Raw genomic sequence first — 144,179 nt, forward strand, 5'->3', positions numbered from 1 at the left:
CCCATTCCCACCACTCCAGTCTAGACCTCAGTCTTGACTGCTCTGGAGATGGCAGCTAAGTCAGAGCTCCATGTTCCCTCCTCTTCCTTTCACCCCATGTCATGTCAGTCAGATGACCTGTCTGTTTTCCATCTCACTTCCTGCCCTTTCTGGGAGCCACTGTTGATGGTCAGGGAGAAACTACAGTTTCATTTCCTTGCTCGCTCTTCGTGGTATGGTCACTGGCCATGAGGATGGGTGGCATACTGATAGGGAAGGCTTAAGAAGCAGAAGGAGATGGGGACAGGGTGGATAAAGATACATATATACAGTATGTAAGTGTGTGTGTGTGTGTGTGTGTGTGTGTGTGTGTGTGTGTGTGTGTGTGTGTGTGTGTGTACAAAAATAGCCTGAAAATACAACAGAATATATATCTGTGTCAAATTAAAATGATTTTTTTATAGGACTACAGAGGTGGTCCCCGACTTATGGTGGTTCAACTCACAATTTTTTTGGCTTTACGATGACGAGCTGGCAATAGATATTCAGTAGAAACCCTACTTTGAGCTTTGAATTTTGGTTTTTCTCCCGGGCAAGCGATGTGCAGAGCAATACTCTCTCGCGATGCTGGGCAGCGGCAGCGATCCTCATCTCCCAGTCTGTCACGCAGAGGTGTATATTAGGTGTATTAAATGCGTTTTCGACTTTCGATATTTTCAACTTATGATGGATTTTGCAGAATGTAACCCCACTAAAAATTGGGGACCACCTGTATTGTATGAGTATAATAGTTACCAAACAAAAATGTGTCACCTGTACATGGGTTTGCTGGTGATGTGATTTAACAATGAGAATAAAAATTATTCTTCACAATAATTTATTCAGCAATAAAAGAGTGAAATGCAATGTCTGCTGTGGGAAAAATAAGTACACCTGAGAGCTTCCATAGCTGGCATTGCCTCATTGAGCAGAAATCACTTCTTGTAGGCGTTTCAAGTCATTGTCAACCAGTTTCCTACAGTGACTTGCAGAAGTTCTTGCCTGTTCCTCCTTACAGAACTCCTTCAACTGTGTGGTGTTTGAGGGCTTTTGTCTATGTACTTGTATGTACCTTTTTCCTCACAGCATTTCTGTGGGTTTAAGATCTAGGCTTTGACTTGACCATTCCTTAACCCTCCATTTTGTCTTTTTCACTTATTTTTTTGTGTTTTTGCTTGACTGTTTTGGGTCATTTTTTGTTAAAAGTTCCCCTTCTGGTTTTACTTCAGCTTTTTTGACAAAAAGCCTCACATTTTCTTGAGGTAATTTCCTACAGTAACTTGCAGAAGTTCTTGCGCAGTGGGTTGGACCAGGTCCTACTCTCTGGTGGGTCTGGGGTTCGCGTCCTGCTTGGGGTGCCTTTTGATGGACTGGTGTCCTGTCCTGGGTGTGTCCCCTCCCCCTCCAGCCTTGCACCCTAGGTTGGTGGGTTAGGCTCCTGCTCCATGTGACACTGAATGCGATAGGTGGTTCAGACAGTGTGTGTGTGTGTGTGTGTGTGTGTGTGTGTGTGTGTGTGTGTGTGTGTGTGTGTGTGTGTGTGTGTAAGTGGAATGGTTGACACCGTGATGGCAGACTAGCCCATCTTTGAGGCAGAAGCAGCCCTAAACCATTACAATGCTTTACAGTTGGTAGGAGTTCAAAGGTAGTTTCAACAAGCATGACATCTGGCATTATGGCCTAACAGCTTTACCTTTGTCACATGTGTTCAGAGCACATTGTTCCAATAGTCTTGATCTTCAGCAAGTAATAGTGTATTTTATGTGATTATCGACAGTAATATTTTCATGGGGCACATGAAGACCTACATAATCCAGCTGTCAATCTGAATTTAGTTGGAGAACCTAGTGTGCACAGATTTTCACTGGTTTGAAATTTCCTCCATTTATAGATGATCTTGCAGACAGTAGAGTGATTGACTGCAGATTACTTGGAAATGGTTTCAAAACCCTTCGCTGGCTCATAGGCATCAACAAGCTTTCTTCTGAAGACCTCAGAGACACTTTCAGATGTTGGCCTGATGTAGTCAGACACCTCCAATGATATGACGAAACCAGACAGCAGGCTTCTCGTGTTTATATAAGGCACTGTTCTCCAAGTTACTCCCTAATAATGTTGTAATCATTTGCAACTCTTTATCCTCCTTCAAAGGGGGTGCGGTGGCGCAGTGGGTTGGACCACAGTCCTGCTCCCCAGTGGGTCTGGGGTTTGAGTCCCACTTGGGGTGCCTTGCGATGGACTGGCGTCCCATCCTGGGTGTGTCCCCTCCCCCTCCAGCCTTACGCCCTGTGTTGCCGGGTAGGCTCCGGTTCCCTGCGACCCTGTATGGGACAAGCGGTTCTTAAAGTGTGTGTGTGTGTGTGTGTCCTCCTTCAGAGGAGGGTACAGTAGCACAGCAGGCTTGACCAGGCTGGGGTTTGAGTCCTGCTTGGGGTGCCTTGTGATGGACTGGTGTCCTGTCCTGGGTGTGTCCTCTCTCCCTCCAGCCTTGCACCCTATATTTTTGAGTTAAGCTCCAGTTCACTGCAACCCTGCTTGGGACAAGTGGTTTCAGCCAGTGTGTGTTTTACCTCATTCTAATTTTAACATCTTTGATACAGTGATTAAGGTAGCGGTTTACTAATTTTTTATGCACTAGAAAAGTGCATTCTGTTAATTTAAAAAATACAAGTGTGTGCAACATGTTCTTTTTGTAATAAAACCACCTTTATCTATCAGTATTTAAAAATCATGATCAAATACCCACACAATCTGAAATCACTTGTCCCACGCAGGGTTGTGGTGACCTGGAGCCCAACTCAGCAACACAGGGCACAAGGCTGGAGGGGGACAGGACACCAGTCCACTACAAGGGACCCCAAGCAGGACTAGAACCCCAGAACCCCCAGAGAGCAGATCCCAGCCAAGCCCACTGCACCACCTCATTTATCAAACACCCTTTTTTTTTGTCCAAGAATATTGAAAGAGATTCATGGAGTGTTAATTTTTCACACAGCTGCATGGCTGGCGCAAGGCAACATGGGAGAAAAAACAAAGCCAGCAGGAAGCATGAGTTAATGTCAATCTAGTATTACAACTCAAACAGCAGCTAGGATTATTACTTTCATTTCAATTCACTGTTTGTTAACCTGTGTAAGTCAGGCTCAGAGCAGACCAGAACTTCTCCTGGAGGCACAATCTTAGTTAGGGTACAGGCCGGACAGGACGCCAGTCCATTGCAAGGTAGCCAATCATGCACGCACACATGCACGCACGCACACAACAAACTTATTTAGCGCCACCAAATTCACCTGAACCGCACGTCTTTGGAGCGCGGCAGGAAACCAGAGCACCCGGATAAAATTCATATCAACACCAGGACAACATCCAGCATCCACACAAACTGAGCAGGATTCAAACCCACACCTGAACAGCGAAGGTGCTGTGACACAGCAGCACGACCTGCTACACCGCTGTGCTTTCATTATTATTAAATTTAGCTGACACATTTCTCCAAAGCCAATTATAGCGTTAGGCTGCTTAGTGACTGACTAATTTAAGCAGTTTGGTATTTTTTACTGTATCAATTCAGGGTAAGTACCTTGTTCACAGGTGCTGCAGCAAGTGGTCAAATACAAACCTGGGCCCTTCAATCCATGATGGAAGTAAACTCCATGAAACCATTAACTCATTTACTTGAATCATGGTGAAAATGTGTTCTTGGCTGCAGACTCAAGGTGCATGACAAACTTTTTTACTCATGTTTTGCACAGAATTGATTACTGTTGTGGGATAACAGTGGGAACTGGACACAGCGAAGGTCTACAAAGCAGCTTCTTCGCCAGGGATACATGGTCTGGTCTCCTTCCCGGGGTTGTGCACCTTCCTGCTGCCAGAGAAGGTTTATATAAACAGCGATGTGCACATTGTCCCTTCTCCCTTCGAGCTTTCGCAGTGACGTTCTCCGCAATCATATAAACAGCTTTAATAGCATGAATACCCTTACACTACGGTAAATAAAGTCTTAATCTCACGATCAAATGAAGATCATCTAGTGTCAAACAGTTGTTTGTAACGCTACGCAGGACCTCTAACAGCACAGCGCCTGTGCGCCGTTTGCAGAGTGACACAGACAGTGCTCTTGGGAACTTTATTTCTTCATATCATAAACATCCATGAGCAAAATTATATCAATGTCCCGACACAGTGTACGGTGTACCATATCTCATACCCAACTCAGGACCTCTGCAACCCTGTATTAGGAAAGCGATTATTAATAATAAATGAATGAGTTAAAGAAAAACAATAAAGGACAAGCTAGAAATAATCACACACACACATTTTCAGAACCGCTTCTCCTATACGGGGTCGCGGGGAACCAGAGCCTACCTGGCAACACAGGGCATAAGGCCGGAGGGGGAGGGGACACACCCAGGACAGGACGCCAGTCCGCCGCAAGGCACCCCAAGCGGGACTCAAATCCCAGACCCACCAGAGAGCAGGACCCGGTCCAACCCACCACACCACCGTGCCCCCTAAGTTAGGAATAATCATTTTTGTTACATTTATTTATTTAGCAGACACTCTTCTCCAAAGCAACTTCCATTAAACTCTATGTAGTGTTATCAACCTATACACATCAAGGTGACTTGCACTGCTAGATACACAGAGGACAAGAGTTCAATTTCCGCTCAGTCTATGTGGAGTTTGCATGTTCTCCCCGTGACTGTGTGGGTTTCCTCTGGGTGCTCTGGTTTCCTCCCACAGTCCAAAGACATGCTGCTCAGGTTCATCCATAGTGTGTGAGTGAGTGACAGACAGTGTGTTCCACTGATGTATGGATGAGTGACCCAGTGTAAGCAGTGTATCTTGCAGTGTAAATCACCTTGGTCAATAAGGAGTGTGGGCTGATAACACTACATAGAGTTCATTGGAAGTTGCTTTGGAGAAAAGTGTCTGATAAGTAATAGCATGTAAATGTAGGTCAATGATTACCACACAGTGTCAGTGTGTCTTGTGCAACTGCATGCGTTTTTCACTTTGAAATGCTATGAACAAAAATAAGAAAAAGAATTGCTCAGTTAAGGCAGGCGAGCCCCAGATAAGGCCTTGTAGATAACCTTTCCAACTTCTGCATTGGTGGGCGTGCTGTCTTCCCCTATTAAGTTTATAGCCACTGAAATGAATCCAAGGTTCATGACCAGATCAGTAGACTGCTGACCTTGAGAAAAATGGGACTGAAGCGTATGTTGGCGTTCAATTAGATTGTTCTCAAATAATTCCATTTAGGGGCGCGGTGGTGCAGTGGGTTGGACCGGGTCCTGCTTTCCAGTGGGTCTGGGGTTCAAATCCCGCTTGGGGTGCCTTGCGACGGACTGGCGTCCTGTCCTGGGTGTGTCCCCTCCCCCTCTGGCCTTACGCTCTGTGTTCCCGGGTTAGGCTCTGGTTCCCTGTGACCCCGTATGGGACAAGCGGTTCTGACAATGTGTGTGTGTAATTCCATTTATAACTGGAACTGCAGTAAACTCAAAAATAAGCCAAATTGTCCTGATATCACTGTTTAATTTTTACATATTTAAAAAAATATATATATATATATATATATATATATATATATATGGATAAAGAAAAAAATCAGTTACATACACAGATATCAATATTGAGCTGAATTAAAATGAGATATTTCCATGTACGTAACTGTCAGGAGTTTATGCTGAATCTCTGTCCGCATTCAGATGATTTAAAGGAACAATTTTCAATTTTTACCCTTTTAAAATGCCTAGCATTTTAAATTTGCATAATATGTGCTCTTCCCATTTTCCAGACAACACACCATCATGCTTCATAGCCAGAAAACCATTGATATTCAAGTTCTAGGGGGATAAAGAACAAAATGCAGAGAGAAAAAAGGGGGAAGAGGATATTCTCATCATTCTCGGGGGATAATTATAGCAAAACAAGGTACTGAAATGCCATCAATGCCGCTGTTGGTCTCTTGGGTGTACAACTCCAACGGCACAGGATGTAGCTGGTGTGAAACTCTGTGTGTGTGTGTGTGTGTGTGTGTGTGTGCAAGAGAGCGAGCGCAAAAGAAAGAGAGCGAGAGATGGTGGGAGGGCGTCGGGTGGGCGGGTGGAGGAACAGCAGAGAGGCAGGAGCTCCGGTGGTTTACAAGAGCAGCAGTGGTGAGAGGATTGCCGTGACAGAGCATCGCTGATGACGGGGGAGAGAGAGAGAGAGAGAGAGAGAGAGAGAGACAAACAGAGAGAGAGAGAGGGAGAAGGAGGGCGGCTCTGTAAACACCACCAGAAAGAAAGTACAGAGGCATTTTAAGCTCACCATAAGCAGCCGAAAAGCAGCGCGGAGAAATATTTGAGGAGGAGTAATTGGGAGCAGAGACTGGAAGGAAGGAAGAAGGCAGAGGGCAAGCGGGAGGACAGAAAGGCTTTCATTAATTCATGCCGGAGGGGAAGGATGTTACGGCCGCTGCTACAGTGTGTGTGATGCAGCTCGGCGGTGAAGGCTCTTGTGTGTGACATAGGCGCGTCCGTGGCCCCAGTGGGCTGGGGGAGTCCAGCGTCCGGTTCCACCCTGACCAAGGGGCCACCAGGAGACACAAAAAGGTGAGGAGAGCTCCAGCTGCTTTGGTTTGCTGCTTCTTCTTCTTCTTCTTCTTCTTCTTCTTCTTCTTCTCTCTCTCCCTGTCTCTGTCTCTTTCACTCCTTTCTCCGGTTGCAGATGGACAAGGTTCATTGATCACCTCTGTCTGAGCAGCTCAAGTCCACTCTGTTGCTCTTCCCCTGTCTCTCTCCTGTGTCTCCATCCAGCGACTACTGTCTCGTGCCCAGGGCAACACTGTTACACTTGATACATTATTTTTTTCATCTCTTGTTGTCCTATTATTTCTTGTTATTTTATATTGTTTAAATTTTTGCTGATTTTTTTTTTTTTTTCTTTTTATGAGTCATATATAATTCCCACTTATTTTCTGCACCCTTCACATACAGTGTAGAAAAAGCTTTTTGCCCTTCTGGTGCCCCTAAGTAAGATCTCTGCCATTCCATGACACTTGTGAATCAGATTCCACTTCCTGTCATCGCTATGATATCCGTAATATCAAATACATTTTTATTTGAATATGTTTCCAGATTTTGCCAGAAGAGGCTAAAGATCAATGCATATTTCATGTGCACTTATGAAACTGGTTACTGCAAAATATTAATGTTTTAATAGCTGAATATTCAAAGGCTAGAGGCCTGGTTCGAGACCAAAAACGTAAAACTGGGATAAAAAGAAAAATTGAAAAAGCAATTAGATGACCAGCTTACTTCCAGCATTTAGACACCACCTGGTTTTCTATACATGAGGATATTCAGTTATCAATCGCTATGCACTAGATTATTGATGCTATTGATTTCAACAGCACAGTGTTGTGAGGATTATTGTATTTCATTAATTATTATCAAAACACTTAATTATCTCTCATTATCAGATCACTGTGGCTTGATTGTTCTGTCTTTGACAATGTTCTTTATCTGTAATCTGTAGTCAAAGTGATCTGTATGTGAAATACTCATGTAGCCTTTAAAAAAAAGCATTGCCGGTGATAGACTGAAATTTTCTCCATAAATAAGTTTTTAAAAAACTGACTTTTTTTCCACACTTTACTTCTGCTGGACCTGTACCATTTGTCTGCTTTAGATGCTCAGAAAGTAAAAGGGAACATCAATGACCAGCAGCCTGAAGGGTCATTTCACATGGTCACAGTTTGTCATTGGTAACAAGCAAAAAGTGGCTGCAGCTGCTGACTTGAAGGTCTTATTTATTTATTTCTCTCGTCTGCTTAGATGTTACAGAGAAAAATAGGTGAAAATCTGCTTTCCTTTTTTGTTTTCTTTATCCTTTAAGACACTAGCACACATTTCCACGTCCCCTTTCGAACACTCTTATCCTGCTATGCTCTTTAATTCTAAGCTGTCAATTAAATAAAACTTCTGTCACGAGTTCCCTCTGCTTGGTCTTAGATGAAATTTGGAAAAAAAAAGACTTCTTCAAAAAAACTAGTTAGAAGATGTTGAAGTTAATGATTGTGTATCATTTGAAGGTATAATTTTCATTTACTTCCCATTTCACTTTTCAGGTCTTGATTTTCATTCAGACTTTCAGACCTTTGTTTTCAGAGGAAAGAAATTTGAGGACAAATGGATATATTTGAGTTTGAGATTCTGATTTCATTCAATCACTCTCATTAATCCAAGTGAGGGTCCCAGTGGTTTGGGACCTGTCTCACAAGTAGACAAAGTATGCCCTGGACAGGCCATAATTCAGAGAAAAAAAAATCAGTGTGACTATTGCAGGGGGTGTGGTGGTCTGGTGATGTGGTGGTACAGCAGGTTTCATTTGTGCCAGCTCTCTGGTGGGTCTAGGGTTCGAGTCCTGCTTGGGGTGCCTTGTGACGGACCGATGTCTCATCCTGGGTGTGTCCCTTCCCCTTCCAGCATTATGCCGGGTTAGGCTCCTGGTTCACCACAACCCTGCTTGGGTCAGCGGCTTCAGACAGCATGTGGGTGTGTGTGTGAAAATATTGTAGTACTGCTTCGCTGTTGCATTCTGATTTTGGTCGTACTTATTTGTGTGTGATTTGTTTTTTTCATGAACTACTGGAAATCATGGAATCATGAACTCATCGTGAAATCGTGCAATCGTGAAATCATGTCATTGTGAGATTGTGAGATCATGAGATCATGAAATCATTAACCATAATTTCACAATTTTTTCAAGAGGGGGGAAAAAACACTTGGACATTAGTATGGAGTCAGTGTTCGTTTCAGACATCCTCCTTGAGCTGTTTTTTTGCAGCGGTAGAGAATCAGTTTCTTTTTCTTTTGTTTGCTTTTTTTTTTTCCTTTTTCCTGTTCACAAACCTTAACTGCGAGAGCAAGCATGCATGTAGGTGTGAAACAACACCTCGCTGCGTCGAGATTATTGCTCAATTTTACTTCTGCTTGGAATGATAAACCACACTTTGCATCCTCAACACTTCGGCCTGCCAGTGGGACACGGACATGTGTTTCCTTCGTCTCGGTCCCTTTAAAAATGATGTCTTTACAATATGATGAGCAGTCATAACACTGCATGCTGATGTTCTTTATACTCGTTCTTCAATTCACACAGAGGGCAAAATAGCAGTTCAGTACTCCTCCCTGGCACTTTCTATCCCCCTGGTGTATTCAAAGCCTTTTGTTTTTAGTTGTCATGCTGGGCTCGCTGACCGAGGCCCCCAGTGGCCTCACTGCCATGTCTCAGCACTGCACCGTGATTTAAAACAAAACCCCGTTACCATGACATCTAACCCTCCCTAAATACATCCAGTACTTTTAAGTTAGCCTCCCCTTAAGGGCACAGATCTCCGCCGGTCTGAGTGCTGTTATTTCAGCCGACAATGTCAAGGGACAGGAGGATGACAGGGACACTGAGCTTCGGTCTTTCTCAAAGGGTGTCACCGTCACCGCTCTCAAGTCTGGGCCTCGGTGTCACTTGTGTTTCTTGGTGTCTCAGACAGCATCATCACGGCACAGACTACAAGTATGGCCAGGTCAGCACAAGCGCTATAATTCCTCGCCCCCTTCCACTATAAGGGCCCTTCACCAGCCAAATGTCACAAAAACACATGTCGCTGTGACAGGCTCTTTTACTGCTCCGGTGTTCGATCTCCTATCATCTGTCCACCCAGAGAGAAGGGAAACTCCTTAATACAGTGTTCTGTATGAAAAGGATCAAGGGGAAATAGCACCGAAAGACGCTGTTACGCTGTTATCAGTTGGGCAAATTTCTAACATTCGAGAATAAAGAACTTCAGGGTGTTCATATTAATCGTTGCGTATGAATATGAAAATTCTCAATGGAAAATTGATATCCTGCTGACAGATGTTTATCAAGACGTTCTCCTTATGTTCTGTTCATTCACCCGAACAGCGATACGTGAAAATATGGATCTTCATTTTGCTGGGTGCAAAACGGTAGCGCTTTAACCGCTGTGCCTCCTTTTGCCAGTCTCTACTGTTTGTACTGGGCATAAGAGTTGTGTCACACGCATCAGTGCTGAATTACAAGGTGTTTTGCTCAAGTCGCTGCTCCACGAAAACATATACGGTGTTGTTTTGACAGGTTTACATTTGTTCACTTACCTCACACTTCTCTCCAAAGCAAATAACAGTGCGAAGGAACTTACACTGATTTACCCATTTATACTGCAGGGTAATTTAAAGTGTAGCAGCTAAGTGGCATTTCAGTTGGAGGCGGGATTCAAACCCACTGTCCTGTGTGGTTATAGCACTTTTCTCTACTCAGATAGAGCAGTGATTGAGGGTGGTGCACACCAGCGAGGGAGGTGTGAGCCCCCAGAGCTCATTCCTTCCTCTCCCTGCTCACCACTGCAGTGGGCGACAGCTTGAGCTACTGCGGTGCACCTGTCACGGAGACCGTGGTACTTTTCATAGGTGGTATTTGAATACTATACTCAATTTTAATGTGCCTGTCAGTAATTCCCACAATAACAAAACTTTCCGTTATTTTGCACGTAAAATTTTTTGATCGACGTGTGAAATTTTTCCAGCGCAAAAGTAATAAATCGTCCGCAATAAAATAAAATGCAGTCGCACAAGTCGGCCAGAGAAACTTGTAGTCTTTCTAGTTTTAGGTCTTTGAAGTGGCGAAGTGCACAGCCTTACGCCAACTGGCCTTCTCACATTTAAAAAAAATAATAATTTTAAATCAGAAATGCACAAGTGAACACATCTAGTTACATTAAAGTTGCCTTGTGACCTACTTGCTTACTGACCGGACACGTTTTATGTTTTTACCGCATTCAGCTGACTAATGTATTTCTTTAGTGAAAACATCATTTCAAAAAATTCCTCCTGCTCACTCCAACGGCTGCAAGTTTTAACACATCTTTAGCTGTCAGTGCTCAGTGTAAGTTTGAAAAAAGGTCCTCCGGTGCCCTGCGCCAGTCTCTTGAAGTCCACTGTTCCCTGTTCTTGTTCCTGCTGGTTTCCACCATCATTCGTTTATTTAGCAGATTCTTTTCTCCAAAGCAACTTCCAATGAACTCTATGTAGTGTTATCAGCCCACACACTTTATTCACCAAGGTGACTTACACTGCTAGATACACTACTTACACTGGGTCACTCATCCATACATCAGTGGAACACACACACACACTCTGTCACTCACACACTATGAGTGAACCTGAACAGCATGTCTTGGACTGTGGGAGGAAACCAGAGCACCCGGAGGAAACCCACACAGACACGGGAAGAACATGCAAACTCCACACAGACTGAGTGGGGATTGAATCCACATCCTCTTGCACCACCTAGGCTCTGTGAGACAGCAGCATTACTCACTGTGCCGCCCCACATTTTCCATCACAGGATTTAGATGGAAAAGTTTCAGTGTCAGAAAGAAATATGTTCTGCACCTTAGTGCAGGAAATAGTTCTGTCCTCTTTCTCAAGCTCTGAGGGCTGCTTACTGGTGTCGCTGTCAGGTGCTCATGATGCAAGAAGAAGCATTATGTAACATTGCTGTGACTTCATGAGCACTTTCCCATGTCAGGCAGCATCACACCCTTCGAGACTGTGCTACTGGCTCACAGGGCCGCTTGGGCACATCGTATTTGTCCCGCACACTTGGGAAGGTGGATGAAGAGCACCGGCGTTAATTTACAGAGGACGCGTCACTATTCAAACCTGGCATTTGAATTTTCTGTGCACATAGACGTCGGCTATATAAAGAATAAGAAAAATAATCGAGAGGCATGCTTAGAATGTGAGCAGAGGATTTACGCTGAACTTATTGTAGGATAATCGGATACATAACAAATGTAAAAAAAAAAGTGCTTTTTCGGGGCCAGGGCCAGGGCTGTGAAGCTGTAACGTGCACAGACAATCACACACAGTCTATTGCGTGGGTGGCGGTGGCTCATACTTTCTCTGAGTAGTAGAGGGACATTTTTATGCCTGTTGCCTCCCCATTAAAGCTTTTCTCTGTGGTCGGTCAGCCCGGCAGCCTCTCTGTCTTTGCTCTCTCCAGGCCAATGACGTCACTATCACTGCAGGACATCCCCCTGCAGCTATCGCAGTGGCAATCTGTATCCTAATTTGGCAGTGCTGTCTCACCGAAGAGCTCCTGGTATTCTGTCAATAAGAGGAGATAAATGCGTTGGGCAACGTTGCACTGCAGTCTGCTATCTGCATCGCTGCACTCAAACCTGGCTCTCCTGTATGTTCATTTTTTTCCCGCTACCTTGACAGCATTGTATTCCGAATGCCACAGATACACTACATTTACATTTACATGTATTCAATTTGGGGGGTGCGGTGGCACAGTGGGTCGGACTGGGTCCTGCTCTTTGGTGGGTCTGGGGTTCAAGTCCCGCTTGGGGTGCCTTGCGATGGACTGGCATCCTGTCCTGGGTGTGCCCCCTCCAGCCCCATGCCCTGAGCTGCTGGGTTAGGCTCCGGTTCCCTGCAACCCCATATGGGACAAGTGGTTCAGAAGGTGTGTGTATTCATTTATCAGACACTTTTCTCAAAAGCGATGTACATCTCATAGAAAATGCAATGTGCTCATGACATTAGGAGAAAGAGAGATTTAGATGCAGACGTGTGATTCTTAAGTAGTTAGTTTGTTTCTTTCACCATATGAACCAACGTTCATCATAAGAGTAGCCGCATAAAACTTTCTCAAAATTCTTGATCACCTTGCTAGTACTTTTTTTTTTTTTAAAGATTCATATAAACATTTACGTTGCATTGCAGGAGTAGCTGCGTTAAGGTTTATCCGGGGATGATCTTAAAGTTATGGCGCATGAACATTTACACCTTACACAAAGTTAAGAGATCATGGGTGAAGTGAATGTAGAAGAGGTGAGTTTTAAGATTCTTTTTAAATGTGGACAAAGATTCAGCAGTTCTGAGTGAGAGGGGGAGGTTGTTCCACCGCAATGGAGCCAGAACCGAGAATCTCCATGCTTTAACTTTCACGCGTGGGATCACCAAGTGGGCAGATGTGGAAGAGAGTAGCAGTCTGGTTGGCATGTAGCGAATGATCAAGTACAAGTACAGCTGATGAGTAGTACTCTACATGTACTATTTCAAGTATTTCTGATTGGACTCAGTTTAAGTGGGTTTTGCGCAGAAGTCTGATGGGTTCATTCCAACCAGTAACTGGTGACATGGATCAAGTCCTCCCAGGACCAACACTGTACTTTAAAATATTAACCCAAAAGAAAATGTAAACATGAAATTTTAATTCCATTACATATTAACACTTATGCATGAGCACACTTATTCCCAAATTTCTGCTATCTAATTATTCATGTGACTTTACAGAATAAGTCTGCTGATAGTGTGCGAGTTGATGAAAACTACATTCACTTATGCTTGCTATTTAAATCTATGAGTGGATGTGCAGGAAATCATTACTTACAGAACAGCTTGAAAACAAGAATCCACAGCGCATAAGGTGTGGGCCACAAAGGGTTAAAGTGATGGGTGGGGACACGTTTTGGAAAGAAAGCCATCAAAGTTGGTAGGATGAAGGGGGTGCAGTTTATTCCACACATTTGTCACTATGTGCAGAGCTTTGCCAATCCACATTAATACCAAAAAACACCCGCCGTCTCTCACACTGAACAGTCTCTTCTGCACCGCTAGTAACTGTCCATGTATGTTCTATAAATTTATGTCTTAGATTTTTTATAAAATTTGGGAAATTAGGTCTGTATGGGTTATTTTTTTAATGGGGTTACATTACATTTGTTTAGCAGACACTTTTCTCCGAAGCAACTTCCAGTGAACTCTATGTAGTGATAACACCTTATTTACCAAGGTGATTTACACTGTTAGATACACTACTTACACTGGGTCACTCATCCATACATCAGTGGAACACACTCTCACTCTGTGTCACTCACACGCTATGGGGGAACCTGGACAGCATGTCTTTGGACTGTGGGAGGAAACCTATGCAGGGAGAACATGTAAAGTCCGCACAGGCTGAGTCGGGATCAAACCCACATCCTCTCGCACCACCCAGGCACTGTGAGACAGCAGCGCTACTCGCTGTGCCGCCATACCACCCAGATTAATAGCTAAAAACGCTAAACTTTGAAGCTTATACTTCCTTTCCTCAGCCTGTCAGTCAGTTTTCTTTCGCTTGTCCTACAGAGGATTGCGGTGGTGCCAGGCTGAGCAGTCAGCCGTAAACCTTCCCTCCCTCGGCAACAGTCTCCAGCTTCTCCTGCGGGATCTTCAGGCGTTCCCAACCCAGTCGGGAGAGATGATCTCTCCAGTGCGTTCCGTGTCTGCCCTGAGGTCACATCCCAATTGGACCTGCCCGGTATAACTTCAGCAGGAGTCAAGCAGGTGGAATTCACACCACCTGACTGACCCATCTCGACTGATTCCTCTCTGGATGATCAGCCGCTCTACTCTGACATGCTCCTGTATCTCCTCTATGGAGAGTGAGCCCAGTAATCCTGCAGAGAATCTTCATTCCGATCACTTGTATCCCTGATCTTTTTCTTTTGGCCAGTACCCCAAGCTTATGAGCGTAGGCTAGGAACAAGATTTAGACTGTGACGTAAACCTTTATCGGAAAACGCCTGCTTCACCGTCGCCGATTGGTACAACGAAGATAAAATTGCTGACACTGCACCGGTCTGCCATTCAGTCTCCAGATCCCCTTCCTCATCTCTCATGAACAAGAGCCCAAGACAGTGGAACGCATGAGCAGCAGGAATCTTTCTTCCGCTTTTTGAAATTGAATACAATGTGTTCTCCATTTCAGAACACCGCTGGAACTGAAAGTCTGTAAATTTATTTGTTTGTAAATTTAAAGTCATTTTTACAACTGAGTCGCAATCAATAAAATCTGAATGATACGTAATACTCTTTGATAAGGTTAAGTCTGGAAAAAAATATATAAATAGACAAATAAAGCTATAAACACTATATACTGCATATTAGAAAACACATATATTTGTATCCATTCATTTACGGTTCTAACAGCACTACCCTGCAGTGTAACACTTCTGTTTGCCTTTTTAAAATTAACTTCATAATTAAAACGCTTTTTGAAATGCTAATTTTAAAAAAATATGATAAATTTAAAAATTAAATTTTATTAAATGAATTAAATTAAATGAATGTTAAATTAAATAAATTTAATTTCAATTAGGGGGGTCCTTTGGCGCAGTGAGTTTGACCGGGTCCTGCTCTCTAGTGGGTCTGGGGTTCGAGTCCTGCTTGGGGTGCCTTGTGACGGACTGGCGTCCCCTCCAGCCTTCCGCCCTGTGTTGCTGGGTTGGGCTCCGGCTCCCCGCGACCCAGTATGGGACAAGCGGTTCAGAAAATGTGTGTGTGTGTGTGTGTGTGTGTGTGTGTGTGTAATTTCAATTAAAATTAGTGAAAGTAAAAATGTCCATAAAATAAAAATGTTCTTGATTGCTTAATCTCATATGAATGTCTGACGTTTGTCACCTATATACCAGTTTCAGTTTTCCTTATCCTCTGAACAATGAACAAAAACTTGTAACAAAACAGATATGCCCTGATTTATGCACGTATTAGGTTATGTGAAAATCTCGGATATAGCTATAATTTAAAAAAGCACTTTGTTTGTAATACTTAATACTTAAGTGTTAAATACTATTAACTAAGTAATACTTTTAAAAGGCTTTAAATTTCACCATTTTTATTAACTTTGAGCTACAATAACATTAAAAAAAATTAAAATGACAAAAAAATACACTCCAAAAACTTACTGGATGCCAACTGCTAGCTGATTTATACTATAAATGTCTGTTATGTTTCCCCTGTTCTTTTTGATCACCTGCTCTTATTGACATGAGACAACTTGTAAACTTTAAGGAAGCTAGAATGAAAGCAATCTCACACTCCTCTGTATATTTTGTCTGAGTTTATCCTTCTGGCAACTAAATATGGCATGCAGAAAAGCACCTAATTTCCAGTCTGAAATAAACAGAATTTTGGTAAACAGAATGGTGAATATTTTGCAGATAAAAATAACTATATACATTAGGAAATGTTAACATTTTTGAAAATGCATAACTCCATTAAACATAATAGGAGGAACTGGTATTTGCTGTAAAACAGAGTAATATTTTAGAGACTGTGAACACAGTTGTATTGTCAGTCAGATTGATCTGGGATTGATTTGGAATGGTCATGGTGCCGTTGGTTTACAGCCCACACACATAGTCTGAACCGGCTGTCCCATTCAGGGTCGCGGGGAGCCGGAGCCTAGCCTGGCAACACAGGGTGTAGGGCTGGAGGGGAAGAGGACATACACAGGACAGGACACCAGTCTGTTGCAAGGCACCCCAAGCAGGACTCAAACCCCAGACCCACCAGAGAGCAGGACCTGGTCCAACCCACTGCACCACCACAGCCTGGTTTACAGCCATAAACTGTTAAAGAATGTATACAACTAGGGTATCAAACTGAAAATGTTACAAAAACATAGTTTAATAATGAACTGGTATAAGTCTTCAAAGGGAACAGTCTTATTTAAGTCAAGAGCATTGTCCATTTAAGTCAGACCATTTTTAGTTAATAGTGTAGATTTTTTAATGTTTTTTTTTTTCCTTTTTTAATCATGGTACATAAGCATGAAAAGCAGTACATCATTACAAAATGCAGAGTGACATTGCATTTGATTTTTTTTTTTATTTAACTGCACTTACTTAATTGTAGATTTACATTTGCATTTACATTTACATTTATTCACTTGGCAATAGCTTTCTCCGAAGTGACGTACAACTCAACAAAAACGACAGTCCATTTCAACAACAAGAGGGATGTAGATGCAGACACAGACTCTCAAAGTACACTCAGTTTGTCACCATTCACACTAGCACACACACAAACATTTTCTGAACTGCTTGTCCCATACAGGGTCATGGGGAACCAGAGCCTACCCAGCAACTAAGGGCAGAAGGCTGGAGGGGGAGGGGACACACCCAGGATGGGACACCAGTCTGTCACTAAGCACTCCAAGCGGGACTCGAACCCCAGACCCACCAGAGAGCAGGACCCAGTCCAACCCACTGTGCCACCGTGTCCCCCCACCACTAGCATGTATTACATGGGCAACTGTGTATAGAATTGGTAGAGTACAAAATTATTAAAAACATATAACACTATCAATAACATTACAGGAGTTAAAAGCATATAAAATGGCTAAGAAATTCTTAATTAATTGATAGCTAATGACATTTTATCATTCTTGACAAATGTTATTGAATATGAATTTAAGGGGCAGATAAAAGATTTTGAGAGAAAATTGGGAAGGATTAAGCAGTTCTGAGTGATAGAGGGAGGTCATTCCACCACGTTGGAGTCACAGCTGAGAACCTCTGTGCTCTTGATTTTGGACCCCTTGTGTGTGGGACCACCAGGTAAGCAGAGATGGAGGAGTGGAACAGTCTATTTCGGGCGTAGCGAGTGATCAAGTCTTATAGATATTGGGGAGCAGATCCGTTGATGGTTTTGTTAGCTGTAATCAGTCTTGATTCTGATGTGGGCAGCTAAAGGAAGCCAATGAAGAGAGATTAAGGGGGGGATACAACAAAACGGTTGGCAGATCAAACATAACTCATGCAGTGGCATTGTGTATCAACTGGTGTGGTTGATAGCAGAGGCTGGAAGGCCAGACAGGAGACAGCTGCAGTCGTCCAGGTGGGGTATCACCGTGACCTGGAGCAGAGGTTCCGTGGAGCTTGTTGTGAGATTAGGGCACATCCTGCGGATCCTGATGCAAGACCAGGTTGTACTTGTGATATGTTTTGAGAAACACAGGCTTGAGCTGATCGTGACTCCCGGGCTCTTAATGATGGAGCGGGTAAAGTGAGCAAGTCGTCCAGTTTCATAGATCTCCTGGGAGGTGAGCTTCCAGTCCAGGAGGTGAATGATCTTTACTTCAGAAAGGTACAATTAAAAACTTTGTTTCAAATACACATTCCCTTCGCCATGACACATCACTGCATTTATTCACTTAGCAGACACTTTTGTCCAAAGCAACTAACAATGGATACTATGTAGCGTTATGAGCCCACACACCTTATTCACCAAGGTGACAACACTGCTAGATACACTACTTACAAGGGGTTACTCATCCATGCATCAGTGGAACACACTCACACGCTATGGGGAACCTGAACAGCATGTCTCTGGACTGTGGGAAGAAACCAGAGCACCTGGAGGAAACCCACACAGACAGGGGCAGAACACGCGAACTCCACACAGACTGAGCAGGGATTGAATCCACGTTCTCTCGCACCACCCAGGCGCTGTGAGACAGCAGCACTGCTCGCTGTGCCACCATGCCACCCTGTCCCTAGTAGCCGGTGATGTTAGTGGTTCACTTCCATGGTATCTAAAATCCAAGGTGTAAGTACTGTGAAAATGCAGTATTCTTATCCTAAATCGAAAACACATGTGACACTCTTACGTCCAGCATTCTAGTGTAACTGAAGACTACAGGACGCAGCCGGCAGTAAGAGGTACATTAACCTTCACTGTCCATTTAACAGGTGCTTCTCTCCATAGCGACATAATACTCATATTGAACAAAAGCACATTTCTCAGCAGATGAAAAGCTTTAGATGTGCAATAGTCAAAGCACAGCCAGTTTGCCTAATGCCTCCGTTTTTGTCGATTTGCAATACATGAAAGCTGCATAATTGAACAGAGAGCAAATGCAAAGGTAATTGTGACAGATGGCGTGATGCAAGTTTACGGAGAGCAGGAGGGAAGCGGCAGACATGCTTTCTGAGAGCCTTCCCAAGTGTTGAAAGGGATTCAACAGTTCTGAGGGAGAGAGGGAGCTCGGTTCATTGACCACGTTTCAGCGTCTAAGGTAGAAGCGTCATTCATTCGAGGAAAGAGATTAAATCTTAAAGGGCAGAAATTCATTTACAGCAGAGGACCCAGTCCGTGTGAAGAAGAGAGCGAGGCTCTGCGGTGGGAATAACTGCTAGACACGGGACAAAAGCATTGAATAGGCATCAAAATGATGATAAAACAGAGAAGTGAGCAGAAAACACCGCGGAAAGCAGAATGCTTCTTTTACGGTGTGGGTTCATTGGACAAAAACAGCGATGTATTGAGATCTTCTACTGGGCGATCAAAATGAATTTGCTCAGTGCTGAGTGCTCAGTATTCAGCGAGATGCTGAAAACATGTTGCGCAGTGTCCATTTTACCATACTGTCTGTCTTCTGAAATCACAGTGAGTCATAGGGCTTATCAGACAGGCCAGAATGTGCAGGTGAATCGTGGCAATACTTAAGGTTTAATGTTCTTGCTGCTCTTTTCGGAAACGGCTTGCGTATGTTAAGGGAAGCTGGCCTTAGTGGAAGTGCACACACACACACACACCGACACATCATCAGGTGATCTGGCCGCCACCCCAAGCGTATGAGTGCAGCCGAATGGTAACCTTAATGGTAACCTTAATGAGCCGAAGGGCCTCGCCCCCACAGACCTCCTAAAACCCAGACACCCTCACCGTGCTCTAAACACCAGCATTAACTATGAGCTGTCTAACCAGGTGATGGCCCTGCGCTGCTCCTGCTGCTGGCTGCAGCTTCCTGGGACTTGCTGGGCTCTCTCTCCACACTCCCCAGAGACTGCGCTAATTATGGCACGGCTGTGTGCTGCTTCGGGCATCATTTCCTGTCGATAATGCAGGTATCCGTCTTGACACCGAGAGAGGATTGCGGAGCCTGTGGATGTACTAGTGGCATAATTAATTGGCAAAAATTAACATCATGTTTATTATTATTATTATTATTATTATTATTATTATTATTATTGCTACTTTTGTTGTTGTCGTTGTTCTTTTTCCTCTTCCTTTTATTATTACTTGTATTTGTCAATTTAAAATGGACACCCTATAAAGATGTCTTTTATATGAGATTTAAACAGTCTATGAAATTCAGCGTAGATGAGGATTATTAATTTATTCAACTTTTTAGCATAGGAATGTTAACTTCCAACATATCCACCGTTGTTTTGTATATTGCGTCACACAAAGCACTTCAGAATAGTGTATGGTTTATTGGCTTGAAAATAAATTAGAATCAATTAATTAGTAACAATTTTATTTAAACATTCTACATGTATACGTATGTATTTATATTTACACATATAAATATACTTGATGGCTACATGAGTACAACATTGCTTTTTTTTTTCTTTTCTGTGCCAATGTCAACCATGTGATCTAAAAAAGACAAAATAATAAACATAACAATTATATATATATTTTCTTAGTAAAAAAAATTGTAGGAAGGTGATCAGGAATCGTCTATTTTGAGTTTTATGCACCTACTTGTGCGAGGAAACAAACTAAGTTTACTTAAGAATCACACGTCTCCAACTGTGTCTCCCTTTCTCCTAATGTAATGTACAGATTGTATTTTCTCTGTGATGTTCACCGCTTTGGAGGAAAGCATCTGCTAAATGAATAAATGTAAATGCAAAATACAGTTATATAGATAACCTTAAACTCGATGGTTTTTGGATATAAGTATCAATAAACGTATTTTTTAAATTAAAATCGATATGACGGTCTGTATTTGCGTCACAGAAACACAGTGAAGAAAAGCTCCTTTTGCTCTCATGTGCACATTAATCGCTGCTGCTCCCACTCACTGAAGGTGCCAGGGCAGCATTAAGATGTGCTGAGACACCAGGAGGTTTGCTGAAGGGCCACCCCCGACTTCCATGTGCATCTCAGGTGCAATAACACAGGGATCAGGGCTATTTTTGAAGGTGTGACCGCTTCTTGTGTTGTCATTAGCACCTGTCTCCTCGGGCCAGTCCACATGTCCACCGCAGGGTTCGAGGAGGATGACACCCAACGTCTAGGCTGCCTCTAGCGCGAAAGTCGATCTAAAGGATGATCGCAGCACCTGTGAGCACTTCGTGTTAGAAGGTGCGAAGAAAGCAGTGCAACAAGGTTCCATCTTTGAAGCACCTTGGGAGACGATGAGCAGGATGAAGAAACGCTTTGGCGCAGACAGTAAATATGTTACTCGTTGTGCGTAAGTGTGATGTTCGGGAGATATGAATCTACGGGACTGGATCTGCGGTCCTTTCTGGCCTCGTCTTGCCTTGACCACACAATGTGTGTGTGTGTGTGTGTGTGTGTGTGTGTGTGTGTGTGTGTGTGTGTGCTTCTCCCTAAGAGATGAGCACACTTTATTAATGAGCCGGTAGAGGACATAGCTTAATTACAATTAATTGCAGCCGCCCACGACATGAACATTGAAGCGGACGAAGCTTCTCGGCGGGGAGGTTCTCTCCTGCAGGCTGCTGCCAGTGTCCTGGATATGTCATATCTCAATCTTTAAAAGTATGCAACAAATCATGGTCATTGTGACTGAAAAAATGATATTCATAACCAAGGGTTCAGATGACCATTCAGTGCATTATTTTTACTGTATCTTTTTCCCAAAGGAAACAGTAGACATAACGCTGACAAACATCTTTACCCTCAGATTGGAATGACCCCCTTCAGAATTTATAGAAAATAATAAAACGTGATTCTGGTTACGGTGTTTGATGTTAGAGTGTCGGTTCACATTCTAATTCCATACAGACATCCCGAACAGTAGCCGAGGGGGTGAGAACGTGCCGACTGGTTGTGCTCATCTCACCGCAAACACTATTTAATTTATGAGTATATTTTCTTGTGTGGTACAGGTAAAAACAACGGGGGGGGAGGGGGTTAATTTACTGGATGAGGATTTCCTCTTCGGTAAGGGTTCACAATGTATGTTGGTGCCTGATCCTCGAATAAACGCAATGATTGGCACACAGCACCTTCAGCACCGTGCTAATGTCCTCCGTGCGAAACGAACATCCCCATCGCCGGCACCTGGACCCGCTCTTGGTTTCCTTGTCATTTTATTATTGATATACTCTTTGGAGGAAACCGATTGTGTTCTGTCACTTCTGTCTGTCTGGCACGGCCATAACGGCTGCCTTCTGCGAACTGAACAGGAAGGTTTCGTGACCACGGTCATCCTGTGGGTGTCATAGGTGGTTAAATGTTCTGTTTGCCTGCTCTGATAAAGACACACACACACACACACAGGCACAGACACACACTGCTCGCCCCACCCCCATGTTCCCTCATGGGCGCTCGTGACATCAGGTTGCCGGGCAACCGTGCGAGGGAAACAGAATCCCGTTTTGCGTAGAAGGGAGACCCCGTCCCGTTGGCCCTTGCATGCATCCATTTTCGGAGGTGCTTCCCCACCCCCAACCTACCAGTCACGCAGACGATCTCTGTCGCTACTGTGCGCTGCACACATCCTCTGCAGTTTTTTGGAATCGCAGTAACCGAAGATGATGGCTGAACAGCTGAAATAAATATACAGAAATAAATTTCACCGAGGAGGCTGGCAAGAAAGCCGAGAACCATCGGGGAAAGAAGAGAGCAATGTTGACACAAGGACGTGTCATGTTTTACACAGGTGTCTTTATCCAAACACCCAAACCCCCTGGTTGGGCTCTGTAGGGCCAACAGTAATCCTGGTATCTGAGGACACATAATTTGTGACAAAAGCAGTGCCAGGCTCTCACCGCGTAGCTTTTATGAAGTCAGCATGTCTGATTATATATGAAATTGCAAGAAAAAAATAAATCTTTATTGACTGGCTGTCCAGTGAGGTTCAGTGGTGAACTTTAGGAGCAGCTGGTGGATACAAGCATTGCCTTGCAACTGAAGGAGTCGGGTTTGAAACCTTCTGCCTGTACCCTTGAACAATTACTTACCTTGAACTGCTATAGTAAAAATTACCCTGCTCTGTAAATGTATAAATCATTGTAAAAAAAGCTGAATTTACGAGCTTGATATCATAAGTGGCTGTGGAGAAAAGTGAGCGGCATGAATAGCTAATAATAACTGTGACAGGGTAGATCCCTACTGATAGATCAATGTCTTTCAATGAAAGGTCAGTAAATTCATAAGGTTCGAGTGAGAGGGGCTCAGCTTTTCACAGGATTCAAGCCACTGCAGACTGAATAGATTTACTAGCGTGTAAACACCCAAGGCTTTGATATGATGATACATGGATCTGTAGATTTGATTAATATCTTAAAAATTGTAATCGCATGGCATTGTACATAATAATTCCTAACAAGAGTGCCTTGCTTGGCTACATTAATTTTTAACATATGCAAGAATTACTCTTATTTCATTTATCTATTCTCATTCTTCACAAGGAATTTTTTTTTAGGAAAAGGAACTTGCAAAAATTTTGTGATTCTTGCATACTGCCGTTTTAAATTATGTGAAGCCCTTGCATCCCCCAGTTTTACCACAAAATCGTTATTTAATGAGAATCAGTGTTTGTCATGTGACATAATAGGTGTGTAATGGTCAATTCCATATGTTTCTTTAGAGGAAATCATGTGTTTAGTTGATACAGGGAAGAAAAAATAAGTGAAGCCTAAGCTGAACTGGTTAGGAAAATGGAATCAGGTGTATAAATCATAATCATTTATTAATTGTATGTTTGTTTTAAGATTTTGATTTTATTCAACAATAATGGTCATCCCTATAGGGGCCACATAGTTTCGTGCAGCTCTGTATATTAAAATATGCCAAATGTCAGAGAAAATTCTTGATACAATTCTCTCCAGTTCACAGGGACCTGGATGAATGACAGGTATAAATTCAGGATTCAGTGAATAAGTCTGTCCCGTACAAAAGGGATGCGTTTCAAAAAATACTATACTCTGTATGTGTTTAAAAAAAGAAGTAAAAGAGGAGCTGACAAATCTGGAAAAAGGGTGTTTTATTCCCGAGGAAATATTAGCCTTGAAGAAGTGTGCTGAAAAGCAGAGCAGACATCCATGACTCACCGCAGATGTGTGAGATGAAACTGGGTCACGCTCAAGTTCTGCCGTCTGAGATACATAACCGGCTCCGTCTCCACACAAGGAGAGCTGATGTTACACTGGGACCCATTGCCCTTTTTCACTCCAATGACGTAGAAATGTTAAAAAAAGAAGGAAATATAACATGTTTATTCGCACCTCTCTCCACTCATTCAGGACACCAGGACACTGTTTTTTTTTTTTTTTTTTTAAACGTTTTTCCAGAAGTGACAGCAGGTTATGAATATGGAGTGTTTTTTAACCAATACCTTTACTGTCCTTTGTCACTTTGAAAGGCAACCAGTTTTAATAGTTAATGTGATTTTATATTTTATACACTTTAGTATTTGAGATTTTTGGAGGAAAACATTTTCAATTAAAACAGAAATCATATTTTTCTGTTGAGTAACATTTATAAATTGTGAGCACAGCTGAACTGTGTGTAACATTTCCTGATTCATACCATGGTAAACAGTCGATTTTTCAGTTCTCAGAAGGGTACCTTTGGGCAAGGTGCTCACCCAGACAGCAACCAAATGGCGTGTTGCGGAAATGAAAGGAATGTTCCAGCACCTCTTTTGATAAAAATGTTGCCTAATAAACTAATGGAAATGGTGAAGAATTGCCAATAATGAAATGATCAGACAGCACTATGTAGAATTCCATCTCTCCACAGCTGAAGAACATGTGAAAGTGTGTTTTCTAAAGATCAGGTCCTACGATTAGTAAAGGCAAAAAGCGTCCCAATCAAAAAAGCAGTCCCAATTCACTAAACACGTGCGCGAACTTTACCACGTTTTAGTGGTCAGCGCTACTCCTGGGTGGACAGGGTTGCTCTCCTTGTGCGAGGTGCTGTCCCAAGCACTGCTCATCTGACTATCAGTTTCCCATTCAGGCCTTCTTAATGTTGTTTCTCTTTCAAAACGGAACTCAATGCTGCTGGTTGCACACTTCATTGACCCGACATCAATGTGATCAAATTCACAGCGGAAGGAAATACATTGATTTTTGCATGGAGTGCGAATAGCAGCAGTGCCAGCCGGGCGGATCTCCTGCCGGAGCACTTCCTCGATACAGCATAGCACAGCAAGGAGTGAGTTCTTGCCTAGAGGAGCAGAAAATGCCTTCAGTTTTGGACATGAGAACTCGTGACTAGAAGAGTCAAGGCTACAACAGAACGATGAGCTTATTTCAGTGTTAAAAGGCACGTTACAGACTGTATTAAACAGTAATCTGTAGCAACCCAGGTACCCAATGAAATAAAATGACTTTTTCAAGACTTGAGACAACTATTGATCTGTTTGTCAAACATCTATCCTCTTTGTACCAGGGACTGGCAAAAGTAGTGTATCCTCGACAGATCAGCAATAAAATCTTCATTCATTTCTCTTTGTTTATGCATCATACGCCTTTACTTTTGCTTCCCATCGTCCTAATACAGTTATGGGGACAGATACCGCTGCGACCGAAAAGGTGACACTGTAGAAAAGGACTTTTTTAGGGTTTAATTATTGTAAGGCTGTTAGGTTAGGGACATTATATTATTATAAGATTGTCGTGCAAAGTCCCAGTCAACTAAAGGTAACCTTCATATAACCTTCACACTTTCTCTCCTTCTTTTGTGCCTATGCAGAGAGCAGCTGGACATCGTTTTTTACAAATAGGCTGGGCATTATAGTTGCAGCAACAGGAACTGACAGCTTGCGTGAGCCTGCTTGAGTCCAAGAGCTCATCACTGAGGCCTCCTCTCAGACATCTCTTCCCTTGTGCTATTCACAGGAACGACCTGGAATGACGGTAACCTTTCAAGTTGTCACCATAAGCCACTGCCAGAGGTAATCGGTGCTCCACATCTTCATCCCTGGTACCCGCAGGCCCAACCAAAGTGGCCCGCAAAATGGGCGATGGGGGATGGGTGTGCCTCAGCCCAGCTGAGTTTACCCAGCTGCAGCAGTACAGTGAGTGTAAGTATAGCGAAGATCAATCCTGATCGCCCAACCGGCATCCAACACACGCTACAGAGTGGAGCCTCGGTCTGCAAGGGTTTTGCACTTTATTCACAATGTGAATACTGACACATCTCATTTAGTTAATCTGCTGCATTTCTCATTGATGGAATGACTCTGCATTCACCTGGAGGTTATTCTGAAACAACCATTTGTATTTTCTGTAATGTCTTTCCCAAAAATGTTGTCTGATGTTCTGTGACTTTTAATGGACACCAGTGCCTTCACCAATCGCTTTCCTGTACTAAGATCATCATCGCTGGCTGTCTATAGTCTCTCGCCTAATTTTAGTAGGGTAATCATCTATGATTACTGTGATTTAGAACATCACTAGTTGACCGCGATCCCTTATCTGAAATATATAGATGTCAATTGGTTTACTGCTAAATTAACATAATTTTCATAAATAAATACCATCTTTTATGGACTGAAGTGTAATAATGATATAAATTACAACCCAGTAGATGTTTACCATTTATTTAGTTCTTATTTAGTGTATTAGTAAAGGACTAAATAAAACGAATATTGAGCATATGTTGGTGCTACAGTCCACTGCCGTAATGAAGTGTTACTATACAGTAATAAAATCACCACTACAAAAAGTATTTTTTATTCTTATTATTATTACTTTTATTACATTAGCTTTAATAGAAACAACTAGACAGCAGGATGTAACAATTATCAAAAAATCCCAGTAATACCACCACTATGAGGCTCAAAGGAGAATTCGGGAGGAAAGTGTGTGTCATTATACAAGCTGTTCATCACACAATTGTAAGGCACGTTGCCACACATTTACACAAATGGTCTAATGCAGCAAAAGATTAAAACATTGAATTTTTCTGAGTAAACTCTCTGAAACGTGCTATTTATTGCAATTCTACAGTATTTTGTATATGTTATTAGTGCAAATTTCAAAGGAAAAGCTGTGTTGCCAAATAACAGTTCGCTGCTACAGCATTTTAATTGGGTTTTGATAGATTTTTTCCTTTCATTTCTTTTTATTATAATTGGAATTAAAATGTCAAAGAGAAATGTAAACCATGCCATTATGCGTGTTCCTCGATAACAGTGAGTTTTACACGTTGCTCTGCTCAGTGGAACATTTAGACGCATATTTCCTGTGTAATTTATTGAAGGCCACAGCTAAAAATACCTCACTCTTTTGTTCTTCTTTACAAAAATATTGTTGTTTCACTTGAGCCTTCAGTATGATCACTTTTTTTTTTCTCCTCCACTGTGCTTTTGAAAGGCTGAAACCATTTGAACCACACAGCAGTGTTACAAAATAAATCCATACGCTGAGCTTTCCAATCCATTTCACCAACTTTCAGAGCTGAAATAATAGAAGTTTTCACGTTACTTAACCGTTCACCTTTAAGAATATTAAGCAACCCCAAAGTTGTCGTCTGTGACAGCTGTGACCTCAGAGTTTAAAGTAGTGCTGACATACCAGGGACAGCTGTTAACACACTGGTTAGAACTGCTTCCTTTAGACCTAAAGGTTGTAGGTTTGATCCCCATCTCTGGCTCTAGTACTCTTAAGTAAAGTGCCTACCCTAAATTGCTCGAGTAAAATGACCCACCTGTATGAATGGGTAATTACCTTAACATTGTGAGTTGCTTTGGAGAGAAGTGTCAGCTAAATAAATGTAACACCAGCTGCCTTATTTATCTCTGCGAAGAGCTCGTTTCATGGGCTACCGAACCTTTCATGTTCATTATTCTTTATTTAGCTACCTCCTTTGTCCAAGGAAAATTTCCAGTACTCGATTTGAAGAGCACTATGCGTACGCCCCATACCGGTGTATACAGCAGAGCTTCACGCTCGTAACCCAAGCTTGCAGGGAAGAGGTGCCTTGTAGTAGATAGACAGCGGTGGAAACCGAAACCCAGCAGGCATATCTTCATGTTGCATCAGGCCACTTCACCCACTCCATGTCTCTGTGTGTGCTCACATCACACCACACACCAGCTGTCAGGACGCTGGGCTCCAGCTACGCTACTCAAATAAAGGGATGGAAAACCGAGGGGTTTGTCACCCTGGTTTGTCAAGTAGGACTGAGACGTGGCCCAGATACAGCAGTCCACACTGCTGCCAAACAGAGAACCGGCCCCATCGCTGTTCTGTTTGCTCTTAAGCTCTCTTCTCCTTCCCTCAGACTCAACGAAGAAGCTGAAAGATGTGCTGGATGAGTTTCACGGCGATGGAATCCTTGCCAAGTACAACCCTGAGCAGGTACAAAGCCCAAGGCGTTATTGAGCTTAGTGTATGAACCTCGTAGGTACAACAGCAGGTTCAGCGATGCCATAGTACGCAATACTCTTTCACTGCACTCTCACTAAAAGGCTGAGTCATGTCCCCATTTCAGCTCTGGGTGACCGAACATTTGGCCCCATCTTTTCTAGTCTGGGAGGTGGTGACATCACAGGTCACCGGGTGAGGGTGTTCTTTCTGATGTGATGTTGAGCCATTCCCTTGGTGTTCAACTAACGTGAGTAACAAGGTGGGTTGCGGTCCGTGCCCTGGGACGCAACCCGAGCCCACGTTGCCTGGAGTATTTCCGCTGACGCCAACGGCAGATCGAACCTGGCGCCAAGAGCGTCCGCCTGCCTCCTTCACCCATGAATCATACCAAAGCCTTAATTCGCCTTTGGGGACGACCCACTGCATCTCTTTAAGGCTGATGTCATGGTCAGACACCATTTATATGTCACAAGTCACTGAGTCACACACTGTCGACCAACAGAATTTGGAATTCCCAGTAGAATCTGCTCATTGGTCAAACTGATATAACTGGTTTTATACCATATGTACAGTATATTTGATGGGACACTTTTCCATACCTTAGGGTTTGTAAATTCTGTTCAAAGCAGCTCTTGATGGAAGGCTGTTGAAATGAGGGGGCTGGGGACAATTCTGAGGGGGGGCTTTTCAAAAGAGTAGTGGAAACTGAGAGCGTTGCGTGGGCCACCCACTTCCTGCTTCGGCGTGCGGGGTACGCTAGATGCTCAGGAAGGAAATGACTTTGTTGGACATCCACTTCAACCCTCTGAAAAGTATCTTCTTCTCTAATCCGTCTGGGAAGGGACTGCACTTGGGCTTTGAAGCAGTTTCACACATCTGTCCAGGTAGAAGGGGTGGAGGCAACACCTTGTGCCAGGTCCTCGTTGGCCCCAACGAGGCGGATGGCGGATTTCAGCAAATCCCTCACATCATTCTGCAGCAAGTTACCATCTTCTTCTCGCATTTTTTTAAAGAATTTAAGGGGCTCACTGAAAACGTCACACTTCGAATCCAAATGCCAAGAGCCCAAGTCTAAAAAAAACATGAAAGGAATGTCACAAGTCCCGTAGGAGACGGACCGTGACGTTCAGACCCGCTGCTCATGTTGAGTGTTGCAAGGCCCAGCGATTTTGCTAAAAAAGGTAGACTAGATAACCAGAGCATTAGAGACACCAGCAGCAGAGCGAAGGGGAAACAAGAGCTGTATTTAAACTCTATTTTTAACGTGCTCTTCAAGAGTGCACATGCAAACACGCTCGATGAGCCATGTAACCACGAAGTGGTGGTGGAAAATGGTAATTCCTTGTGCAGGGATATTTCACACATGGTATGAAACGGTAAGATTTCCCAAATAAGGAAAAAACATCTGATATTTTTTATGTTCTATCGTTTTTCTCTGAACGTAAAAGAGCAAGACGATCGTTAACTGAAGAACTTGAGCAAATTTGAAATAACCAGCTTTTGTACTGTAATTCATTTTAAGCGACACACTGATGGAAGAAGGAGGAGAGGAAACGTGTGTTGAAACACCAGGTGTTTTGGAAGAAGGCAAGAAGCACCAGTAAAAGATGTGTTTTCCGGACATTATTTTATTTATGCACTGACGATGTTCTCTGAATAAACTGAAAAGTATTTCTTGATATATTATACATTTTTGACAGCATGTTTCCAAACGCTGTTGCAGCGCAGTTGCTGTCAGTGTTTTGGATTCGAGACACTTTCTTGTACTAGTGCAGTGAGCTTAGACTCAACAAGCAGCTCATTTGAATGCCTTCTCTCTTCCCCCCCGACCCCTCACGGACAAACAGAAGCAAGATGTTCTCAACCAAGTAAGCGACTGCTGTGCGCCGCTGCCTGAGTTGTCGAATGCTCCCTCCAGACTGCATGTTCATACGTGGCGTTGTGATTCTCACTCTCATTCCAGGACATTTTTTTTCCCCTCTCCCTCATTGTGGGTTCACTCCACCGCCACTCCGGGCCTGTGCCTCGGTGTCTCGCTCCCAGCCGGCCTGCCGCTGCAGCATCACAGAAATGCCGCTTGCAGAACCTTCATCCACTGTCACGACCACTTGACATTCAGCAGGATTTGGCCTTTTCAGAGTTGGTGTTCACCCACAAACCACTGCCTTCCGGGATGATATGAGTGTCCTCAGAAGGCATTTAGTAGAGCCGGTCATTTGGCGCGCACCGCTGGGGAAGAGGTCTGGGGCCCTTGTTCGCCCATTGTAAAAAATAGATCTCATCACGTTTGATAATTCAGCTCACACTTTTCTCCAAAGCATCTCATAACCATTTCCATACCTGGGTAATTTTAATGGGACCACTTTGGGTAAGTACCTTGCACAAGGGTACTAGAGCCCTAAACTGAGCAGCACGGTGGCACAGCGCTGCTGTCTCACAGAGCCTGGGTGGTGTGCATGTACGTAGGTTCAATCCCTGCTCAGTCTGTGTGGAGTTTGCATGTTCTCCCTGTATCTGTGTGGGTTTCCTCTGGGTGCTCTGGTCTCCTCCCACAGTCTAAAGACATGCTGTTCAGGTTTACCCATAGCGTGTGAGTGACAGAGAAAGTGTGTTCCACTGATGTATGAATGAGGGAGCCATTGTAAGTAGTGTATCTAGCAGTGTAAGTCACCTTGGTGAATAAGGTGTGTAGGCTGATACCACTACATAGAGTTTATTGGAAGTTGCTTTGGAGAAAAGTGTCTGCTAAATAAACAAATGTAAATCAGACTCCAACCAGCAACCTTTGGATACAAAGGCAGCAGCTGTGACCACTACATTACCAGTTGCCCTGTAGGCTCCAGTTTTAGTCCACAGTTAGTTGATAGGTCCCTGCAGTCATTGAAACATTCATACAACAGAGCGGTGTAAAACACACACACACATACACACACAGTGTGGACTCACCAATCCCACAGAACTCCGATGTTTTTGGATGGAAACCAAAGCCTCCAGAGGAAGTCCACGCAGACACAGGAAGAACATGCAAACTCACACAGCCAGAGCCAAATTTGTCCCCACATCCAAATGCACAGTCCAGGAGCTGATGGACACTACCATCGTCCACTGCACCATTGCGTTGCTCTTTCTGCCGAGAAAGCGACTAAACCTCATCGTGTGTATTTCTCATGTTTCTTCTCTGACAAATGAGACATGTCTCTGGTTAAATATTTAGAGAAGCACACAAGAGCATGTAAGGTTTTACTGCAGTTTAAAAAAAAAAAATCCATAAAACATATATTCTAGGGAAAAAAAATTACTTTAATTCAATGAAAATCTATGGATTTTGGGGCTCTCTGTGAATGGAAATGGAATCCGCCTGCGTCATAGATTGTACATTTTTGTACATTATTTATATTATTTTCCTAATGCTCTACACAGCAGAGCTCTTTACCCCCAGAAAGTATTTTGCTGGAAACTTTAAGGTGAAATACAAAGCCAGACCCCCCGGAGATGTTTTTTAAATTGAATTTAATTTTATTTAATTTTTGTTTTGCAAATGAATTTTTATAGTATTTAATTTGATACAATTTTTTGTGATGTGGATGTGGAAGCTTGGGGCGTCTACCTCAGTTATTGGCTCCGGCGCCTTCCAGACATGGGACCAAGCACACCACAGTCAGGACGGCGCTGTGGGGAACACGGGCACAGGGTGGGTTTGTTGCTGAGAGTTGCAATGGCACTCACTTCCCCGATCTCTCTCCCGCAGCCCATTGACTACGAGGGCTTCCAGCTGTTCATGAGGACATACCTGGAAAACAATATCCCTGAGGAGCTCTGTCTTCACCTCTTTACTTCCTTCAAGAGCAAGACAGGGCAGGATTCACCTGTAGCTACCCGAGTAAACACGGGGCTGCTGGGTAAGCATCCCCCCCCCGTCCGCATCCTCGCCCCCTGACTCCACCCCACCCATTGCACTGGCCAACTTGGCCTGGACTGGCTGAACCCCCAGCAGAGTCGCCTTTTTTCCTTCTGTGCTCTGCATCTTTATCAAAGAAACGTTTTCACCTTTTGCTACTGGACACTCCTACAAAATGATGAAGTGAGAAAATGTCTCAGCTTCCCTGATGTATTTGTCTTCATGATGGCCTCAGTGGACTCCCCAGGGTTGTGTGGGTCATGTACTACAGAAATCACACATTCCTTGAGCAGATATACGCGTCCACAGAGTCCCTGCTTCCATGTGCTCAAACTAAGTGCCATCTAAAGTGATCCCTGTGTGCTGTGGACACAGCTCCGTCCATCCAGTCTTTATAAGCAGGACTCTGGAAGTGGACTATGAGCTCCATGTGTGTCTTGCTAGTGCTGTTTAGGGGTGCAGGTTGCCAACCACTCCCCGTAAAGTCACTACAGGGGTCAGAAGGTCTTTTCTCACCAAACATGCACCCATCTGACAACATGTAATACAGTAAGATAGCCTGTCCTTCCGCTTCGAGTACAGCTAGCCTGTTAGCCACATGCCAGCGTTTAAAAGAAAACCCTGTGAGAGAGAACTGCTGAACTTATTTGGCAAATAGCGCCTCTTGGTGTCTGCTTTCTGCACTGCAGACCTAATTTATTGCCCACACTTAAATTATGGGGGTTTCGGGAGGGGGCATTTTCCAGTTAGTGTGCACTTCACCACTTATTACTGCTTCTGCCGGGACAGAAAGGTTTATGGCAGCAGCTTTCCACGGAGAGCACATTAACAAGTGAAAAGTGCTCCTAACTGGGAGCTGATGGACGTTTCTGTTGTTGTGCGAGTGCTTGAATTTCCAAAAGGGTTTTTATTCCTTTGTAACCTAATAGACCGTAACAGTTCCAGTTAATTTCCCCATGGCAAACTCTATCTATCTATCTATCTATCTATCTATCTATCTATCTATCTATCTATCTGTTTACTTATATATTTATTCTCAATTACTCACAAGCATTTTTCTGCCTTCACATCGCACTCTTTAAGTAGTTTCTCCTGTTTTAAATTCAAACTGTAAATTACAGAAAATGAGGGGCCACTGCTGGCTCAGTCATTATCCCAAATTCCATCTTTTGTTCTTTTTTTTTCTTTTTTTCTGGGTGATTGGAGTGCTTTTTGGTATTCGGGCTCGGGAAACTTTTCCTCTCTTCCTCTGTCCCCCCCCCGACTGCAGAAACCAAATCAGTTGATGCTGGAATCTCCATTCAGACAGAAGTCGCCTGTGCTCCTGTTACAGGTACCATGTTTCAGTACCTTGGCATCCTTCTTACACTTGTCACACACTGCGGCTGGGGTCTTACACTGTTTTCCACATCCATCCAGTCTTACCACCTGCTGTTTCGGTCCCCTGGGCCTGGTGCAGTGCATTGTATTCACACCCAATTTAGTGTGAGTGTGTCCACAGGGGCAGCTGGTAGCGTATTGGTCAGAGTTGGTGTCTTTGGACCCAAAGACTGCAGGTTTGAATCATATCTCCAGCTGTAGTACCAGGGAGCAAGGAACTTACTCTCAACTGACCCAGTAAAAAACAAAATTACGCAGCTGAATAAATGGGTAAATAACTGTAGGTAGGTTTAGAGGGTAAGTTGCTTTGGAGGAAAGTCAGTGTGAGGAGTTATATATATATGATTGAGGCTGGAATTCTACTGATCCTCTTCACTGTTAGTTGCTTATATGTGCAGATTCTGCATGGAAACTGGTTATTCAGAGCAATTCCATCTAAAAGGCACCAGTTACCTTTCCACAACAGCAGTTTCCTTGTGCTGATTCTTTCTAGAGCAAACCTCAGCAGCTCTCACTTGCATTTGTTCGCTTTACTGGCACTTTCTTCCAAAAGCAGCTCACACTTTACATGTACACCGTAAATCTGGGTAACTTTTACTGCATATTTTACGGGAGGTACCTTGCTCAGGGGCACTATAGTAGTAGGTGGGATGCAAACTTGCAACCATTGCATCTGAAGGTAGCAGCTGTAACCACTACGCCATCTGCTGGCTTATGTGCCTGCAAACCATCTCCACTGATTTCAAGTTAGGGTTAGGGTTAAGGTTACATAATAGAATCTGAAATTGTGTCTAAAGAGGTCTTCAATCCCAGCATAGGTCAAAACTGGTGGAAGAGGAGGAATCAGGACCACAGAGTGGGCAGTTGTCTCAATTAGAGGATGTGGGTGGTAGAGCTGCTTTAATGCCTCCACTTAATTTGGTGCAAGTGTGTTTGCCTGTTCTGCTGGGGTCTGGTCATATATAACAATTATATACTAATGTGACATATAAACAATCTAATCTGGGTGTTTGGTAAAGAATAAAGTTGTGAACACGTTGTCAAACATGATGACATTAAATTCCAGCCAACTCAGTTTTGTTACTGCTAAATTGATATTACAGCTCCTATATTTTAGGAAAAGTGCACGTACACATGTCAGATTCTTCATGTGAAATTCTTAGTTGAGGCTTCCTGGAAAACTGTGTAAAGATGGCCTGAAAAAATACAGAAGACGTGTGTCTTATTTCTCTTTCGGGCTGCCGGGGACTTTTCCGCAGCGGGGCACAGCTGTGGAGATCAAGCGAGAGTTTCCCTAATACTCCAAGCTCCAGTCATAACGGACCAGGCCCCTAAGGACTGCAGTTTCACAGACTGTGCTCCACATTTTAGTGCTTCTTGTCCCTGCCTCGTCCTGACTTTCAAATGCTGGACAAACCTCTTCCCAGTTTTCCTGCATTCTTCGAGCTGATTCTGTTTTGCTTTTTTGTTCAGTGCCACAAACCCCCTTCTTTTTTTTTACAATACAATACAAGCTTTATTGTCACATCATCATCAACATAACATGTAGAGAAGAGTGAAAAATCTTGAGTGCAGCTCCAGAAAGTGCACTATTAAAAGTATGTCATAAGAAGAATAAAAAAAAATAAATAAATAAAAATAGATTAAAAATAAATAAATAAATAATTAAGAAAAATAGAGAAATAAAAAACAAAACAGAGAATACAGGGAAATAAAGCAGCGGATTTGAATTTTAGTCTTCGCCCTGCGTATTTAACAGTCTAATGGCCTGAGGAAAGAAACTGTCCCTTAGCCGACTTGTGCGGGCCCGGATGCTCCGGTGCCGTCTACCTGAGGGGAGTAGGTAGAACAGCCCGTGACTAGGGTGGCTGGGGTCGTTAATGATCCTTTGTGCCTTCCTCACACACCGCCTGTTGTAGATATCCTGGAGGGAGGGAAGCTCAACCCCCACAATGTGTCTGGCTGTCCTCACCACCCTCTGGAGAGACCTACGGTTGAGGCCAGTGCTGTTACCATACCAGGAGGTGATACAGCCAGTAATAGTGCTCTCCACTGCGCAGGTGTAGAAGGCTTTGAGGACGTTCTGGTTCATCCTCAACTTCCTCAGCCGTCTGAGGAAGAAGAGGCGCTGATGGGCCTTTTTCACCACTGCATTAGTGTGAGTGGTCCATGTGAGATCCTCAGTGATATGGACGCCGAGAAACTTAAAGCTGGTGACCCGCTCTACCGGTGACCCGCTGATGGTGATGGGGGTGTGTTCCCTCTCCTGCCTCCTGAAGTCCACGATGATCTCCTTGGTCTTGGTGGTGTTGAGTAAGAGGTGGTTCTCCTGACACCAATGTGTCAGAGTATGCACCTCCTCCCTGTAGGCCGCCTCATTCTCCATGACCCTGTGCCCCTGCTCTACAACCAACTGATGTCTCTCTCTCTCCTGATGTCTCTCCTTGACCCCCAACCCCCCGCCGAACCCCCCAGGGATCAATGGGAGGAGCATTCTAACTGCTGCAAGCTGTCATGTGCCCGAGCCGGGGGGCGCTGTGTCTACAGGCTCAGGGGCCACGACCTCCTCCTGCTCCTCACGCTCTTCCTCCCAGCGGTCGGGGACAGGGGGCCACACACCCAGGGGCTCTCAGCGCAAACCCCCAGGCGGTGGCGCAAATGCCCTGGCTGCTCCTCTTGCTGCCCATTCTGCAGGTGAGATCTATTAAGATGGCAAAACTAACAGAACGGGCTTTCCCGTACGCCTTGCTGCACAAAGAACCATCGAACCCTGGCCACCGAGTTCACCGAAATGATGTGCGCCACTTCTGAGCTCGTCTTTAAAAAGCTTTGTATTGCAACCTTTTAATGAGCTGCCTCTTTCTGTTCAAGCACTTCTCAAGCGTTTTTCTAATTTGACTGTCGAAGACCAAATATTCAATTTTGACACTACTATACCAGCAAAGCTGAAGAGTCTCCTAATCCTGCCTCCTGCGCTGATGCAGCCTTATTAATGGGCGCCTGGTGGCTTTCAGTGACATGATGGCACGACTCACAGACGATCTGCACCCAAGAGCAATAATGGTCTAGGAACTGGGACACCACACACCCTTCTAAATAAATTAAAAAGCAATTATTACATGTTATTTACTCACTGAGCAGTGACTTTAATTCTAGCGCACTTACAGATTTGTTAAAGCCTTGCAGTTTTTCGGGAGGAAAACATGTTATTGCTGGTACAGCAATCTCTCAAAATGAATCCGTTCCTAAAAACAGTTCTGGAAAAATAATACTGTGTATCCAACCCATCCAAAAACAATAATGTGCTCCAAAACCCCGAAACCAATTTTCCCAAATGTCACTAAAACACACTAAAACACCTATACGGTTGGTTCCCATCTTACAATGGTTCGACTTACGATTTTTTCCACTTTACAGCGGTGAACTGGTGATAGACATTCAGTTGAAACCATACTTCGAATTTTGAATTTTGATTTTTCTTTTCCGGGAAAGCGATATGCAGTGCTTATACTCTCTTATGATGCTGGGCAGCGGCAGCGATCCACATCTCCCAGTCTGTCACACAGAGGTGTGTATTAAGTGTATTAAATGCGTTTTCGACTTACGATGACTTCTGCGGAACATAACCCCGTCGTAAGTCGGGGATCACCTGAATAACTATGAACCAATGGTTTCACACAAACTGTCTGAAACCGCTTCTCCCAAGCGGGGTCGCAGTGAACCGGAGCCTGACTCGGCAACACAGGGTGCAGAGGAGGAGGGGACAGACACAGGACGGGACGCCAGTCCGTTGCAAGACACCCCAAGCAGGACTTGAAACCCAGACCTGCTAGAGAGCAGGCACGGGCCGAACTGCCATGCCACCGCACCCGCCTCCAATAGTTTCAGCCTGATGTAAAAGACTTCATGATTATCAAACACTTAATGAGGTGGTTAATGAGCATGTTTCTAGGCAGTATGTTTTAGAAATTAATGGTGTTTTCCAGTAGAGAACCAGTAGACCAGCATTACCAGTAGACAGCAACAAACATTCAATAATAAAATATTTTTAAAAAAAAGTAGGGAAAACCAGCTAAAATTAATAAGGTAATTTTATGAACTGAATGGTTAATGTAGTGACTGATTGGAAAGAACAGTTGATCACAGTCAGTTGTGTTGGTTGGAGGAGGGAGGAGACTTGGCAGTCATTCTTGCACTGCAGCTGATGGCACACTAGTGCCTACTACAGTACATTACTGCATTTCTGCTTTACTCGCATGATGCATAACTCTCAAATTTTTTTGGGCATGCTTTTGAATAAAATTTGTCTTTCTCATTTTTTTGTTCTGGAAATCAAAAAATGCGACCCAAAAACCAAGAACCATTATACCAAAATTTTAGATAAAGACAGTTTGTAAATCAAGGGATGTCTGTATTTCGTTCTTTAGCTGCAACTTTATCCAAAGCAACTTACAGTTTTTATGAACGCTGTATATACACCTACGTTTCCCCCGGAGCAGTTGAAGTTTTCTGCTCATGAGAACACTGTCAGGCCTTTGTCCATGTTCTTAACCATTCCTGATCTGCTGCTTTCTTCAGTGAACTGTCATCTCTTTTATTTCATGCCATAACAAGCAACTGATCCAAACCTTCTGATCGCCAGCTCAGCATTGTGAGCCAGGGCACCAGAGTTCAGTACTTTCACCATCCAGAGAAGTGAACAGTGTGGAAAAGCATCCAGCGCTGGGCAGGAGTCAGTCCCCACAGAAGGGAGCCTCTCTGTCCTCACCCCAGGTGGTCTTCCTGAAAGACATAGTGTGCTACCTATCCCTGCTGGAGAGGGGGACCCCAGAGGACAAACTGGAGTGTAAGTAATAGGTGGCGCTGTGGAGATATTCCTGAACATACAATGATGAGATACTCCTGAACATGCAATGAGGAGATACTCCTGAACGTCCTACACAATTTTCTAGCGTAATGATGACCACAATAATCTCAGTCCTTGCCCTCGTGTAGTACAATGTGTCAGATGATGTTCTTAAGACAGTTACAGGCTAGCAGCTCACAAACATTTTTAGCATCTCTCTTGCTGGATAAATTAAATACATTTATAACACTGAACTTCATAGTATAAGCCAAAGATACACCATACCTATTAGTACAAATTAATGCTCAAAATATTCTGTCAAAAGTGAGGGAAAGGATCTCAGTAAGAGAGCAGAAGATCAGGAGCAACCAGAGGAGCATCAGACCATGATTCATAGTGTTGTCTGGATTCATTTGTACTGGGGGGCAGATTGATACCTCCGTGGGGCTGTTAGAACCTGGACTAGATGTGCTCTGGTCTCAGCCCGGTGCTTGGCCTCATTAGCGGGGTCAACACTGACACACTCCTTCACACAGCTTCTCAAATCCACTTTCCCTGCGGAAGAGCTATATCTGCTCTCTGGTTTTGCTAATCGCTTCCAAACTACCGGAGCCTCTTGGACCCGCACGAGCTCCCCGCGGCTGTGCAAAGGATTTCTGGAAACCTCTGCTTTGCCACCACAGGTCCACAAATTCTGAATAATGGGGTCTTTCTTCTCTCGTTTTATACCAGTCATGTTTCGGCTGTACGACGCGGACGGCAATGGTGTGCTGGACAGCTCGGTAAGTCCCCCCGGCGTTTCATTAACATTCCAGGTCAATGTGTGACTTCAAGTGGAAATTTGTCTCATACCGGCTTTCCTCATAACTCTACAGCAGGATCGTTAGACCTCAGAAACTAGCAGAAACGTCCGGACCGTGGGAAACTATATGTTAACAACAGTGATAGTTGCCTTGATGTCATTTGTGGGCATAACGGAGCCTGGGTGCTGTCACATGTGACAGCTGCTGCTCTTGGGAGACTTTTAGCCCCCTCACCATCCAGGTTTGTCGATGGGGTGTCTAACCCCCGTCACCCTGTCTGCTCAGGAGCTGGACCGCATCATCAATCAGATGGTCCACGTTGCAGAATACCTGGAGTGGGACTGTACAGAGCTGCGGCCGGTGAGGACGCCACACCTGAGAAGCACTCCTTCCGCTTCTCTGTCTGTCTGCTTGCCTCACTGTGCCAACGGTTGCTGACACACACACACCATGCATGTCTAACCACATCCATAACACTGTCTCAGGGCTGCTTCTTCTCGCTTTTTCTGTTAAATAACCAGTTTTTTCTTTCTGTCACTTACATTGACATGTGTTATGCCTGTATCCCTGTTAACCCAAACCCTAACTTTAGGTGCTCTCTAACCCTTAGCCCTATCCCTGAACCCAGCATTAACCCAAATTCTATCCCTAACCCAAACCCTAACTTTAAGGCTCCTCTAACCTTACCCCAAACCCTAACCCCTACCCAAATTTTATCCCTACCCCTAGCACTATCCCTAACCCTAACCCAAATCCTAACTCTAACCCCTCATCCCTGCTTTCTGTTTCTAAGCAGCACATTACAGCTGGAATTTGACAGATCCAGGCAGTATGTTGGCTGGACTGGTGAAGCGCAGCAACCCACACCCATTTCATGGTGGCTGCCATATCCACTCTGCCTCAGCCAGATGGTCAAAGTTTTGGTGGGACCCAATGGCACATTTTGATTTGCCTCTCACTCACCAGATCCTGAAGGAAATGATGGAAGAGATTGACTATGACCGGGATGGGACAGTCACGCTAGAGGAGTGGATCAGAGGTGGCATGACCACCATCCCACTGCTGGTGCTGCTGGGCATGGAGACTGTGAGTTGAGCTCTGGCTTCAGCCAAACTTGTGCCAGTAACATTTTGAAGTGGCCTGTATTTTCAGATCAAATGGCCGTCGTAGTAAACCTTCTGGTAATTATGGGAAGGATAAATACAGGGAAAACTGTAGTTTAAGTCCAGTTATTACTATTATCTACTTATTATTATTTAATTTTTGTACTAGTGGCAGTAATAGCTATACTATCAATAATCATTCATTCATTCATTATCAATAACTGCTAGGGCATAAGGGAGGGTGTATCCTGGATATGCCACCAGCCCACTGCAGGGCAATCACGCATATGTTATGGGACAGAATCCATGTAGTCTAAGTTCATGACCAATTGGGGCGGAATTGGGTTCTCTTGGATATTCATGGTTTTTGAATAAGTTTTTGATTTTGCGGAGGCATCACAATCAGAAGCAGCTATTTTAGTTGCAGTTTAAATAAATTTGTATCAGAATCTCCTACAAAAATGTAATGACCCCAACCATCCTTTTGGCTAATCAATTAATTATGAAGGTTGGGGCTGTCCAGAGCCTATCCTGGAATCAGTGGGTTAGGAGGGGTGCACCCTGGAGAAGATGCCATACCATTGCAGGGTAGCCACACACACACACACACACACACACACAAAATAGACTTGCTTTCCTACTCATTCACTATAAGCAAATTTAAAGCCTACAATCCACCTGAACCACATGTCTTTAGCCTGGGAGGAAAGCAGAACACCCCGAGGAAACCCAACCCGAGCAGAACATGCAAACCCAGACTGAGCTGCATTGGAACCACCGACACCGACTAGTCCATATTTACACGGAAAGTAAAAGTGTAAAACAGTGGAATGAGCCGGAATTCCTGGCAGACAAGTGCTGTGAGCTCTAATCTCCGCTGATCTCTGACAGGATTAGCGTTGGCAAAGTGAGAGCATTTACCTGACATGCGGTAAACAGCTGAGATCAAACTACATTCTGAGCTGTACTTACAGGTTCGGGAGGTTGAGGGTCAAGGGTAGAATTACAGCATCTGCCATTGGGGCAGCTAAAGGGGAACTGAGGTACCACAATGGTTCTCCAAATCCTTTCATCGTTTCATTGTGTGTGTGTGTGTGTATGTGTAAGGCTGGGGTGTTGCTGATGGGTGAGGGAACCTGTGGATATAAATACTCCTCCAAGATGACAGCTAGATCCTGGGAAAAGATGCCAGGTGTAAAGCATAGAGTAAAAGAATGTAATTATCAAAACACAAATATGTAGGTATTGCCGAATAAAAGTAAATTAAATGTAAGGCTATTATTCCAAGTATGAAATATATGTGTACAAGTAAGTTTTGCATACTTCAGGAATTCTTTTGCACACTGTAACAAGTTGTGATCCTTTGTTGCTTTCGTCCATCCAATTTGAATAACAGCTTCTCCTGATCAGGGTCATGGTGGCCCAGAGCCTAATCCAGAATCACTGGGCACACGGCTTGGGAGGAGGGTTACATCCTGAACGGGACACCAGTATGTTCCAGGGCAGCCACACACACACACACACACACACACACACACACACACACACACACACACACACACACACACAGAGTGAGTCACCCATTCACACACTAAGGGAATTTAGAGTCACCCATGGACCTGAACTGCATGTTTTTGGACAGCGGTAGGAAAGCAGATCTTTATTCCATGTGTGTGTAATGCAGTGTTAGGGGTGTAAAGGCGTAGCAGGAGAAAGGACAGTACTTTCTGTACTTTGGGTCATGTCCTGAGCAGGTCTTACAGGTGATCCTCTGTCCCCTCGGGAGCAGAACATGCAGGAGGACGGGCAACACGTCTGGAGGCTCAAGCACTTCAACAAGCCAGCCTACTGCAACTACTGCCATACCATGTTACTGGGCGTGCGCAAGCAGGGCCTCTCCTGCTCCTGTGAGTGAACTCACCCGCGGGCACAGCTGTTGCGCTGTACCTCTCGCCGCCTTTCCCCTCCCTGTGTCACAGTTCACTTTACAGCTCCTCTGCCTCCTTTAAAAAAAAATACATGAAAATGTCTTCTTCTAGTTGCAGCAAACATCTACAGCACCGTGAAACTGCAACCTGAATGTTTGCATTCAATGAATTTCAAGAATTCTTGAGATTCTTCGAAAATATGCCAATGAAAAACAAACATCCAACAAAACGTATTCCTTTCATGTAAATCCAAATATCTGAACCTTTTCACTAATAAGGACTTTTAGTGAACTTGCGGACTGAAATTCCCCAACATCTTTGCCCAGCTGCTCTCATATCCCTTATGAAAACGCAGCACAACTTAATGGACTTGCATTTATTTGTTTAGGTGACACTTCTCTCCAAAGCAATCAGCAGCATTAGGGTACTTATTTGTGCAACTGAGTTATTTTACAATAGCAATTCAGGGTAGATACCTTGTTCAAGGGTACAACACCTGGAGGTGGGAATCAAACCTAAAACCTTTAGGGCCACAGGCAACAGCTCTACCCAGGAAGCTACCAGCAGCCTTTTGTGATGTAACTTTATTGCCTATACAGTGCACTATAATAACTTTTGAAATGTACATTACATTATTTTCACTGTACTTATCAAGCTTGTACTGGAAGTATAGCATTGGGTGTCGTGAGCGCTCCAGCCTTTGGCTGCAGAGGTTGCAGGTTAGAATCTTGCCACCACTCTGATACCCTTGCAGTACTTACCCTGAGTTGCTTCAGTAAAATTTGCTGTATAGCTGGACATTGTATGTTGCTTTGGAGAAGCGGAAGCTGAATGAGAACATGTGCTGCTTACTATTAACACTTCATTCAAAGAGGCTCCTTTAATTCTATTATAGTACATGTGCATGAGCATAATTACAGTAATAAAATGAAAAATATGTTCAGGACCTTCTTTTGAAGAATTTCTGACAACCCCCCCCCCCCCCCCCCCCCCATCGCCTTGTCTTACCTAGTATGCAAGTACACAGTCCATGAGCGCTGTGTGTCCAAAGACATTACTTCCTGCATCAGCACCTATGCCAAGTCGCGGCGGCACACCAACGTAAGTGCTTATTGTCTGTGTATGGGGGGGCATCGGGAGATATATGTGAACAAGCGAATGTTGTGCTGAGAAGGGCTTATTTTTATGTTTTGTAACATTCCTACAATATCATCAGTCGTTCAGGCATGTTTGGATATCCAGGTAATCAGCAGTACTGCGGACACTCAGAGGTAAAGACATTGGCAATGCTATATATAACCTGTGATTCACTTAACGCCCTTCTGGAATGATCTGGTTGGCTGGGATTTTAAAATCGTCCCAAGAATACCCAGAGCCTGACTCGTCTGCTTTACGTCAGCATGTAACCTCTGAAGTGTGTCTGATACCTGTGGTCTTGGATGGTAGTCTTAAGTCCTTTGTTCCACTCAGAATTACACATGATGTTTCATTTTCAGCCAGATGAGTCATGGATTGTGTTTTTAAAATGAAAAGCTTCTCACTGAGAAGCAGTCTTTGAGAAGCAATAGCCAAAAATCTAATAAAACTGTTAGTATAATACTAAACTGGAAGCTTGGTGTGAGAAACATTGCTTTCAAATGTGTTTCCGATATCCAACCAGACACTGAATCTGAATGACATTCCGTATTCTAGACTCTTAACCACAATTATGTGCATATGGATCACTCAAGTTTTTTAATTTATTTATTTTTTTATATTTTGACACACTCTAAGTGTACTGGAGGAAACAGCAGTACCTGGCAGACAGGTGATGCTATAAATCAGTGATGAATTTTGGTCCAGTCAGGATCTGTGCTTATAAAGTTTTCCTGGTTTCACAATACATACCAGTCTCTTCTTTAGCAGACAATAACAAATTTAATGCAACTAAATGAATGTAAATTCAAACTGTTCTAGAAGTAATACAAGGAAGAAGAACAGCCAAACATTCATAACCCTAGTCTCCTGAAACGGGCAGAATTTTAACCATACTTCTACGTAAACCTGTAAAAAGTGATTCATTTATAGATATTTTCCAGGAGAACAGACTTTTGAGCAATGTTAGACTGTAAGTGTTATCCAACAAGTTCACCAGATACTTTTATGGAGAGTTTGGCAAACCTGCTTTGTATCCAAAGTTAAGCAAAGTGAACACAGCAAGGCGCTCAAGAGCCAAACCTCAGTTCGTCCATTACTGACACCTAGTGGTGAACGTGAGTACAACAGGCGCCTGTTCCGTTCACCTTGTCAATCGAAAATGAAAGAAATAACAGTAATAATTTTTTTTTTTATTCTTAGTAATTTTTTTCTTGATCTTATCAGGCCTCACATTTAGATCTTTGCTCATATTGCAAACTAAATTGTTATAAATAAGCAAGTATTTTCATGAATCGAGTTTCTGCTCCATATAAAAGCTGCCACCTTTGGATACAAAGGTCACAGGTTCACATCTCACCTCCAGCTATAGTACCCTTGAGCAAGGTACTTACCCTAAATTGCTCCACTAAAATTACCTAGTGGTATAAATGGGCGAATAATTGTGAGTAGAATACATTGCAAGTTGCTTTGGAGCAAAGCATCAGCTAAATGTAGATATTTATATATTTTTAATGTATTTAAAATAGAGTTTATGCATTTTTTTATTTTGATGCTGAAGGACTGATTTTGGTAGCAAACAAAAACATAGGTTAGGACTGTGCTCACATGTCACATTGGGTGACGAGTGTTTTTTTTTTTTTTTGTCTGTAGTACGTTTTGCAAATGCACAGGTACTCCACTGTTGACCTTTCTCACTCTGCCCCCTACTGATTCCCTCAGGCTATGCAACATGTGTGGATGGAGGGGAATTCACCCACCAAGTGTGACCGGTGCCACCGGAGCATCAAGTGCTACCAGGGCTTGACAGGTCTGCACTGTGTGTGGTGCCACTTGACTGTGAGTGAACACTGATCTCCTACTGCATTTTACATCTCAGTTTTGAACCATGGCCTGGGACTGAACATGTGGATCTTTTTTCCCCAGATTATTTTCCCCAAATAATAACCACTACTACAGGAAATTCAGCATTTTTCTATGTGTTTAATGTAATCATTAGCGGTTTGCCTTAGAGATGCTATGGCTGGAAATTGGTCTCTTAATGGCCCCATACTGGCCTCTAATGGCCCTTGAGTTCCAGGATGTTGGCGCACTGATTGAGTTTCTCTCCTTCAGCTCCACAACAAGTGTGTGTCCAACGTGAGGCCAGAGTGTGATGGGGGGGCCTTGAGGGACCACATCTTGCTGCCTTCCTACATCTGTCCAGTTGTGCTGGTGAGGAGCTCAGCCTCTCAAATCTGTTCCAATAGGACAACATGAATAATCGTGAGGAACCTCTTGTGCCGGTTAACAAATCCCCGTTGCAATAGAAAAAACATGGAGAGAAACGGAACTGAAGTTCAGTGTCAGTGCTCTGATTTGGCATGCGGGGTGTTTCCTGCGCCTGCAGGACCGTCAGTCTGTGGTGAAACGCAGCGATGGAGAGTCGCCACCCAGCACTAGTCCCGAGGACTCCAGCCTGAGCTTCAAGTTCACAGGAGATGGACAAGGACTGCAGGTGAGCAGTCTAGAGGAGACAAGTGAAAAGTAGGAGTTGCTGTGTAGGATCGTGTGTGTGCGTGTGTGTGTGTGTGTGTGTGTGTGTGTGTGTGTGTGTGTGTGTGTGTGTGTGTGTGTGTGTGAGCCTAATAGAGACGTCCAAGTCTGCAGGTTTCATTCACCATGTGCATTTAATGGTGCAAAGCAAGGCAGTATGAAATGCACTTTAGTTTGAGGGTTATAATTCTGTTAAGTATGTTGTTCTGTGTGTGTGTGTGTTTCTCCGTACATGTGCTCTAACGCTGCTCCTGCCCTGATTAGATCACTCCTCTGCCAGGGACACACCCCCTCCTGGTTCTGGTAAACCCAAAGAGCGGCGGGCGCCAGGGTGAGAGGTGAGGGCTCCACACACTCCCCACATACCTTTGCTCTATGAGCCCACAAAGTGCAGCCTTAGAGAAACACACTGCTCACTTTGCACCTTAACCCACCATCCTGTAGTGGACTTTACCACATCTGTCATATGACACTCACTCAGCTAACGGAATGTTCCGGAAACTCCGAGACAGTGTAACTAGGCAGCAGCACTCACAGCTGTGATGTAAGGCTGTGAAATACGTTGTATTCTGGGCACATAAAAAAAGAGAAATCATTAGAATCAGTTTGAACTTTTGTTCTGTTGTGCTTCTGCTTGTAAAACTTTTCCTTTGCTGACAAGATTTTGTTCTGTGTCCAGCGATGGCATCAGTGAAGCAGAAAACATTATTATGTGTACATGAGAATCTTCAGTATCAACTGGATACATGTGTGTTGTTGTCCTTCAGCCTGCTCAGAACAGCTGTCATGTGTTTGTGTTTTTCTCTTTACTTACTGTGTGTGTGTGTGTGTGTGTGTGTATGTACAGGGTGCTGCGCAAATTCCAGTACCTGCTGAACCCCAGGCAGGTGTACAGTCTGGATCGGGGGGGACCCATGACTGGGTGAGTCACTTAGCATTTGCACAAACCTTCACCTCCCACCAGTGCTGAACAGGTCGTTCACTGTGTAAACATTGTACATCAACGGAGTCAAACACAGCCTGCGGAGTGGGTGTCACATTATCCATCCATACAATTTCAATAACCACTTGTCCTGAGCAGGGTCGCGTTGAACCGGAGCCTATCCCAGAGTGGGGGAACGCTCTGGAAGGGACACCAGACACATGAATCTCAAAATGTCAACAATGTGCATAAAAGCCGCTTTAAAAAAAATGCTCAAATGCTCCAACCCTCAATTGCAAACCCTTTTAAAAAGTGAACAAGTACAACGGCCAAAGAGTGTACCACACGTGTCTGTGGGAGAGGCGGTGTGTCCACCATGGCTGTCACAACAAACAATTGTCTAAAGTACTGTCAGTGGGTAGTGCAATTATATTTACACCCTTATTATGGGTAGTGTAATAATAGTAATAAAAATTAATACTAATTAATAATTGTCTTATTACCATAGAATTGTTATCTCAAATTAGTGTGTACCCACAGTATTTGTTTCAGACCCTATTAGAGGGTCCTTTACAAGTCCTGCTGTCCGAAGCCCCCAGTCTGCTCATCCAGCCAGGCTGTAGGAGTGAGTGTATCAGGCCACATGGCACAAATACCCAGAGTTACGCTACGAAGTAGCAGACTGAGGGTTTGTACCCGAGACCTCTGGGCCCCATGACTGTGGCTCTTGTCACTTTCAGCCAGAATGCAGCTGCACTTTCCAACCGGCACAGTAATCCAGTGCTTTACCATTTCTAGGTCAGGTCAAGCTTATACATGAATGCAGCTGAGAGGTAACAAAGGGTTAATAAGCTCTTGCAACTACTGCACCAGGAACATATCCATCCTTATTCTGACAATGGCCTTATTCGGCATTTATTATTATTATTATTATTATTATTATTATTATTATTATTATTATGTGGCACAGTGGAGACCACTGGTGCCTCAAAAGACCTGGTCTATGTGAGAGTGTGTGTTTGTGTGTGTCTGTGTGTGTGTATTGGTTCGAATGCGGCTCAGTCTACAAGTTTAAATTGTCTCCCATTATTTGTAGAGATTTCCTCTGGCTGCTCTGGTTTCCTCCCACAGTCCAAAGACATGTTTCAGGTGCACTGGTGACTCCAATCTGCCCTTAGTGTGTGTGTGTGTGTGTGTCCAGGGTGCACCCAGCCTTGTTTCCATTGTTTCCACGATAGTCTCCCGACTGTTGCAACCTCGCATTAAGATAAGAGGTTAATAATAATGGATGATTCAACAACAATAATAAACTCAGTTTATAAATAACCTGTAAATAACCTCAGCTTTAACCTCTTGATTACAAGTCAATGTCCTTAGGCGCTAAGCTGCTGTAATACCGTGAAGTGACAGTAACCCCACGGTGATCTACACTGCAGTACAGAACAACTTGTACATTTCTGAAGATTAATGAATAGACGCAAGTCACAGAGTAGCCCTCAGGCACCAGCAGGGGACATCGTCTTCTGCTTTAGGCAACCCCATGGGACAAATCAGAGGACCTGCTGTGGGAACACCTGAAGAGACGAAAGACGTCATGACCCTCATTGGCCCCCATCCCTTTTACCAGTGTTATCATCCCCAGATTGGAGGCTGTGTGAAGGTGCCATGCTGTGGCAGTGTGACCATGGTGACAAGTCTGGACAAGTGACACAGCACCACATGAGCCCTGAACTTCCCCGCAGCACCATGGTGTCACGCATCTCTCTGTCGTTTTTGCTCTCAGGCTCAACTTCTTCCGCGATGTCCCAGATTTCCGAGTGCTGGCGTGTGGGGGGGACGGCACTGTCGGCTGGATCCTCGACTGCATTGGTAACCAGGCCCAGTGTGTGACTCCGCGTCCCAATTCCAGCAAACTCGTTTTCTGCTAGGAGTGTTGTGTAGTCTTGGAGATGGTCATATTCACCTGAACGGGTCCCATAGTTTGCTTTAGTAACCTGTATCGGCTCAAGTCGGTAGTCCTCCAAAGCCCAGCCTTTGTACCCATTTCCCAACGCGGGTACAAAGGTTGGGCTTTGGAGGATGGAGGATGTGCCAATACAATTTCCTGAAGAGCGACGTGCCTGAGAGCAACAGAGATTTCCACGAGAAAAAAGTTTACAAGTGAACCATGTCTCATGCATTCCCTTTCTGGCCAAGGATGGGAATGGCTTTTATCCATTCTGTCCTTTGTCTTGGGTGTCCCTTCGGCTCTGTGCCCTTTGAACAGTAAAGAGGTGGCGACTGAATGGGTCCAAATTGGTTGTGGTCAAAACTTTGACAGATTGGTTACCTCTTTTTTTGCTCTCTTTATTTGCAGACAAGATGAGCTTTGCCAGACACCCCCCAGTGGCTATCCTGCCCCTGGGCACTGGGAATGACCTAGCCCGGTGCCTACGCTGGGGAGGAGGTAAGCAGGGGTTCGATGGTTGATTCCTGCTCATCAGAAGTTCCTTCCCAGTTACTAGAGATGCTTCTCAGCATTCCAGCCATGTCTTCCACTCCCACCAAGCCACAGCAGCATTTGTGTGACTTACAAAAGACATTTTTTGCACTTAGCCATAGTCATACCAGAACTACGAAGCCAGTTTATGTGTCATGACAGCTCTACAGGTTCATGACACTACCAGAGAAAACTCTGAGACAGTTCTCACATGAATGTGTAAAATTTTCATTTCCATCAACTGAAAATATGAGAAACCTCAGTAGAGCAGGGCTGATAGTATTTACTCATCCCTTTTGGGCAGGATGAGGATAACGTTGTCTCATGTCGAGATTCCAAACAGTCGGTCTCCTGTTCCTTTTAGTCATGAGTCATGATCGTTAATGATCAATAGCACGCAATGTGTGTATGTCCCTAGTTCCATGTCTTTGGGGACACCCTCTCATGGTAGGTTCCTCTACCTTTCAGGCTACGAGGGTGGCAGCCTACTTAAGTTCCTGCGGGACATTGAACACAGTACCGAGGTGCTGCTGGACCGCTGGAACATAGACATCATCCCCAACGACAAGGAGGAGAAGGGCGACCCTGTTCCCTATAGCATCGTCAACAACTACTTCTCCATCGGAGTGGTAAGACCCTGCTTAAACCATGCCCTTTAGCTTCCCACTCAGCCTGTGGCTATTCATCTCAAAAGTTTAGCGGAATAGAGGCAAGCCTTAGTCTTTAAGAACGAGTCAGAGAAATGGATCTGAAATAGCACTGATTTAGGTAAAGTTTAAGGCGTGTTGTTTTTCAGGCAGATGGATTTGCCTTTGGAATGTGGAGCAGAGATCCATTAGTTGGATGACGGTATTCCGCTTGCAATTTGCTTTACTGTATCGTTTTAAAAAGCGATTCGTGTAATGCAGCCAAGCACCTGCCTTCCCCTCTACAGCACAACTATAACAATTTGCACATTCACTAGGCAAATTCAAGGCCAGTCATTATACTCTAGCAATTAAATTACTGCCGTTCTCCTTTAACATGAGAGAAATAAAAAAAAAAAAAACCATGTGAATAGTCACTTTGTGGTTGCTTAGCAACTATTCATCTCTCCTAATTCAATAAGAATACTAGAGACATTCAGCTGAAACACGAGGTAGGTGGAGGTTAAGAATCATTATTACTAAAGTTTATTCTGCTTTGCTTTAACTCTTGAATATCTATAGTGAGGCCTTTTAGCACCTTAAAAAAATAAACAAATGCTTTTTTTAGAGATGAGCAGAAGATGTGTTCATTACGCAGTACAGTACTCTGAAATCTGGGATGGCAATATATGGAGGAAATGTTAAGAGAAGCAGAAATGGCATTTTCAGCAAGAAAAGGCCACTCAAATGTAAACAAACAGGCTGGTTTTAGCATTGTTTGTATAGTTGTAGAACTTTCAGCAGCATGTTTTGAAGAAACCTGGCAGTCCCAAGTTTTCATTTCTTCATTGAGCCAATGCTTTTATTTAAAGAAACTTACTATGTTGAGCTACCTACACTTATTTGTCCATTTGTACAGCTGGGTAATTTTACTGGAGCAATTTAGGGTAAGTACCTTGCTCAAGGGTACTACAACTTTTTGATCATGTGACCTTTGGGTCCAAAAGCAACAGTGTTAATCACTACATTACCGGCTGTGTGAAGAGCACACTTTTCTTTCGGCATACAGACTTCACAGTGAGTAATAGTCAACAATAGCTAAAGGAATGGCTAAAATAGAAAATATACTGTATATCAGAATCAGAATCAGAATGAGCTTTATTGCCAAGTATGTTCACACATACAAGGAATTTGTATATTGCTAAATTACAGTTCGTTGCGTGTTAATTATGGTTTATATCAAACTCCTATCAGTTCATTTGTATGCACATTACAATGACACACCAAGTGAGTGTGTATCATTTGCACCAAGCAGTGTCATTCACTGGTCGGGTCTAAAAAACAGGCTTGGAAGCAGATATTCCGCAAAAATGAGTGCAAAATGCAGCTTGCTGGGTTTTGATGGTGGCAACGAGAAAACCAAGATACCGCATTGCATCAGCAGCTTGAGGATGGTTTCCAGATGAGACACTGTCACTGGCCTTGTAGGCCATTTCACACAGGTTCCATAGCAGCGCTGCTAGACGGTGATTCTGGATCACAGATGTGCCAAAGCTGGCAATTTAGAGATACGGGGAGAAGGGCTTCGATTACATCTGCTCAGATCTCTCCTTCTCTCATTCCCGCTCTTTCTGCCTCCTCTCCATGTCTCTGGGCCATGCTGACATCACTACCGCCCATGAGTCATCAGTATCTTCACGCCCCGCGTAACAGCAAGGTCCCCCCCGAAGCCATCTGATGCGTGACTATGGGGTTTTGCTCTGCGCCATGAAATCAACCTGTGTCTGTTTCAAACGCTAATATCGCGCCACTGGTTTGGGGCCTTCACTCAGTTCAGTACAGAAACATGTAAAGAAACATCTACAAGTCATTCTGCTGGATGACCTCCAAATGCTTTGTGTGGCTTCTTTCTCTACTCACTTTTAAAGGAGATTGTTAGTATGGTGGCATCTTTATGTTCGTGCTGTGCAAAGCTCTGTCACTCTCAATACATTCAATGTTTTTACATCAGGTTCTCTGCCTACTTTAGAAAACAATGTACATTTTGGATACAGCCTGAAAGTTATTAAAAGCCAAAGAGCTTTCTGGCCAGATCCAAGATCATATCCTTTGCTTGTTGCCTCACAAGTGAATTTCGGTTTGCTCATTTTCACTTTTTTTAAAAGAAACCTGGAGCAATGCTAAAATCAAGGAACAAATACAGCACAGCTCCAAGCAGGTCACCCCTGTGTCTTAGTGGCAGGCAGTCATGAAACAGATTACAAACGTCGACTTCCAGTACTACGATATTACATAATAATACAACTGAGCAGCAGCACCACCGCATTTCTATTCACATGTGCGATGTTTGTGAGGTCAGTCGAGACTCAGTTGACAACTGACGATGCCTGTTGTTCACAACAAGACCCTTTTCCGTTCTTAAGCAACAATCATTCTGAAAAGTCTTTACTTTTGGGGGTTATACCATTACGGTGGTAAAGAATTATGAGGAAAAGGACACAACTCAATGATATAGATGTGTTGGATAAGGCTTTTAGTGGTTCCAAGAGTCAAAATTTTTTTTACGAGGACACTGCTACCAATCAAACATGCAACAATCCCCATGCGAGAGCTTTGAGTTGCCATGTGTATCTTTGGAAGGCGCATGAGAGCTTGGGTGTTGATAACAAATGGATTATGACATTCACATCAGAATATCTTTAGAGACTGACTGCCTGCTCTGCAGATGCATTGCTTGATTTGATGTTCATTCCACGTTAGATGGGATCCATAAGGCCGGTGCAGTGATTGTTTGTCAGATAGCGATGCTGGAATCGTGGAGCTCGAGCAGCACCACTGTGTGTCACGGCCGAGAAGCCGCATTGCACACAAGCCCCTGATAGGAGACAGATGGCCGTCTGTATGAGTGCCACTGGCCATGACTCATGACCGGGCAGCATGGAACATGACAAAACGCCCTGAATGAAACAATCTCCTTCCAGCTTCAGATTTCTTGCCAAGTCAGGGTTGCCATGGCAATCTTGCAGATCTCACAAATGTGAAGAATGACAGTTATGTCGGCAGCGTAGGCCTAGTTTATCCCCACTACGGGGAAAAGGTGAAATGCTGTTTGAGTTGAACGTACAGTACATTTGAACGTGTCTAGAAGATGACTTGCTGGCCAGTGAGTGAATTGTCGGCGGTGACCGGAACTGTGCGATACATATTCCCGATCAGATCTGCTGCTGATCTCATAAAAACGAGTGCGTCAAATGAACAGATTGCTTTAGTTCGCAGTGCGACTGCTACAACGTCCACCGCTGCTTGTGATTCACGGCAGACTGCAGCGAGACCATTTGAGGTACGGTGCTAAACTCGAAAAAGTGACTCCTGTTCCTGCCACGTGGTACACGCCTCTGCGATACCACAACAGTCTGTATGAAACCCCACAAGAAATCCATTTTTACTTTGGTAAACAGCACCAAATGTAGGTGATGCAAGCTTCGCATTTTCTCAGATTACGCATTATTAAATATCGACTTTTGTGTTACAGTCAGTCCCCGGATTACGAACGAGTTCCGTTCCTAAGTCTGTCTTTAAGTCGAATTTGTACATAAGTCGGAACACTTAGGTATGGTTCGTATCTAACGTCAGTTAGTCAAATGTTTCTCTAAGTATATAGTACATAAACCTTTTTCTGATCATTTTATTATTTCCACTTTAGTTTCATTCATGATTGTTTCCTTTTCTTTGATACATCACTATTACTTTCATCACATTTATGCTTTCATACAATGGTTATTAGGGTAAAAACAAAAAAATTAAAGCCAAATTCAGTAACACATGTGACACTGTTAACAGCAACGTGGTCCTACTGGAAAGAAGGAAGTCTTTGTCCTACCTCAGGCTCATGCGCCCCACCCACGATCTGACGAACCGCTGTAGACACGCAATGTTTTGATGCACGTCGCAAAGTAGTGCAGTTTAATATTACGAACCATAGTATGTAACTCAAATTTTTTTTAATAGGCTTTACTGGGGTTTGTTTGTAACTATGGGTTGTACGTAAGTCGGACGTTCATAACCCGGGACTGCCCGTAGTTTTAATTATTACACGATGTAAAGAGATACTGATTAGTCAGGGCAGCACACGAATATTGTTTTGCATTGAAGGCTACACAGAAAGCTACCAGGCATGCTCCATCTAAGACTGCGTCTGTAGTCCACATACATAGCCTTTGCTCAAGGCTGACTCTTCCGTTAGAATCATGTGGTCACCCTTCTATGCCAATGCACAAAGTGCCCATGCGTGGACTCCCTCTAGGCCTGGGAAGTATGCTCCCAGGAATACCGCGACCATCAGCGTAAGAGATCTGCAATGCTGTTTTGGTAATGTGATCGCTCGACACGCAAAGGGAAGGAAATAGGACCGCTGGTCCAGCAGTAAACAAGGTATCTCTTCCCTGGCCCAGCTCTCGCTGTTTCATTAATGCTTTCCCAACAAGCACGTCCGTCACTGCTATCTGTTATTTATTAAGCAGTATTAGAGTTCGCGAGACACTTAGGGACAGCAGAGTTTGAACTCTGTGAGGCCTGCTCACCATTGGCTTACGGGAGTGTAAGGTTGCTCTGAGTGGCGGCGATGGGGGTGGTGCTGGTACTGGCACACACTGAAGGTCAGGGGAAGTATCAGTAACAGGAAGCACAGGGCTGCCAGGCACAGAGTAGGTTACCACGGTAATGAATGGCCGTGCTGAGCGACACCTGGCGGGTTGTAAAGATAGCCCTGAAGGAAAACACCCCCACAAATGCACACACGCACGCACACATACACACATACACACACACACACACACACACACACACACACACACACACTGTTTCTTCTCCAGTATGTCCCATATGCTCCACCTGGTGCCTGCCTGCATAGAGGACAATAACAACAGAAGGACAGAGGTACAGTGTGTGGGCACAACGGCTTGCTCTACACTCTGCTGGGTCACATTAAGAAGCACACAAAGATCCTGAGAGTCATTCATTCATCTGTCCACCCACCCCCCCCCCCCCGTTCATTCTTTCACTCATTCATTGGATTTCCAAGGGTTACAGCCATACTCATCCCTCACATGAGCACAAATGTGTCTTCAAACTATATATATTCCCCAGTCTCATCAGTCCTTGTCCCCTTTACTTAACCTGATTTACTTCAAGCATGAGGTATAGAACGGATGATCAAATTTCCCATCCCTGCGGTGGTTGAAATGGAGTCTATATGGAGGTTACATGCTTGGCTGTTTGATTACTGTTGTGATATAAATTTATGAGCTTATTTGCTGTAGAGACACAATATGTTTAGGGAGAAATGCTGCCCGTCTGCTTGCAGTATAATGCAAGAAGGAAGGAGAGGTGTGCGTCACGTGAAAAGGCAGGAACCTCAGGTTGTTGTTGTGGCACTAACTTTGGTTGTGGCCCAAGTCAAGGAGATGCGGTGTGGTATCCTTGTGACTGCCGTGCCTGAAGGGGGCCATTGAAGTCAGTGGGAGAGCACTGTAGTGACATCAGTACCATGCCCTTTGGTGCCTGGTCTGATGTTAGGCCACAAAGGGAAAAGCAGGCAAGCAGTCCTAAACTGTCCGGATTGCGTCGAAGTGGCGGGTTGAAGGTGACATTTTCCCGCGGTTTGTTCCTTACTTCTCTCCCACCCAGCCAGACTGTGTGTGAAAGTTCAGACTGCGAGATGAAAGCGCACTCCAAAAGCAGGGGACAGGAGACTGGCCATGTCACGTGTCGAGAGAGACAGCAGGCTGACATGGTCTGGCAAGAGAACAGAAACAAGGCGCCTTTTCCTTTTGGTCCTAGAAGACATGTTGATCCCATAAGTACATGAACTAACTACAGCTCAATCAATGGGTTTTAGCAGCTCAATAAATACCCAAGTACTTATAGTTTCTTAAAGGGTATTTGTAAGGGAGGCATTTTAATATCTCCGCAGATCAATATTCTTTTTTTTTTTTTTTTTTTTTTGCAAAAGAAACACCCCAGCTGTTAAATAAATTAAATTCCTTTGGCTTTTTAAAGACAGAATAGTTGTTACCTAGCGGGGGCGCGGTGACGCAGTGGGCTGGACCGAGTCCTGCTCTCCGGTGGGTCTGGGGTTCAAGTCCCGCTTGGGCTGCCTTGTGATGGACTGGCGTCCCATCCTGGGTGTGTCCCCTCCCCCTCCGGCCTTATGCCCTGTGTTGCCGGGTAGGCTCCGGTTTCCCGCAACCCTGTATGGGACAAGCGGTTTAGAAAATGTGTGTGTGTGTGTGTGTGTGTGTAGTTGTTACCTAATAACCACTGTACATAGTGTAACCTGTACTCAACAATGGCTAGACTCTCCAGCATGTTCTGCATTCAACTTTGGTGCAGCAGGTAGGGTAGCGATTATAACCATCACCTTGCATCTGAAAGCAACCAGCCTCACCTCCTGCTCCTATACTCTTGAGCAAAGTACGAACCCACAAATGCTCCAGTAAGATTTTCCCAGCTGTATGTCTGGTGAAATGAGAAATAGATTAAAATTCTAAGTCACTTTGGAAAAAAAACTACTTTTCTATGAAACATGCTTACCAGGTCTACCTTGGGGTATTTTACAACAATTAGCAATTGTATTCTGCACTGATTCATGGGCTCACATGTCGGAATCTCCGGTCTGTGGCTACGGCTGAGATTGATGGTCCTTCGCACACGCAACACCCTGAGCAACTCGGGCACCGGACCCATTTCATAGCTTCTTTTGAAAAAGCCAACCAGTGCTGGGAGGCTGGCAGGAAAAGGTCTTCCTACAGGAAAATACATGCGAGTCCAGCTGACTGAGTCACAAATCCCAGCACCAGGGTGCCGCACATGGTACTTGGCTCTCTCTCCCTTTCAGGTCACCACACTGTTGTGTTAGAGCATTATGTTGCTGCATAGATAACGAAAAACATTTAAAGCAACTTATCCATTTATTTACTTTGTACTTGCGCTTTGAGTCAGTCATCTTGCTCAAGGGTACTAGAGCATGGATCCGACGTGGATTCGGATCCTCAGGTCACAAGTGTGTGTACCGAACATTACATCGTATCTTTGAAAAATAAAAACTATTATGAAAAACATCATTGAGTGTTAAGGTTTATTTAAATTTCATTTACTACCACCTGATGCTGTGTCCTACACCATTCAGAAATGAACCAACACAGAGAAAGATTATAATATTTTTTAAGATTACTTCAGTATTAAATTACTTAATTTATATTTTTTCTTCCAATTATAATGGTATTAAATGGCATTAAAGTGCAAAAACTGAAAGAACAAGGGCTTTTGTAATTTTTTAATTTAATTAAGGATTTGTTTTAGGGGGTATGGTGGCGCAGCAGGTTTGGCCTGTGTCTGCTCTCTGGTGGGTTTTGGGTTTGAGTCCCAATTGGGGTGCCCTGTGGTGGACTGGCATCCTGTTCTGGGTGTGTCCCCTCCCCCTACACCCCTGCACCCCTGCACCCCTATGCCCTGTGTTACCAGGTTAGGCTCCAGCTTGCTGTGACCCTGCTCAGGACAAGCAGTTTTTGCCCCAATTGTTTCATCAGGACCCCATGTGTTCCTAACCACACACATGTTTTCAGAACCGCTTGTCCCATATGGGGTCACGGGGAACCAGAGCCTACCCAGCAACACAGGGCATAAGGCCAGAGAGGGAAGGGGACACACCCAGGACAGGACACCAGTCCGCCGCAAGGCACCCCAAGCAGGACTCGAACCCCAGACCCACCGGAGAACACGACTGTGATCCAACCCACTGCGCCACCACACCCCCTTGTGTTCCTAACCATTGTACCACAATATAATACTAAATATGATGAAAATATGACACTGTTATTATAACATCTAGAATACATGGTATGCATGACTTTTGCCATTGGATCCAGTTGGTTTTCATAAAACCAGCTTTAATGGTATCAAGCCGTTCTGAAATTATTGACCCGTTGATTAAGCCAATCCAGTTTTTCTGTGGGGAGCACATTGCATCAGCGCACCTGATCTGGTCAGATGTTGATAATAATTATTCTACAAATAATCAAATCATTTAATGATTTATAAAGCATTTATTGTCCTTCAGCACTTTCCATAAGGAAACTTAATAATGAATAATTTCTGTGTTACTATTTTCCTTTAAATTCCATCTATACATCATTTTCGTCTGTGTTACCATGTGATTAAGGCCTAATGTCAGTATTGTTAAGTAAGTAACTGTACTTTCTAATTTTCAAAAGTTACTGTAACCTTTGACTAACGGAATTTCTATAATGCCAGATATCGCGCCAATTTTATTCCACTGCTTTTATTCCAGATACAGGGCACACATCTTTATTGTATTCTGAAACTGATAATACATGTACTACTTACTTTAAAAAGAAAAACAGATTTAGCCAAGGTTTAGCACTAAGTGGTGTGGGCAGGAGGGGCATGGTGGTGCAGTGGGTTCAGCTGGTACTTGCTGTGTAAGGGGTCTGGGGTTCGAGCCCTGCTTGGGGTGCTTTGTGACAGACTGGCATCTTCTCCTGGGTGTGTCCCTCCCTCTTTGGCCTTGTGCCCTGTATTGTTATGTAAGGCTGTGACCCCCCTTGGACAAGCAGTTGTTGGCAATGAAGGATCTGTACTGACATTTGCTAATTGCTGGGGATGGAGGCTGATTTAGCCACTGCATATTTTATTCATGTGAATCACAAAGGTCTCACTCTCCATTAGACTTTACATTAGGAAGAAAGGCTGGGATTTTCCATTTAGCCTGGCCTTCTCAAAATTTTCTGTGCCAGCCAGACTTTGGCACAGTCACACAACATTTAAAAACTTCCCCATGTTGGGAAATGATTGACAGTATGGGTTCGTGCACAGCCACTGGCAGTGCTTCTGCTAGGGGTGTTCCTCTAGTCTCACTCTGAGTTTTTGGAAATGTTTCTGGGAACGTTTCTGAAGGCATCCAGTATTATCTGTCACCACCCGTCTTAGTTTATCTGCCAGTTAAAATATGTATTTAGCTGATGCTTTTCTCCAAATCAACTTACAGTGTTAAGGTTACAGCTGTTTACCCATTTATACAGCTGGGTGATTTTATTGGGACAATTTATGGTAAGTGCCTTACTCAAGGGTGCTACAGCCAGAGGGGGCATAAAACCTATGACCCTTCGATCCAAAGGGAGTACCTCTAACCACTACACTACCTGCTGCCAGCCACATACTTGACTAATGATGGCTCTTGATATGAAGAAGGATATTTACATTCACATTTTTTCTTAGCAGATGCTTTTCTCCAAAGTGACTTCCAATGAACTCTATGTAGTGTTATCAGCCCACACACCTTATTCACCAAGGTGACTTACACTGCTAGATACACTACTTACAATGGGTCATTCATCCATACATCAATAGAACACACTCTCTCTGTCACTCACACATATCATTTACATTTACATTTATTCATTTAGCAGACACTTTTGTCCAAAGCGACATACATCTCAGCAAACGTACAATTTATGCATTACATCGAGAGTTAGAGACATAGCCGCAGACATGAAAGTCTCAAGCAATCACAAGTAAAATTGGTGAGAGGCGGGGAAACTGAGGCACATGTACCTTGCGCCCCCCATTCTATTCCTGAAATTATGTGTTATTTAATTCTGTGAAAGTCCTGACTTACCATTATACAATATAACTGCAATCAGGGCACATGCCTAATGGTATGAACACATCAATAAGCTGAAATCTCACAGGGGCATCTCCACTGTACTTAAGTGAGAGTTTACCATAGTTTCACTTAAGGGGTTCCTGCAACTTTCTTTCATTTAACATGCCTGTGGTACCGGTGAATCATATTGCTTGTACCGATGCCCACCTTACCAAACTTTCCACACGCTGTTTAACGTGCAAGGACATATGTTCACATTCAGCAAGTGCCTGGTTCCATTAGCTTGTGGAAAAACCCTGCAGTGTGGCTATTTATGTGTGTATGTAGCAGAAACGTGTACGCCTCACTGGGCATTCACTGTGGGCCTTTACAACCCAACCAGCTAATATCCTTCCATCCCTGGAAATTCCTTCTCTGTAGATGTGAGAATTTCATTCATTCACTGAGCAGAGATGTCAAATGAATCGGGTATTTCTTCCATGGATTCATATCTCATCTTCCATTTGAGCAGGGTTTTTCACCCCTGTCTGTTGCAGTGGTACCTTGGGCTACAGTCAGTCCTTGCTCTGTGAAAGCCTTTTGTTCTGCTCTTGATAGACCTTTCAGTTCTACCATTCTACTAAGTGATTAAGTGATGATGTTGAAGGGGGTGCGGTGGCGCAGTGGCGCAGTGGGTTGGACCAGGTCCTACTCTCCGGTGGGTCTCGGGTCCAAGTCCCACTTGGGGTGCCTTGCAACAGGCTGGCGTCCTGTCCTGGGTGTCCCCTCCTCCTCCAGCCTTACGCCCTGAGTTGCCGGGTTAAGCTCCCGCTCCCCGCTACCCTGTATGGGACAAGCGGTTCAGACAGTGTGTGTGATGATGTTTGTAGTATAAAGAAGAACTTGGGGGCTTGGCTATTGTCTCTGTTTTGCCCATAAATTGAGTTGTTAAATGAGAACGTTGGTCCAGCCACGCTCCTCTCTGTTGCCCCTCCAGGATGCCTCCATTGCCCACCGATTCCACTTGATGAGGGAGAAGCACCCAGAGAAGTTCAACAGCAGGTAAGGAGGGAAAGGAAGATGCAAATATTAGAGAAGAAGAAAATAGTAGATGGTAGAAGATGAGGCAATAAGACTGGACGAAGGTTGAAGGTACTTCCATGAAAGACTTCACTTCCTCTTGCGATGATGTGTTTTGCAAACTCCTCCCTACTGCCCGCCTAAGTATTAGCTGATGTTCTGCTGGCCTTGTCTGTCCAACACAGTTATGTCCGTACCAAAAAATGCCTTAACTCAACATTACACTGGCATGTGGTTCAGCTTGGCAGCATTGAAAAAACAAGAGCATAGCTGTCAATGGCCCCACCTCACCACTAGTTAATGCCAAGCTCAGGTTTTTTCACCTTGTTGTCCTCATCATTCATGACAAAATAGACCAATCCAAGGAATGGCTAAACTGTAAACTTTGCTTGCTCACAAAACCATACAAATGATTTATATCAGCTATGGAGTGTAACTTGAGGCAGAAAAGGGACCGAGAACCAAAATCAATGGACAGCTTATACAGGAATTAGAGGCACTACCATTACACTGACACTTAATACGACTTCGGTTTGGGTTTCAAGCAATTGCTTGACCTGCTCAAAGATTGCTTGACTTTCCAAAATTCCAGAAGTGCTGCGAGTCCTACTTAAAAAGCCAGTATTGCATTATTAGTATCAGATGAAATAATGGCAGTGGTTCGTATTGTTTCTGACAATGCCTTCCTGCTTCACTGTTACACCTTCCATGTAAGATGTGTTGATGTGCTAAATTAACGTTGGCAGCGTCACACCAGCACAATGCGGGTCAAGAAAAAGGAAGGGAGAAATTATGTTGTAGCAAGATATCCATGAATAAAACATCTTAATTAGGCGTTACATAACAAGTCTCCCGTCATGCCACATCTCTTGGAATGGGCATGCGCATTATTAAAGGTGCATGTTCAAAAGTACGTCTCATCCCATTTTATTTCATTGCTGCAAAATTTGATAGGTTTGATGAAAGAGCCACCTGTGACCTTTCAGGATGTCTGTAAGTGCTTGAGCAGAGAAAATCAAAGTACTTTAGTGCATTTTTTCTGTCCTCCATTTCTGTTCTTAGATGAGACCCCGGTGCCCCCTTTCTGGTCGCCGTATTCTGTTCCAGTGCTTCTCAAACGTGGTCACTGTGGTCCTCTCTGTGTTCTCGTTCTCGAGTGCAGCAACAGTGTTAATCAATTGAAATTCTGTGACCAGATACCACCCTTCACATTGTGGTTACATGCAGCTGAAAACAACATATCCTTTAAGAAGTGTAATGTGCTCTCCTGACAAGATGTAACATGTTTTGTTAACCGTAGTTCATTTGGAAACCTGAAGCAACAGTGCAAATTCCTCAACTTTAAATACAACAGTCTTGAACATTTAATTATTTTTAGGTGTTCTGAAGTGATACAAAGCCTAAAGGGAAGATAATAATAACTCTTCATTGTTACATGTAGCAAAATATTATTAATCTGATTAGCAAAAAATAATTTTTATAATTATTTAAATTTCTAAATAGTATTTCGAAATAAACTTTTCTGAAAAAAATCCAAAAGGGTCAAAATTATCCACAAGATAATCATAAACCTTTTGATATCAGTCATATCTCATCTATTAGTAATTTGTCTAGAAGAAAACCAGGATACACAATATTGTCTTAAGCTTGGTTGTATGAAACACTAGTCTCTACGGTAGGGAACGGCTACAGCACAGTTGTGAGTTGCTGTTCATGCTTTACATGCTGCCTCTACTGTGTTTGATGTTAGTGCCAAATATGTTAAATATATCTGCTAATTAGTGTTATATAAATGTTTTTCTTCTGGGAACATGGCAGGTTTGAGGGGTACGAGTTCACGGAAACATCAGAAACCAGAAATCTCTTCATAAGAAAGCTGGCTTATATATCTGTGTCTTTAATTATTTTTAATTAGCTGTATTTAGCAGCTCCCTAATGGCACAGGAGATACACAATATGACCATAGAGTGGTAGGTCCAAATATCACAAAATGTTCTGAAAATCTAGCTTTCTGAATTGATAAGGTGCATGGTTAAGGAATGTGCACGTCACTCTGGGGGAAAAGCACTCACTAAACATCTAAATACTAATATAATTTCTCTCTGAAATTTTTTTTTTATATATCTTGGACAATTCGGAAGCCAGAAGTCAAGGAAACAGAACAGAATGAGACAGACAGCCAGATAAAAGACACGAATTCTCCAGAGGATGTCTACCCATTTCCACCCATCCATTTTCAGTACGTGCACAGTCATCCAGTCAGGGCCACAGTGTTAGGAAGCTTGCATGAGACACACAAAGGTGGAGAACACGCAGGACGAGAGACGCCACCATCAAAGCATGTGCACTCTCTCCTTTTACTGAGGGACCAGAAATAGGAGTGTGTGGGAGGATGTGGACAACGTTAGAAGAGCGTAGGTGGGTGTAAGGGAGTGTAATAGGGTATATGAGAGTACAGGAGAGCACAGGAGGATGTGGGAGAGATGAGGAACATGTAGGTGGGTGTAGGGAAATCTAGATGAATGGTTGAGTGGCAGAAGGCCAAGAGACATGAGGAAGGTTTTCCCAGGAGAGTGAACTTCAAAAGTCCATGCCTATGGGTTTGCGCCTCCCCCCCAGGGGTATTGTATCCCCCTGGAGGGCCCCCCATACAGACAGGGGTGGTCCAGGAAGGACAGGTGGAATGACAGTGGGGAGATGTGAGATGTTTTCACACCTCCTTCACTAAAGCCTCATCTGCACATGAGAGTCCCAGTAGGTGCACGTGGGAACCCAGTAGCTCAGCTGCTAATGACTACTACGCAGTATAACAATGGCTGAGGTGTAAAGTGGCCTGTCTTCAGTTCTTGCTCCTGGGGGTGGAAGTTATAGATTACGGGGGTTAATTGTTTTGCCAAATGGGGAAGCTTTCTTTGTTCCACTACAAAGGAGCAGATACCATGAAAATTGCATATTTTACTTTTAGCTAACAATGCTTCACCCAGTAGCGTCACGGAGGCCGGGAGCAGAAACGCTTCACCCAGAAGGACAAAAAGCCACACAAAACCCATATCAGAGTCAATGTCCTTTAGACAAATACAGATACTGGATAAGTACGCAAGCACCTGAACCAAGAGCTGACGTTAAAATGATCGAAATACCATTCATAATAAAACATGAGCGGCTGGCAACATGTCAGTATTCAATGATGTCCTTTGGTCGTTGCTAGTTCTGAGGTTCAGTTTAGCTGTTGACTCACAACAGTAATGCTGAATTATAATGGGATGAGCATGACTCCCTTCTTATGCAACATTTTATACGCTCACTAAACAGCTTTATTGTATGACCCACAATAGAGAGATGCTCTAAGCTCGGGTTGTTTGCTTTATTCTCAGCAATTCTACAGCATCCCTAGAGGCTGTGTGAAGGGCCTGTCTGGAACACAGCAACCATGCATGCTCACGGTTTCTCTGTCTCCTCGGCACTCGCAAAGGACTTGATCCGTTTGATGAGAACCTTCCCACGTTGCACACTTCCTCTTTTTAATGTGTGAGTGACAGAGAGAGTGTGCTCCACTGATGTACGGATGAGTGACGCAGCGAAAGTACTGTATCTAGCAGTGTAAGTCACCTTGGTGAATAAGGTGCGTGGGCTTATAACACTACAGAGTTCACTGGAAGTCACTTTGGAGAAAAGTGTCTGCTAAATAAATAAATAAATGTAAATGTAGTGTTATGACTCAAAAGTGTATCTTTCGAAGAATACAGTTTTTTGAGAACAGAAATTTACTGTATTTCCCCTTATGTTTCGAAGGCCTTCAGTATGAGGACTATGTCTAAATAAGAAATGCTGGTAATTCTGGCTTTCTCCACATTTGAGAATGGATGAGGTCCACAAAATAGGCTTACTCATGCTGAAACCTTGCCGGAGTCTTGAAATAAAAGCATCTCAAGGCTAAAGTTTCAGACGGACACTTGGATATTGAACTCCCAGCCATAAAAATACAGACCAATAGACCTTCCATCACTGATAGCAGAAGAAGACAGGCGAATGAAAGTCACAAATGAGTTTCATTAGTCCCTTGACATTTGCACAGACATGCAAATTTAATTTTATTATTAGAGGACATGAGTGTAGCGTTGTTTTGCAAGAGAAAGATCTTAGCAGTTTTAAATTTACATTTACATTAATAAAAGTGCATTTCACCAACAGAAGGAGAGATACAAATAGAGACTTGCCTCTCTCAAAGTGCAGTCACTTAGTCCAATGTCACACTTTTTGTCTGCACACATTAGACAAGTAGCTGCATAAGCAATGAGTAGGGAGTGCAGTTTTTGTTTATTATTTAAACAGACAATGTAGTATGCATTTTGGAAGCAGACAGGAGTTCAGGAGAGATGTGGGTAGAAAGGAGATGAGTTTTGAGATCTTTCTTGAATGTTAGAGGAATTCAGTAGTTCTGAGTGAGAGAGGGAGTTCATTCCACCATACTGGATCTGCAACTGAGAACCTCTGGACTTTTGATTTTGGGCTTCTTGTGTATGGGTCCACCAAGCAGCCAAAGGCAGAGAAGCATATCAGTCTGGGTAGGACATAGCGAGTGATCAGTTGCTGTAGATATTGCAGAGGAGATCCATTGATGATCTTGTGCCCTGTAACCAGAATGTTGAACAAGCAGTTCTGGAGTGATTTTGTTCTGAACTTGGAATGAGCTTGGAACAAATTGGAATTTTCCTCCATAATGATTTTTTTTTTTTTTTTACACAGTTTTTAAATATTTGATCTATTTCGAGGGAATATTTAGAACCAGATAGCAGGGGATAAATATGCTCCAGTGATCACTGTTGCTTTTTTAAAGTACACTGAGAAAAATATAGGAGAACAGCAGCAGTACTTTCCTTTCCTCCGTCAGAGTTTTGTAAATAGCTGATTAAACATTAACCATACTGCTAACAAGCTCTGTTTGTACTTTAAACATGTTTTAAGCATGTTGTCATGTGACTGTCAACAGATATGACATGATCACATCTCCAGAGCCTCTAGGTTCTATCCCAGTGTCCAGGAAGACTAATATTTGAGGTAAATCAGTTCTGTTCAGTAACAATCTCGGAGGGCCAATCCAGGAGGTTTTTTGCTTCAACCAGGTGATGAACAAAGATTTTTATTAATTAGGAAATGAATTAGGAAAACACACCAGTGTTCTTTAACTCTTTCCCACAAGCTTTGGATGTGTGTGCCCTACTCTTACACTAAAGTCTGTAATTCTTCCAACGCACTGATACTATCTGAAATTTCTTTATTTGTACCATGTAATATATTTAAGTAATGCTGTCATGAGCCAGTTGGTGCAAAATATTAATAATTGCTCAGCAAATAAAGTCTTTTAAAGCGACGTGACAGATCAGGCTGTTGCATACACAAATGCTGAGTGTAAATGTTGACACATTCTCTTTGTTGTGGAGTTCACCCAAGGTCTTGCACCTAGCCATTGGTACAGGGTGGTTGAGCTTCCCAGAAGGATATCAAAAGGTAAGAGTAGAAAAAGGGAAGTTCCACAATCTGCATGCTATAAACAACTGATACCTAATCAAAAGGATTTGAACTTACATTTATTTATTTAGCTGATGCTTTTCTCCAAAGTGCCTTACAATGTTAAGGTTACAACTATTTATACAGCTAGGTAATTTTACTGGAGCAATTTAGGGTAAGTACCTTGCTCAAGGCTACTACAGCCAGAAGCAGGAATAAATGCTGCAACCTTTGGATCTAAAGGCAGTAGCACCAACCACTATCCTACAAGCTGTCCATGTTGTCTCTGAACTTCCCTTTTCCTCCCTGGTCCTCCAAGGTCATCGACCTCCAGATGTTAATAGACCAACACTTGTAACTGTAAACCAAGCCAAGTGACTTATTATCCAACTGATGACTTTAATAAAACAATTCTAAGCTAAGGCTGAACAAAACTCAATGTATTATATTACTGATATAAACTGTTTTTTGTCAAAAATAATCTTATTTCCATTTCTGCCTGGCAGATAAATTACTGTTCTTAAGGATATTTGCACATAGCATTTTTACCCCTTAATCTATTTTAAGAAGCAATTTGAAGTTGGCTTACTGTATATGGCTGAAATATATACATGTTTCCAGACTGCCCTGAAACCTTTGATTAAGGTTATTTTTGGCTTCAGAGAGTGTTCTGTTGTTTTATGTGGAGACCAGCGTGATGGATGCTTTTGCAGATTATTCCTGCTGTGTTGATAACTTGTGACTCCATCCCAGAGCGCAGCACAGATCGCGCTACTGTTAGTGGGGCCTACCTTTCATGTGAGCTGTCACACACACCACAATGAATTGATCTTGTTGATTTTTTTGTGATTCAGGGAATGAATATTTATGAGATACAAGGCTTGACAAGATGTTTTATAGAGTGGTTGCACTGTAGCCATGGGCAACCGTGTTTGTAATAGATGGTATCATTAAGACTCAAACACACAGAGGACAGGAATAGCCAATAACATCCTGCTATGTTAATGGTTTTCTTCTTTTTTCTGCTTTCCTCTTTTTGTTAGATGCTTTAATATTTTAAAGGAATGTGGGTAGTTAGGAGAAAGTGAGACAATGGCATAGTTCACCTGAGACAGATGAATGTGGACGGATAACGTAGTTACCCAGATGTAAAATGTTGTGCTGATATAGAAAATAAGCTTCATGCAAACACATTACTTGCCATTAATTCAAAGACATATACACACAAAATTACTGCAGGTCATTAGGGATCAGTCACTAATCAAAGGCAAGTTGGCTGGTGTAAAGTTCACAGCAACAAGCATCCATATACTGGTTTGGTTGGGTTTACTCCGTCAACCACCTATATTTCAGCAGGAGCTGCAGGACCTTGTCAAGGTCAGTGAACAAAGATATCAGTATTCAATGAGGTTGGGTTGCCAGGATTGTAACTGGATAGCCACCCTACATGGACCCCACCCTTCCCACATACCTGCCCTATATCTATCTATAGGTGAAAAGTGCTGTGTCAGAAAGTGAGTTTCTATTAAACCAAGGACAAGATGACCAGTTAAGGAACAAATTCTGAATGGGGGCAACTATGCAAAACTGAGACTTTTGGGGCTTTGAATTTATGGTGATAAATCTTTGATTCGCATTGTTTCCTTGCCAGAGTCGATCGCACTCATGAAGCTTGGGTTTATGCATTCTAATTTGGCTTTTAAAAAAGGTGTACAGATGGTTTTTCGCCTGATATTCAAAAAAAAATGCATAAACAGCATTTGCTTGGTATTTAAGACTGTCTCCCACAGCAACGCTATTTCACCCTTAAATGCTGCCAACTCATTTTACATTGTGGATCTTAGGTTTAGAATCACACATGGGCTGATTCCCACTCAGTTTCTCTGCTGGACACTTTTCAGTTTGATGAAGGGTTTATCAGCTCTGTGCATAGTTATGTAACCGGTTCACGGAAAACCCTCAGGCCCCAGTTGCATTCATCTTAAGGAGACATTTTTTTCATCTTTCTCACCTCTTTTTGTTTGCAGAATGAAGAACAAGCTGTGGTACTTTGAGTTTGGAACCACAGAGACCATTTCGGCAACATGCAAGAAGCTCAACGAGAGCCTGGAGGTGGAGGTATGGTTTATTTCACTGCCATGGATGGAGAGCCTTTCATCACAAAAAGAGAACAGTTTGTTAGAAACCCCTTAGAAATGAACCTCCTGTATGTCATCTGTTTGTAATATGAAAGGCTCTGGGCAAGCATTTCAAAACTTTAAATAAGGTGGAAGTAGAAATATGAAATGCTATTACCTTTTTAATGGAATTTCTGCTTGCTGTAGTACAGCATAACACTGAATAGCATATTGGAGCCTGGAGGCAACTGGGTGTTTTTCGTAAAGATGAAAGACAACGAACGTCACAGCGGAGCCCAAGGAACCCATTAGGGTGAAGCTATTCATAGGTTCTTGCAAAGCTGTAAATAACCAGCCTCTAAGTGATTTTACCTAATCACACAGCAACACGGTGTTGATGCAGCATCGCAACACATGGGAGATGTTCTGCTCCCCACTGGAACCTTACTATGTGCTCTACCGAGACTACGCTTGTCAGAATGCAGCTCATGCTAATGTGAAAATGTTGTCAGCTTTGCAATATAACAAATTCACAATGTAATTCCCCTGCTTAACTCGCTCATTGGAATGGATACAAAACGCACAGCAAATGTGACATGAATCCTTACAAACGACTGCCAGAACTTAGTCCCAAGCTTAGCCAGCCGCCTAAAGCAGCTGTGTTCGAACTTGTCACAAACGCTCAGGAGAGTGAAATTCCGAAGAGGTTATTGATTCTTCCTCTTACTGTATTTTTCTCTCACCTCTTCTGCTTATAGTGCATTAAGTGTGCATACCACATGTAGCAAGGAAAATAGATTTGGAATTAAGCACAGCACCCTTGCATTTATTCAGTTAGCTGACACTTTTCTCCAAAGCAACTTGCAGTGTTAAGGTTACAATTATTTCTATGAATTACTTATGCAGCTGGTTAATTTTATTGGCGCGATTTAGGGTAAGTACCTCACTCAAGGGTAGTAGAGCTAGAGGTGGGGATTGAACCAGTGGATCCAAAGGCAGTAGCTCTAACCTCTACGCTACCAGCTGCCCACTAATCATGTACATTGTATGATATAATTTCATGTACTTAGGTGAGAGCTCACTATAAACTAATCAAAGAAGCAGATATATAAAGCAGAGTATTTTTTCCAGTCACATAGAAAGAGAGTTCCCAGTAAGACCTGAACCTCTAACCTTTGGATCTAAAGGCAGTAGCTTTAACCACCGCACTACCAACTTTATAACTCTGGCTCCTATAAAGGTGTAAAGAATTATCTAAATGAGCTGGAATGTGGTGTTTGCATTTCCTCACTTTATCTGTTGATACCTTTAGGTATCTTCTGGATGAACTCCTTCCTCAAGGGCACGAAACCAGCACCCTTGCTCAATGTTGCATGGTTGGGTCTTGCCCTGAAGTTGCTCTTTTTGAATCCTTTTCCTTTCCTCTTTTTCTTTCGTCCTAACTCTCAGTGCGATGGCACCGTCCTGGACCTCAGCAGCACCTCCCTCGAGGGTATTGCTGTTCTCAACATTCCCAGCATGCACGGTGGCTCTAACCTGTGGGGGGAGACTAAGAAGAGGCGGAACTACAACCGAATGAGCAAAAAAGTGCCCGAGCGAGCGCCAGCCAACACCGTCACTGATGCCAAGGAACTGAAGTTCTGTGTTCAGGGTAAAATCATTGATGGAAGTGACTCTTAACGCTGTCCTTAGTCAGTTAGAAACCCCAGTACTGAGAGGGGAAGTCAAGTCACTCAAACGAAGGAAACAATTTTGTTCGGCTGAGCGCGCTGGTGCTCAAACCCGTGCACACCCCAGCCCACCACACTATTTGCCATTGTTTCTCACCACAGGGTTGTTACATCAATAGCCCTTCAGTGTCATTATGGCACATTTTGCTGACACATTTGTCATAAATGTAGCAGAACTGTACTCAGAATTTTCATCATGTGCCAGTTTTAATGGGTCCACGAATGTTCAAGCTGCACGCAGAATCTGGAACGCGTTCTATTGAAATCTACGCAAAAAATAGAAGCAGGATGAAAGCTGTTCTCTGCCCAGTGCTGGGTTTGCCACGGGTCCCGTGTATAAGCACGGATGTGACTCAGATGCCGTGAAAGATTAGTTTGCAGGCATTAATAATCCAAGGGCCTGTCAGTTGCTCATTGTCTACAGGGAATATGTGGCTTAATGTTACTGTGTGTATGATACCGATTTCTTTCTTTTTACCTTGTACTTGCTGAGGATAATTGTGATTGAATATGACGATGTACCAAGCTTCACATCTTACGAGAGAGAAGGAATCACTCCCAGATTTTCACAGATTTATAGCATGAAGGTTTCAGGTTTGAATATCATTAGGGTTCAAACCCTTGAACAAATGATGCTGACTTGCCACTGTAAAAAAACTGAATGGTTAAACAGACAATGATAAGATGAGTGGCTCCAAGTTTAATATGAGTGCTGAGGTGGTTCAAGTGGAGTAATGTCAGCCTCTGGCAACATGTCCCGAGCGGAAAGTTAATTTATAACAGCCATGTCACTGCCCTGGTGTTCGGCATTAACTACTGTACTCTAAATGTCAGTGTGCTTGCAGGACTGCTCTCCAAGGTCGGTGCCGAACAGCTGTTTCAGGTGACCGTGAATTAACCGTAAACACTGCTGATGCCAGCGAATGGCATCGCTTTACTATAGTCCGTGCACAGAAGCAACCCGCACCGGTGGGGTATCGGGCAACGGGGAGTGCAGAAGTAGCAGCTGGCGAAATCAAAGATTAAACTCCCTGCAGAGTGTCCATATAAACAATCTTTCCCACTTATCCTTTAACGGCCAAGTGCCTTTTTCTGGTATCTGGCAGCGGTGTATGTGGCTGTGCAAGGACACACGATGAAGCGATGATGAGGGACTGAAGGGTCAGAGGAAGCACTATAGCGCCTTGTTCGAAGGCACTGCAATTGTCTCATGGACACAAGAACTTGTATTTCCGTTTATTCATACAGCACCACTTTTCTCCTAAGCAACACACAACCCATAATAAACAAAAGGTAGGCAGTTCGTCGGTAAAGAGTAAGATTTTTTTCTTCCTGCACAGATAATGTAGTGAAAGTTTATGGAACAGACAGAATAAATATTAAATGAGGTAGGAATCTTCTTGCTTTCCATTAGCTTCCTTTATCTGCCTGATTCACTGTACCCCCCCACCCCACCCTACCCTACCCCCCCCACTCTCTCTCTCTTGCTCTCGCTCTCTCTCTCTCTCTCTCTCTCTCTCTCTCTCTCTCTCTCTCCCATTTTCCACTTCTTCCTCTGCCAACCCTTCCTCCTTCCCTTTGCTCTTCACTCGATGGCCTAAGCTGAGGCTGGATCCAGTTTCCATGGAGACCTCTCCTTTCTGCTGAAAAAAGAGAGCCTGAGAGAGAGAGAGATGGGGGGGGGGGGCACATTGCCAGTTATGTGACTCATAACTGTAATTTTTAACTGCCCTCCAGGCAAAAAACAGCACTGCACAAAATATCGTGCTTTAATGCCTAGTTAGTTCACTGCAACATTTCACAGAACAGTATCATGTGCTGGGCTGTCAATGGCTTCCGGTCAGCTCTTGAGAACAGTACTGACACCGCAATGCTGCCTTCTGCCAACACACTGCCAATAAGGGAGAAAAATATTAACAAAAAAAGTTTTAAAACGTTTGGGGGTGTTTCAGAACCCATCCCACCCCCTCAAAAGCTCTTATAATGATCCCTTCTTTCACTTTTCATGACTTCATTCCTCCCATGACTTGTGCTCACTTTTATATTTGATTTTAGTACCAAAAAAAACAAATTATTTATAAACTTTTAAAATATTATTATTAGTAGTAGTAGTAGTTGTTGTTATTATTATTATTATTATCATTATTATTATTATTATTATTATTATTATTATTATAAGAGCACTAGGTGAAACACTTCAACATACATTAATTAAATGACAGCAAAAGGTTACAGTATGGGGCATGGTGGCACAGTGGGTTGGACCAGGTCTTGCTCTCCAGTGGGTCTTTGGGTTTGAGTCCCGCTTGGGGTGCCTTGTGACGGACTGGTATCCTGTCCTGGGTGTGTCCCCTCCCCCTCCAGCCTTTTGCCCTGTGTTGCCAGGTTAGGCTCCTCCCCGTGACCCTGTATGGGACAAGTGGTTCAGACGGTGTGTGTGTGTGTGTGTGTGTGTGTGTGTGTGTGTGTGTGTGTGTGTGTGTGTGTGTGTGGGTTACAGTATTTCACAGGTTGTGGTCTAAGAGGTTCCAAAATGGTTTGGAAATGATAGTCACTTTCCTTTGAATTGCTATCTAAATGAATCGTAATAATTATTAATCATATGGTAGGTAAGCTCTCTGTGTGATGAATAATACCAAGACAGATGTGGGTGGAAAAAAAGAGCAGAGTTTGCAGGATGGAGAGTGATGAGGTATAGACTGGGTGTCAGAGCACAGGGTGGAGTTTGAGTGGCTTTTGAGGTCCTCAAGCAAGTCGTGGTCTGGAGCTAAGTTGAAGGTCATGTGGAATTGTGGTCAAGGTCGAAGTCCAGGGTCAAATCCGTGGTTAAGTAAAGAGCATGGTATCAAGCCTAATTTCAGTCCGAATCACAGTCGTGAGTCCCAGCCAAGGTTGGGCATGTGATGAAGTCCGAAGTCATCGATGAGGAAGAAGCGCCAAGTCTCTAAGACTCCACAATTGTCTTGTGATTGTGTGGTGTCTTTTATTGCTCCTTCCTTGGTGGTTTCAGGCACGGTGGGTGGATCCTTCAGGTTCAGCTGTCTGGGGTGTGACACTGAAAGTGGGCTGAGGTCAGGTGGGCTTGAAAGGAAGACGGCCCACTCAAATGACATATTGTCTGCACAAAATAATTTTGAGTCATCAGGTTGTATTTTTGTCCCTTGTTTCAGTGATATTAATGTTGAGAGATACTGCTCTCCCAATGTTTTTCTAACTGCTTCTTACATCTGATACCATCAGACTTATCAAGTCATGGCTCATATTGGTCTTAATAGAAATATTCTGGTTCCTCAGAAACAGTGTGTTTCTTTCTTCAGAAGACTCTTCTCTGAAGTTGCCTGGACTTTTTCCTTCCGAGCTGCAGCTGAAGTCCTATGTGTCACTGTTGACATTGCTGAACATCTCAGCAGCCCTGAGGCCATCAGGGAATTCCAACTCCAGAGGCGTTTGCCCCAGAAAAACAGATTAGCTGAGCTTTTAAGACAGGTCAGGATATCTTTTAAGGAATTAGTGTGTGTGTGTGTGTGTGTGTGTGTGGTTCAGTCGGCACTTCCCTGTAGATGAGTACAATGGTGTAAAACCAGCTACAGTTTGCGCATACAAGTGAATGATGATGTGTTTGTCTTTATTCTTCAGTTTTTAATTATTTAAAAAGTATTAGTGCATTTGTGTGTGACAGAGGGGGGAAGAACGTGCGTAAAAGTAGGCGAAATGGTGAGGGGATGTATGTTTTATTAAATTAGCTCCTTTTCTCTAATCCCATTTGCAAACACATCGGATAGAAGTGCATCTCTGGTTTCAGTTAAAAGGAAAGTGGGAGTAAAAGGTATGGCAAATTAAAAAAAAAAATTTTTTCTCTTACAGATTATATTGCTGTTTAGCAATCTCACACCAGTCCAGAGTCTTAGCCTTCAAGCAGTTCCATGTCCAGCTGAGCTCTCAAACTGAAGATGACAGATACATGGACGGCGTTAGTGACAGTAGCTGTGAATTAGTCAGCGGTGCCATGAGCAGCACCGTACAGAGAGGCTGCGGCAACTGAACTGGGCAGTGAAAATCCAGCGTTATCCGTCCATGAATGACCCTGATGCGAGCCATGGAGCAGATGCTCATTGATTAATTAATTTTTAATTTTCAAGTGCAAGTGAATTGCGATTATTGATAATTATTAACCTGATCTCTGGCATTCTCATCCAATCCATTTTTTACGTGGTTCTAGAGATATTGTGGGGGTGCAGAGAATGCCCCTGGCTTAAATTGTTTGTACCCTGGGTAAGCTATATACACACACACACACACACACAGAGATATGAATATATATATATATGACCTGTAAACACTGTGGAATTGAGTTGAAAGAAAACTGTCTCTCACTCCTATTTCTATTCTGTCTGAGTTGGCTTTACTTCAAGCTAAAAGCTGCATGCAGAAACTTCCACAGCTTTCACTGCAACAGGTTTTGGAAAAGAGAACGGTGAATAAAATAAAAATTAAAAATCTATGTACGGGGAGCCGTATGTATCTTAGCTCGAATGTTCGTAACACGAGGAGCCGGTGCGCTGCGTCGCTGTGCAATAAACTGCCGTCTTACAGTAGAAACCTGAAGCTGTGACCCTGCAGCAGAAGGCGTTTCCACCGAGCTGTCATACTTCTCAGCTGTGTGTCCCGTGGGGCGTGTTATAAATACACCGCTTTCCCCAAGGAGAGGAGCTCTTTCGGAGATGAGCCGCGTGCGCAGCGGACGGGAGAAAAGTGTCCCATCACTCCAGAGGTGCTCTCAAGCGTTGTCTTGCATCTAGCACCGTTTCCGTTTCGAAGTGATGTGGTTCTGTCTGGAAAGCAGGGTGTGATTAAAAAAAAACTTAACAGCTTCTTCGCTTTCCGTCTCAGCCGCACGTTCGCGAACAGCTCGCATTTTATTTTGTCTAAGGGAAGGACAAACGGGCGCATAAGAAGCCCTGAGTAGGTGTTTTAAGTATAGGTGCGTGTCCCCATCCTGCTACTCTATTGTCAGCAGAGCTGCCTCCACACTTCTCCGCGGATGCTCTATCCGCTGGCCGCTTGCACTTGAGCCTGAGGGCAGAAAAACACTTGCTGAAAGTGTGTGTGTGTGTGTGTGTGCGTGCGTGCGTGCGTGCGTGCGTGCGTGCGTGCGTGCGTGCGTGCGTGCGTGCAGCCAGGGACATGTGACTGCCGTGTAAAATTTTACATTCCTGTTTCCCCCACATCCCCCTCAGAAATTACATCTATTCTCAGACCATCCTGTCAGGATGACAGCAATACTGGGGGTGGATAGGAAGTTAAAATTAAAATAAAAACAGCTCTCTTACTGTAGGAACCCAAGGCCTGAAATATGAATTAGTGTTTGACCTGCCTGATCAGCTCATACAAACTGTGGACATCTTTTTTGGGTGGTGGACCTCTTGGACAACAGTATCCGATCACCCCTTTGGACTGTTTCAGTCCTTGTCCTTTATTTATGTGGACCTATCCACAGTTTCTGTCTGTTGCCCTTTTGGTCTATCATTATCGCAATCAATCAATCAATCAATCGATCAATCAATCAATCACAAAGCTGTGTAAAAGTAAATTTAACTTAATTTGCATTTGCAGTGTCTCTGAGATGTTGTACGTGGAGGCTGTGTTGCTGTAGTGCAGTTACAAAGTGAGAATGTGAAATTAGGCATTGTGTTATTTTCTGTAAATTTTTCAAATTAACCGAGTAGCTAAAGTAACAGAACTGAAAGTGCGACTGTAACTTTTACACTCACCGAGCTCGCAAAGACGGCAATTTCCCAACAGCAGGTTGCCGATTCGAAGGTACTTTGCCCTGCATTGCTCCAGTAAAAATACCACACTTCATTAACAGGTAAATTTAGGTTAAATATAGTGGTGGCCAACAAATGTTCACAATAATAATCTCGAGATCATTCAGGTTTAGGTGCCATAATTTGTTGCTGTTCCTCCTGTGATTTCCAACCCCCCCCCTCCCATGTACGAGCCGAGTTCATCCGGTGGCCCCCTGCACAAGGAAAGCCTTCAATGAGCTGCATGCTTTGATGGGACAGTTGAAAAGCTCTTCAGTATAAAGCCCTCCAGCCTTCTGCTGGTGATGCACCCCCTCCCCCCTCCCCCACACATGGTAAAAACCAGACAGGCAGGCAGGTCTTTATGAAATTTCAATTTGACAGCCTTTATAGCGTGGCAATGTCTGGCTTTAATCTCCACCACCCCGCGTTTGTTTTGATCCCTGAGCACTTTCGTTATATTAGTGTGTCCACTCCCCCCCGCCCCAACCCGCTCTCAATTCAGCTCAGTTCAGTTCAGTTCTTTACTGGCAAGTCAAAGTTACTTTTCGTATATTGCCAAAGGTACTGTATATTCCCTGAGGTGGGGGGTCAGTACTTATTACTTTCTTACATTGATTTGTTGCACAGGCCAAGCAGTACTGCAGAATAAGTCCGAGAATTTACCTTTCAAGACCTTGCCTAAATGTGTGGGACAACTTATTATATATTCAACAGCGCTAGGTATAAACTCCAGCCTTGTCGCACCCCATTGCCTCCAGCGTTTATTTCCTCTGTGTGTCTCATTGGGTTCTATGTTGTACCCACTACGTCACGTTTAGTAAGGTTGTTGAAATGTTCCTTTCTTCAGAAAGTAATAACTTTTCTGGATATCAATGAAAGCATTCAAAAATGTCTTTTTTTTTTTTTCCTTAATTTGACTGACTTTTTCATATTTAATATGTAAATATGGTCCTAAGTGTGGCAGTTTGGAAAACAGAAGTGTACTTTTGCTCAAGACATTGTGATACATTTACATTCATCCATTTAGCTGACGCTTTTCTGCAAAGTGACTTACAGCGTTGGGTTACTTACACTTATTTTCCCCTTTATACAGTTGGGTACTTTTACTGGAGCATTTTAGGGTAAGTACCTTAGTCGAGGGTACTACAGCTGGAGGTGGGATTCAGACCTGGAAGCTTTAGGGTCCAAAGGCAGCAGCTGTAACCACTACACTCCCAGCAGCCCCGTTTATAATTCTTATGTTTCAGATACTATAAACACTTTAACAATCATCTCAGTGCGGAAGAAGGTCCGTCTTTTTTTCTCGATACCAGATTGTTTGTCTCCCTCTCATTCTCATATACACTCTCCATGAGTCGCCCTTTTTGCGCTCTCTCTCCCTCTCTCTTTCTCTCTCTCTTTCCTCCCTCTGGCCACACGTTCACAGGGGGCAGGTCGCGACAGCAGCAGGTTTACCGCGCTGGCTACTCAGCAGTTCCTCGCTCGCCCACCCCTGTGGAGTACCAAAAGCGTTGTGGAAATATTATGTAACAGACCCTTCGCAGGCTATTAATAGTGCCGCCTCACTGGAGCGAAGCAGAAAGCAGTTTTACATGGAAAAAAAGCAGCGCTCTCTCTGCTGCACTATAGTGTCTCTGCTTTTAACCATGTCAACACCATGCAATATGCAAGTGGCGCAAATAGACCAATATCACCGCTGCATGGGTATCCGAAAGCATCTGTCTCATATGTTTTCATTCATCTTTGGCGCTCATCTAGTGATCATCTAGGAAAGCGGCTCCATTGACTGGATGTCAGTAGGTTCTCACAGTTGTTGTTATGACAGGTGCTGTTAAAGCCAAAGCTGCTGCCATTGGGTTTGATCAAGGTACTTACCCCGAATTGCTCCAGTAAAAATTACCCAGCTGCACAAATGAGTAAATAACTTCAAGTCATTGCTTTGGAGGAAAGTGTGAGATAAATGAATGAACGCAGATGTTCTGTTTAAAGGGCTCTGGTTACAGTGTGAATTCACTGGGAAAAAAGTCCCTGTTTTTTCATGACACAAGGGGAAAATAATTCAGCGTAGAATTGATTGCATTTGCCTCCAGGCCTGGGCTTGGTACAGTGGTATTGCTCTTTCTCTTTCCCCTTGCTGAGATAACAAATGAACCTTGTGTGTCTCGTTGCAAAAACCTTAATCACATGCGGATGTCCACCTAGCCACTTCTTCTCTGGTTCAGTGACCCTTGTCCAAAGCTCCAAGCTGCATCCTTGCATAACCTGACATGTCTTTAAAAAAATTAAACAAACGTCTGCTTCCTGAGTGCTTGGGAACACACACCCCTGGGGGATTTTGCATAGATATTGGCAGCATGTGCATTGCATCGCAGGTCGCCGATCGTCCGCGTCAAAACACACACGACAGCCTGTATGTTCACCAGTGTTTGCTCAGCAAGTCCGAGCACATCTCACAAGGAAATAATAGTGCTGCTGGCTTGCATTATGCATCAGAGCATTCTGACAATCCCGAGGTTCTGGGACGGGCTGTGTGTGCATGTGCGCGTGTGTGTGTATTTGCTCTTCACGAGTGAAAGGGGCAGGGGGTGTGCAGCTAAAGAACGTCTGTGCGGGAGACACAGGTTTGGATGGGCTAAGCCCCTCAACCCTGGAGAGTTGTGCTAAAGCCCCCCATAATAATGGATGGGCACTGCACTGAGTGACAAAGAGGGAAAGTTCCAGACAGGCAGAGTGGGAGCGACCCTGTTACAGCATCTCACTCCACCTTCTACAATACAGCTGGAAAGGAAAGAGTCAAAACTGCGGTCTCGTTCACTGAACCCACCTTCCCCCTGTATATCTTCAAAGGACGTTCCCAGGCACTTCTCAGCTGCGATTCATTGAAAAACACAATCATTTAATTAGATCTGAAGTCTTTAAGATTCCCAAATACGTTGGGTTCTTAGTTGAAACACCTCACTTGGAAAGGTTTGCCAACCTATTGTTCAATTCAGACGTCTGCAGACCGGGAGGTTCGTCCCTCATCACTTTGGCGTCTTTTTCCACATACAGATGAGTTCACGCAGAAGGGTTCTGCTCTGTTGCAATGCCCCAATATGTGTAAATAACCTATATTTTCCCTCTTTTTACTCTTTTTTCTTTCCATGCAGACTTGAGTGACCAGCTCTTGGAGGTGGTGGGCCTGGAAGGGGCTATTGAAATGGGGCAGATCTACACGGGCCTGAAAAGTGCTGGCCGTAGGTTGGCTCAGTGTGCCAGCGTGACCATCAGGTGGGTGCGCCTAACCTCCACTCTCTCCTAGATCCCTGGAGCAGCAACTCAGCCGTCAGCACCAAAACACTGCCTTATCACCCCTCTTATCGGTGCCACCGGATACAGCACAGCAGTATTTTCCACAGATGGTTTTACTGAGGCTCACGTGCAATAATCAGACCTTCGACCGCTAATCATATCTTTACTGGAAGTAAATAAGCTGGAAAACGATATGCTAATGGTTTGATTAGGGAGATGCTGTTTTAATGTCAGCGCGAGTCACATAAGCTGACAGTGTTCTGAGCTCACCCCTTGTCCCTCAACAGGACGTCCCGCCTCATGCCCATGCAGATCGATGGGGAGCCCTGGATGCAGCCCCCCTGCACGGTAGGTGGCAGCCACGTATCCCCATCCCCGAAATACGTACCTGTTTCTCCAGCTTCTCTATCCACTTGTCGGGATACAGTACAAAACATTTTCTTTCTGTTCCCAGCAACGGATCAACTGCTTCATATGTTCCATATGCCTATGGTGGCAGTACAGTTTTATGAAATGAATGTCAGCACTCGCATGCTCCAGTCTTTATTTAGCTATATTTGGAAAGTGGTCATGAAACATATGCTGTTGTTCATCAATGCTGTACGGTTGGAAAGCTGCCAAGGTCAAATCAATCAAAAGTATTTTGGTATGGACATAATAATCAATGTAATGGGCCAATTGGACTGTAATTTTCCGATATTGATTTTAAGACAGGCCACACTTACACTATACAATGTCACAATGTCATAAATGGATCCTGACTCTTCCATTTTGGAACAATCGAATAAAATGTATTAGCATCTTGGAAGTGCTATAGTAGCGCTTTTTGTCCATTCCATTCGAAGGGCAATGCGGTTTCACCATTATTATCCTAAACGGTGCATATGTGATTGTTACAAAGGATGAACAGCACATCTATTCTTACTTTGAACAGGGGCAGGCAGCCAGTTTTTTTTTTTTTTTAATCCCCCCATGGCCATTTCTGTGACCAGTCAACCACAAAAGTGGCCCCACTATTTTTTTAACCAAATTTATTTCAAAACTGACGTTCAAAGTTAAATATAATCCTAACTTGACAGAAAACATAAAACTTTTGTTAAATAACCTTGTTTCAGTTAAAAACTAATTTTGTTTATATTTTATGCACATACCTCATAAAAAGTGAAAACTACAAAAATATGGTAATAAATGAAGGGAGAAGCTTGTGGCTGGAGCACATCACCTGCAGAGCTGACATTTAGCTTCACGCCAAGCCGTCAGATTGCTGGACTGTCGAACGTAGGCTTCTCGCGGTGAAAAATAAAAATTTTTTATACACCATGGATGAATAGTCTGATGAACAATCTTCCAACGGCATACACTCATAAAGTAATTCAAACATTTTTGCAAACATTTTTAATAATAATTTGGTTCTCCTAAATTGAGTTGACCGTATATTTTTACGAAATGGTCTCTTATGGGCATTGGCTGATGGGTTGCCCACCACTGCTTTAGAAAACAGGACGAGGTCTCTGATGAACGTTAATGATCAGTTTTATCCTTCACTTTCTGAAGATATTGTCTAATTTTACTGTTACAGTTGTTTAACTCCTCATGGGAACAGTCCAGTGCTGGTCCAATACTTCCTTCTCTTTGCTCCTCAGATCAGGATTACACATAAGAATCAGGTTCCCATGCTGCTGGGACCCCCCCAAAAGACCCCTTTCTTCTTCTTCAAGAGGCGCAACCGGAGTCAGGACTAGAGGGAGGGAAACACCGACACCAGCTGCCATTGACCACGAGTCTGTCGTCTGACTGGTTCAGGCACTCGCAGCTTGAGCTTGAGGCTGGTGGCGGAAACCCAAAAAAGACTCTATGAGAGGTCCAACCACTGCACCACCGAAGACCTTCTAAAGGGACACTGCGAAGTGCCCATCCTCAAAGACTAAATCTCCCATAATTCTCCTGGAAACGTTCCACTTGACGGTGGGATCCCACGCCCATTCAATAACTCTCCATGTCCAGTGTCCCTTGACTCCTTCTCTCTCTTGTCCTTGCCATCGCCATGAGTGTCACACTGCCTGGGAAATGCACCAGACTTTTCTATACCTCCAGCTGGATGAGACACATAATGAGCCAGCATTAACTCCACAGTATACACCTGCCGCAGCCTTCAGAAAGTAACCACACTAAAAGCCGGACGGCTCTCCGTGTAAATACATACGATCTACTGCCAGTTCTTATTGACCCCGTAGTGTGTGACTAGCGTGCTTGCGTGAGGCAGACCGTGTTGAAACCATCCAGGGTGGAATAGGTTAGCAGACTGCATCAGGCCTACTCTTTCTTCAGGAGCCGAAACTCAGTGACCTAGAATAGCAGAATGTACCCCAGGAGGTCTAAATCACTGTGCATCTGACATCTGACTCATCACCCCAGCAGCGCCGAGGGAGGTGTCATGCCTTATTGATGTCTCCTTTGTCACGCTGGGACAGGTGGGCCGTGTTCAGGCTCAGGCGCCATGGAACCCGCCTGTCCCGCGGAGGCTGTTCCGCTGGCTCTGAGGGCGAGTCTAGCTGAGCGAGACCCGCTGGTTGAGGAGAACGCCAGATGGCTCTGAGCTTTGCTCAGTTCCTGTCCCAGGCCTGGTATGGAGGGTCCAAAGGGGGTTCAGGACATGTTTTAAAACTGTGAACCAACTTAAAATTTTCCATCAGACGTGATTAATTCAGACCTTTGATTGAGGTCAGTGTAGCTTTAATTTTGCCATTAAGACGAAGGATGACCGTCTTCGAGAGTTCAACGGCGCGGCCTGTAAAAAAGAAGCTCTCGATCAGGCTACTCAAGGGCCCCCGTGCAGGGGCTGTTCTTGGTCAATCCTGCGGATTCATTCGTGATGCATCCGATAGAGTGCGAAGATGATCCGCCAAAAGTGTTACTCGGTGCCTCAAGTTCCTGCAGTTTCAGCAGAGTATCTGGATTAGCTGACTGCACTGTAGGTTTTAAATTTAACAGTGTACTTCAGAGGCCCCCCTCTGAAACTGTACTCCTATCTTTCATGTCAGTCCGTTTGCAGACTACAGTACACTGCTAGGTTTTTCCTGTGTGTATGTGTGTGTGTGTTTCTCACATTAGACAGTTTAAAAACAAATATACAGTATAATATTGGTGTATAAATTTGTTTACAATTCTTTAGCATGAAAAGACACTTTCAGGAATAGTTGGCCTGGGCCATAAGAGATCTGGAAATAGTTTTTTTTTTTTTCTTTTTTTTTCTTTTTTTTTAAATATCCAAAGTGCTTAAAGACAGAGCAGCTGCCACTCGTTTTATGAAGTCGAGAAGGCAGTATTTCAGAATCATTATGCCTAGATGTATAGATGCTGAAGATTGCCCAGTAATATTAGATACCAGGTAGGTCAAGAAGCAAGAGAATAAGACTCAAATGATATAAGTCATGTTCTCTGCCAGGAATATTAATATGGTGTGCAAAATATTTATGTCCAGTACAAATCACTTGTTTGAAAATGTAACACTTGTATATTTTGAAAGTATGTACATGATATGATGCTGTCTTCTGAGAAACCAGAGAAATTTGGTAAGAAATGTGTGTGGAAAGAACAGTAGGAGATTTGTGCCGACACTAGACACCTTCGACGTCCTGCTGCAGGACAGTTATTGCTCGGGGCTCAGCTGCAAAATTGTAAGAGTAACAGAATTCAGTGCTGAATGTCGATGGCGGCGAAGGATATCCAGGGTATTTGTGAATCCGGGCCCCTCAAATCCCTTTAATGGCACTCAGCTTGGAGTGTCACACACAGACTGTAAATAACGGACCCATCCGGTTACCATGTGACCTCGCTGGGAAAAGCCAGGCAGATTTTTTTCTCTTTTTTTTTTTTTTACATTTTTACAAAAAGAAGAGGCTGTTCTGTTCAACGGCCAAATATCAGAACCCATATCAAATACTTCTACTGGAGAGGCTCCCAGAATCTGGTCACGTTGAAACCCGGTGGCAGTCTTTCCTTTGTAGCCCTTCATGTTAGAGGTGAATGCAATTCAGTGCAACGAGTGCATGTTTACACTTAATTCTGATTTACAGAGAGGCTTGTATAGGTAGTATATGTATACAGTATATTTTTCTCAATGTTCACTCGCTGCATGTCTATTCAGTGCGAAGAGATGGTGTCTGCTTTACAAAGAGCACGCTGACTGTGGCCCTTTAGCCTTTATTTAGAGTCCATCCCGCGAGTGGCGTCACACCTGGAAAAGCCCATTATCAACATTTCCATCCCTCTATCTTGTAATTTCACTGACTACAATTCCTGGTGTCAAGCTTGTAGCTCAACAATATTTGATTTTTGGCTGATCAGCAGAACCTAACTAACAAATGAAAGAGGGGACCATTGGATATGGCCAAGCACTCTCCAGCTGCCATTCCAAACTTGAGCCCAAAGGCTCCGTTTCTGTTCTTGCTGTTACGAAATAGTAGGCTGTCTTAACACATTGACACGAAAACCCTAACTTTATCAGAAAAACAGAGGTAGCGCAAGTGACCAGAATGCTTCTGCAGAACCGTAGGGAGAAAAAAACACAACCCAAAGCAGGATATGAAAACAATGAAAATCCGTCTCATTTGGGACAACTTAGTTCCCGGAGTCCCGGAGGACCTTGGAACCCCACAAATACTGGCGATGGTCCCATCTGAAAACTACATTTCTTGGTCTAATTTACCTTTCTCCTCCATGGAGAACACAAAGCCGCTCATTCTGACATTAATATTACAAGGTCATGAGCCACCATGAGTGCCAGCCCAGTGTCCTGTAGCAGTGACGCCCCTGCGCATTCAGTGCTGCCACACGGGCCATAGAGGCAGCACGGAAATGTCCGTCTTTGTGTCTGCAACGCAATCCGGTGTCGCCGCGGTGAACTTCTCCATTTCCGGGGTTCTTCTAGACCGACTGGCTGTGTCTTGTCCCTCCGGCGAGACCTCCTTGCACCACTGTCCTTCACGGCGTTTCACTCAGGCTCCAGAAAAGCCAACCAGATGGCACCTTCCGAACGGCCGTCTCTCGCTATTACAAGCTCAGCGGGGGGGGCGTTTCACGGAAGCAGCTCATCTTATCATATCGCGGCGTTCACGGCCCTTTCCTCAGCAAGGACATATCACCATTACCGAGCGACATCAGTGGCAAAGATGCAGCAGAGTCCCTTTCATTGCTCAATGTGATTTTACATGTGTGTGTAAACTCAGTCTCATTAGGAGAGTGCGATGCCCTATATAGCCACGTGCCTGTGTAGCGACAAGGGAGTGAACATAGTCCATGATCTGAGGACGGGGAGGCTGTTCCCTCGTCACCTGCTAACTGCTAAAATCCAATAAGGTGGACAAACAAAGTAATGAATAAAAAGAGAAATGAAAAAAGAACCATGGGCGGTGCTGTGGTCAGTTTGCGAGAGCCGGGGCACAAACAGCCAAGTGCTAAACTTTTACGTGATCACACGCATTCACTGATCTCTCTCTGTACATGTGCTACATTTTTATATATTATAATCTGACCCATAAAATAGTATAATATATAATGAATAAAATTAACAAATGATTAAATGTAAATATAACTGGTATTGAATCATACTGTATGCTTTAGTCTTCATAAAGATAAGCGCAAATGTGTTGTGTCTCACGGGGGTGCGGTGGCGCAGTGGGTTGGACCGCAGTCCTGCTCTCCAGTGGGTCTGGGGTTCGAGTCCCGCTTGGGGTGCCTTGCGACGGACTGGCGTCCCGTCCTGGGTGTGTCCCCTCCCCCTCCGGCCTTACGCCCTGTGTTACCGGGTAGGCTCCGGTTCCCCGTGACCCCATATGGGACAAGCGGTTCTGAAAATGTGTGTGTGTGTGTGTTGTGTCTCAACAAAGTGGTCTACCTTAAATATGAATTTTTTAATTCTTTTTAGGCTCTTTTATCAGAGCAATATACTGTTCCTATCGAGGTGAGACAGCATCTCGTGCTTTTTTGTCTCTGTCATTCCGACTTCATTGTGGACCAGCGTCTACTGAGATCAGACAGGTGTGCACTTGCCCTGTGGTTTTTTCTTTTTTACCCAGCCGGCTGAACTTCACAGCACCGTCGTGTGTCTCACACATACAGACACACCCACACACGCAGAAAAAGGAAACGCTGCACTCTTTGTCCAAAGTCAATCAGCAGAGCACCGTGGTAAACAGGTTTAGTTTACTTTTTCAGCTTTCTCCTATTCTACATTTTCCCTTACAGGAGATAATGTGGAGTCAACCATCCCTGCATGACACAAGTCATTATGCCATAGGGCTGTGGGTCAAGGCCAGTGGGCACCAGAGCGGTGAACGCTTCACCCTTGCAATCTGAGGGTCCCCAGTTCAAATCCCACCTCATGCTCTAGTACCCTTGACTGAGGGAATTGCCCAAGTAAAATTGACCTCTATAATTGGATATGTAATTGTACTGAGTTTAGTGTACAAACATAGTAAGCGGGCCAAACGGCTGCAATTTCTTCTGTTGTCACAAAAGTGCCGTTCTCTATGCGGTGATTTTGAGAAACCAGAACAAGGGATCCCGGCTCTCTTGCAAAGGTTGCCTGGGCTGTAGCTAAACTAAGTCACACCTTACATTTGAAATTTTACTGAACCTGCCGCGAACAAATACACAGTATGTAACGCATGCAGTCTGTAATTTTCACTCCGCTCAAACGCAGCTTTTACGCAATGGAAAGTCCCTGCGATATAAAGCTGAAAGAGTGAATTTTCTACTGTGAAGAGTTCACTTCTCTTCAAATACAGCAGCCACGTCTGCAGCGGACGTCAAAAACTGCGTTAAAGCTAAATTGGTCACGTCTCCCGGAAAGCAGAATGACAGGTAAAACAAGTGGGAAAGTCCTTGACATGCTGAAGACAAAACCTCAAATTATGTCCCAAATATTTGTAATTATTGATCATGCTGCTTGAATATAGGCTGTCAGGCAAATATACGCCGGGAAAGTGAAGGGGTCTAAATATGGAAACCCGGCAGGGAGAGCGTGGAAAACCTCTGGGCATGCAGCCGCCATTAAAGACGGAGCTTCGGTAGCGAGAGCAGTTGTCTCAGAGAAGCAAAGCAGGGTGTTAAGGTGCATCAAAATAATGAGGCAGGAATTAGCTTCTCCCTGCACTATAAATAGCCAGCAAGTCAGGTCACGTCTCTGTGTCGGAATCCACCAATAGCCCTGAGCACTGGCGTCCTTTTTTTTTTTCCGTTCATTGATACCATTTCCCAGGACAGCAGAATAGCGAAGGCAGAAAAATACACCTTCACCAGGAGTTCAGAAGGGATGTTTGCTGGTTGTCCGAAACACGTTGCCACCGCTGAGATACAGGAGCATAAAGGTTTTGGGGGAGGGGGGCAAGATGGCAGGTTAACAATCTCAAACTGTCCCATCATGCTCTGCCACCCCCTCCCCCCCCACGGTCTCTCCCTCCACATGGACGAGCTGAACCGTGTTATTGGCTCCTGGGTATTTTTAGCCAGAGGCGCTTTGCGAGGAGAAAGCAGATCAGCGCAGAGTGTCACACTGACCCAGTCTCAGACGAACAATGCCGAGCAAACTAATTCAACCAGTGTTGGAACTGTAGCACCTTCTCGCGATGCTTTTCCGCCACTCAGGGACCCTCTCCTGCTCTGAAAGACCATCTCAGAGATGTTTTTATCTCGCTCCCCAAACCCTGGAACACAGGCTTATTCTTGCGGCCCTTCGGCCCTTAGGTACTAATCCCCCCACGTCACGGAGGACATGACATTGGCCCTCTTCTACTTATATAAAGTAACAGTGGAAATATCAGGGCAGTTAAGCTCATATAATGGTCACCACAAGGCAAGTTTAAGAGGTTATCGCCACTCAAGCTTGTAATGTCCCTAACTGAGGGCCAAAAACACAATAATGCAACATAAATCTCATAAACTAATGTTGTATGGTTCCAGCTGCTCAGGGTTTTGATGGAAGTGATTTTATATTTATTCATTTAGCTGACCCTTTTCTCCAAAGCAACTTACAATTATTTACCCATTTATACAGCTGGGTAATTTTACTAGAGCAATTTAAGGTAAGTACCTTGTTCAAGGGTACAACAGCTGGAGGTGAGGATCAAACCTATGACCTTTGGATCCAAAGGTAGTAGCGCTAACCAGTACGCTACCAGCTGTCCCTATTTCCAAATTCAATATTTTTAATTAATATTTATTCATAATTATTAATTCTCACACACATTGTCTGAAGCCGCTTGTCCCAAGCGGGGTCGCAGCAAACTGGAGCCTAACCCAGCAACACAGGGCACAAGACTGGAGGGAGAGATGGCACACCCAGGGCGGGACGCCAGTCCGTCGCAAGGCACCCCAAGAAGGACTCGAACCCCAGACCCGCCAGAGAGCAGGACCCAGCCAAACCCGCTGCGCCACCACACCCCCTTTAATTAATTATTGTTATTCATTAATTTCAATATTGAATATTTCCACATTCAATACTGACAAAACAAGCTGAATCTGCAACTTTACATTACTTAAAGTGGCTTTTTTGAAACAGACAACCAGGACCATATACTTTTTTTTTTTTAACTAATTATGGTCATGTTTTTTTAGGAGTAGGGAATTTTTGCATGACAGTTGAGAAATCGAAGAGCCGTAAGTTTTGTGGGGAAACTGGCAGCTTTTTTAAGGCCGGTGCCGCATGACTTCTGCAAAGCTGCGACAAAGCAACAGAGGCAGAGAAACAAAAAGAGCGACAGAGCCACACGGTTGGTTCTTCGAGCCCAGCGCCGTGCCATATTGTCACGCGACGATGGAGGGCTGGCTCGAGAGGCAGACAGACCGCTCCCTTGGGAGCTTCCGCTGAATCTCGCACCGGGATGGACACACTCTGAGTTTTCACACACCTTTGCACACTTATGCAAATAGATCTTTGTTTTGATTCTCATTTGAAAGCCTCTGAAAAACACGTGGCCAGTGTGATGTGAGGTTAGAGGAAAAGAATGTCGTTTTTCGTGCCTCTCTGTGAGGAGGAGGGTGTTGTTTCTGGGTGGTGTGTGTCGGCGGCAGGCTGGGGATTCGGTCCCTCCGGGCCACAGGCCCCCCAGGCGCGCTCACGTGGACGGCCTTCCCGTCTCTGTTTCACTTGTGCTCCAGAACACACAAGTAGCAGTGAAATCGCATGTTCTCGCGGGGAAAAGTGGCGGCTTTTCAGATGATAATACTGAAAAGTTTTGTCACAACACACTCTCTCGTCCGTGTTTACCTTGAGTTTCCCCGTGTCGATTCTTTTGAAGTGTTAGTAGTCGCACGACGTGCCGTGGTGTGAAATTATAGGACACGCGCATCCTAATTCTGCAGCACCAGTTTTCACAGTTATTTATCACAGGACATGGTACGCGCTTGCAGTGGTACGTAGGAAACTGCGCAACGAATGGTAAACGCTCCCGAAAAGAAGTGAAATCGCGCACACGACACGCCGTTCCTGAAAATAACTCCGCATATATGAGAACACTTTTTTTTGGTTGTTGTTTAAGAACGTCCGTCGCAGTTTTATGCAGTGAATCGACGTTAAATGAAGAAAATAACATTTTAAAAAAAAAAAAATCGGCCACTCGAGTGCTTTGTTCGAGTCACGTGAAGTTTGCGGTCGGACCGCTTCTACTTTGCACCAACGCCTAGTTCTTTAAGAGACTCTGCGGCCATGAAAAACATCTTAGTGAATGAAACGCAGTCATTCATAAATGCAGGGCAGCGTCGTGCTGCGATTGGTCCTTCATGTATAATTCAGTAGCTGCCGAAATCCTATTGGCCACCTCGCTGTAAGGTATTGTCTGTGTACCAATGAGCGCGTACTTGAGATCCCCGCTCGAGCCCTGGGGAAAAAGCGAGCGCTTCCATTGAGAAAAGCTTATTCAAGTTCTGGCAGCCAGAGCGTGCGCATCATTTCATCGGCTGGGGCGCGCTGGATATATATAAATCCACTTTTTTTTTTTCTCACGAGGAAAAGGGAATTTAAAAAAAAAAAAACAACGGGCTCAGATAGAGGGTAAGTTTTTCGCATTATCTGGCAATGTGAATGAAGCTGAGAATTTTGTTCGGAAGAATGTAACGACGTTTTAACTTGGTAAAAGTTGCAGCTGCAGATGCGTTACATGGAGCGCTGGCGAATGCGCCATTTTCCAACTGTCCAGCCAGGAGTCCATTTTCTGCCGCTTTACACATAACAAGTTTTCTTTCCACCCCCCCTCGTCACTGCTGCTGCCTTTAGATAAGTCTCGCGGTTTGTTGTGTTTTTCTCTGTCCGTGCGGGCTTTGCGTCGTCTTCGCGGTCGCCTCTTGTTGCTTTTATGAATGGGGAGCCCCCCCCCTCCTTGCAGAAGGATCGAGTTTCACTTCATTGAGAAAAACAAGGGGCCGCGAACTGGGGGGAGGGGGGGTTGCTGGTGATCCGTTTTTTCAGCTGTAATTGCTTTGATGTGAGGTTTCTTTTAACGCTTTCCTGTCCGTGGTGGCGCAGCTCAGTGCGCGCGCGGAGTGGGGTCACCCCCGTCGTCATGAATTTATGATTCGTGCGTAGACGAAAGCTTCGCGTGGTGGGAACGGAGTGTAACTCTTGGCTTTTTTAGCGGAACGCGCTAAACGCATTAAAACACACTGACTTTGCAACAAAATGTATCCGCGGGAGGTTTCTCTCACGCGCCACTTCACCAGCTATTGAGGCTTTCAGTTTCATTTGCAACTTAAATATTTTGAGAAGATACAGATTTGAGTGACCCGGATCGCGTCCTCCTCCTTGTGCTAGAGTGAACGCGGTAAAAATGAGTGTAATGATGAGCAAATCGTCACGTTTATTTCCTCGAGTTACGTAATAGACTTGTTTATGATTCGCGTGAGTTCGTAGCGTGCGCCGTCCGATCCAGACCCGCTCGTTTCAACTTCTCGCGCAAGAAGTTTTTTTTTTTTTCCGGCCCCTTGCGGAGCGCGAGGACTCGACCCACCGTGTTTACCGTGGTACTTGCGCGTGCGTCGGCGGAAGGCGCCTTTGTTTTTCGCGAAGGATCGTCGGCCGACGTTTTTTAAACCAAGTCTTATGTCTTGTCTTGCACAGTAGTGCGATCCTGCAGGTGCTGGGAATAATTTATAGAGCTTGTGAACTTTGAAAACAGGTAGCGTGAAGGTTTATGGCTGGCTGGGCAGCCTGGAGGAACTTGTTTTCTTGTATGTCACCTAGCGCGCATAATATATATATAATATATATATAATCTCAATATTTATGCATACACATATATTATGGAGCTCCCTGTGCTCTGTCCTGGCTTGTCCTCCCCCCTCCTGGCTCTGATCACTTTTTGTTGAGCTCACATGTCCTCCCAACTGTCTCCATCACATGTAAAGGTGACCAGATACATTATTTTATCTGTGTTAAACTGGTTAATGCTTATAAAATTCTGTTATGCCTTGCGCACGTTTTTGCATAATCCGAAAGTCTGTGTCTACAAGAAGCCTAGCCCTGTATATACTTTCCTCGTTAATTTCGGATGTTCATGTCAAACATGTTCCAGTTGAGCGTTCTTTGGATAGTTTATTATGGGCTCATCTAGGACTTGTCTGAGAAGTGGCGCAGATGGTTAGCTTTGCTTATGTAAGGTTTAAATCCGTTGTGCAGCAGCCGTTCTGTAGCGCTCAGCATGTTCTACCAGCAGGCCTGTCCGTAGGGCTGTTGTCTTGGGTGCCGACAAGCAGCGGACAGGCCTTCGCAGCAAATCTGGCACGTGTGGCTTCAGTGCTGGTATTTTTCTATACCCCCATTACCTGTTAAGCTTTTATGGCCTTGTGTGGTTTGCATATGTGGCCCAGAATTGGCATCCACTGGGTTTAAAAAAAAAAAAATTGATCACAGGCAATGGCTGTAAATTGGTGAAACTCATGTTCTTACTAGAACCTTCTGCTTCTTTCAGAAACAAGTGAGACATCTAGATATAAAGCTGTGGCTTTAAGCAAAGATCCACACACCATGGATGGCTTTTATGACCAGCAAGTCCCTTTTTTGGTTCCTCCCAATGTAAGTGCATCATACTGATGAACAGCTACCGATTTGTCTGAGTTTTATACTACATTCATGCCAACCTGTATGTGAGTGCTTATATGCAATTTTTTTTTTTGTTTTTAATGGTATTTTAGAAGTAAATGTCAGACTTTTATACACTAAATAAGAATGTGTTGCATTTCGACAGAAATGTCACGTGGAACAACCTAGTGAGAGACCATGTGGTGACAGGAAAAGGAAGTTTGCCGACACTGAACTTGCACAGGACACAGAAGGTCAGTAAACAGTCCCTGTCCCTTCATTAACTCACTGCGCTCAGTTTTGGCTTCGCTGGTTTCAGGTCATATGAATCCACCTTGCGTCTTTGGATAATTTCCATTTCTCCTACGAAGCGAGTCATTCTGACGGAGTTCTGCTGCCATCTCTGTGCCTCTTTTGAGTACTACTTTGCTCCGGACCGATTCCCAATCAATGTTAGGTTACAGCACATGCTTTGCTATGTGGTTGGCTTGTACTTTGAAGGCCGGGCTATGGGTGACCTGGTCTCACCCACATCTCCTTGTCCTCCACTTTCTTCTTCAGAGCTCTTTCAGGATCTCAGTCAGCTGCAGGAGATCTGGATTGCAGAAGGTGAGTTCTCATCCACATTATCTCGAAAGCCACCCCTCCCATCGAGCGCTTATTTTTAACTTCTCATACAATCGGTGTAAGGGGTATTTTTCAGTAACGGTGATGTTCCAAAAACAGTACAGATCTGATCGGTTTGGTGTGAGAAGAGCAGGAAGAGTAAATAATATCAACAGGATGTAGTGTACTGGTTAGAGCTGCTGCCTTTGGCCTTAGTGGTTACAGGTTTGAATCCCACCTCTTGCTGTAGTACCCTTGAGCAAGTTATTTCCACTGAAATCCTCCAGTAAAAAAAAAAATTACCCCGCCATGTACATGGATAAGTAATTGCAAGTCATTTTGGAGAAAAGCATCTGCTAAATGAGTAAATAAGTAATTTCGGTGCATTCACACTCTTGCTGAAAGAGAACAAGGAGAAAATTGACATTTGAAAGCTAATAATTGCCCCTCCTGGTGAGTGAACCTTTGGGCCTCTAATGCCTGGGAGATATTGTTTGTACTTGCTCTCTAAATCACATCCTCATAAATTCAACGAACACCATAAAGCTTTCTCTGCAGAAGAAATGTTGGGCTATGTTCGGTGGAGTCGCCGTCGCGGTTCTTCACCAGTTGCTTCGCAGCGACGTGTTTGCTGTGTTTGTTGCTTACTGGAAGTGACGGGGAGCTCAGCAGGTTCTTGGCCTTGTGCGCCGAACGCACTTGTTCGGCTGTTGATTTGCTTGTGGGGGATAGGATGGATGCAGAGCAGTGCTAGAACCTTGTCTTTAGCCAGCAGGGTTTGAATTTATGTTTTGTTTACGGGACTGTTCTGTCTTCTCTCCACCTCCACCCCCTTCCTGCCCACAGCCCAGGTTCCTGATGACGAACAGTTTGTCCCAGATTTCCAGTCTGATAACTGTGAGTATTTGCTCTTTATTATTTATGCTGAGTTGTTGTGGGACAGGGGTGGAGCTATGCATGCCAGGCCAATGGCGTCTGTTCCCTCCTGGATGTATTTATTATTTATCCCTTCTTCACGTCGTCAACTGATAACGAGAGCAGTTGTAGCTTTAGAGAACACCATGGTGACATGCTGCTGCAGCAACTCCGCTGCAACAATTAATCCACAATAGGTTTTCGGTACCGTACTCTATTTTGTGCAGCTTTTATGTGAACGATCATGTGGGTCCGAAAGTCTTCAACGTTGTGCTTGTGAGAAGAAAGATGTCAACACATGGGGCTGCATATACACACGCACGAACGCACGGTATATCTTATTTGGCACCAGGTGCCGGTTAAGGGCTTGCAACCTAAGGGTTCTCGGTTAAGGTGACCCACCGTAGGTGAAGGACATTTAAGGTACTTACTTTTTTCAGTTTATTCAGTCAATTGACATTAAGTCTATCACATGAGTGGAGCCTGTAATCTGATTTTACGCTTTTGCACACACGGCTCCAGCCTCGCCGGAGCTAGCCCAGGCACGGCAGCTGGCAGTGGGTTGCAGCTTAGGGATACGCGTGTACTTTAGAACTTGTGGCAGGCTCGTAAGCCTCTGTGCAAAGGCAAAATTCAGGAAGCAGCGTTTTCTCCTGTCTCGGGCTGTACTGGTAGCTGATCCCAGACACCCATTCCCCCAGGTGAATTTTAAATGATGCTAAAGGAGCATAGCACTTCTGCACTGTTCTGCCTCCGGAATGTTTGTGCCTTTTGGTCAGCAGGCTGGAATTGGCTGTCATCACCTGGCAGGGGGCCCAGCCTCTTTTACAGGTCCGCTATTCACACCCAGGTTTGCGTGGCCCCAAGGGGTGCAGGGACGGAGGTTCGTTGGGGGGTTTCGCTCAGCAGTCCCAGCCTAAAAGCCTTTGCCCTGCTGAATACAGAATGGCCTGTCTGTTTGCGCCCCGCTTGCTTGGGAGGAGTCGACTATTTGTATAGACATTTCCTGCTGTGGGCTCGCTGTTCTCGCAGTCAGGCAAAGCTAGGGAGGCGTTTTGGCCTCCGGTTGCGGTGGGCCGAGGGATTGGGTTTCACTGGCTATTGTGTGATGCGGGCATCGGGAGCCAGTGGGCTGATCCAGTAGCTAATGGTTTCAAAGTAAGGAGAGAAAATCATTGAGAATCATTAAATTACAGCTGCACTGATTCATGAGTATTGACTAGCCTGTAATGGAACTTAGAGTTGGCTTACGCACATAATGATAGTGACTGGGACGACGTGGCTTTTACAGTCAATTGTGTGAAGCTGTCGGGCTATGGAGAGAGCATAATAGCTCTTCTTGGGCTGAGAGACCTGCCTCTCGCAGGTTAACGCTACCCAGCCGTCGTAGGTTGCGCTGCAGTTCCAGCATGCAATTCTCCTGTTCCTTTGCAGTGATGTTCCATGGGCCCCCTCCAACGAAAATCAAGCGCGAGCTTTGTCCCGCCGAAGAGCTGTCCCCCTGCCGCCAGGAGCAGAGCCTGACACCCTGTGCAGAGAAGTGCCTTTACAGTTACAGGTATGTCTTAGCAGGTGCCAGATTGCAGCAGGTGAACAGAGTTGCCTGTGCGACAGTACATCACTTGTTGTGTCACCCTTGCAGTGCCTATGACAGGATGCTTGGTGCTGGGTTCAAGCCGCTGACTCCTCCCTCCACGCCAGTCTCCCCTTGTGGCTCCACACACACTCCGGGTGTGCACACGCTCCAGGAGCAGCCTCTGACCTCGGTCTCTGCCCAGACGCCAGGGCCGCGTCCCATGCACAGGCAGCCTGCTGCTCCCAGTGTGACACACAACCAGAGGACACTCCCAATGAGCGGACAGGCGACACTTTTTGCAGTACCTCGCCCACCAGTCAGTCACTCCGGCACCTACAGTTCAGACCACAGGTGGGTTTTTTAATAATAAAAAAAAAAAAAAAAATCCCCCCCACACCTCGGAAATTGTCCTGGAGGATGTGGATGAATCACTCAGGAAAAATACCTTCTAAGTGACATGTCATTTACGCTGCTGGGTTGCTCTGAACCACAGTAAGAAGCCTCACAAGGCTCTCTAACAATCTAAATTTGGAGAACATCATGGCAGAAAAAGGCGTACTACTTCTTCACAACTGAACAGCAGCGCTGTCGGTGTCTAGGGTATGGAGACGCTCGAGTTGGTGTCATGTGTTTGACCCCCCCCCCCGCTGTTGTTGCCCATTCCTGGGACGGGACGCCCAGCGGGCTGTTGGGGGAATGCACAGCATGTCCTCAGTGGGCGGCAGCCATTAGTCTAGCAGCGGGTCTCTGGCACAGAGGCGCCCAGTCATTATTTCCATAGCTGTCAGCAGTCAGTGGCAGCCAGAGACCCTTTGACTGAATGAATCAAAAGAGTTAATTTTGTGTCTGAACTTATTTTGAACCTCAGCAAAGTCAAAGAATTCGTTGTCCCTAAAGAGCAGCTCTTAAGATCTGGCTTCACTCTTGCAGGCCACTTGTGGATTTCTCCCTAAGTGTCCAACTGATGGCCTTTGTTTCTTATTTTCTCCTTCAGGTTTCACAGACAACTCTCAGAACCCTGCCTGCCGTTCCCGCCTTCGGAGGCCCAGGGCTGCTCCTCCTACTCCTCCCCGGTCCCCAGCACCTCACCTCGCGATGGACGGCCCCCCTACCACAGACAGATGTCCGAGCCCCTTGTCCCTGTGCCTCCCCAGGGCTTCAAGCAGGAGATGCAGGACCCCCGTTATCTAGAGCAGGGTGTCCCTACCATGGGGCTTCCTCAGCCCACCTTTCCCTCCTTGCCCATCAAGCAGGAGCCCAGAGACTTCTGCTTTGACTCCGGTGAGTGGAGGAAGTTGTAGTGGTCAGCTGCCAAGGCATTTCAGATCCTTGCTGGAGTCTGGCCAGCTAAGCTTTCTCAAAACCATAATTATAGATTTAGTGCTAAAGTTGGTGTGCAGAGAAGACTCCCTAACTTCTGTAAGAGAGGCAGGCTGCATGCCAGGTCTTCTGAAGAGCACTGGCCCCCGTGAGCCGTGTGGCCTCGCATTGCTCTGTGAAATACTCCACCATAATGCAAGAACCAGGGGCATAGGCTGGCCGAAAAGGGGCTAAATGCTTATCGCCATGTATCACGACCGCTTTTCCATGTGGCCTAGTGTATGCGATGACCCAGTTTGAGCAGCGATGCTTGAGCTTGGTTTCAGGTACATCTGAGTGCGTGGGGGCATTTGACTGTGTGTGGTACAAACCCTACTGCACACTAGCACTGTCCAAGGGCACTAGACCTTACCAGCCTTCCATTTGTGCTTTTGATGGCATGGTCACTGATGTAACGCTAAATCTTGTTACAGTCTTAACTGATAAATAGTCCCAGAATAGAACAGGAACACGTTCTCCGTGTTTGGGGGGAATTTGATTTTGATTTCTAGATCAAGGGCTCAACAGGTGTCAATCTAAGGTGGAACAACTCAAATGCTGTTAATATTTATCAAGAATGCAGCAGCGAAGAAGAAATTGGGCTTGGGTGTTGTGTTGACACCATATTTGGAGCTTCTCGTAAGTCAGAGGTAGATATCAGCTCAGACTAAATATGTCATTCTGAAATATCTGGATGTGGTTTTTAGTTTGTCTCGCAATTCTTGCTTCCGTACGTGCGTAGGGTTTGCAGCGCATACATCCTTCCATGAGATTTTTGGTATCTTGTCACCCTTGCAGCTTCATCAGTAAAGGTAGTTCCTGAAGCGTTTGCCTTTCCTAGACAAGGACCATCAGCCCACAGAGGGAGGTTGCAGTCATTCAGACATTTTGCTTTAATGGAAATGAGAGAACGAGGAGATGCCTGTGAAATGCCAGTGTTGTGTACAACAAAAACTCCTTTGAATGCCACGAATGAATTGTCTATTCTTAAATGTCAGCTCTGGCTTCTGCTGGCTGCTTGTGGTGGAGGGCACATTTTTTAAAAATATCCTGGTGATGCAGTCCGTCGTTCAAATGCGGGGCAGATTGGAACCCACTCTAAAAATGTTTTCTTCTTTTGTCTTGCAGAAGTGCCTAACTGTCAGTCTTCATTTGGGAGGGCAGCAGGATTCTACCAAAACAACCATGATGGTAAGTAAACGTAGCGATGTGAAGTTTGGTGATGGAGAGCGCTCATGTGAGAGAAACTTGCGTTTCTGTCCTTCAGCAGAGCTTCTCATTGGCAGTACTAAATATAAATGGCATCCTTCAGATCGTAAAAACCGATGGCTCTTCTTTAGGCATCAATCTGTACGTTTCCACTGTTTCACGTAAGAGTGGGACACATGGGAATGTATTTTCCATTCATGTGACACAACCGATTTTAATAGCTGTGTGGGCAATAAAGTAGCAGTGGAACATGATGGCAGATGTCATTGTATTTCTTTTATTAGCTCAGCCCTGAGTCATTCTACTCCGTTCTTGTTCGTAGGTTTCGCCTTCGACAGAGAGCAACACCTCTACTATGATGACACGTGTGTGGTCCCTGAGCGACTTGAAGGTATGTGTTTACACTCATCTTAGGCTATCCTGGAGTGTAAACCTCAGGTTCGTTCCAGTCTGCCACTGGATGTGCAGGAAAGAAATGTGTATGTTTGTGACCACATACCACAAGAGCAGGGCGAGGCCTTGAGCGGGACTGCATGAGGCGAACTGCTCTATGTCTGACGTGCTCTCGGTCTCTCTGGAATTTGCCACTTTGGTGTGGGTGTGCGGTGCTAATAGTTCCCCTGTACCTTGCGCAGGCAAAATAAAGCAGGAGCCCTCAGCGTTCCGTGACGGCCCCCCATACCAGCGGCGCGGCTCTCTGCAGCTCTGGCAGTTCCTGGTCACCCTGCTGGATGACCCCAGCAACGGTCACTTCATCGCCTGGACTGGCCGTGGCATGGAGTTCAAGCTCATTGAGCCAGAGGAGGTCAGTGCTTATAGGCAACCACAAAATTAATCGGCAGGTGATGCGACCACCTCTGCACACTGATGTTAAGGCCTGCGAAATGAACTGGTGACTAACTTCCGTTTCAGGTTGCTCGGCGCTGGGGCATCCAGAAGAACCGGCCTGCCATGAACTATGACAAGCTGAGCCGCTCATTGCGTTACTACTATGAGAAGGGCATTATGCAGAAGGTAAAGGCAGGTTCATGTCCCCCTCTTTCATTTATCTGCATGCTGCCTGTTTTATTATTGGCATTTGACCTTTTACCAGGATAGTAAAGTTTTGCTTTCTTTCATAGACTAGCTCAATGTCGACAGTTGTGCAGATTTTTTTTAAAGGTATTACACATCCTGATGTTGAGCAGCCACTGGTGCTTAAACCCTCAGGGCTTTTTTGTTTTACTTTGCCTTTCTTTTAGGGAGGGGGGGGGGCTTTGTTTTCTTCTCCTCAACTGCCAGCTGTATTAACGCTTAATCCTTTTCAGCAACTTTTTTCACTGCTCTGTGTCACTCTGGTGAGAAAAGTGCTGAATAAAAATAGATTGAAGTGAACTGAATGTTGTGCTACAAGCTCTGACATTCTACCTGCCATTCTTTTCATCTTTCTTCAGGTTGCTGGGGAGAGGTACGTCTACAAGTTTGTCTGTGACCCAGAGGCCCTCTTCTCCATGGCCTTTCCTGAAAACCAGCGGCCCAACCTGAAAGCTGACGCAGACGGCCTGCCGGGGGCCGAGGATGACACGTTTCCCCTGACTCACTACGACGAGAGCACATCTTACCTGGCAGATGGGGCGGAGCAGTGTGTGTCTGGACTGCCGTTCCCTGATGGCTTCGCGTACTGATCTGGTGGGCCGGGTCCAAGCCCAGAGCCCAAGCTCACTGAGCAAGCTAGGAGATTCGACCTTATGCTCCTGCTTCTCGTGACTTGTCACCCCTTCCCCCTCCCCTTCCTTGCACACTCCAGAGAGAAAGAAGAACCTACCATCCACTCCCACTTTGCCATCAGCCAGTATGCTGGGTCTGAGACATGATGGACAGACTGGGCACAGCTGTCTGCAGCTTCCTTTTGGAAAGGAGGGCAGGTCTTACTATGGGGAGTAGGCGCAAGGCAGACAGGGCCCCCCATGGACGGTTGCCAGTTCCTTTCTCTGTTGACTACCAGAATTGTGGCAATTCTGTACTGACAATCTGCTTTTCTAGAAGCATACATAAAATTATTTAAAGAAGAGAAAAATGCAGCACTACGCTACACTGTAATTGCCTTTTGGTCTCCAACTGATTTTTACATTTCTGAATATAAAAAGCTTCAGAACTGCATCACGCTCATAAAATCTTTTAATAGACGAAAGCTGTCATTGATCTGTTTTATGCAGTTAAACTGCTTTCTAAAGCTTTTATATTTTTATGTTGATCAGGTATAAGTCATTCTCCTGACCTAACCAGAAGGGTGTTCCTCCAGTTTGCTGATGCATGTTTTATTTTTGTTTTTATTTCAAAGTGCAATGTTTTTTTTTTTGGTTGGTGTTTTTTGGGTTTGTTGTGCTGCATTAAAAGTCTCTCAGACCAGAGCTGTTACGCACTCTTCTGCATCGAACACTCGATCTGTCACAGAGGGCTCTTGGGCAACCTGTGCGTCCCAGTGTCGGTCCGTACACATCTGTGTGACTTTGGAGTAACGCAGCAGCCCGTCAGTGCTCCGGGAGAGAGGCGCAAGCAGCATTTGAACTTTATTCCTTTCAGTTCTTGTGTGACTTCAAAAAGGGATGCGTAAAAAAAAAAAAAAAAAAAACTATTTTCATCCCATAAACGTTTTGACTTCATGTACATGTAAAAGGTATATATTAAAGAACACGATGGTCACCTTTTGTAGGCTTTTTGTATTTAGACTTTTTCTTTGGCACTGTTCTCAACTGAGGTTTTGGAACATTGCGCTTGAGTACAGGAGCTTCAGAGACCCATTGAAAGGAACTGATTTCTGTCTTTTTACTCTGCAACTCACACTGAAGAGCACCTGCTACTTTCAGTTGCACTGAGTTCTCCACAGGTAACTAAGTAACATATCGCTTTACTTTGGATTTCAGAAATTCTCTGCATTTATATATTTTTTTTTTTTCTTTTTCCTAGTGGGGTGGAGAATGAGACAAAGGTATATAAATATATTTTTGCAAACTGCATCTGTTTGATCTGTTGTATGTACTGTATAATTCTGCCAATTACAGATATGTATCTTTTGTACTTCGTCATACTTGTGACGAAGTGAATATTGCTAAGACTGCATCTTGCTCGGGGGGGGGGGGGTCCTTATCGTGGGAGTTTGAGTCTGAGAAAGCCTCGTCTTAGTTGTCCTACCATGGTGGGGCTCCACTGCGCTTATACAGGCTTTGTTCCCCTCACATCGTGTACCTTACACTGCTGAGTTTATAATCTGTACTGGGTACAATAAATCTTTACTGCTTCACTTTGAACACGCTGCTCTGCTCATTTCGGCAGGTTACTTGAATTTTGTCCACGTTTGTTCCTTTCACCATTAGTTTTGCCAGTGGGCAGCATGGTGGCACAGCAAGTAGTGCTGCTGTTTCACAGGGCCCGGGTGGTGTGAGAGGACATGGGTTCGATCAGTCTGTGTGGAGTCTGCATGTTCTCCCCGTGTCTGTGTGGGTTTCCTCTGGGTGCTCTGGTTTCCTCCCACAGTTCAGACATGCTGTTCAGGTTCCCCCATTTTGTGTGTGTGTGTGTGTGTGTGTGTGTGTGTGTGTGTGAGAAACACGAAGAGAATGTTCCACTGATTTATGGATGAGTGACGCAGTGTAAGTCACCTTGGTGAATAAGGTGTATGGGCTGATAACACTACATACTTCATTGGAAGTTGCTTTAGAGAAAAGTGTTTGGTAAATGTAGTTTGCCAGGATGAGAAAGGTGAAGTAAGACGAGCACTTTACACAGTTGTTTTTGCGGCATATGCTTTTTTTTTTTTTTTTTTTTTTTTTTTTTTTTTCCCCTCCCCCTTTGTTTACACTGACTGATGCGGGTGGTGGTAGATGTTTTTGGCCTAGTCTCCGGTTTGTTTTCTATCTCTAGCGATACTATCGCTTTCGGTTTGTGCCCTATGCTGAGATTTGGCAGGTGATTATTGGTAATTCCACTTCTGATGTGAGCAAATGCAATGTGACTCTTGATTTGAAGTAACTGCAGAGCACCTGTGTATTAAATATTTCAGCTTGTCATTCATAATATATGATGGCTTTGTGTAGTTAAGCACCACCGATTTATCTGCAAATTATTCATCGCAGCTGCTTGGGTAAAAGTTGCAGAAGGTATCCGAAAGTCTATGACTTGAGTAAATGTTAGTCAGCAATATAGATTTTGGACTGAGCTTTGCACATTTGCTTCTTGTTCACACAGACGATGTTAAATTTTTTTTTTTTTTTTTTTTTTTTTTTAAGGTTCTTTGTAGACAAATATTGAATGGTTCCAAGTTGCTAGTCACATGGACGGTAATCATTTCTGGGGAATTCTTCATCTTTGTCTTCCCATTTGATATGGCCGGAACAGCTTCTAGTTCAACGAGTAATTGATTTAATTTGACAAGAAAGCCAATGTTGTCCAGTTTGTGTGGCAGCAAAGTGCATTTTTCCCAAATTCGGATTGATTCTCTGTTTGAGATGTTTGTCAGCCTTTCACAGCAGCTGCTCTTTTCATTTGTCAGCATGCTCCGGGTTGGGTATGTAGATGTCATCCAAGCTACCCGATGGTCTGGGGTTCCACCGAAGACAAAAGACCTGGCGCTTGACCAAATAATCAGAAGTGAAGAGAACTCGACCCTCGTAGGTCATCGTGTTTGCCTGTCAGAGGGCATAATGGAAACCTGAAAGTCAGGTGTAATTCAGGACTGATGGATGGATGGCCAAAGTGCTCAAGTGTGTATAATTTGATCCTGGGTAGAGGTAGGATTCTTAGCGTGCGAAAGCTTCTCGACGATACAGAGACGGCTGCTTGGAACTTCTCCAACATCTGCGCTGACCTTAAAGCTAGAAATGTGCTGCTGTTTGACTTTCAGATGTGGAAGTGCGGCGCTCGCTATTGATTGGGGGGGGAAAGGAGTGTAATGCCTTGTAAAACTCTTCAAGACCCCTTGTTCTCCCAAAGGAGGTTGTGCTGTCCATTTACCACAGTAACAAAACGGAGGACGTGGGCAGCCAATGGCTAGATTTTTTTTTTAAATGGATGATTTCAGCATCGGTCACAGGTCAAAAGCTCCAGTAATGCACTCGTCCACTTAATCTCCCACCTTCTTGCATATCTCCTCTCATGCACTAAGATAACTGGGACGTCATTTATTATTTCATAGTGAAGTACGAGCAGCTCTTTAAAACCACTGACAGCAGGAAGCCTGGTGCCTTCGGGACGTGGAATTGCTGCCAGGGTTTGTACTCTTGAGCAAGGTCCACAGTTACCAGGGTTACTGCATTGGGACGACTATCCTGATAAGTTGCAACAGCCTGTAGTGGCAAGGGGTGAATTTACAGCAGTTTTACTATTCTGATCTTGCATAAACTAACAAGTGGCAACCTTTTCTGCATTCATGCAACATTCATATTGCACACTTTTATTTTTCGAATGAGTGGAAATGGTAACTGAATTTTAGAGTTGCATACTGCCCTCTCTCCCCCACCCCTCATTAAACCCCTCAGTGCAGTAAAGAAATGGAAACTTTGTCTAAAATGCATCTGTGCAAAGTGGGTTTTTTTTTTTTTAATACATGTAACCAGCTGTGTTTCCTAAAACGCTTCACATTCTTTCATCATTCTTTTTACGTCTGTGGTGTGGAAGGCAGAACTCCGAGCTGCACTTAAACAAGCAGCTTCGAGAAGGAAGTACATTTTGGGCAGAAAAGGATGCCTGAATTGATTGAGGAGGAACCGGTGCATTTTGCAGGAGACAGATGCAGTTACAGAGGATACGGAGAAGATTTTATGTACAAGATAATGTGACTTGAATGGATCTGGTTGCTGCGCTGTGGCAGACTATCTGCTGGAGTAAATGGCGATAAGCTCCTTGATCTGATTTACCAAGATATTGTCCTGAAGAACCAAGCCAGCCCCTGCTCTATGCATTTGTGGCTACCAACCCCCTACACCCCACCCTGTCCCGTCCCGTCCCATCCCCGCCAATCCTACGTTCCCTCCTTTCTGTATTGGTTTTAGAATTAATCCTCTTGATGGTACTGATCCACTTTCTGAGAAAAGGTTTCATCCAATTGGGGCAGGTCAGCTCACAGCTCACATATCCATTAAGCTCTCTGTCCTCAAAGCTCAGAGCTTCACTTAACCTTTGACCGCATGAAAGTCACTCATTTGTGAAGCAACTGCTACCAGTGCAGTTGGGGGATCAGCCACTTTCCCTTGGCCACTGATAGTTATTGATCTGAAAAACCTTCAAGGACTTCATCATTTTATCCTTTCGCCTGATTTGCCACACGGCCACTTTTCCTGGTGCATTTAAGGCAAATTCTGGATTTACAAACAAAAACAGTGTCAGGTGTTTTGTACCAACATCCCCATTCTTAGACTCAAACACTAACTCTACCAGTGACCCATGAGGACATGGCTCCGATCCCTTCTCCATCTGCATGGAGTTTGCATGTTCTCCCACATTCTGTGGGTTTTCTCCAGGTGCTCTGGTTTCTTCCCACACTCAAGTCATGTGTCTCAAGTGAATTGGTAATTTGTGTGTGAGAGAGGAAAGGAGCTGCTGTGGTATACAGATGTGATTGTTTTTACTGTACTGTAGCATAACACTAAGTCACCTTTGGCAAAAAGGTGTCAGCCAAATACTACAGTGTTTACTGTAAGCTGCATTGGAGAAATTCATGTGGTGAATGGATGTTGGGCACTAGTCTAGGCTGGGTATATCTTGGACGGGACAGCGGTCCATTTGAGAGTAGATGCAAACACACGTATGTGTATATAGACACATACCACAACCAATTTAAAGTCATCGCTTTATCTGAAGCACATATGTGGATTGTGAGGGGAAACATGGAAACTGCATGATCGAACCCATATGTGAACCCTACTTGCTGGACCACCATGCCCTCTGCACACAGGTATTGTTTCATGTTATTCACCACCTTCCCACAGTCCTACATGTGTACTTTCACACCTTGGCAATGAGCATCTAATGTATTAACGTCCACTCCCTAGGACATCCTCATCCCATTAATCATGGGCAGAAAATACATTGATCTTGACTCTTGTTATCACCTTGTGTGTTGCTGCTGTGCTCTTATTGGAGTTAAATTAGGATGCCTGCACTCATTGAAAATCTGGGGCAACATTAAGACTTTTTTTCTAGACTCATTCCCCTGCCCAGCACCACAGCGGCATGAAGTTGACACCACATTTTTGCATGTAACACTCTTAGAACAGATTGCATAATCTAGGACTTTCTACATACAGAAATACATGTGCGGAGAAATCCAAAAACCTGGTTTTAAAGAGTGTGACGGATGGCTGATTATTTAAAAAAAAAAAAAAAAAAAGATTTTAAAAAGTTCGATTCAAGCTGCACGCTTCCGAGACGTCACCAATGTACCAATTTTCTAGGGGTTTTCTTCCAAGAGTCATACTGTGGTGCATCCATGAGGTGCCTGTGCACATCAGGCCGTGATAGGTGCATATTATTACGGGTGCATATTATTAATACATTAAAATATATTACGGTGTGCTAAACTTTCCAGCATTTCTTTTTAATGCATTATTAGCATATCACTTCTGTTAACTTCAGACAGCTGTTATGTTTCAGAAAGTCATGACAAGAACTACAAGCTCTATTGTGGTCACATTTATATTAATCCATTAGTAAGAACGTATTCTGCCAGCACTAATTCACAGAAGGCTCCGCTATCGATTCCCCTCTACTCAATATTTATTTCCTAGCATTAATGCAAACAGACTGGCGCCATCAACATGCTCATGATTCTCTTACGGCCCTTTCACTTTCTCTGCTGACTGCAGCGCTGTAAAAGTCCATCACTAAACACCACGATATTTGCTTCTTAACTGTAAAAATTTTTTTCCACCGGAATCAGTTATGATGTGTCACGACAATTGTGATAATGTGAAATAAAGTTATGTGTTTTTCACAACTGCAACAAATACGTGGTGTGTGGTCAACTCCTATTAATGCCTAAAAGATTAAATTCAGAGTAAGAGATTGTTATGAGGAACTATTTACAGTAAATTCTGAAGCCTAATGACTTTGTTTCTGAATTTTAAATTAATTGCTTCATCACTAGCTTAATTTACTGTAAATCATGTATTATCTGGGAAGTTAAATTAAGGCAGTTGTGCTGTAGGACAAAAATGTAGTAGGAAATACAATCCAGAAAATAAAATTAATTTATGACATGCCAACTGTATAATGAATAAATATACATTTAAATTTAAGTATCCTTAGCAGATGCTTTTCTCCAAATCACTTCCAGTGAACACTGTGTATCTGACACCTTCTCACCCAGTGTGACAATGCTTAATACTCTGCAGTTCACTACTTACGGTGAGTGAGTGATCCATACACCAGTGGAACACACACTGTCTTTCACACAGAGAGTGCAAAATAATGGAGAATAAGGGATGTAAACATACAGAAAGTCTAATATGGTATGGGGGGCAGGCATAGCTTCGGTCTGCCACACAGTGGTAAACCAGTGTTATAACATCTGAATTATTGTTGGGCGTGGTATTATTTACCATACTTAACACAGCACCTTCACACTCACTCACTATCGTTCACTACTTGCCAAAGTGAGGGTGGCAGTGATTCCGAGCCTAAACCCAAAAGCACAGTGCACATGGTGCGTACTGTAGGGTAAACTCTAGATGGGCTGCCGGTCCGTCACACAGCGGCCGCAGACACACACTTTGTTTGGCAAAATCGGGCAGTTCAGAGTCACCGGGTCACTGGACTGTGGGAGAAACCCACGCAAACTCCACACACACTGAGCCTGATTCACACAGCTCAGGCTCTGGGAGACAGTAACACTACTACCACTATGCCACCATCCCACTCCCAAACAACATTTGCATTTTTTAATGTTCTCTTATTATATGAGGACTTCAAAAGAACTGATGTGACAAAATGTTTTTTGAACCCTCTGGAATTAACAGGATTTTTTTTGTTTTGGTTTCATGCTCAGCACAGGGTCAAAGCGATTTAAAGTACAGTGAGATAAAGCAAATAAGTGCGGTTCAGTGTCAAAAGGGTATGATCGTACAGCACTTTCTAATGACTTTGAGAAAGGTATCCACTTCTTCCAGCGTTCATCGGAGTTGTCATGCAAATCAAATGTCAGTGTTCATCAGCTTCTAGTCGCTTTCACCTTCCTTTATTGTAACACACACACACACACACACACACACACACACACACACACACACACACACACACACACACACACACACACACACACACACACACACACCTTCAGAACCGCTTGTCCCAAATGGGGTCACGGGGAACCGGAGCCTACCCAGCAACACAGGGCGTAAGGCCGGAGGGGGAAGGGGACACACCTAGGACAGGACGCCAGTCCATCACAAGGCACCCCAAGCAGGACTCGAACCCCAGACCCACCGAAGAGCAGGACTGTGGTCTAACCCACTGCGCCACCACACCCCCTTATTGTAACACAGTCAAAAGGTTAATTATGTAGATAACCTTTGTTTTTGCTGATTCGGTTCTCTAAAGGTGTCTCATAAAGCTGCTATATATATATATATATATATATATATATACACACATTACATCTTATATGTAATTTTGACATTTTTTTCTTTGAATTACATTAAATCGGGGGACACTAGAGACTCTCACACACACACACACACACACACACACACACACACACACACACACACACACACACACATCTTCAGAGCCGCCTGTCCCATATGGGGTCACGGGGAACCGGAGCCTACCCGGCAACACAGGGCGTAAGGCCGGAGGGGACACACCCAGGACGGGACGCCAGTCCATCGCAAGGCACCCCAAGCAGGACTCGAACCCCAGACCCACCGGACAGCAGGACTGTGGTCCAACCCACTGCGCCACCGCACCCCCCCACTAGAGACTCATACCTAAAAAGTAGCCATTGTGTGTGTGTTCATTTCAACATTTTACTCAGTACACATTGTTGTGTTTATTTATTGTATTGCTTTATTTATAGGGGATGCGGTAGTGCAGGGGGTTTGACCGGGTCCTGCTCTCCAGTGGGTCTGGGATTCGAGTCCCGCTGGGGGTGCCTTGTGGCGGACTGGCGTCCCGTCCTGGGTGTGTCCCCTTATGCCCTGTGTTACCGGGTAGGCTCTGGTTCCCCGCGACCCTGTATGGGACGAGCGGTTCAGAAAGTGTGTGTGAGTGTGTATATTTATAGGGGGTGCGGTGGTGCAGGGGGTTTGACCGGGTCCTGCTTTCCAGGGGGTCTGGGGTTCAAGTCCTGCTTGGGGTGCCTTGTGATGGACTAGTATCCTGTCCTGGGTGTGTCCCCTCCCCTTCCAGCCTTACTCCCTGTGTTGCTGGGTTAGGCTCCGGCTCCCCATGACCCCACATGGGACAAGCGGTTTCAGAAAATGTGCGTGCACTTTATTTATTAGTTTCAGTATGCAGCAGCTTTTTACAGCCTTGATGACATTCAGCTAAACGAAACAAATAAAAATAGACATTAAATATGTATTTATAGCTTGTTTCCATGGTGATGAGAAATAACGGCATAAATTGTACAGGACTACATATTTAGCAGAACAGCATTGCTTCGTGAGATGAGGTTGTTAGGGATTTCATGGTTTTATTATAGTACAAACAAAGAAATGATTATTTTAGAGCAACTAGCTGATTTGTGCAGAAGTGAGTTCAATTCTTGTGTTCTGCTTTTAGTGTTTCCTCATCTGAGCCTCAGACATGTTGTGCGTACTTGGATCACTTGGATCATTGTGTTTTCCTTGATTGGAATACTTTTGCATTAAATGTGTATAGAGAGACTACAAGATCTCCACAATGTTCATATTTCTCTATATGGGTGGCACGGTGGCACAGTGAGGTCATTGGGTGTTTCAGGTCTTTCAGCATCAGACATCCACCACCAGGAGAACCAACCAGTGTTCATCACGCCCCAGTCTGCATCCAGGTAGCAGTACCTCGAACCCAAGCTCACTTCCCCAATGTACAGCGATCTACGCGTGCTTTCTTGAGCCTGTGTGAGCATTGATGGCCTTTCTCCTGTGGCTGCCTGTGATACCCAACACACAGTAGACCCCACACAGTGTTCTTCTTTCGAAGCCCCTCCAGCCTACTTCATGTATGGAAACCGGAAATAAGAAATGCAGATGCTTTTCCAATTATTTTTATGGAGATTAACTTTTAAACATGATTCTTCTGCACTGCTGGTGTTTTACTAGAAACGTTACACTGCTAGTAAGGTGAACAATTAATCCGAATGATAAAAATTGTTCCTGTCGCTGAGGTGGTTGGTTTTGGGATCTGAACTGCAAGGCGAACGGTTGGTTGGGTGCAATGTCGCAACGTAACGGAGTTCATGCGAAGTTCCTCTGCAGGACCTGCGCAGGCCAGGAAGGGCCCCTCGCACCCGCTTCCCCCAGCAGGACATGATGTTAGCGTCCCACCGCAGACCAGCAAGTCGTACAACCAATGATTCCAAAATGCTTCAGATTTCAGAGCACTCTCAGATGAAATCAGAGTACATAGCTACTAATAAAACAATCCAGTAATCAAAAGCAATTCAAAATGTTACACTGTGTAAATCACTCAATATTTCCATCTAAACTGTAACCCTTATTGGTACTCTCCTGGTCCTTTTTCCATGTTTGTATGTTCCTCTCTTCTTGTTTGTACTGTTCTGTGTTACGTTTAAGTAAAAACAGAAAGAAAATGTTAAAAAGACGCAAGGATGACGTTGGTCATTACGTCATTAAGCGCGCTTTGCTACGTCGTCACGTTTTCCCTCGCGATAGTTTTTTTTTCCCTTAGAAATGACAGGAATCGTCCATTTTGTCCGCAGCTCGGCGAACTCAGCAGCGCAGAGAGGGGAAGCGGCTGCTCTCCTGCCTTGACGTGCTCTGCTCGCCCATCGCTGCTGCAGAAACGGTGCTGCCATGGCGGACGCCGCCGTCTCTTTCGCCAAGGACTTCCTGGCCGGCGGTGTAGCTGCTGCCATTTCCAAAACCGCCGTGGCGCCCATTGAGAGGGTCAAGTTGCTGCTGCAGGTAACGGGCGAGGTCGCGCGCGTGGCATCGCCTGATGATTTCCAGTGTTAATGTGCATGAAACGTTAACGTGTGCGTTTCTGGTAAGACTGCGGCAGCGGGCACGCCGCGTTGCCATAGCAACCGCTTGACCTGCCTCCCGGAGCGGCCATGTCCGCGGCGCACCACCCCCGCCCCCCTTGCAGCATCACTGACTACGTTCCCGGGTGGCGCGGCGTTACATTTCAGTCACATTTTTAGTGCTTTATGTGCAATACCGGCACGTAGTAAATGAAGTGCATGATGTTAACTTTATTTTACATCAGACTGGTTCTCGAGAAGTACATCTGCATTCTGACGTGATCAGTGTGATGCGCTTAGCCGCAGTCTGCAGTAGGCGATGACGTCACCCTTAGAGAGCGCAAAGCCACCAAGGTCCTAATAATATTGCCATAATAATAATAAAAATGAATGGGACAATGTATAGTACCATGTTATTTAAATTGATTTAATAAAGTAACTTAAAGTTCATATTCAGTTTTTTGATCATTGGTAAATTACACTGTCACGTCAAGCATTCTCATTCTCGTTCTGAGTTCTCTGACTGTTACCATTATTTATTGCTATTGCTGTTGCACTGCTCACTGTCACTGTCATTGTTTTGTTTGTGCAGTATTTCTATTGTCTCTGTCTTTGTCCATGGTCTGTGAAAAAGCATTCAGGAAGAATTTCATGATACATGTACATGGTACTTGTATCTATGACAATAAACTTGAAACTTTTAGAAGAAAATAACAGTAAATAACAATAAATTTTTAAAAAAAAAACAATAAAATACACATTTAACCTACATCAGAAATCTATGAAAAAACAAAAAACTGTTTTCCTGTATTTTTCTTCAAAGAAACCCTATGACAATTTTGACAAGCTGCAAGTAAAACACCAGCTGTCTAAAAATAAACGAAAGGCACACTTCGGTTTATTTGATTCATCAAAAAACTGATTTGTGGCAAATTTAAAAAATATTTAATGGATAATTTTTTAAAAATATTTGGTTGTATTTTATGTTTTTTATATTTTCGTGTAATGTTAACGTTTTATCAAATTTAATGTAATTAAATACACTTGAAGTTACTGTCTATCAAAACATAAATTTATTTTACATTTATTTATTTAGCAGATGCTTTTCTCCAAAGCGACTTACAGTGGATATTATGTAGTGCTGTCAGTTCACACACCTTAGTCACCAAGGTGACTTACACTGCTAGATACACTACTTACACTGGGTCGCTCATCCGTACATCAGTCGAACACACTCTCTGTTACTCACACACTATGGGTGAACTTGAACAGCATGTCTTTGGACTATGGGAGGAAACCAGAGCACCTGTAGGAAACCCATGCAGATGCAGGGAGAACACGCAAACGCCACACAGACTGAGCGGGGGTTGAACTTATGTCGTCTCACAGCACCCAGCAGCCCTACTTGCTGTGCCACCGTGTCGCCCGTATTATTTTACAATAATGTAAAATTATTGTATTTTTAAGTTCTTACTTTTGGGGCAGCTGGTAGCGTAGTGGTTTTAGCTGCTGCCTTTGCATGCGAAGGTCGTAGGTTTGAATCCCTGAGATGTTTGTCGCTTTGGAGAAAAGCGTCTGCTAAATGAGTAAAGGTAAATGTAAATGTTGAATCCCACCTCCAGCTGTAGTACCCTTGAACAAGGTACTTATCCTTATGTGAATGTAAATGTAATCCTAAATTGTTCCAGTAAAATTACCCAGCTGTGTAAATGGGTAAATAACTGCAAGTAATTTAACATTGTAGGTCGCTTTGGAGAAAAACATCAGCTAAATGAATAAATGCAATTCTGTTTCTGAAAGACCCAGAACCCCTAGTGATCACCCAGTGTGTCCAGGTGCATCGCAAGATGTGTGTAATGAAATTAGCATAACCTGTCTGAGCTGCTCCTCACACCTGTTATTTCCTTCTCCCTCCTGCCCTACAGGTGCAACATGCAAGTAAACAGATCACTGCGGACAAGCAGTACAAAGGCATCATTGACTGTGTTGTGAGGATCCCCAAGGAGCAGGGCTTCGCTTCCTTCTGGCGTGGCAACCTGGCCAACGTCATCCGCTACTTCCCCACTCAGGCCCTCAACTTTGCCTTCAAGGACAAGTACAAGCAGATATTCCTGGGTGGTGTAGACAAGCACACACAGTTCTGGCGTTACTTTGCTGGAAACCTCGCGTCAGGGGGTGCAGCGGGGGCCACCTCCCTCTGCTTCGTATATCCCCTGGATTTCGCCCGCACCCGGCTGGCCGCCGACGTAGGCAAGGCATCCTCCTCCCGAGAGTTCACCGGTCTGGCTGACTGCCTCGCGAAAATATTCAGATCAGATGGCCTCCGGGGCCTCTACCAGGGATTTAATGTCTCTGTGCAGGGCATCATCATATACAGGGCTGCTTACTTTGGTATCTATGATACAGCAAAAGGTGAGTGGCACCATTCATCTGTGTCTGCACACATGCTGAGAAGAATTGTGTTAAAATAAAGCTGTATTACAGTATCTTTTATTAAAGTGACTGGGAGAGGGGATGGTCAGTTCGGGGCGCAAGGGAAGCCCTTCTGTTGCACCCTTGATCTGATTTCATCAGCTGTGGAACTGGTTGAGATGAAGCCTGACCTAGTTGGCATAATAATAATAATAATAATAATAATAATAATAATAATAATAATAATCTATAGTTGATTTCCACATTTTTGGCCTTGAGGAAAGTGCGACAGGCATTAGCCTGTGCTGAGATTCATACCCAAGGTGCAGAGGGTCTTGTAATAGCTGAGCTGCAGATATTTATGTTAAAGTTCTTTGTTGTCACAGAAGATGATAGAGGTTCAGAGGAAATTTTTCTCAGACTTCTTCCCTATTCATCTCTAATAGACGAGTAAAGGATATGTTTATGGTTATGGTTCCAGGTATGCTTCCAGACCCCAAGAACACCCATATTGTGGTGAGCTGGATGATCGCGCAGACAGTGACTGCAGTGGCTGGAGTGGTGTCTTACCCATTCGATACTGTCCGCCGTCGTATGATGATGCAATCTGGGCGCAAAGGAGGTAAAAAAATAAATAAATAAATAAATAAAAATCTTCACTTCAGATGTCAGATATGACGGCAAATTATGATAACATGGATGTGCGGTTTGAGAGATGGCAATGTAATGCATAAATTGTACTTTTGCTGAGATGTACGTCGCTTTGGACAAAAGCATCTGCTAAATGAATAAATTAATAAATGTAAATGTATGAGGTTTTCGGAGGTGCCAGTGTTTCCCATCAAAAGGGAAACAGGCATTTCTGAAAACTGGCTGACTGTCCATCCCCTGTCCTCGCAGCGGACATCATGTACAGCGGCACCTTGGACTGCTGGCGGAAGATAGCGCGTGACGAAGGCGGAAAGGCTTTTTTCAAGGGTGCTCTGTCCAATGTGCTACGGGGCATGGGGGGGGCCTTCGTGCTCGTCCTCTACGACGAATTCAAGAAGTTTGTCTAGGTCTCTGTCACAGGTTACACAGCAACCTAGAGTTATGATCTAGTGATTCTCTTTGTCACATAGAATAAGTGTTACCACTAGGATCCATAATGATTTCCCAAACTGGCTCTGCCAGTACACTATGTGTTATAGCGCTTGTGTAGCACTACCTAATAAAACCTCACAACACTGACCTGTATAACATAACGCCCATGTAGGCGTGACATACTTTTTTGTTTTAACTTTTTCACCAAAATTTTAATTTAATTTTTAGACTTGGGCATTTGAACAGAGTAAATGTAAAAACATGTCCTTTTTATTTATGAGTTTCCAAATTCCTTAATGTAAAAGTAATATGTTTGTTCTTTCTTTGCATACAGCATATATACCAAGATATTATAGCAGCACCTTATAAACACAGGTGTATTACTTTTATTCTAATAAATTATTGTAATAAACTGATGAGTAATTGTTAGTGGTAATAAGCAACCTGCTGGCTTTGCTTTTCCTCAAGATGGCGCTACAGGTGTAGGGTTAGTTACCTCTTCAGTACCTCTTCCTGCATTGTTTAAATTGTTGTTTTGTTGCTTACCAGCCCTTACCCAGTGTCATTGTTTTTTACATTATTTTATAAGTAGAATTGGCTGGTATATTTTGTTTTTTAGACATATAACTTGAGAACATGTTGAAGAGCACGACCAGTGTAAAATCTTGGTTCCAGGGTATGTACTGTTAAATTTTCATTTTTAATAACTAATATTGCACTGTCCTTCATTGTTCTGTCCAATAAAATATTTTCTGTTCTTTAAAATGTACGGAGTCAGGTTTCTTTTCCTACTTTCAAGTGAAAGTATGAAAGTTTAATTGAATGGAAGTTCAATTTACTGCACTCAGATTTGAGTTCAAGAGCATGAAGATGCCGTCAAGTTTCCTTATTGCAGGAAATAATTTGAAAATGGTTGCAACTGATGGCAACACATTGTAAGATTCTAAGACTTATATTAAATAAGTCAAAATTTGTTGGTTTTTTGAAAGGCATTTTCATAATAGCTGGGGCTGGTGGTTCTTTTCTGGAGATGACTAAAGCAAAGAAGGGAGAGTAAACACAAAATTACTGAAGTAGTTCCACTTTTTGTAATGGGGCAGAAACTGTTGAAGGCAACCAGCCAAAATGCATTCGCCCCATTATGAAAAATGTGGTTTTCTTACCGCAGTCCTAAAACACGTGTTTCGGGAGAACTGGTGACTTTCGGTTGCCCTTATTGTGTGAATGTGTGTGTGCCTGGCTGGGCTCCAAACCACCACCACCCTAACTTGGACAAGTGGTTAATGAAAGTGGATGAATGTTTAGCTTTGGTCATAACAGTACACATTAATGTGCGGTTTCCTGCGTTATTTTACTGGAGTAAAGACTTATTTTTCAGTGACTAATGAAGATCATGCAAGTTAGTCACCTTAATGTCGATAAAGGTCTTTGTCATTTGCTGCAATCACTATAATGCCATATAATCTTCAGTAATATGGAGTACTGTACATGTCAGATAAATAAAAAGCCCATGTTGTTCATATGCAATCTGGACAAGCTGGCTGAAAATTCACGTGCAAAAAATTTTGATATGGTGCCATGTTATTTTTAATACAGAAAAGCCTGTTCTGATGGCAGGAAATTTGCAAATGCTTCCATATGTTATGAAAAGCTGTTTTACAAACAAAAAAAGTCATATTAATATCATCAATAACAGCTTGTCAATATCAGAAGCATATGGATAGGACACTAGTCCATTTCAAGGCAATCAAGCACTTATTGACACACACATTAAGAGTTATATCAAGTCAGCAGTTCATCTGAAATACACAACGTTGGTCTGTGGGAGGAAACACACAAACAAGAGGAGAACATGTGACCCCACACAGATTGAGTTGGATTCCAACTCATGTGAACCCACAGTCCAGCTTACTGTACCTGCTCTGCCACCATGCCGGCCTAAAATCATTACACTGGATCTCCACATGTTTGAGTTTGGACTTTTCAATTACGGTGCTTGAGTGTTGTGAGGGGAGCACAGTGGTGCAGCGGGTTTGCCCTGTGCCTGGGGTTCGGGTCCTGCTTGGGGTGCTTTGCAACGGACTGGCATCCCATCCTGGGTGTGTCCCCTCCCCTTCCAGCCTTGCGCTCTGTGTTGCCAGGTTAGACTCCAGTTCGCCGTGGCCCCCGCTTGGGCCAAGCGGTTTCAGACAGTTTGTGACATTACACATAACAAGCAACAACATAGTGTGTGAGTGACAGAGAGAGTGTGTTCCATGATGTGTGGATGGATGACCCATTGTAAGTAGTGTATCTAGCAGTGTGAGTCACCTTGGTCAATAAGGTGTGTGAGCTGATACCACTACACAGAGTTCATTGGAAGTTGCTTTGGAGAAAAGTGTAAAATGAAGTAAGGTAAATTAAACATTTTCATGTTTATTTATTTTTAATTGTATTTCTGTTGTGTATAGCAGAGTGCAATCAATCTGTGTTTCTTCACTTTTATTTTAACATAATTTTGTTTTCACACAGAGTTTTCATGAGTTGTGCCGTTTAGCTCTACAAAACAGAGGTTTCACAATTATTGGCAACCCTGAAGAATATTTACAAATGAAAGGAAACAAATTGACATCCTGAACAAAATTCCGTTTTTACTTTCTCTAGCTCGGCCGGAAGTGTATTAGTAGACAGTTTGTCAGGAAGAGGATGTGTGAACATACTGACCCCATGCATTACGGTGAGGATGACAAGGGAGACAAACAGGAACCCAAAGATTACAGTTGTACAGTATGCTGAGTCTTGGCGTTACCAGGTTTCAGAGTCAACTGTTCGATGCCACCTCCACAACAACAAACTGTTTGGGAGGGTTGTGCAAAAAAATCCTTTCCTGAGAGCAACCCGCATGTTGCCGCCACTGAACTACAAAATGCTCAGTTTTGGTCTCATCTGAACATGGAACATGATTCTGGAGCTACAGCTGGAATTACCTGGTCAAATGAAACCAAAATGGACAAATTTAACCACGCACACCATCAACATGTCTTGTGAAAAAAGACAACTACATACAAGGAGAAGTTCCAGTACTCACAGTAAAACATGGTGACATGTCAGTTCTGCTAGTGGTCCAAGGAAAATCAATGGCACAATGGATTCCATTAAATACCAGGGTATCTTCACCTAACACTTGGAGGTTGAGACTTGACTGTAGATGGATCTTCCAACAAGGCAATGTCCCCCCGAGGCATACATCCAGATGAACACAAAATCAGTGTTTTGCAATATACATCTCCGTCTCTGGATTTGAACGCTACTCAGAAGCTGTGCTCCCAGTTGAAGAGGCCAGTCCACAAGCACAGACCCAACACTGTAAAGCAACTTGTGGAATGTTCTCTATGGAGAAGTGGTCCAAGATCCTTCTCAAAGTGTTCTCCAACATTTCCAGATATTACAGAACGAGCCTCAGTTCTGTTCTTCTCTTGAGGGTTAGTGCTCTTCAACAAATATTGAATTGTAGGGATGCCAATAATTTTGAAACCTATGTTTCAATGAAAAAAAATTGCACTGCTCAAGAACACTGTTTGAAAAAATATTGTGTTAAAATAGGAGTATATAGTTTCTCCAGATTTTTAAGATCAAAATATCACCCATTGCATATATTGTTTATTTTTTCTATTATTTTTTGCTCATTTTCATGAAGAGTGCCAATAGACTGTACATGTACTGTATTATGTGTAGTATCTGCAACTTACTATATGAAACAACTGTAAAGCAAGTAACATCAGTATTGTGTAACATATATATCGTGTAGCATCTGTATAGTGCTTTCAATGACAAACAAAAATATACTTTTGTGTTGCTACAATTTTGCAGAAGATATGTCTTGATAATCAGTATCATGGTACATGTTACACAATATATGTTGCAGTTTTATGTTCATTTTATTCTCAATGTATATTAAGCTATATTATACCATGATATTTTATTGTCAGTGTACATGATTACAAATAAAATGTATACAAAATTGTCGCCTTTGACAACTGCAAAGAAGTTTATTACTTTTAAAAATAAGTCCTTGTTTTTCACATTTCATATGTATCACACACATCAGCCATGAATCTTAAGATAATGTACAAGTGGAATTTATTTGAATAAAACTCATTAAAATCATCCACTTGAGGGCAGTGATGTTAAGGAAAGTAGCAGATAAAATGCTGGAGGCTCTCGGTGTCTCATAAAGCTATAAGGTCTCTGCTTTTATACCTCTGTGCAGTTTTGTGTGAAGTAATAAATAATGTGATGTGATGTAATATATTGTTAACAAAACAATTTCATCACACTACAGGTTTATGTGAAAAAGTTCATAAAATTATGTTAAAAATGATAATAGACTCCAATAACTACGTAGATACAATTGACATTCTTTGCTTCATTTATTCATTTAGCATCAGTCCAGTGAAAACCTCAAAAAAGCAAACATGTGACCAAGAACTTGTTGGAGAAATTGAGACAACTATGTCAAAAAAAGACATGTCTAAGACCAGGGACTTTCACAATGTCTTTATTACGATGTCTTATTAGTGTATCTCCATTTCTTTTATTATGATTATTATTGTCAGCTGTTTATTTTCATTGTAGTTACTCAGGGTATGCACCCTGCAGCAGGCTGCTATAGCACAAGTAGGATCTAAACCAGGGTCTTTCAGGTTGCAAAGCAACATCTCGTGCTGCTGCACCACCCGTCTGCCCATTTGTTGTGTATCAGGAAGGAACTAGTTGCAAGTGGAAAACAGCCACATTTTAAGTATCTCCTGCAACCCACTCTAAAATGGTTTAAGGGAATACAAATTCACTGTGGCTTATGTATCTTAAATAATTTGTCATAATTAATCTTGGGTCCATGTTAACAGCACAGTTGCAGTAGTTGAATGCACACAGTGGAAGTGGGAAGGATCCTATCCCTCAGTAATTTACAACTTCATTGCTAAGTATTGAGGGGTGGACAGTCAAAGATAACATTCAGGTTGTCACGACCTTGGGGGAAAATACCCCAGAGGACCACTGGGGAAGGTAATCTGTTCATCCCAAGCACATGCTAAACACGTGGACCTAATTAAAGCACTTGTTAAAAAGAGGAGCCCCACAAACGGTAAATTCTGGAATATCATTGAGAAGCTGCTCCTTACCTTGCTCCTTACTTTGCTCTCCGCTCACTGTCATTTGACCCTTGTATCTTGACCCTCGCTCTTTGGACCACAACCACGACTCCTCGGATCTCAGTCTTTCACATAAAAGCCACACCCCTTTGGATCTCGACCCTCCTTCTTCAAACCACGACTGCGCCCCTCTGGACTCGGACCCCAGATTGCAAACCAGGACCTTTGGGATCACACCCCGAACTCAACCCAGCTTCAGAAAAGACCTCTGCACTGCCATACTGAGAAATAACTCATGGAAATCATAACACAGGTGAAAGTTTTCTTATGTAAAATGTATATTTCTCAAGCAAAAAACTAAAGTACTCATTAAAATATTTACTTGAATAAAGGTTAAAAAGTGAAAGGTCAGAAAACTACTCAGGCCTCAATTGAGTATTTTAATGTGAATTAAGCTTTTTACTCTGAACCACTATCAGTGACAAGAGCTTCAACATATCATTTTAAACCACAGAAAAGGTATTTTTATATTGTAAAGCAGAGCACAGGAAGGTTTCTCAAGAGGTAATCCAGAAGACATGGTCGAATAAACAGTCAAAGTGCCAATGAGGTTTGAACCAAAGCCGAAGGGAAAGTCCGAGAGTTGTAGTCCAGTACACAGGCAGGAAGTCGTGGAGATACAAGAGAGGGAACAGGGAAATAACGATGAGGACGAGGATGAGGACGAGGAATCTGGGAAGTCAGGACAGCTAAGGTAAGATACGCTAGTGAGTACCAAGGGTGAAAGAGGTTCTGGGACTGTCTGCACTCTGCACTTTACTTTGGTACGCTCATCCCCTGATCTGCCGCAGGTGTTCCTCATTGCACCAAGGTGGAGGGCGTGACAGTACCTCCATGAGCAGCCCTCGCCGCTCAGCGACTACCTGGCGTACGCCTCCAGGGCCTGGGCGTAGGATGGTCTGGATGGTCTCTGTAGAAAGCTGAGAGTAGGTCAGGGTCCAAGATGTCTCGAACAGCCACCCAGCATTGTTCCTCTGGCCCGTAGCCCTCCCAGTCGACAAGGTACTGTAGGACGCCCCCTCATCGACGGGAGTCCAGCAACACCCACACTGTGTAGGTGGGGGCTCCCCCGTCCTACAAGGGGATCAGAGGAGGCGAGTCCAGTGGCGGTTGATGCAGGGACGTGGCGCAGGGCTTGAGGAATGACACATGGAAAGTTGGGTGGATCCTTAGGTGAGGAGGCAGCTGGGAGACTGGAGTGACGCGGTGGAGGACTTTGTACGGACCGATGTACTGGGGGCTGAGCTTCTTGGATAGGTAAGCCCCCTAGAGTCCCCTGGTGGACAGCCAGACTCTCTGCTCGGACAAAAAGGAGAGCGGACGCCTCCAGTGGTCCACCGAATGCTTCACCTGGGCCTGGCTGTGAAAGAGATACTGCCGAACAGTCCGCCAGACTTCGGCGCTGGCCTGGTACCATGCATCCACCACCAGCGTGTCACTGCAGGCAGGTTGCTATGGAAACAATGGGGGCTGGTACCCCAACATACCCTAAAATGGAGATCATCCAGTTGACCCGTGAGGCAGGGCGTTATGTGTGTATTCGGCCCATGGTAAGTACCTTACCCACTACTGAGGCTTCTCCATGCAATAACTGCGCAGGAACCGGTCTGTATCCTGCTGGAGTCTTTCCACCTGCCCGTTCGCCTGTGGATGGTACCCCGACGTCATGCTTACGAACACACCCAGCTTCTGCCAGAACGCCTTCCACAGCCAAGAGGTGAACTAGGGCCCCTGGTCCAACACTATGTCCTCTGGTAAGCCAAAGAGGTGAAACACATGGAGAAATAGGAGCTCGGCGGTTTCTAGTGCCGTTGGGAGCTTGGGGAGGGGTACCAGATGGCAAGCTTTGGAAAATCGATCTATGACAGTCATTATGGTGGTCTTACCGCCCAAGGCAGGCAAGTCCACTAAGCAATCCAGTGCGATGTGGGACCAGTGGCGGTTTAGCACCAGTAGGGGTTCCAGGAATCCCGCAGGCTTTTGGTTAGGGTGCTTGACTTGGGCACACACCTGACATGCCCAAACATAGTCTTGCATCTCGCTGCGTGATGGTCGTGTGCCCAAGGTCAATGGCACAGTCCCAGGGCCGATGTGGAGGGAGCACTGCTGCCTGCTCTTTGCTGAACACTTCAGCCAGGTCTTGATACTCGGAGGGTATGTTCACCTGTGGGGGAGAGTCTTAACACTCAACTGATGTGGCCCTGCATGGGAGCCACAAACAGGTCCCCTTGCATTGCGGTCCCCAAGACACCAAGTCACCTGTGCGCCACTTAAAGACAGGGTCATGCAGGGCGAGCCATGGAAAACCAAGGATTACTGGGGTCTCGGGGGCAGCAATAAAATGAAACTGCAGCTGTTCCTGAATCAATCCAACGTCCATCTCTCGCCCCGGAACGCCAGTTCTTTTTGTAGCCTGGGATTCAGTCCGTGCAAAAAACAGGCGAGCAGGGCGGTCTGGTCCCAGCCATTGAGCTCTGCAACGGTCCTGAACTCCACCGCATAATCTGCTGCCGAGCAGTCACCTTGCACCAGGTCCATGAGGCGTTCACTAGCGGCCTGGTCAGTGCGGGGAAGCCCAAACACCACCTGGAAGCGGGCTTTGAAGTCCTCATATGAGTACAGGGAACAGCGCCCCCATGCGGTGGTGACCCAGTCCAGCGCTCAACCGGCCAGGAGAGAAACCAAGTAATCCCGCTCTGCTCTGAGCGGTACACCTATGGCAAACTGGAAAAGATGAGCTCGCACTGTAGCAGAAAACAAGCACAGCATGCAGGGGTGCCATCACAGCTTGCAGGGGTGGCCAGCCGCAGCTCTTGTTTGGGCACCGGCGTGGAGAGGGTGGAAGGAGGTGCGTACTGGGCACGCTCAGTATGTGGCAGTATCCCCTCGCACCAGAACACGCTAATCAGATTCTGCAGAGCATCGCGAAGGCGAGTGAGTGTCTGCTCATGCGTTCCCAGCAACGCTTCATGGGAAGCGAGTGCACGCTGGAAGCGCTCTGACTCCACTGGGTCCGAATGTGAGGCGGAATTTTCTGTCATGGTGTCCACCCGGAGCGGAAGTGCCAGACCCAAATGTGGAGCACAAGACAGTTTCTCAAGGGGTAATCCAGAAGGCATGGTCAAATAAACAGGCAAAGAGTCACCGAGGTTTGAACGAAAGCTGAAGGGAGAGTCCGAGAGTCGTAGTCCAGTACACAGGCAGGAAGTCGAGAAAAACCAGGAAGTCGTGGAGATACAAGAGAGGGAACAGGGAAACAAGGATGAGGACAAGGATGAGGGCAAGGACAAGGACAAGGAATATGGGAAATCAGGAGAGCTGAGGTAAGATACACTAGTGAGTACTAAGGCTGATCGAGGTTCTGTTCCGTGTCTTCGCTCCGCTCTTTCCTTTTGTACGCTTGTCCCCTCATCTGCCGCAGGTGTTCCTCGTTACACCGAGGCGGAGGGCGTGACACCCTGAGTCATTGCTCAATGGTTATTTACATATCTGCAATTTCTCAGCGTACAATATCTCTACCTGTATGCTGTTGTGACCCTGTGCATAAATCCAGTTTAAAAAATAAATTTAAAAGAATTGCATTATCTATCATGTAGATCACAGGTAGTGCAGCACCTTGAGCCAGTCTCTTGTAGTCAGAAGGTCCTGAGTTTGAATCCCTGCTGCAGTACCTTGAGGAAGGTACTTAGTCTTAATCACACACACACACTTTCTGAACTGCTTGTTCCATTTGGGGTCACAGGGAGCCAGAGCCTAATCTGGCAACAGAGGGCATAGGGCCGGAGGGGGAGGGGACACACCCAGGACAGGACGCCAGTTTGTCACAAGGCACCCCAAGTGGGACTCAAACCCCAGACCCACCGGAGAGCAGGACCCAGTCCAACCCACCGCACACCCCTCTTAGTCTTAATCACACACACACACACACACACACATTTTCAGAACCGCTTGTCCCATACGGGGTCACGGGGAACCGGAGCCTACCCGGCAACACAGGGCGTAAGGCCGGAGGGGGAGGGGACATACCCAGGACGGGACGCCAGTCCATCACAAGGCACCCCAAGCGGGACTCAAACCCCAGACCCACCAGAGAGCAGGACCCAGTCCAACCCACCGCACCCCCCTCTTAGTCTTAATCATTCAAGTAAAAAAATGCCCTACTAGTTATTATTATTTAGTTATTACAGTTTGCTCCAAAGAAGTGTCGCCTACATGAGTTAATAATAAAGAAAAGCAAATATTATCTTGAATGTTACTGTTCATCGCTGGTTTGTAGCAGCTACAAAATAATTTATTAAAATTCAATTCAATTTATTTTTATACAGTGCTCTTCTCATGCAGTGACACAGAGTGCTTTAACACAGGCGTAATGCAAAAAAAAAAAAAAAACAAATAGATCATATAAGAAACAAAGAAGACAGTTGACTAATGACTACCACAATCCAGTACTTCTATAGAGCTATAACTATGCCTACTGGCCACAGAAGAAAGGAACACACACACTGTCAGAACTGCTTGTCCCATACAGGGTCGCAGGGAACCGGAGCCAACCCGGCAACACAGGGCGTAAGGCTGGAGGGGGAGGGGACACACCCAGGACAGGACCCCAGTCCCTTGCAAGGCACCCCAAGCAGGACTCGAACCCCAGACCTACGCGAGAGCAGGACCCGGTCCAACCCACTGCACCACCACACCCCTCTAGAGGAAAGGAACAAAAACTCCCAATTGAAAGTTTAGGGAGAAAAAACCTCTCGGGGGTCCAAGGGCCAGTGGTTGCCCACTCCTCCTGGGCATTCTAGATTAAGTAACAATTTTAAGACAGTTAACAAGTAATAATGATATTGTTGCTATAAGGTATCTTGAATCCCCAGCTCAGTATAGAACGTCTCAAATTTTTTTTTTTCACCTGTTTACTAAAATTACCTAACAGTTTTGTTTAGATTTATGGGATTAATCAGTCAACAACTGAAATTCTGGGAAGCCTTTCCCAAAGGGCTAAGGCTGTGGGGGGGGGGGGTGTAAACCCTGGATTGCATCCTAGTCCATTGTAAGGTGAGTTAAAAATGATATCTTTTCATATACTCTTTCATGAGTTTTATTTTCTACAGTTGTACCCAAAGGTTTAACACACACACACACACACACACACACACACCTCACTGCTGTACCGTTTCTCCTCCTTCTGGGTGAATCATTACCTGAATTTGGGGAAAACATCTAGGTGCGGCTGGAGGTTGGGAGGAATGATGGTAAAGTACTGAATACACATGGTCCTCACTTCGCTCCTAAGTCACTCCGTGTTCAGTCACACTACAGACGGAGAGTACTGGACCGCAAAAGAAGAACTTTTTTTTTTTCAAGAAAAATAAATATAGGCGTCTATAATAGCAGAAGAGCAAACATGGTGAATTCACACATCGTGGAAATTCCCACGGAGCGAACATCGGAGCGCCGCGATGTTACTTAATACTTTCCATTGAAACATTGCTCTTTTTTATTAATTCATTTTGTTCTCTATTTTTTCATTCTTTCCTTTTACCCACTCATTTTTTTATTCATTCATTTTATTCACACTTTTTTTATTCATTGCTTTTTATTCATTCCGCGAACGCTTTACAAGAAGTTCACACTGTCAGGTTTGTGTTCTAAGCTTATTGCTGTCATTTTCCTGTTTACACTGCAGAGTCATTTCTACTATTTGGGGTCAGTACGTAACTGCACGGCGGGTGGGTGCATTTTGCCACCTGCTGCCCTTCCTTCTTCTTTTTTTTTTTATTATTATTATTATTATTATTATTATTATTTGCTTTTCTGGGGGTGGCGGTGGCGCAGTGGGTCTGACCGGGTCCTGCTCTCCGGTGGGTCTGGGGTTCGAGTCCCGCTTGGGGTGCCTTGCGACGGACTGGCGTCCCGTCCTGGGTGTGTCCCCTTCCCCCTCCAGCCTTACGCCCTGAGTTGCCGGGTTAGGCTCCGGTTCCCCGCGACCTGTATGGGATAAGCGGTTCAGAAAGTGTGTGTGTGTGTTGCCGTTCTGCTTGCTCGCATTTGAGAGGTACAAAAGCAGGACTGAAGACAATGAGGCGAAGAGCAGGGCGGTACACACAGCCTTTTCCTCAGAGAGCAGTGTGTCATTTCCGGACGCCGAGTCTTTCCAGTAAGAGAAGTGAAACAGACCCCCCCCCCCCCCCGCCGCCGCCCCTCCCCCGCTCAACAGCGCGCTCGCGCCAGTGCCCCCGAGACTGTGTCCGTGCCCGTGTCCGCCAGCGCTCCGCTATTAGGATCCCCATCGTGCTCTGAGACGCGGGTCCACAGCGAAGGTAAGAAGAAGGTATCGAGGTCTCGGGTCTCTTAGTTTCCCCAAGACGGTCGTGTCCTGCGGTGACCTTAGGCTTAGAGTGTCACCCTTACACTTCACTTGTAAGAAATGTGTCATAAAACGTGTCGTAAAACGTGATGTTTCTTGCGTTGAACTTCCATCAGCTATTGGGCGCTTCTGTTCTGAAAAGGGGCTTACTTTTTGTCGTGTGTGTTCTTTTTTTTTTTTTTTTTCCTTAGCATTCAATTTAAATCACATCACATAACTTGGCTCACAGCCAAAATGTCGGTGAGATGAAAATGATACCGGAATATGAATGTGTGTGTGTGTGTGTGTGTGTGTGTGTGTGAAGAATATGAGCATGTGTAGAGTATGAGTGTGTGTAGCGTACAAGTGTGTCCAAGGCGGCTATACATGAATGTATCGCCACGGGTGGGAACTGGGAATCTGTCTTGAATGGGATTTTAAGGCACTGCGGGTTGTTCTCACGTGTGTCCCACACTTCCACTCTCACCATAGACTCTGAGAGGCTCTGATTAATGAGAGAAACATGGCTGAGACAGAGTTTAACACAGTTATATGTGTGTGTGCGTGTGTGTGTGTGTGTGTGTGTGTCCTCTCGCAGTATCACACTTCACTTTATCACTTTAATACAGGAGGGGTAGGAATTACGGTCTCTGGTCTTTCGCTGCAGTGTGTGCCTGTATCGTACGCTGTCAGTGTGGGAAAAGTTGGGAAAAGTCTGACTTGTTGTTCCACTTTTGGGCAGTTCTTCTAGAAAGTAAAATCGACACCACTGTCTAGATAGTATTTTAATTTAAAGTTGTCCCACTAAGGAGAAAAAGCATAACAAAGGTCCACAGTGGAACAGAGATGGGCATAACCCTAACACAAACCCTTACCCTAGACCCTAAACCTTAACCCTAACCCTAAACCCTAAACCTAAATCCTAACCCTTCACCTAAACCCTAACCCTAAACCCTAAACCCTAAACTTAAATCCTAACCCTAACCCTAAGCCCTAAACCTAAACCCTAAACCATAACCCTAAACCCCAACCCTAAACCCTAAACCTAAACCCTAGCTTAGAGCAGCTTGGAGAAAAATCTAATTAAATCAGCAGCATTCTTGTTCCCTGATGTATGTTTACTGATGTATTTTACTGTACCACCTGGAGACAGACATAGAGTATAATGATCTCAACAACAGAGTGTAAATACTAGAGTACAGTGCAAGCCAGGAATTAAAATCCATGGGTGATACCATAGATAGAGAGCAAAGAGACACAAGGGGTGTCATACAGTAAGTAAAACAGTGATGCGTAAACAGAGCTAATGTAATGAGGCATGGTAAATACAGGGCGACACAGAGGACCTGGACAGGATCACTAAGGACTGGCGTAGAGGACAGGACAGGGACTCGGGACAAACAGAAACACACTAGAAGAGTCACGTGACCAACAGGTCAGTGAACAAGACACACACACACACACACACACTGGCTGAAGCCGCTTGTCCCATTTGGGGTCACGGCAAGCCAGAGCCTAACCCGGGAACACAAGGCGCAAGGCTGGAGGGGGAGGGGACACACCCAGGACAGGACGCCAATCCGTCACAAGGCAACCCACGTGGGACTCGAACCCCAGTCCCACCAGAGTGCAGGACCCAGCAAACCCACTGCACCTCCACGTCTCCCCTCAGTGAACAAGAGTTACTTGTTAACCACAAGTAAAAAACTGATCAAGAATCTGCAAACTGGTGATGTGCCTTAAACCCCTGCTGCTGTTGAGATCTATACACTTTACGTCCGTCTCGGAACGGTACGGTAAAATACATCTGTGTCCGTTTCACATGCGGATGTTACCGGGCTGCGAACTCATCAGGTTCATTGACAGCGGATGTGTTGGCTTAATGACATGGATCTCAGGTGGTGTCTTTGGTGGACCATGGGCCTTCACATCCTGTACAAAGTCTTTCATATCGAGGTTCTTTAATATTACTTATCAAAATTACCAGTTTTTCCCTGTTGTGTGACATGGATCAATGGAAAGGGGTTAGGACCTGTGATGTTGTCGACAAGGACCTGAACACCAATTACCACAGCATACAATTTATGCAACTGAGGAAATGTGACTTAAATTCTTGCAGATGTTTGGAAATGGTGAAAAGGTCTTCATCTCTGGGGAACTTGTTCAATAACAGAAATTTTGCAACAAGAATTTCATTTTTTGCCTTACAGTATTTACTGCTCTACCAGCAAGCAAGTGTAGGGGAGTCAGCAAAGTGGGATCAAGACATGAAGCAGATTTTGGGAGGAAGAACGATGTTTCTCTCATTAAATCTCAATTTGTGCTGGAAAACCTATTTTGCATTTCAGAAATGGCTCCGCTGGGGTGCTGAGTGGTGCTGTCGCCTGAGACAAACCGGGAGTCGGTCGTGGTGCTGTTATCTGAGTGTGTTCAACATTTCTTTCCTTTCTTTTGGAGGGATTCAAACCAACTTCAGCTGGGGACAGCTGGCAGTCTAGTGCTTAGAGCTACTGCATTTGGACCCAAAAGTTGCAGGTTTCAGTCTCACCTCCAGCTCCACTACCATTGAGCAAGGTACTTACCCTAAAGTGTTCCAATAAAATTACCTTGCTGTATAAATGGGTAAATCATTGTAAGTTGCTTTGGAGGGAAGTGTCAGCTAAATGGATAAATGTAATGTAAATCCTCTGGATCTGGAAAGTTCTCCATGTAGAAAACATCTTTGCCCATTGTCTCTTAAAGCCTCTAGTAATGAACTGGTGACCTCAGCAGTGGTTACGCATCCAGATGACTGAGTGCAGCACAGAATTTGCAGGTTTCAGAACACCAAGAGGCCACACCAGGAATTTCCCTCCTTCAGAAAAAAAATTCTGCCTAGTTAGTTTAACTCAAAGCCCTGAAGCCTCACTGCAGACGTCCATCGGTGCATCGTCATCGTCGGCAATTTTTGACAGAGCACTCAGAATTTCCTCTGGCAGGCTTTTTGGAGCAGGAACATTGTACCGATGTTTAATGTAGTGTCCGTGGAAGAAAGTATGTAATGAACCAGACAGCAAAGAATCTTCTAGCACATGCTTCTTCCTGGATGGAAATTCACTACTGCTGGGTGCAACTGATGGCCATCGCAGTGTGTGTAGGGAATGACCCTAGCCTCCTTTTTTTTGCGGCACTACCCAACGCTCCACTTTTCGTTCCATTCATAAGAGCAGCGCAATCGCAGCACTGACCGATGATGTTTCCAGAGCTCTACCCCCCGTTATGCAGGGGTTTCGCTTTTTGTGTTGTCAAACACAGGAATCCCTAGATTTGTCAGTTCTCTTTATCTGATATTTCGATGTAACGGCTCTTGGCTTCTCATCATTTATTTTCAATTTTGCAGCAAAAAATCAGCATAACAAAATTTATCGGAGCGTGTCCAGCAAATTTTTGAAAGTCTCGCATGATTTCATAAGTAAATAAACACTGGGGTTTGAACAAACATAAATTACTAAAAAATATTGAAAATGTATAGCAGGGCAGCAGGAGTGGAATTCACATCTGGACCTACAGGTTACAAGGTGACGCCTCTAACAGCCTGTTGTTCCGAAATACACTTATCTTGTTTTTCCTTATTACATTTACATTTACATGTATTCATTTATCAGACACATTTTTCCAAAGCATCATACATCTCACATGAATTACAATGTGTTCATTACATTAGCAGAAAGAGGCACTTAGATGCAGACCCGTGATTCTAAAGTACAGTTGGTTACTTTCCACCATATGAACCAATGTACATCACAACTTTCACACTGCATGAAAGTTTATCCGTTATTCAACAGTTATTATCTTAAAGTTATAGTGCATGAACATTTACATCTTGCATGAATTTAAGAGATTACGGGCGAAGTGACTCTGGAAGAGATGAGTTTTAAGACCCTTTTTAAATGTGGACAGAGATTCAGCAGTTCTGAGTGAGAGGGGGAGGTCGTTCCACCACATCGAAGCCAGAACTGAGAACCTTCATGCTTTTGCTTTTGGACCTTTAATCGGACGTTTAATTAATCTTTATATTAAGAAAACCGCAGCATTAGGCTTACCTGCGGTACAATGACTGAAGTTGTTTGCCTGTCCTGTCCTTTCCAGTTCACTCCAAAAAAGCTCACTCTCTTAACAATGTTTTAGTTGGTCAGCAAAAAAAAAGACAAATTTAACCTACAATAAGTACATTTGACTCATATTTCTATTGTTGCTAAAGAATTTATTTTAATATAGTAAAAGTGGTCTGATTTTGCTTCTTTACCATTGGCACTTGGACCCGCAGAGGTGTTTTTTTCCCGTCCCTTTCAGTTGTGAGCGTTTTGTTCCCTTCCTCCATGTCCAGTGCCAAGTACACTTACTTATAGCTTTAATTATTACATAGTTATTGTAGCAATTTCATGTATAGTGAACCTTTTATTTGTACTATGTGCCTGATTCTGTGTTCAGCGACATGTCACTGTATGAGAAAAGCGCTCTGTAAAAATGAATTCAACTGCATTGAACTTATAACTGGGGTGGGGCATGGTGGCGCAGCGGGTTTGGTCAGGGCCTGCTCTGTGGTGGGTCAGGGGCTCGAGTCCTGCTTGGGGTGCCTTGTGGCAGACTGGCATCCTGTCTTGGATGTGTCCCCTCCCCCTCCAGCCCTGCGCCCTGTGTTGGTTAGGTTCCAGCATGCCGCGACCCCGCTCAGTGCAAGCGGTTTTAGACACAGTGTGTGTGTGTGTGTGTGTGTGTGTGCGTGTGTGTGAACTTATAACCAATAGCTCTCATCGTCATAGGAAAATGAAACATTTAATGTATTACTTCTTTTCATGAACATATATAAAAATAATTTATACATTTCGCAGCACTTTTCTTTGTGTGTGCAGTGTCCTTGAACATTGAAATGACATTGTACAGAATATCTAGGATCTGCTGTCAGCTGCCATTGTATTCATGAGTATTTTCAGAGAATATCCAAAATATTATGTTTTTCAGGCTTTAGGATGCACCACCATCTCCTTCTCTGGCTCATTTTCCCGGCGGTGTTGGGCTTTGCAGATCCCGAGTACTCGCTTTATTGTATGTGACGTTTCCTTAATCGCCCATCTGACTGGTTGCCACAACAGACATTATAACATATAAACATGTTGGGAAGTTAATCGTTGTATATTTTAGTATTTCTTGCAGCTGAATTATAAATTATATATATATATTATATATAGCATCTGCAAGACCCCACCATCATTGTACATTGCAGTTGTGCTAATTGATGGTTTCGCTTTTGATTTGTAGCAACACTAAAGCCTTCATCGGGACTGCAGGAACAGGACTGGACCCAACCAGCAGACGATGCAGCCACTGAGGGAGAATATGATGATGAAGAGGATTATAGTTACGACTATAAGGCAGAGTTTAATGATAGCAATACAAATATTGTAAGGAATATTACAAGTATATCTTTCATAAAGGTTCATTTGTTGTTGACCTGCTAAAAAATTATTAATCTGATATTGTGCTTAAAGGCTTCAATATTCATAGAGTGTAGCTGATCGCTAATCACGTCATTCCTACAGCCAAAAATACATTACACATGCATGTTAACATGTTTGTGAAAATACAACATGGTTTTCTTCCTTCTTAGTTTCAGGTCAAGCTTTTCAACAAGACATATAATGGAACTTTCATCAAGTCAATAAATTATTTTAAAATTGACGATGAAGATATAAGCAGTCGTTTAAATCTTTCAGATGGTAAGGAATGTTGTCTTTTGCATCTGTTTTAAAACAATGAAGGACGTTAGATCATTTTACCAGTTCACTTTTTCATGACCTTGGAATAAGAGCACCAACAAGTGAGAACATAAACGAGAAAATGACTGTATAAGCAGTCCTCAGCTTATGCAGGGGTCCAGGGGTCCAACAGCCTCATCATAATTTGACTTCATTGTGAGTCAAAATTACCCTAATATTATGAACCATAACAATATATAAACAATTAACATGCATAAATGCTACAAATGCTTTGTTACATGTTTATTATTTATATTAAGATAATACTAATATAAAATAACATACAATACAGAGCAATTATATTTTCATGCTGCACTATCATTTTCACTTTCAGTTCAGAATCTCTTTTCAGCACCACAAAACTCACTTTGTTGGCTGCTCGCTGTCATGAACAGAAAGTCACTTGAAGGGAATCACTGTAAATAATATACGGTTACTGCTAGACACCAAAACACTGAAATAGACCCAGACAGTAACAGACACAGGTTCCTTGTGGCAGTGCAGTCAGTCAGGTGTTATATGCAAGGGCAGCTGGCAGCATAGTGCTTAGAGCTACTGCCTTTGGCTCAAAAGTTGTGGGTTTGATCCCTGCCTCTGGCTGTAATACCTGTGTGCAAGGTACTTACCTTGAATTGCTCCAGTAAAATTACCCAGCTGTATAGATGGGTAAATAATTGTAACCTTAACACTGTAAGCTGCTTTGGAGAAAAGCATTAGCTAAATGAATAAATGTTACAACCAAATGTCAAGACTCCAAAATGACATAATAAGGTTATTGGGATGGCTGTTGTAAATTGCATGTAAGTCAAGGATCACCACCTTTATTTATTTGAATCTACTTTTTCTTCATATAGGTATGCAGAGTTTACAAAAGCTGTTTTGCATGGTGTACAACAACAGTCAGTTTAGCTGCAATTGGACGGCACAAAAGCCCCCCTCCGACACCCACATTTCTTTCACTGTCTTGTAAGTATCTCTCTTTCACCGTCCCTCAGATCACTGTGAGACACACATTAACGGCACATTAAAACATTCACTACTTGTCTTCTTTCACAGTCAGCAAAATGCAAGAGCCAGAACATGGAACTGCTCCACTAGACGAAGCAGTGAAGTTGTAGAATGCAGTGGCAGAATCAACCCAGACAAACATCTTATGACTGTACAAATCACTTTTTCCCTCCCAAATTCATTGTACGTCCATACTCAACATTTTGAGGTGAAAGAAATTGGTAAGAGCAAACTCATGAAAGTAAACAGTGTTTAGTTAATGTGAAATAAGACCAGATAATGTGTGCAACTCATCAAGTTATCCGTGACTTTCAGAAAAGCTCAATCCTCCACACAGAATAACAATGTCATTAACTGCTGGAGACCTTCGAATCGAATGGGACCGTCCACAAAATATCGGTGAAAACTGCTTCAACTATCAGTTACGGCTCAGCAATGACACAGAGGTAATGTTATAGTCTTCGACATTCATTGGGAAGGAAGAGCTTTATGAAAAGCTGGTGGAAAGTCAAACGACTGCTGTTTGACCTCATGTTCAATGGAAGCTTATTGCGCAGCTTTTTTATAATATTATCTATGGTACATCTCCTTTTATACAGTAGCAATCTGTTCTTTCAAACAAACTCTCCGTAATTTCTAGGCCTGTGTGTCTATTTCCAGTCATTTAAATATGGAAATACCACTTCCACTGTAAACAGTGTTTGTGGAACACCGCTTCCCCCCTCTGAGTCGCCGGACAGTTTGCCAGAATCTCTTTGAGGCCGACCGAAAGTCTTCCTCCATGGCCTCACCGAACTCCTCCCAAGCCCGAGTTTTTGCTGCGGCGACTGCCAGAGCCGCGCTCCGTTTGGCCCGTCGGTACCTGTCAGCTGCTTCAGGAGTCCCATGAGCCAGCCAGGCCCGATAGAACTCCTTCTTCAGCTTGACGGCGTCCCTTACTTCCGGTGTCCACCACCGTGTTCGGGGATTGCCGCCGCGACAGGCGCCGGAGACCTTATGACCACAGCTCCGAATGGCTGCCCCGACAATGGAGGCGCGGAACATAGTCCATTCAGACTCGATGTCCCCCACCTCCCTCAGGACCTGGTTGAAGCTCTGTTGGAGGTGGGAGTTGAAGACCTCTCTGACAGGGGCCTCCGCCAAACGTTCCCAACAGACCCTCACTATGCGTTTGGGCCTGCCAGGTCTGTCCAGTTTTTTCCCCCGCCATCGAATCCAACTCACCACCAGGTGGTGATCAGTTGACAGCTCAGCCCCTCTCTTCACCCGAGTGTCCAAGACATATGACCGAAGGTCAGAAGAAACGACTACAAAGTCGATCATCGACCTCCGACCTAGGGTGTCCTGGTGCCAAGTGCACTGATGGACACCCTTATGCATGAACATGGTGTTCGTTATGGATAAACCGTGACTAGCACAGAAATCCAATAACAAATCACCGCTCGGGTTCAGATCAGGGAGGCCGTTCCAATCACGCCTCTCCAGGTATCACTGTTGCTGCCCACGTGGGCGTTAAAGTCCCCCAGTAGAACGACAGAGTCCCCAGTGGGAGCGCTTTCCAGCACGCCCTCCATGGACTCCAAGAAGGCCGGGTACTCTACACTGCCACTAGGCGCATAAGCACAAATGACAGTGAGAGACCGTTCCCTGACCCGAAGGCGCAAGGAGATGACCCTCTCATTCACCGGGGTAGACTCCAACACATGGCGGCTAAACTGGGGGGCTATTAATAAGCCCACACCCGCCCGCTGCCTCTCACCCTGGGCAACGCCAGAATAGTGGAGAGTCCACCCTTGGTCGAGAAGAGTGGTTCCAGAACCCAAGCTGTGAGTGGAAGTGAGCCCGACTATATCTAGACGGTATCTCTCAACTTCCCGCACCAGCTCAGGCTCCTTCCCCGCCAGTGAGGTGACATTCCAAGTCCCAAAAACCAGAGTTGGCGCCCGAGGTTTGGGTCGGCCGGGCACTCGGCCCCGACCACCGCCCAAATCACAATGCACCGGCCCCCTACGGTCTCTCCGGCAGGTGGTGAGCCCACCGAAGAGCGGCTCCACGTCATGGCTTCGGGCTGAGCCCGACCAGGCCCCGTGGGCATAGACCTGGCCACCAGGCGCTCGCATGCGAGCCCCCCCCCCCCAGGCCTGGCTCCAGGGTGGGGCCCCGGTGACCCCATACCGGGCGGGGTAAACGAAAGCCTTGATTTTTTCTTCATAAGGGGTTTTTGACTGCCAACCTCAGCTGAGGATGTCCTCGGGCGGTGGAAGGAGTACTTTGAGGATCTCCTCAATCCCTCCGACACGCCTTCCGTAGAGGAAGCTGAAGCTGGGGACTTGGAGGGGGACTCGTCCATTATCCTGGCTGAAGTTGCTGAGGTAGTCAAAAAACTCCTCGGTGGCAAGGCTCCGGGGGTGGATGAGATCCGCCCCGAGTTTCTCAAGTCTCTGGATGTTGTGGGGCTGTCTTGGCTGACACGCCTCTGCAGCATCGCGTGGAGTTCGGGAACGGTGCCTCTGGACTGGCAGACCGGGGTGGTGGTCCCTCTTTTTAAGAAGGGGGACCGGAGGTTGTGTTCCAACTACAGGGGGATCACACTCCTTAGCCTCCCTGGGAAAGTCTATGCCAGGGTACTGGAAAGGAGAATCCGACCGATAGTCGAACCTCGGATTCAGGAGGAGCAATGCGGTTTTCGCCCTGGCCGTGGAACACTGGACCAGCTCTATACCCTCACTAGGGTGTTGGAGGGTTCGTGGGAGTTTGCCCAACCAGTCCATATGTGTTTTGTGGACCTGGAGAAGGCATTCGACCGTGTCCCTCGTGGCATCCTATGGGGGGTACTTCGGGATTATGGGGTTCGGGGCTCGTTGCTACGGGCTGTTTGTTCCGTGTATGACCGGAGCAGGAGCTTGGTCCGCATTGCCGGCAGTAAGTCAAACCTGTTCCCGGTGCATGTTGGACTCCGCCAGGGCTGCCCTTTGTCACCGATTCTGTTCATTATCTTCATGGACAGAATTTCTAGGCGCAGCCAGGGAACGGAGGGTGTCTGTTTTGGTGGCCACGAGATCTCGTCTCTGCTTTTTGCGGACGATGTGGTCCTGTTGGCTTCATCAAGTCAAGACTTGCAGCGTGCACTGGGGAGGTTTGCAGCCGAGTGCGAAGTGGCGGGGATGAGAATCAGCACCTCCAAATCCGAGGCCATGGTTCTCAGTCGGAAAAAGGTGGATTGCCCCCTCCGGGTTAGGGGGGAGTTGCTCCCTCAAGTGGAGGAGTTTAAGTATCTCGGGGTCTTGTTCACGAGTGAGGGAAAAATGGAGCGGCAGGTTGACGGACGGATCAGTGCGGCGTCCGCAGTAATGCGGTCATTGTACCGGTCTGTTGTGGTGAAGAGGGAGCTGAGTCGTAAGGCGAAGCTCTCAATTTACCGGTCGATCTACGTTCCTACCCTCACCTATGGTCATGAACTCTGGATCATGACCGAAAGAATGAGATCGCGGATACAAGTGGCAGAAATGAGTTTCCTCCGCAGAGTGGCTGGGCGCACCCTTAGGGATAGGGTGAGAAGCTCAGTCACCCGGGAGGAGCTCGGAGTAGAGCCGCTGCTTCTCCGCATCGAGAGGAGCCAGTTGAGGTGGCTCGGACATCTGTTCCGGATGCCTCCTGGACGCCTCCCTGGGGAGGTGTTCCGGGCTTGTCCCACTGGGAGGAGGCCTCGGGGCAGACCCAGGACACGTTGGAGAGACTATGTCTCCCGGCTGGCCTGGGAACGCCTTGGGGTTTCCTCAGAGGAACTAGAGGAGGTGTGTGGGGAGAGGGAAGTCTGGAGGACTCTGCTCGGACTGCTGCCCCCGCGACCCAGCCCCGGATAAAAGCGGAGGAAGATGGATGGATGGATGGATAAATATGGAAATATTTCCAGACACCAGTAAAGTCACTGAATTTTAAACCAAAACACAAAATACAGTCATACCTTGAGATACGCCCATTTGGGCTACCCGAAAGTGATCAATTAATTTATTTAATAAACTAGTTATTATACATATTAAATGAAAAATGTAATAACCCCCCACCAGCTTTGCCTTCCAAGGCATTTCTTCGTATTCTCGAAAAGTTGATATGGATTCCACATGCCAACCAACATCTGAGCAACACAAGACCCAAAGCACCTCGGGTTCTTAGATGCCGTTGACAACGCAGGACCTCCCACAAAGCACAAGTGAACCCCCTCCTCCCCGTGTAGGTCACTCCTAGGCTCCAGAAATACGAACTTGGAATAAACACTATAATGAACATTAGAGAACTGGTAAACCCAGTCATCTATGTAGAAGAGCATAGTCTTGGCACAAGGCAACTAAGTACTAGCTGCCGTACCCTTGAGTAAGGTACTTACCCTAAATTGTTCCAGTAAAATCACCCAGGTGGATAAATGGGTAAATCCCTGTATGCAGCTTAACTTTATAAGTCTTTATAAGAAAAGCATCAGCTAAATGAATAAATGTGACCTACAGTATGTGGTTTATTGGCTGTCAATGTGAAAAGGCTGTTTTTAAAGAGAAAAAGTGCAAATTAACACTTAACAAGTGTGTATAATTGGGTGCATCTGACAGTAACTGCAGCAAATACAAAAAAGAGCACTTCACTTGAGAGTATCTGTGTTTTTTTTCCCCAGCCTATTTCCTTGATTGGGCAAAGAACACACACACTACCAAGTGTTGATCCTGCCAGAAAGTATTCTGTGCAGATAAGAGTGAAAAAAACAAACACTTGCATGGAAAATTACATCTGGAGTGACTGGAGTGAAGTAGTGGGTAATAAGCTTTAAATACTGTATATCAGTGCTATGTATATCATATCACAGTAAATTATATCCAGTGCTGTACTACAGCTGCATCAGCACTATGAGAAAAGAGTATCTGTGCACTTGTAACAGACCCATCTGCAGTGTCCTGCACATTTTAATATCCATATGTTCTGCTTCCCCCCCCAGTGCTGAATGCTGTTCAACAGCCTTCAAGTATAAACGTGCTCCAGATTGTTGGCATTGGTCTCGGCATTCCCATGATCCTCCTCGCCCTTCTGCTCTTCTGCAGATTCCACAGGTGCTGTATCCGCATTTCTTCCTATTTGTCCTTGCGGCCACACGGATGCGACAGAAACCGGACAAAGTCTGAAAAACATTTGAACGTGTGTTTCACGTGCAGTCAGGCAGGCAATCTTTTTCACATGGATTCTTCTACAAAGTAAGAGTTACATTTATTTATTTAGCAGATGCTTTTCTCCAAAGCAGCTTTCAATGAACTTTATGTAGTGTTATCAGCCCACACACCTTATTCACCAAGGTGACTTACGCTGCTAGATACACTACTTACACTGGGTCACTCATCCATACATCAGTGCAACACACTCTCTCTGTCACACACACACACACACACACACACACACACACACACACACACACACACATTATGGGCGAACCTGAAGAGCATGTCTTTGGACTGTGGGAGGAAACCAGAGCACCCAGAGAGGGCCCACACAGATGAGGAGAATATGCAAACTCCACACAGACTGAGCGGGGATCAAACCCATGTCCTCTCACACCACCCAGGTGCTATGAGAGGGCTGTGCTACCGTGCCGCCCAGTAATGGCTAGAAATGGTTAGAAATGGTAGAGAAGATTGATGGTGTTCGTAGGCTGGGTTGTTGATTCAGATGTTCAGGTATTCTCCGAGCTTGGCAATTCAGACTGCAGCTCACCAGTGGAGGTGATGTCCTGAATGCCAAGTTCGGCAATCACCTGAACATAAGAAAGTAAGAGTGCTCAGCAGTTGAATGTGAGCTACTCACAGCCCAAGGAGCTGTGTGATCTCGTACAGGAAGCGGAAGCCGTATTCATACCAACATGTTTGGCACAATGTGTAGACAGGAAACCGAACTCTGAAAGCGACAGGAAGCGTGCAGGGCGAAGAAGGAAACTGGGCCACTGTACGAAGCGTAGAAAGACCTCACAAACATGCCAGAGGCAGGACTGAGCCCAGAACAAGTGGGGAGCCAGGCAAAGCTCTGCTCCACAAAGGCTGCATCTAACATTTCAATAGGAGATATTGCCAAAAAATATGAAGCAAAAGCTCATTTTACTTATTGGATTTCTTTTTCAGGATATATGACAAAATTTTTCCTCAAATTCCTGGCCCATCAAAAAAGATGAAGATACTACTGGAGAAGGAGCACTTATTCCTGGTGAATTTCCTTGGTCCTGTCACCCAGATTTTGTGTGAATAATCTTAAAATATAGCAATTTATTGACATCTTAGGGTGTACAGTATGTAAAGGGCATCACACTCATTGACTGATACATACAGCACATAAATCATAAAATCATACAACAGAGTGCAGTTTGAGTCTGGGGTCCTGCATTTGGGGGTGTTTGGCCTGGGGGGGGGGGGTTCTAAGTCAGCAGGTATGTTTCCATTATCCAAACAAAGCTGTCAACAGGGAGATTTTTTTTTACAAACTGCACTGTATGTTCTACGGGGCACGGAGGTCCAAAGAGAAACGGAATTCCATTCCCCTCCATGTGCGACTCACATACACTGATCAGCCGCAACATTAAAGTCACTGACAGGTGAAGTAAGTAACATTGATTATCTCATTACAATGGCACCTGTCAAGGGGTGGCATATATTACACAGCAAGTGAACAGTCGGTTCTTGAATTTCATCTGTTGGAAGCAGAAAAAAATGGACAAGTATAAGGATCTGAGCAACTTTGACAAGGGCCAAATTGTGATAGCTAGATGATTGGGTCAGGGTATCTTCAAAATGGCAGGTCTTGTGGGGTGTTCCTACCAAAAGTGGTCCAAGGAAGGACAACCACTGAATGGGCAACAGGGTCATGGGTGCCCAAGGCTCATTGATGCGCGTTAGGAGTGAGGGCTAGCGCATCTGGTCTGATCCTACAGAAGATCTACTGTAGCACAAATTGCTGAAAACCTTAATGCTGGCCATGATAGAAAGGTATCAGAACACACAGTGCATCACAGCCTACTGCGTATAGGGTTGCGTAGCCACGTTCCGGTCAGAATGCCCATGCTGACCCCTGTCCACCACCGAAACCACCTACAATGGGCACGTGAGCATCAGAGGTGAACCATGGAGCAATGGAAGAAGGTGGCCTGGTCTGATGAATCACGTTTTCTTTTAGATCTTGTGGACAGCCGGGTGCGTCGTTTACCTGGGGAAGAGATAACAGCAAGATGCACTATGAGAAGAAGGCAAGCTGGCGGAGGCAGTGTGATGCTCTGGCCAATGTTTTGCTGGGAAAGCTTGAGTCCTGGCATTCATGTGGATGTTACTTTGACACGCACAACCTACCTAAAGATTGCTGCAGACCACATACACCTCTTCATAGCAGCGGTATTCCCTGATGGCAGTGGCCTCTTTCAGCAGGATAATGCACCCTTCCACACTGCAAAAAATTATTAAAAAGCTCAAGGTGTTGACTTGGCCTCCAAATTCTCCAGGCCTCAATCTGATCGAGCATCTGTGGAATGTGCTGGAAAAGCAAGTCCGATCCATGGAGGCTCCACCTCGCAATTTACAGGACTTAAAGGATCTGCTGCTAACGTCTTGGTGTCAGCTACCGCAGGACACCGTCAGAGGTCTTGTGGAGTCCAAGCCTCGATGAGTCAGAGCTGTTTTGGCGGCACGAGGGAGATCTACACAATATTAGACAGGTGGTTTCAATGTTTTGGCTGATCGGTGTATCGTCGCAATGACTGAAATTCAAAGTGAGAAATCAGTGCAGTGGTAACATGCAATAACATAGCTTTTCGATGTCAAATATAAGGAAAGGATGGTGCAGGATTGGTACTGTATTCATCTCTGCAGGGAAATTCACAGATTGACCAGCAAGGTCCAAAAGGGGAAGGAGGCACCAAACAAGTGCACTCATTATTCTTAAGAAATTCAGGAAACTCTCAAACTGTGCAATGGAGAACTGAAATCATCAAATTGTAAATTAATCATTATTCATTTCATTACTAATTTCTCCCAGACAACGAAGACAAAGTGCACAGAAGAAACACTTCAAGATGTTACTATTGTGGAATGTGTGAAACTACCTGACTGAGTTTTTAAAACATGAAAATGACCTACTGGGGTATGTATGCTGTATAGTTTTTTTGCTTTTTTTAATTATCTTTGTTTCATTTGGGTTTTTTTTTCCCTGAGAAACCGCAGTGCATTTTAGAAGAGTAGACAGAAATTCAGAGAAAAAAATAGCTTTTTTCGTGTGGCACATGATCTTCCGAGAAGTGATGCACAAAAGCTTAAGAGCAAATAACAGCATAAGAGCAAGAAATTGACTTGTTACTGAAAAATTAGAGGATCGAATGGCGAGAAGTGTGCTGCGGCTGTAATAATTTCCTCCATTTGTTGACTATTGATTTTTTGTGAATGAATAAAAAACAGCTATAATCACATACTGTAAACCAATGATGAAATATATTTCAGTTTCAGTAATAAAAAATGAACGTTTATTTAATAAGATGGAATTTCTGCCTTGTTGGATTAGTCTTCCAGGGACTAGACTGGAGGGAAAATGAAGACATGAAAGAGTGTTGTGCTTTTTCTTCCTGAGGAAATGCAGAGAATTATATTCTGTTGTGGCGGCTACATTCTAGAGGTGTGTGGTTTCACACACAGCTTGTGCTGCGGGTGGAAATGAGATAAAGCACCAGGCAGGTCTGTTGAACACCCAACTCACTTTCATTAGTCGTTTAGTCGAGGTCAGATATGGGCCGTTTGTTTTCTCACCCGTCTCTTTATGCTCCATCTGTCTTGTTTTATACAAGGCAACTCTGAAGAACATAAACGTCTGTTATGATTCCACTTTTCCAGCAGAATTCTGACAACAGTTAATGACTAATCGAACAAAGTGAGCTCGAGAAAGTTTGGAAATCAAGAAAAAAAGGGCTCAACCCGTATTTTTTGACATATTAAAACTGTCATTGCCAGAAAAGGATGGGTGAGCTTTGATGGAGTGTGTCTACGTGTGATGATCCCTCCAGAGCAAAGCCTTTCCATGCAATGAACCTTGTGCTCTTGCTCTGCATAAAGGAATGAACCTTGCAGAGAGTGAAATAAAAATGACGCAAGAACATGACCGTGGTTTCTTTTTCAAAACGTCATCTGTACATCATTGCCTCATCCCAGCAACAGCGAGTTTTGAGCGGCACAAGTGCAGTTTGTGTCCGTCCTTTCATGGAGCGGACACTTGAAGGGGTTATTGCTCTTTGGCAAACAACCATGAAACCTAGCTCACATCAGTGGACCTGCTTCTTACATTTATTTAGCAGACAGTTTTCTCCAAAACAACATCCAGTAAACTCTATGTAGTGTTATCAGCCCACACACTTTATTCATCAAGGTGACTTACACTTCTAGATGCACTACCTACAATAGGTCACTCATCTATACATCAGTGGAAAACACACACACACACACACACACACACACACACACACACACACACACACACACTATAGGTGAACCTGAACAGCATGTCTTTGGACTGTGGGAGGAAACCCACACAGACACAGAGAGAACATGGAAACTCCACACAGACTGAGCAAGGATCAAACCCACACCCTCTCACACCACCCAGGCGCTGTGAGACAACAGTGCTACTTGCTGTGCCACTATGCCACCCTGTGTTCCTCACACTGACCTTCCCATGGAAGCAGAGTCAAGAAATATTTAGGATAATAACATTATATAATAATATTCAATAATAGTAGTAAGACAACATATCAGCGATGCTCTTCCTGGATCGGGGCTTTGTCATGGCGGAAGGGCTTGTGTAATCTAGGGATCTCCAGAGCTATATCGTTGGGAGCAGTATGCTCCTGGTAGGGTTTCCCAAGGCAAACAGGTCTGGAGCGAAGATCCAGATTAACACAATCCAAATACCCCCATGAAAAAGGTAGACAAGACAACGTTTACCCTGCCTGGAATAGGGTCACCGGGACCTACTGCTGGAGCCAGGCCTGGGGGTAGTGTTCCTAGGCAAGCGCCTGGTGACTGGGCAGTCCACGTAACCTGCCCGGGCTCAGTCCGTAAAAGCAACGTGGGGGGCCATGTGGACCCAGCATCTGCCAGGTCCTGCATGGGGGTCAGGTGCAATGCCTTTCAGGCAGCAGGAGGGGGTGGGGTGCCGCATGTCGTCATGGCCCCCCGTAGCAGAAACCGGCTCTTGGCACGTGGAATGTAACCTCACTGGGGAAGGGAGGAGCCGGAACTGGTGCAGGAGGTTGAGAGATACCAACTAGACATAGTTGGGCTCACCTCCACTCACAGTGTTGGCTCTTCAACCAAACTCCTCATTAGGGGGCGGTCTCTCTCCTACTCAGGAGTTGCACAGGGTGAGAGGCACTGGGCGGGTGTGGGGATACATGCTCACAAGCCCACGGCTGGCTGCCATACACCTGGAGTTTGTCTCCGTGGACGAGAGGGTCACCTCAATGCGACTTGAGGTTGCAGAGAGGAAAATTTTGACTGTTGTGTATGCTTATGCATCAAACAGCAGCTCAGAGTATTCGACCTTCTTGGAGAGAATGGGTGGGGTTCTGGACAGGGCTCCACCTACAGATTTCATAGTCCTGCTGGGGGACTTCAACGCTCATGTTGTCAATGACTGAGAAATCTGGAGTGGGGTGATTAGGAAGAACAGCTTGCCTGATCTAAACCCGACTGGTGAAATGTTATTTGACTTCTGTGCTAGCCGTGGTTTGTCTATAACAAACATCGTGTTTGAACACAAGGATGCTCATAAGTGTACTTAGTACCAGAGCTCCTTGAGCCAAAGGTCAATGATCGACTTTGTAGTCATTTCATCTGACTTGAGGCCACATGTTCTGGACACTTGGGTGAAGAGAGGTGCTGAGCTGTCAATCAATCACCATCTGGTGGTGAGTTGGATCAGATGGTGGGGAAAACTGACGGACAGACCCAGTAGACCCAAGTGCATAGTGAGGGTGTGCTGGGGACAACTGTCAGAGGACCCTGTCCGGAATGATTTTGACTCCCACCTCCGTGAGAACTTCTCCCATGTCCTGGAGGAGGTAGGGGACATGGAGTCCGAATGGACCCAGTTCAAAACCTCCATTGTGGAAGCAGCCAGGCGCAGCTGTGACCAAAAGCTTATTGGTGCCAGTCATAGTGGCAACCCAAGAACCCGCTGGTGGACACTGGTGGTGAGGGAAGCCGTCAAGCTGAAGAAGGAGGCCTTTAGGGCCTAGTTGGCTCCAGGGACTCACTGACTCAACGGATAGGTACTGGCAGGCAAAAAAGGCAGCAATGGCTGCCGTTACAGAAGCAAAATCCAGAGCATGGGAGCAGTTTGGGGAAGCCATGGAAAATGACTTTCAGTTGGCCTTAAAGAGGTTCTGGGAGAACCACCTGGTTACTCAGGAAGGGTCGGAGGAGCTTCGCCTAAGCTGTGCTCAGCAAAGGTGGAAAAACTCTGACCTCAAAGGAGGATATTGTCAGGAGGTGGAAGGAGCACTTTGAGGAACTCCTAAACCCAAGAGATATGCCTCCCTTACAGGAGTCAGGGCCAGAGGCTTCCAGGTATCAGAGTCCATTTCCCTGGTGGAAGTCAATGAGGTAGTTGGAAAACTCCACAGTGGCAAAGCAGCAGGGGTGGATGAGATTTGCCCGGAACTGCTTAAGGCCCTGGATGTTGTGGGGCTGTCATGGCTGACACGCCTCTGCAATGTTGCATGGACCTCGGGGACAGTGCCTTGGATTGGCAAACTGGGGTGGCGGTCCCTATCTTCAAGAAAGGGGACCGGAGAGTTTGTGCTAACTATCGAAGTATCATATTTCTCAGCCTCCCTGGGAAAGTCTATGCCAGGGTGCTGGAAAGGAGGCTCTGGCCGATAGTTGAGCCTCAGATTGAAGAGGAACAATGCGGATTCCGTCCTGGCTGTGGAACAGCGGACCAGCTTTTTACCCTCTCACAGATAATTGAGGGGGCATGGGAGTTCCCTAATCCAGTCTACATGTATTTTGGTGGATTTGAAGAAGGCTTACAACCGGGTTCCCCAAGAAATTCTGTGGGAGTTGCTTCGGGAGTATGGGGTGCGGGGGCCACTACTGCTGGCCATTCGGCCTCTCTACACAAGGAGCAAGAGCTGTGTCCGCATACTTGGCATTAAGTCAAGCTCATTCAGTGTGGGTGTTGGACTTTGCCAAGGTTATGCTTTGTCTCCACTCCTGTTTGTGGTTTTCATGGACAGGATATCAAGGCACAGCCGAGGTCAGGAGGGCATTTTGTGTGGGGGCCAGAAGGTGATGTCTCTGCTTTTTGCAGATAATGTTGTCCTTCTGGCACCATCACACGGATGCCTCCAGCATGCATTTGAACAGTTTGCAGCCGAGTGTGAAGTGGTTGGTATGAGGATAAGCAACTTTAAGTCTGAGTCCATGGTTCTCTCACGGAAAAGGATGGCATGTCCCCTTCAGGTAAGGGGAGAAAATCTGCCCCAGGTGAGGGAGTTTAAGTATCTTGGGGTCTTGTTCACGAGTGAGGGAAGAAGGGAGCGTGAGATCGGCTGCAGACTGGGAGCAGCCGCAGCAGTAATACGGTTGCTGTACCGGACTGTACTGATGAAGGGGGAGCTGAGCCCTAGGGCAAAGCTCTCTACTTACCGGTCAGTCTACATCCCTACCCTCACCTATGGTCATGAACTCTGGGTAATAACCGAAAGAATAAGATCTCAGATACAAGTGGCTGAAATGAGTTTTCTCCCCAGGGTGGTGGGACTCACTCTCCGTGACGGTGAGAAGTTCAGCCATCCGGGAGGAACTCAGAGTAGAGCCGCTACTCCTTCACATTGAGAGGAGCCAGTTGAGGTGGTTCGGGTATCTGATAAGGATGCCTCCCTTTGGGGGTATACCAGACACGGTCAACTGGGACGAGGTCTCGAGGTCAGCCCAGGACCCGCTGGAGAGATTATATCTCCCAGTTGGCCTGGGGAGCAGCTGGGGATCCCCCAGGTTGAGCTGGAGGAAGTTGCGGGGGACAGGGACATATGGGCTGCTCTGCTCTCCCTATTCCCACAGCGAGCCTAGTACAACAAGTGGGTAAGAAAATGGATGGATGGATGGATGGATATCAGCGATGGTGTGGCCAGAAGGGCTAAACACAACTACCGATGGGGATATTGGGGAGGAATCATCCACCACCCCCCCCACTTTGGTGCACTTTCGGCTCCAAAATTACTTCATTGCAATTCTTTCTATGTCTTTGTGCCAAATTTTACGAGCGATCCATGAGCTACTCCGCACTGTATGGTAAACATTTGACC

General features: G+C 44.6%; 4 protein-coding genes across 4 annotated transcripts; all 4 read left to right on the forward strand.

Moving 5' to 3' along the window:
- Window positions 1-6,163: 6,163 nt before the first annotated feature.
- Window positions 6,164-82,129, forward strand: dgkg (diacylglycerol kinase, gamma). Its single transcript, XM_018739226.2, has 27 exons — window positions 6,164-6,620; window positions 25,760-25,944; window positions 28,149-28,225; window positions 30,082-30,102; window positions 31,983-32,133; window positions 33,403-33,465; window positions 35,988-36,206; window positions 38,155-38,358; window positions 39,091-39,140; window positions 39,447-39,521; window positions 40,128-40,247; window positions 42,054-42,171; window positions 43,205-43,293; window positions 45,049-45,165; window positions 45,442-45,540; window positions 45,716-45,823; window positions 46,126-46,199; window positions 46,709-46,783; window positions 48,567-48,652; window positions 49,140-49,229; window positions 49,731-49,891; window positions 60,547-60,611; window positions 68,165-68,255; window positions 69,704-69,905; window positions 78,944-79,064; window positions 79,373-79,433; window positions 80,729-82,129. Exons 2-27 carry the CDS (start codon window positions 25,878-25,880, stop codon window positions 80,825-80,827), a joined length of 2,703 nt encoding a protein of 900 aa, XP_018594742.2. The 5' UTR covers window positions 6,164-6,620; window positions 25,760-25,877; the 3' UTR covers window positions 80,828-82,129.
- A 6,864-nt stretch (window positions 82,130-88,993) lies between these two features.
- On the forward strand, window positions 88,994-100,096 carry etv5a (ETS variant transcription factor 5a). Its single transcript, XM_018739225.2, has 13 exons — window positions 88,994-89,136; window positions 91,049-91,152; window positions 91,325-91,412; window positions 91,720-91,767; window positions 92,611-92,661; window positions 94,114-94,237; window positions 94,322-94,606; window positions 95,250-95,536; window positions 96,743-96,805; window positions 97,146-97,214; window positions 97,459-97,628; window positions 97,736-97,837; window positions 98,257-100,096. The coding sequence occupies exons 2-13, from the start codon at window positions 91,105-91,107 to the stop codon at window positions 98,485-98,487; spliced, it is 1,566 nt and encodes a 521-aa protein (XP_018594741.2). The 5' UTR covers window positions 88,994-89,136; window positions 91,049-91,104; the 3' UTR covers window positions 98,488-100,096.
- Window positions 100,097-108,694: 8,598 nt separating this feature from the next.
- slc25a6 (solute carrier family 25 member 6) lies at window positions 108,695-113,210 on the forward strand. Its single transcript, XM_018739141.2, has 4 exons — window positions 108,695-108,924; window positions 110,909-111,395; window positions 111,877-112,017; window positions 112,296-113,210. Exons 1-4 carry the CDS (start codon window positions 108,814-108,816, stop codon window positions 112,451-112,453), a joined length of 897 nt encoding a protein of 298 aa, XP_018594657.2. The 5' UTR covers window positions 108,695-108,813; the 3' UTR covers window positions 112,454-113,210.
- Window positions 113,211-123,881: 10,671 nt separating this feature from the next.
- Window positions 123,882-140,210, forward strand: LOC108926508 (interleukin-13 receptor subunit alpha-1-like). Its single transcript, XM_018739227.2, has 11 exons — window positions 123,882-123,987; window positions 129,015-129,098; window positions 129,312-129,454; window positions 129,661-129,769; window positions 130,663-130,774; window positions 130,865-131,037; window positions 131,132-131,262; window positions 135,480-135,618; window positions 135,798-135,909; window positions 136,966-137,047; window positions 138,863-140,210. The coding sequence occupies exons 2-11, from the start codon at window positions 129,023-129,025 to the stop codon at window positions 138,935-138,937; spliced, it is 1,152 nt and encodes a 383-aa protein (XP_018594743.1). The 5' UTR covers window positions 123,882-123,987; window positions 129,015-129,022; the 3' UTR covers window positions 138,938-140,210.
- The last annotated feature ends 3,969 nt before the right edge of the window (window positions 140,211-144,179 follow it).

Source organism: Scleropages formosus, chromosome 1 (assembly GCF_900964775.1).
Source record: "Scleropages formosus chromosome 1, fSclFor1.1, whole genome shotgun sequence".
Taxonomy (NCBI): domain Eukaryota; kingdom Metazoa; phylum Chordata; class Actinopteri; order Osteoglossiformes; family Osteoglossidae; genus Scleropages; species Scleropages formosus.

What these genes read in the sequence shown, in the direction of transcription:
- dgkg (XM_018739226.2), top strand. Translation starts at nt 25,878, where the DNA reads ATGGGCGATGGGGGATGGGTGTGCCTCAGCCCAGCTGAGTTTACCCAG. An exon ending in CGCCTGTGCTCCTGTTACAG is followed by an intron (nt 33,466 to 35,987) that starts GTACCATGTTTC and finishes CGAACCCCCCAG; the next exon opens with GGATCAATGGGAGGAGCATT. An exon ending in ACGAGAGCCTGGAGGTGGAG is followed by an intron (nt 68,256 to 69,703) that starts GTATGGTTTATT and finishes CCTAACTCTCAG; the next exon opens with TGCGATGGCACCGTCCTGGA.
- etv5a (XM_018739225.2), top strand. Translation starts at nt 91,105, where the DNA reads ATGGATGGCTTTTATGACCAGCAAGTCCCTTTTTTGGTTCCTCCCAAT. An exon ending in ACTTGCACAGGACACAGAAG is followed by an intron (nt 91,413 to 91,719) that starts GTCAGTAAACAG and finishes TTTCTTCTTCAG; the next exon opens with AGCTCTTTCAGGATCTCAGT. An exon ending in AGCTCATTGAGCCAGAGGAG is followed by an intron (nt 97,629 to 97,735) that starts GTCAGTGCTTAT and finishes CTTCCGTTTCAG; the next exon opens with GTTGCTCGGCGCTGGGGCAT.
- slc25a6 (XM_018739141.2), top strand. Translation starts at nt 108,814, where the DNA reads ATGGCGGACGCCGCCGTCTCTTTCGCCAAGGACTTCCTGGCCGGCGGT. An exon ending in GGGTCAAGTTGCTGCTGCAG is followed by an intron (nt 108,925 to 110,908) that starts GTAACGGGCGAG and finishes CCTGCCCTACAG; the next exon opens with GTGCAACATGCAAGTAAACA. An exon ending in GCAATCTGGGCGCAAAGGAG is followed by an intron (nt 112,018 to 112,295) that starts GTAAAAAAATAA and finishes CTGTCCTCGCAG; the next exon opens with CGGACATCATGTACAGCGGC.
- LOC108926508 (XM_018739227.2), top strand. Translation starts at nt 129,023, where the DNA reads ATGCACCACCATCTCCTTCTCTGGCTCATTTTCCCGGCGGTGTTGGGC. An exon ending in TCCCGAGTACTCGCTTTATT is followed by an intron (nt 129,099 to 129,311) that starts GTATGTGACGTT and finishes TTTGATTTGTAG; the next exon opens with CAACACTAAAGCCTTCATCG. An exon ending in AGAAGGAGCACTTATTCCTG is followed by an intron (nt 137,048 to 138,862) that starts GTGAATTTCCTT and finishes AATTTCTCCCAG; the next exon opens with ACAACGAAGACAAAGTGCAC.